Raw genomic sequence first — 144,179 nt, 5'->3', positions numbered from 1 at the left:
AGAATCTGACACGTCAGCAGCGGCCGTCAGCTGCCCTGTGCCCTGCCGTCAACATCAGCAATAGCAGCCACCACCTGTGCTTCCTGTTGTTCATTAACAACTTCCTGGTTATGCTTGGCCCTAGATTCTAGCCGACGAAGCTACGACACCACAATACCAGAGGCTGACAGGAGGAGGAGGAAAGCAGAGGGTAAGACACTACCTTGAGCCATCAACGTCACACCTGGTGTGGAACACACAGAGGAAGAACACGTGCGCATGTCCCCCAGTCAGAAGATAGCAGCCATAGACAAAATATTGAGCGAAATAGAAGCAGAGTAAAAAGCTAAGCATTCTTCATCTGCTCTGTTAACCATCATTAGAGACAAAGTGTTTCCCTTAACTTTCCAAATAATTAACCTTGAAGCTAAACTGTCCAGTCTAAATGATTAAAACTTGAACTACAGAGAGCCTCAAATCCAGTCAAAGACTTACAAATCAACATTTGCAAGAGAAGGCTGAGAAATTAGAGAACGAAACAGGGAACCGAGTGCAGCAAACCAAGACTTGCAACAACAAATTAGAGAATTAACTAATAAAAATCACACAACAAGTGAAAACACAAGCACAGACACTGACATATACTGCCGCCTTAACAACAGAACCTAAAACCAAAGAGGCTCGAAGAATAGAACAGGCTAAGACAAAACAGGTCACAACCCTATATATCAAATTGACAGCAAATCTAGATGGCAAAGCTGTTTGACTGACAATCACCAACACCATAAATCCCAGGAAAGAGAATATACATATAAAATTAATCAGAACCACCCAGATTGCAGTTATAGTAGAAATGGAAATACAGGAGGACTGCTGAAAAATGATAGAAATGACTGAAGACCTGCACACCATTGTCTATGAAGGACCACGAAAATGCAAGCCACTTATGGCAGTATATCATCTACTCTGTTTTCACCACTCTTGACTTCCCCTGAGTGAAAGAGCTTATAATCTCCACTTTCAATCTCCCCATTCTCTCCCCATCTCATTTCACACAAACCGAGGGCATCTAATCTGTTCCTTTTCATCTCCTGTTTTGCATTCTCTAGCTTTCCTGCTTGCAGAAGTGTCCTCACATTCCATGTTCCAACCCGTATCTTTCCTCCCTTCACCGTTCCTTCCTTCCCTTCAAATATGTCTACTCTCAATGTGTTCCCCTCCCAGAGATCTGAATGAGGGTAAGTTTTAACTCTGGAATCTTTCACATGGAGAGACATACCATGTACTGCTTGGGAATGTATTGTGGTAGTTTCCTGTTACTTTCCACATAGGCAGTAGGATACCCAGCCTAAAGTCAGCCACTCACCACGAGTCAGACGCTGTCTGTAGCTGCCCCTCTGGGGTTCAGTCGCTACTTGTACTCTGTTGTACCCAAAGAGTAAAGGTGCCTATTCTGCCAGCTCTGCCATACCGAAGCCCATCTTCTCCGCCTTCGCTGCCATTGAGTTCTTCACAATATCCCTGGCAAGGGGCCCTCACGAGGTACTATCACCCGGGCCAGGTGAACCAAGGTTTTTTTAATGAGGTGTTACTACTCCCCCTCCTCCTTTCTCAACCAGGCTTGGGACCGGCTATGTCAGAAGGATTGGTTTGTGGGAGAAGACAGAGGAAGAAGGAGATACAAGGTGATAGACAACTTAAAGGGAATTGGAAATTATGCAGACCTGAAGAGGATGGCAGAAGACTGGACAGCCTGAACAACTACCATGTGAAAACCTGCCTTTAGGCATAACACTGATGATGATGACTAAGCAAGTTTGAAGTTTTTTAGTAGAAACCATCTGCACAGCTCATATAGAGGATGCCATACAGCCAACCAATGTGTTCTCTTCAAAGCCTACCACCATAATACTGTAACAGAAGCCCAAACAGGGACTGACATACTGGGACGTGTTTTGGAAATATGAAATAGTGGTATGTAATCTAATGTATAAGCAGTGTCGGTTATGTAACAAGTTGTAACTTCTTATACTATCACCTGACTATGTAATTCTTGTAGTTTTGCACAGATAATGGTAGGCACTAGCTGGAACCTAGATTTATTTCAATGAAGCCTGAAAGGAAAGGACAACTGATTTCTGTGCTGAATCATTCTCGAAGTCTAAATGTTATCCAGTCAGTTCCCAAAATCACAAAGCCACATCAACAGCCACCAGCTCTAGTAAGATCAGCACATTCTGATTCTGTTAAGTAGCTAACATCAGCACCATACAGAGAACATTTGAAAAAATGCCAAGAGAATAAATATGTGACGGAATCAAAAACAGAAGCAAAAGTTTTCTTCTTGAAAAAGAAAAGGACAACAACACAGGATATATAACCTTCCAGTTATTTGAAGTCTGTTACAACTTAAATAGATAACCAATTTCTTCTGGGTGGGCCACAAAGCCTCAACAAATTTGAACTAGGTCAGTGCTTCAGTGTACATCTCAAAAAGAAGGCAAGGAATGCATATTCCGCAGTGGATGTTGCTCTTGAGACAAACAGAGAAACAGCACAGGTGCATGCAATGCTACCCTTAAAATCTCAAAGAATGGAAACTTCAAAAAACTTTTGTATGTCCTGTCTGCACCTTTCTTGCACAATAAATGTACCAAAAGTTAGACAGGCAATAAGCAGGAGAATTCGTTTTTCTGTGGTATACCTGTTCTATTGGTTAATATTGTTTTCCAGAGTGTCTCATATTACAAGACAATTTCTGTTTTGATCCAAACTGACTTGTGTGAGCTTTTTTAAAATTTAAATATATTAAGTATCAAGCAGCATGAATTCAACCAAAAAAATTTCAAGTACAATGATTTCACATACATTCCCAGTTGACAGACAGTTATATCAAATGTTGTTGTACAGATGGAGTAATGTGAGATGAGGAAATCTTAACTTCAGGAATGAGGTTAGTATGAAGTCCACCCACCATTAGCATCAGTGACCTGCCTCATCTGATAAGGCATGGAAGCAGTCACCCTCTCGAAATGGATGTCATTATTTGCAAGACTCTCCCATCTGAAACTAGGTCCACAGTTTCTCAGGTGTGTATGGAACTGGTGTTCGGAAGTGTAAATTCATTTAATGGTTTTTTTTATTTCAATGGGATTCAAGTCGGATGCTCAAACAGACCAACTAATGAGGTCAATGTTGGCCACCTGTGAGAATTATTGCCAAACAATTGCAATTGTGTGAATGAGGGTGAGGACCTGCTGGAACTGGATCACACTATTTAGATTGTGCATCTTCACAATGAGCAGATGATGTGTTTCACAATGTGAACATGTGGCGAGATGATCATACATTTGAAGTATACCTGCTCCATCCAGTGACATCTGCTCGCAGTAAAAAAAACTGAGGTGTGATCAACATGCATATGTTTTGCCATGTACTGTGGATGGCTATATCCTCTCTGTGGCTTTAGACAATCATAGAATCCTCATTCTCTGAGCTAAATACTAATTCGTCTGAAAGATATGGTGCCACTTATGATCTGCAGGCAATTCAGTGAAGGCAAGCCTACAAAATTTTTGATCGTCAGGGAGGACACCTTTATTAGCAGCCATATAGCCATCTAAAGAGAAATTACCTTAACAAGGGAACAAATACATTACTAAGAGTGTTACATATGTGGTCACTGCCAATGTTGCATATCACTGGTGAGAGCTATACACAATTGAAGGTACTTGACCTTATTCACAATATTGTTTGTTAATTGTACAGTATTCATAGTATTTTGCACTTAGAGGTATCTCGTGCAAAGGCAGCAAAATTGAAGTACATCATGCAAGTAGTTATTCGGACAGTCAGTTATTTAAGATCCCATAGTTTAATGCATTGAAAATTGTCCAGTTTAAACAAGAAATTTGTGGAAGATTATAGAGATTTTTCATACAAGAGAGAAGTTTGCAGCTTAGTTGCTGCAATGTACTGAGAAGAATTTCTAAACTAAATATGGCAATAAATCAGTTTTTAAGGGACATAAGAAGGCATGACCCCAAATGGACGATACAGAGTGAGTTGTAGAAATTGAATTTTTAGTGAATATTAGAGAACTTACTATTGCTTTGAACACTAGCTTGCAAAGTGGAAATAAAGTAGTTTCTGAAATGACTGAAAAAGTGAGAGTTTTCATGAGAAAGGTTGCTCTGTGGGAAAGGATTGTCCATCAGAGAATGCCGTATTTTTCCATATATAGCCTTCTGTCCATGAAAACAATTACACAGCGTATATTTCTCTAATTATTACAATAAAAGAGCAATTCCTCAAGCAATTTGGAGTTATGTTAAATTTATCCCAATCTTTTGACTTCTTTTCAAGACCATTTGCTACTTTTGCAGATAAGAGTCCTGACAATTTTCAAATGGATTTAATAGCTGTACAATGTAATCCTTGTCTGAGGCACAAGCTTTTTGAGATAAAAGGTTAGTAGAATTTATCAAATTTTCCACAATGAGAGTTTTCTCATCTTCAATGTGAAGCTGCAAAATTACAGGTGCATAATGTCAATGCTTGGTTCAATGTATGATTGTGAGAGAGGTTTCCTTCTTATATACATTTTCCATCATTGGTGTTTGCCCTTACCAAAGGTTATGTTTTCTGTCTTAAGGTAGAAATTTTATTCTGGACATTGAACACATTGTAAATTAGACTTTTAATAATTAAATACATTTTAAGTAACCTCTGAAACTACTCCTTTCAACCATCCTATTAAATCTTGCTTCCTTATTCAATAACACATGCTAGGAAATAAGAAGCAAATTTAATGCATTACAGAGGATGCAATCACAGAAATGGTAGGGAAAGTATATGGTGAGAAGGTGGGGGAGGGGAGGGGTGAGGAGGGGAGAGAATTTATCATGTGGCCTGCACCTGCATGCAGGTCAGCCACAAACACCTGCTCACAGGCATGTATGCACACTTTTACATTCTTAAAACCTGTAAGTGTTGATTTGTTGATACAGGTGAAGGTCATGAAGCCCACGACAATAGGTAACCACAGCATTTAAATCTGTAAGAAGCCAATCGTGCTATGTAGGTAACAATTTAGTTTAAATTTGTGCCTTCCGTCATAAAAACATTTGCGTCTTAGTTGTAGTGTAGCACCAATCAAGTTACTCACATGCTAGAATTTAGTTCACAACAAAAATTATTGGCAGTTTTGACAAATATTGTTGGAGATTATCACATATAGTAAATAAGTGTGTGTACTTATCTGTTTAAAGTTGTAGAAAATTTGATATATTAATAAGATATATTAGTATTTGGAACATTTTTCGTAAATTTCAAGAGCTATGTGTTTAGCACAACATTGTTAACAATTTGAACTTCACAATATTGTTGTAACAAAATATTATCATTTTGTCAATTTGTTTTTTTTTTCTTTTTTTTTTTTTTTTTTTTTTTTTTTTGTGGAAAGTGTTTGAAAATGGTGTTCCTATTGATGCAAGAAGACTTTAAATATGCAAAAATTTAATCAGAGAAGTACTGTAAAAAGTGTTACTTTGTGTAGTGCAACTTTGATCTTTATTTCAAATATCACACCTTATTCCTAAGGCCAGAGAAGCTACAACTGGAGACACAACCTTTCAAGCATCCCATACCCTCTACAGGCTGCTGCTTTATTTTTCTGTGCAATATTGTTATGGATATCATAATTGTTGAAACCTGTGTTCATGATATTGGTAAAAAACTGAGGAAACATGAACAGTCACCTTGTGGTGCAGTATGTGCATCACACATGAGAACATAAGCATAATATTGAAACTCCACTGGGTATTTTGCGGCACATTGATATTCTCCTGAAGTAATACAACCAGTTTCTGCAGTGTCAATAAAGGGAAGAAAAATGATGAAGACAAACACACTTAAGCTAGATGGGATACTCTAAGTAAAGAAGTAAAGATGATCTTCACAAATGAGCTCTCTCTGAGGGAATTCTCTGCAAAATGCAAAATTCATAGGAAAGCTTTGCAACTGAAGATGAAAGTGGCATGGTGCTTGACTGGAAGATCCATAGTGATTCCTAGCCAACAACCTTTATGCACAGAGGAGGAAAAAAATCTGTTTGTAGCCATGGAACTGCAATGTTGTCGAATGGTTTTACGATGAGATCTATGGATCTGTGTTGCGCATTTAATGCATACCTCGACAAATTGAGAATAGTGCCTGTGTTCAAATATGAAAATTTTCCTGTAAAGGTGTGGTCTAAGTCTTTCATGAAATGTTGCAAGGCCTTGACACACTAAGGATTGGTGTTTTTTTGTTCTCTCTAATTTGGAAAAGGGGCTATGAGGTACCCCACCAGAGAACATACAGAATTTTAACAAAGCAAATTTGGTTGATGATCCTGGCACCAAAAGGGCTGTCACTCATAACAGAACAAAGTATCTGGAATGAACAGAAAACACATCATACTTATCTACCTCTATTGAGGTATGTGGAAATGCTGCTGGTGAATTGGCTGCTGTTTAGGTTATTTATAAAGCCATGAAATTATGGTCCATGTGGGCAGAAGGTGGACCAGAAAATTTAAGATATTACCAAATGATAAGGGTGGTCTTTGAAGATAGCATGCATCACTTACTCTTCAAATTTTAAAGAAGCAAGAAGGCGTAAAATCTATATTTGGTGATTCTCTAAGTTCCATATAAAACTATGTCCAAGGTATCTGTGATGAAAATTACCAATTTGATTGCACTCCTGCAAAATTTAACAACACCTCAATTGCAACTGCTCAATGTATCATTTTTTTGGACTCTAGAATAACATTGCACAGACGATTGATAAAACAGACAAGATGCTACACAGTGCTTAGGGATGTATTCCAATGTCTTCTCAGAAAGCTGTTGACTAACTTGGATCCAGTAATAAAGAAACATTTGAGAGACCAGAATGTTTCCCCAGCACAGGAGCAAGGTTTTTGTGCATCTTCCACAAGCAGTCCTTGAAAATACCTGTGAGTAATGACTAATCATGTGGGTGAGATGTTATTGTGAGAATTAAATAATAGGAGGGAGGATGTAACAAAATGTTGTATGCCCAATTGTTGCAGGATATTAAATGTCCCCCAGGGATAAACCATCATACGTGTGAACATTCAGGATGTCAACAATGACAAGCATACAATGGAAAAATCATCTGGAGAGAAAGGGAAACATAATGGAACACAATCCTCCTTTGAAGTTCCAAAACTTTCTGTAAGTACAGAAATTTTACTGGAGACAACAGGGAATGAGAGAAATAATACCAGTGACACATTTTCTCTTAATGATTCTGACGAGAGCATGGAACTGCTTTGAAAATGCCAGACACAAAATATTTTCCTTCACAAGTGCTCTCAGATGACAGTAACATTCTGGAAACAAATGACACAAATGTTTCCCAAGAGGGGCTATTTCGATGGTTGTCTTCAACACCATCCTGTTCGCTGGCAAAAGTACGAGAGTAATAAGTGAAGGATAGATGCTGAATGACTTGGAATAATTAAAAATCTATTGGAGATGGCCAATTCATCCAGATGAAATTCTATACAAAAAGACAGAAGTTTCGTATACTATCATCAACTGAAGCGAGTGGAAAGCCATGGCTATGATGAACAAATGCCAACTGGTATCACTGCTGAGGTGAAAAACTAGTGTTATTACTGTTTAAATAATCATACACTACATAATCCAAATTACATGTACACAACTATTTATCAAACTTTCACATTTTTAACTAATGTTTCACTGGTCAACTGTGTGATTTTTTCTTTTTATCTTGCCTTTAAAGTGGAAAGAAGAGATGTCACAATATTTCTCCATCTGTCAGGCCATTACTGTGATGAAAATTTCTCTATGGTAGTTACAGATGTCAATCCAAGCAAAAAGAAACTATACAGATATAGGCTGCATGTAAGTTATGTGCATGTATTTTCTTCATCTCATGACTTACATTTGCAATCCATTTGGTTTGCATGCAGGAAACACATCAAAAATTTATAAAACTGTTACAATGATTTTTAAATTAATAAATAATGGCACTGTAATAAATAATAACACGAAAAGGATATTTCTCGGAAAGTGCGACACATTGTACCCAGCTCAAGTTTCTAGTTTGTCCGACATGAATTCATCCCCTGAGTAATAACACTTCAGTGTCAGTACCTCATACAGCTTTCTTTTATGTGAACCTAAATTCATCTGCATCAACTTGTTTCTTTTAATTTATTACAAATTTTCATTCCCATGTATTGAGATACCTGGCAAACAATCAGAGGCACTGGGTGGGGGGCATAATATTTTCTTTGTTTCTAGTATCATGTGAATGGACAAAATGCATTCCAAAGAGCTCAGCCACATCTGTGGCTGAATGCACAAGAAATAGTATTCGTGACAAGATCATACAAGGTAATGGATGTTTCTGAATATTACTCAAGATGGGATGATGCAGAATGTGCTTTTATTTCTAAATACTGGTCACTAGCCATGTAGGGAAGATAATGCAGGGTCGTTTTTAACCCCGACACCTTCAAAGCACATATGAAAATTTAAGAAAATATTTTGAATAATACTTGAGTATAATATGATATAGGGACAATCTGATTTCACAACGAGAGGATTTAAATGCTGGACTGCCTTTTCATATAAGGTAAAAGCTAATTACACTAACCAAACCCATTGTTGAATAATCTATATGGATATTCGATTGCACTGATATGATTAATTAAGACACAAAGGCTTATTATCAAATTGAAAGAACAATGTGCTCAATTTGAATAATAATAATAATAATAATAATAATAATAATAATAATAATAACACCCGTGGAGGCCCGGGAAAAGAATAGGTCTCCGGTATGTTCTGCCAGTCGTAAAAGGCGACGAAAAGAACAAACCAATAGAAGGGCTAACCCCCCTTTTAGTGTGATTACTTGGTTCAGGACAGAACTAAAGAAGCCTCGGACAAGCGCCATCATGTTCGGGGACGACGCTTGAACCCTATGCCCGCCCACAATGGTAACGACACTGCTAGCCAACTGGAAAACGATTTAAATCCAAATAGAGGTGTTTTGCAGGATATGCTTCCTGCAACCACCCTAGAAGGAAAACAAAGACAGAGGATGAGATGGTCAGATCAAGTTAATCGACACCTCATGTTCTGCTATTACCAAGCAACAAACCTAGGAACCAACACAACTGGATACAGATCACAAGTATATACAACATTTATTACCAGATACCCGGAATTAAAATTTTTAACAGAACAATGACTAGCTGATCAGATCCGTGTAGTAATAAAAAATAACAGGATACCCCAGTCAGAATTAGAAAACATCAAACAACAAGTACAACAAATACTGGAACAAAATAATGTGCAATCAGAAGAAGAAGAAAATACAGTAATGGACTCAAACATTCCAGAGCAAACAAATAAAGAACAACACGCATCAATTAAACAATCAGAGGAAAACGAAATCTTAAGACAGCCACCAGAACAAGCACAAATAGAACACGAAGAGACACACGTGTTAGATATAGAAGAGAAATTTCAGCTGACATATATAGAATACAAAGACACAAATACAGACATTAGACCATTCTTGCATAGACCGCCAAATAACCCACAAGTCGAACCAACAATAAAAACTATCAACACAATCATACACAACAAAATAAATGAAATGAAAGCACAACTATGGAAGAGTTACAACTACTGGTTTATATAGGAGCACACACTACACTAAGTATACACACTAGGCAGAGATCAGAACATACCAACACATAGAAGAAGCCCACAAAACCAGCATGGCAACACAGGCTACAGATCAGAATAGAAAAACTGAGAAAAGACATTGGACAGCTAACACAATTTATAAGAAATGAAATATCAGACAAAAAACGAAAAAGGTTAGGTAAAATCTCACAACAAGAAGCAATAGAGCAATTAGATGAAAAGAAGCAGAAATTACAAGCATTGGCCAAAGACTTAGAAGATACAAAAAAAGGGAAAATAGAAGGAAACAAAACCAAACATTCAGCACAAACCAAAAGAGATTTTACCATCAATAGATAACACACACATTAAAATCGACAATCCACCAAACGTAACAGATATGGAACACTTCTGGAGCAACATATGGTCAAACCCGGTACAACATAACAGGCATGCACAGTGGATACAAGCAGAAACAGACTCATACAAGAAGATACCACAAATGCCTGAAGTGATAATTTTGCAACATGAAGTCCCCAGAGCAATTAATTCTACACACAATTGGAAAGCCCCTGGAAATGATAAAATAGCAAATCACTGGCTAAAGAAGTTCACCTCAACACATTCACATCTAACTAAATTATTTAACAGTTACATTGCAGACCCATACACATTCCCTGATACACTTGCACATGGAATAACCTATCTGAAACCTAAAGATCAAGCAGACACAGCAAACCCAGCTAAATATTGCCCCATAAAATGCCTACCAACAATCTACTAAATATTAACTTCAGTCATTACACAGAAATTAATGACACATACAACACAGAACAAAATTATAAATGAAGAACAAAAAGGCTGCTGCAAAGGAGCACGAAGATGTAAAGAGCAACTGATAATAGATACAGAGGTGACATATCAAGCTAAAACTAAACAAAGGTCCCTACACTACGCATACATTGATTACCAAAAAGCCTTTGATAGTGTACCCCACTCATGGTTACTACAGATATTGGAAATATAGAAAGTAGATCCTAAATTCATACAGTTTCTAAACATAGTAATGAAAAACTGGAAAACCACACTTAATATCCAAACAAATTCAGGTAACATCACATCACAGCCAATACAGATTAAGCGTGGAATATACCAAGGAGACTCATTAAGCCCTTTCTGGTTCTGTCTTGCTCTGAACCCACTATCCTACATGCTAAATAATACAAATTATGGATACAATATTACTGGAACACACCCACACAAAATCACACATTTGCTATACATGGATGATCTAAAACTACTGGCAGCAACCAATCAACAACTCAACCAATTACTGAAGATAACAGAAGTATTCAGCAATGATATAAATATGGCTTTTGGAACAGACAAATGTAAGAAAAATAGCATAGTCAAGGGAAAACACACTAAACTAGAAGATTACATATTGGATAACAACAGCGACTGCATAGAAGCAATGGAAAAAACATATTCCTATAAATATCTAGGATACAGACAAAAAATAGGAATAGATAATACAAATATTAAAGAAGAACTAAAAGAAAAATATAGACAAAGACTAACAAAAATACTGAAAACAGAATTGACAGCAAGAAACAAGACAAAAGCTATAAATACTTATGCTATACCAGTATTGACCGACTCATTTGGAGTAGTGAAATGGAGTGACACAGACCTAGAAGCACTCAATACACTTACACGATCACAATGCCACAAATATGGAATACATCACATACATTCAGCAACAGAAAGATTCACATTAAGCAGAAAGGAAGGAGGAAGGGGATTTATAGATATAAAAAACCTACATTATGGACAGGTAGACAATTTAAGAAAATTCTTTCTAGAACGAGCAGAAACTAGCAAAATACACAAAGCAATCACTCATATAAATACATCAGCTACACCATTGCAATTTCATAACCACTTCTACAACCCTTTAGATCACATAACATCAACAGATACAAAGAAAGTAAATTGGAAAAAGAGAACACTACATGGCAAGCACCCGTATCATCTAACACAGACACACAGATCAAGACGCATCCAACATATGGCTAAGAAAAGGCAATATATACAGTGAGATAGAAGGATTCATGATTGCAATACAGGATCAAACAATAAACACCAGATATTACAGCAAGCATATTATTAAAGATCCCAATACCACAACAGATAAATGCAGACTTTGCAAACAACAAATAGAAACAGTAGATCACATCACAAGCGGATGTACAATACTAGCAAATACAGAATACCCCAGAAGACATGACAATGTAGCAAAAATAATACATCAACAACTTGCTGTAAAACAAACTAATAAAACAATACGTTCCCACATACAAGTACACACCACAAAATGTACTGGAGAATGATGAATACAAATTATACTGGAACAGAACGATTATAACAGATAAAACACCACATAACAAACCTGACATCATACTCACCAATAAAAAGAAGAAATTAACACAACTAATTGAAATATCCATACCCAACACAACAAATATACATAAGAAAAAAGGAGAAAAAATTGAAAAATACATCCAACTGGCTGAGGAAGTCAAGGACATGTGGCATCAGGATAAAGTTGACATCATACCAATTACACTATCAACTACAGGAGTCATACTACACAATATCCACCAGTACATCAATGCAATACAGCTACATCCAAACTTATATATACAACTACAGAAATCCATAATTATTGATACATGTTCAATTACCCGAAAGTTCCTAAATGCAATGTAACATATACCATACAGTTAAAAGCAAGTCACGCTTGATCAAGGTCCCCGTCACTTTCCATTTTCGACTAGACATAATGTCTGAGAAAAGAAAGAATAATAATAGAAACATAAAGAATATGGAAAATTACGGAAATCAGCAGAATGGTAATGTAGGATCCGCAACAAGAATTTTAAGATAACCAAAACCACATCAATCGCAGAAACAGAAGCAGCTTAATTACAGATTTGATCTTGCATATGAAAACAGGAATTGTGCTCCACAGTGGCAATACCAGCCATTTAACTACCCTGCAGACCCTAGTTAGGTGAATAATAGTAATGTCGATAATGATAATCTGAGCAGCAATGTTACGACAGACATTAACCAACCGTACGTACCATATTCCAAAAACCGCATTTGACTCTGCTGACAACATAAACTGCAAGGAAAATAAGCAGTTCTTCCATGAGATACTGTAATCAGATAGATAAATAATCGACTCACCAAGCACCAGCAGGAGAATGCACATGTAAAGAAAGCTTTTACTTATGCAAGGTTTTTGTGCCAGGGGCTCCTCCTAGCAGATGGGTTAAAAGGGAAAGGAGAAGAGGAGAAGGGAAAGGAACTGGAGAGATTTAGGAAAAGGGTTAGAGTTAAGAAAATTCAATAAGAACCCAGAGTCAGGGGAGAATTAGTGGATGGGATGAGAGGCAAAGACTGATTGTTAGGGACTGCACTGGATGAGATATGAAAACCTGAGAGCTGTCGAGTCCTGAGAAACTGGTGTCTGGGATGAACCCAGATGGCATATGTAGTGAAGCAGACACCAAGATCACGAATGTCATGTTGCAGAGCATTCTCTGTGACAGGATATTGTGTGTTGCCAGTATACACCCTCTGCCTATGCCCACTCATCCTAACTGACCACTTGATGGTATTCTTGACAATGTAGAAATCCAAACAGTGTGTACACAGCAACCAGTATACAACATTTGTTTCTCATGTGTTTCCCTTTGTAATTATATGTTTTGCCAGTTACAGGGCTGGTATAGGTAGTGATAGGAGGGTGCATAGTGGAAGTCTTGCAGCAGGGATTGTCACAGAGGTAGGAGCCATAGGGAACGGAGACGGGTGCAGAACAACCATAGCATCCCACAAGGATATTTCAGAGCTTGGGAGGGCAACAAGAGACTATTCTAGGTGCAGTGGGAAAAATGGCAGATAGAATGGATCTCATTTGAGGGCGAGATTTTAGGGAGTCATGGTCTTGTCAAAGGCCAGGATAATACTGTGTGACAAGTTATGTGACCTGCAGCTATTTTTAGGAAGGATCAGTAGTACTAGGATTGGATGTGATAGCCTTGGAAATCTGCATTTGAACCAGGCTGGTGGAATACTTATGTCCAGTCAAGGGTGAGGTGAGCGTGGTGGAGTACTGCTGTAAAGAGTCTGCATCTGAACAAATACATTTACCTTGAATTCCTAGGCTGTATGGGAAGGAACATTTGACATGGGAAGGATAGCAACTGTCAAAGTGTAATGTCCTTCATTTGTTTGTACATTCAATGAGGATGGAAGTGTGTAGCCGGCCTTTGTTGAGGATGAAATCAATATCAAGTAAAGTAGCATGGTACTGAGAATAGGACCATTTGAAATTTAATTGGGAGACAGTATTTAGAGATTCCAGGAAGTTTAACAGTTCAGCCTCACCACGATTCCATTAGAAAACATGTCATCAATGTATATAAACTAAACCAAGGGCTGAAGACTTGTGGATTCCAGGAAATCTCCCTCCAAACAATATATGAAGGGGTTGGCATAGAAAGGAGCCATTCTTTTTTACATCATATACACAACTTTTCTTGTGAGAAATTCTCGTCCACTCATTACCTCTTGTATTTGTTCTTGCAATGTTTGTATGAATTTTCCAATTTTTACAATTTTTTTTCCTTTTTCTTCCATTTTTCAATCTTTTTCCACCCTCTGCTTCTCTTTCTTTGCCACTCATTATACATAACACTCCCTACATCCTCTCTTGCCATGGTGAATCCCCTCAAATATTGCATCACTTCTTTTCAAAATGCACTATCAAAATTAAGGTCCTACATTCTGTTTCTTCAAACCTGCATGTCCCTTCATGTTACTCCCAAAGGCCTAACATTGAAAGTCTCTGATTCTGGATGTAATCCTGCTCCACACCAGCCTCTTAAAATACAGCAATTTATTGCGCTTACCTGGCTTGTCTGTGACCTGTGTGCCTCATCTGCCAATTTCCACTCCATCAGACTTCTTTCCTTCTACAAAATCCTGCAGTTATCTGCCATTCATGTTTCCTTCCATGGTATTATCTGCCAAGCCAACTTCAAACTGCAACAACATGCCAGTCTTCACCTCCAATTGCTATCCCTCCTATTCCTAAACCACAACAGTGGTGTTTCTCCTCCTGTCCCTCTGCAGCTTGATAAACAATGACACCAGCAACCATGACTCCTCTCCAACAAACTGAGCTTGGCTAACCACCTTAAAATCTCAGAGACTTCATCATTGCCTCTTAGGCCTACAATAACTCAATCATGACAACCAGTCACAACAGTACAGTATTCTCAGTCTCTCATCTAAAGCACCCTCCCCTCCTGAATTACATTTATTATTAATGTGTGTGACCTGCATTTAATCATACTGCTTTGGTGAAGGACCTGCTTTCCCTCACATGTAATGTCAATTGGAAATATCTCTTTGCAACCCAATCCTAAATCAGTTCCAATAGCAAATATAGCATTGAACGCTGCCTTGAACAGTTCAGACCACAGTCCCAAATTGATCCACAACCACTAACTCAAAATCATCCCTCACCAGCCTTACACAAATTCCTCACATCCAGAATTGCTCCACAGCCCTTTTTAAGGTGCCTACAAGACCTTAACCTTTACTCTGCAGAACTCCACGCTCTGTGTTGTCTAAAAGCTGATAACTTCATCACTATCTTCTCAACAGACAAAGGATCTATCACTGTGGTACTTGACTGACAGGAGTATGTTACTGAAGGTCTATGCCAGATGTCTGGTAACTCTACATACAGCATCCGCCATCTAAGATCCTATCCCTGTGATTCAAAATAACATGCAGTTTCTTGTTAAAACCTCAGGCCCCTCACAGGGACTAATATGTCAATCCACAGATTTTATTAGCCCAACCAAACCATGCACCTTCACATTTTACCTTCTTCCTTAGATCCACAAAGCCAATCATCCCGGCCATCCCATACCTTCTGGCTTCAAAGCACCCACTGAACGTATATGTGAATTAGTTTATCAGTAGCTGCAACCCATAGTACAAAGGCTTCCATCCTACATTGGAGACATCAACAATTCCTAGATCATCTGATATCTGTGCCAATTTCACTCCCAACACACACCTTACTTGTCACCACTAATGCCATCTTCCTCTATAACAACATCACTATGTGCATGGTCCGTCTGCTCCTGAATATTTTCTTAGTCGGAGCCCACCTGATTTCAAGCATATGACATGTTTCCTGCTCACCTTCATCAACTTTACACTTACCAGGATAGCTCCTATCTATGACAACCTTTCATGGATTGAATGGATGGGGCTTTCCTGCAATCATTAAGCCTCTAACCCCTGGTTAGTTGATATACATTGATGACATATTTGCCATATGGGCTCATAGTGAGGTTGAGCTGTTAAAATTCCTGGAATCTGTAAGTACCATTCCCAATTAAATTTCACATGTTCCAATTCCAAATCCTGTGCCACTTTCCTTAATGTTGATCTCATCATCACCAAAGACCAGATACACACTTCTGTCCACACTAAACTACTAACAACAGTACTTTCTTTTTGACAGTTGCCATCCTTTCCATGTCAAATGTTCCCTTCCATACAGCCTTTGCATCTGATAAATATGTTTGCCTTGAATGCCGACACTTTACAGCATTATACCACCACCACCACCACCACCACCACCACCACCACCACCACCACCTTCACTGGACGTAATTACCCCACAAGTCTAGTTAAAAAGCAGATTTCCCAGGCCATCACATACAATCCTGGTGCTGCTGATCCCTCAAAAAAAAAGAAAAAAAGCAGCTTTGGAGCAAACCACTTTTCACTCAGTATTATCCTCATCTTGGATTTATTAATCAGCTACTTTGGCAAGGCCATATGACTTCATAAAATCATTCCCTGAAATGAGTTACGTTCTATCTGAGATTTTGCCACCTGGACATAGAATAGCTTGTTGTCGCCCTTCAAATCTCTGTATTATCCTTGTCAGACCCTATGCTCATTCTGCATCCATCTCGCTACCCTATAGCTCCTACCAGTGGGACTGTCCTTGCTGCAAGACTTGCCCTATGCACCCTCTAGCCACCAACTATACTAACCCTGAAACTGGCAAAACATTTACTATCAAAGGGATAGCTACCTGTGAAACAAATCATCATATACCAGTTGTTATGTACATGCTGGCCTTTTATGATGGCATGACTAGCACCAATTTGTCAGTTAGGATGAATGGGCATAGGCAGAGGTTGTATATCAGCAACTCACAATACTATGTTGCATAGCATGCTCTACAACACCAGCTGTGACCTCAGTACATGTTTCACCACATGTGCCATTTTGATTCTTCCCCCAGACAGCAGTTTCTCAGCATTCTGCGGGTGGGAACTAACATTATGTCCTCAATTCTTGCTACCCACCTGACCTTAATCTACTACAGCATCCTTTCTGTTATATACAATGCACTCAGCTTTTTACTCTTATTGACTCATGAGTGATGTTTCAGCAATAAGCTCTTTCTTGCATTTGACACTTTCTTCCATCTCATAGCTCTCAGGTTTTCGAATCTCATCTGGTTCAGTCCCAAACAATCAATCTTTCCTCTGCATTCTGTCTGGTAAGTCTCCCCTAACCCAGGGATCTATGTGAATTTTCTGAACTCTACCCCTTTTCCTCAACTTCTTTAGTTACTTTCCCTTCATTGCTCTTCCTTCTCTTTCAACCCTTCTACCAGAAGAACGCACTATCTCCAAACATTTGCATAAGTAAACCCTCTTTTCTGTGAGTTCTTCTGTTATTGCTTGGTGAGTAGATTTTTTTTATCTATCCAGTGGCAACATATACTATCAGACTATCGTAAACTGTGTTGCAGGCTGCTATACATGCTATGGTGGGAGACATACCTACTATGGTGACAATAGGCATGGGTGATACAGCAAGTGTTATTACGTAAGGCATGTTTGGAAAATCTTGTCTGATGATTAACCAGCCCAGTTTGTTGTAGGATCATAGTAGTTATAGGCACAACACACAATTTCAGATCATTAAATGGCAGATCTGTGTCCTGTGGGTGATAGGGAATGTAGCAATGATAGGCATGTTGCTCAGAGTAAAGGCATTAATCATGGACTGGCTAATAGATATTCATTTCTTATGTGAAAAGAAGGCTATAGCAGATGCTGACATGGGGAAATGATATATTATGTTAATAAATGTAAAGCACAATCTCATCGCATCAAGACCAACCTTGGCCATGGAAAAAATTGCCAGGCAATAAAATCAGAGTTCACTGACAGAAAGTAACAAATCATGACACCAGCATTCCAAAATACTGACTCAACTGAAAACTGAACTACAAATCAAATTGAAGTTATGAGAATCTCAGTATTTAACTAAAATTCAGAGAAAAGGTTTAGTTAATATTTCGGGGAAATGAGATGAGGTATTTGACAAAAATGGTAGTGTCATCTGTACCATATGAACCATACTGTCTACCTTTCTGTCCATTCCTTGTTTGAAATGGGCAGCTGTAGCAAAAGAGGTACAGTCAAACAGTCAATTTCTAACCTCTTGTTATCTGCAGCTAAGGCTGGGAAAAGTACTAGGCTGGTATTGCCCACAAGGGGAATTAATAAAATAATAATCCCGTGAGAACCTGACCAGAAAATTTTCATCAACATCCAAGGGATGATATACTTTATTTCCATTAATTTAAGTGTGGCATGCTGACAGATACTTCTAGATAGACCTTCTCTAAAGTAACCTGCTTTTATTTTTACAGGTCATAGTGACCAGTTTAGAATGATGTCATTTACTCTCAATGTGAGTGGTGCTGTGATTACAGCAGTACTAGACTATGTATTAGGCCTGGAATTCCTAAAAAGAATTACTTTATATGTGGATGATTTGTTGTCTGCCACACACTCTTGGGAAGAGCATGTGAAGATGGTAGAGAAAATTTTATATTAATTTGAGCAATATGATGTTACGGGCAATTTAAAAAAAATTAAATTCGGTTGTGAAATAATAAATTTCTTGGGGCACATTATTATGCCTCAAGGTGTCCTAACTGACACAACAAAAATACAAACAGTTTATTACTTTCCATTATCCTAGCAAACTTCTAGTGTCATTTCATCCCAGACCAATTATTAAATGCCGAACCGTTACTAAACTTACTACACAAACAGATATCATAAATTTGGTCAGAAGTGTGCCAATCTGCTTTCAGCATCATCATAGATGCACTAGCTAATTCACAATTGTTGTACCAACTGGATATGTATCAGGATTTTTGTTTGACAACTGGTGTTTCATTCACCAAGTTGGGAGATTATCTCTTCCAAATCATACGTATTTATAATAGATGAACTGTTTGTACAATACCCTTTGCTAATGAGCCTACACAGCTGCTGAATTAGAAGTTCTCACAATTATGTGCACTTTTAGGAAATTCCATCATTGTTTTGTTGGTAATCACACCAAAGCATGTTGTGATCACCAACCTTTAAGCTAAGAAAGCTTGATTGCAAATTAATGCATGCAAGACTGGTTCAGATCAAGAATACGATTTTGAAATAGTTTACATAAAAGGAGGGATAGAAGATGTAACTTGGGATCTGAGGGACAAAGTACTAAATATAAAGTCTTAATGACACAAGATAACATTTATCATCTGCATTAAATATCTGCAGTTATGTGTATCATCTCCGAGACAGAGACCTCAGGTTGAGAGAAATCTGAATACAATTTACACTTAATCCACCTGAGGCACTATTTAGATACTGTGTGCTTCACAATAATGTATTACATTATTGCCGTTTCACACAGTGTGATAGCTGGTGCAACTGAATTCCATACAGCACCTGGGAGAACCTAACCTTGGGCACCCATAGAGCACTGGGGATCCTGGAGTGGCTAAATGTGCAGGGAAAAATCAATGACTATTGCTACTTTCTTTTCCCCCAAAGGAAAGTATAATGGATTATCCAGAAATGCCTAGTCTGTCAAAATGTTAAACCTTTGAACCATGGCTCCAAAGATGAGCTACATCTAATCATTGCCAAGAAACCACTGTAAACCCTTGCCATTGACTTTAGGTGGGCCCCTTCCCTGGAACTGTGCAGGTGTTAAACACATTGTTGCTATATGAGAGCTATCTTCAAAATATGTCATTTTACATATCTTGGAAAGTGCCACTAGTGAAGTGACAACATGACAGACTATTAAAAATTACACTCCACATGTTGGCAATCAAGAAGCAATCATTTCTGATAATGCACAAAACTTTACTAGTGTAAAATGTAATCAGTTCCTGCATGTATATGATACTGAACAGATACTAAAATCAAGGTACCACCCTGAAAGTAAACCCAGAGAAAGAGAGCTTAGAGAGTTGGATGGATTAATGAGCACTTCTGCTTCAAACAACTAATTTTGTGGCCAAATTACTTTGCATTATTTTAAGGATATTTAATTAATCTACTTCATACCTATATAGTATGTTCTACTCTCTCCGTCTCATCCTCTTCACCCTCTGATCGATATATGTAGCAGTATTCTCACCTGCACAAAGAACATTATGTATAAGAACAGATGTATGTGAGAGAGAGATATATATTAACAGAAACAGACAAAAATATTGTTGAAAGACATTTATTGGCAGAAATAACTTTTGCTTGGGAAGTTCAGTCAGCAGAGCACATGCACATGAAAGGCAATGGTCCCCAGTGCAAGTCTGAGTCCTCCACAGAGTTTTAATCTGTGACCAATTTTCATATTGGATCACATTCCACTGAAGAGTGAAATATTTACTAGGAGGGCATTTACTACAGCTTCAGAAGACACGCTATTTAACACTCACCTGAAGTCAACAAAAATTTGAATCTGAGGAATAATGTTCGTAAAACCTGTAATGTAACTCTGAATATCTATCATCAAGTTCTTTATGATCAACAAAGAGATGTAAATGAGTATAATGTTACTACCTAGCCAGTGTTTCATACACCGTGTCAGCGGACGACCACTTCTACTTGTTTTAATGCCAGCTTCTATCAAAGTTTCCTCGTCCAACATGCTTCTGTTATTTGCTACAAGAGAAAAACACATTCTGTGTAACGGTACTTTTTAACAGTGTACTGTTTCTTAGTTATGATAAAAATAAAACATCTACATTATTTCATATTTATAACAAACAATTCTAGAAAATAAAAGTAGTGCACCTGTAATACAGCTGATGAGTTAAAAATCAAATATGTAACTGAAATGTGACACAAATGTAATCACATTTTAAATAATAAAATCTTAGAAGTACATTGGAGATAAAGAACATGTGTGACACAATATGCCACTGTTGATGGTTTTAATTTTATAAAGTTCTTGTCTTAATAATTACTAGGACATTCTGTTCTACTGTGTGCTTGTATGTGGCCAATGAGGGGTGAATGAGAGGAAAAGGAAAATGCATTGGTGAGGGGGAGGGGGTGGCTTGTGAAAATGCAAAGACAATTGTCAGTCTTTAGTCACAACAGACACGACTAAACTGTCATCTCTCCTTAGTTGCTCAAGAAGAGACCAAAAGCACCAGCTTCAATATATCCTGATTCAGCAGCTCACAATCAAATAAAACAAAAGAGAAAAAATAGAAAAAATCTTGAGTGGTCCTCTATGCCTCACTAATGAACTATTTGATGTTTAAATTGTGTAAAACATGCCCTGCAGGAAGAGTATGTTGTTGATACACAGAAAACGGCCAACAGTCATCAGGAAAAAAAAAATAGAACAAGATACCAAAGGGGGAGCCAATAATCATAATACAGAATGAGAAGAGAATTTGCCAGACATCAGACAAATATGGTAAAGTGGAAGGTGGGAGGCGTTTGAAGGATGTTACACAGTGGAAATCTTGTGGAAGTGGAGGAAACCAAGAAGGGATTTAGGTGACAGATCTCATGCTGCAGAGAAAGTTTTTTTACAATTGTGGTTCTTAGATGTTTTACACATTCAAATCACCCAATACATGCCACAGAAACTCATTTTAATTTGAAGTTTAGTGGTCATCGTGCATCCACAAAAAGCTGAACATCGGTTGTGAGATATGAACTACCGGATGCATTTGAAGGACAAAAACAGGCATTGGGTCTGCCTGGTGAATTGAAAAGATTAGCAAAGAAAAGTTATTTTTTGTGTCCAGACATTAATAGGTAGGATGAGCCTACCTTCAGATAGTATCCGTCTTTGTCATGAAGTTGTTATCTTGAATAACTTTCTTTGATGCGTAGTCCACTCCTCACGATCTTCCATATAAAATGATTTTCTTTTGTGGTTCATTTGATTCTCTTCTTGTGTATAGTATAAGATGTATTATGGTATAGGGGTCTAGGAGATACAGGAAATATACAGTACATAATAAAGCTGGGATTCCAGAGCTAGTTATGTTGAATTGGGACAGACAAGCAAGCATGGTCTGTTCCCCACAGTCTTCATTAATGTACTTTATTTGACATATGGATCACATAAGGAATCACAATTCAGATTATAAGTATGACATCCATGTAAGCTTATAATCAAACCTGCAGCCCAGTAATACCATGGATTCTAAAAATTTAGAACATCCAACTGCAAGTCCAAGACGTCAGACAAAGTGCATGACACAAAAATAAATAAATAAAAAATGGCTCCATTTGCAAAGTCTAATTTGCCACATAAGAGTCATCTCTTTCTGTTGAATGCAAATGTGGCAAATTAGATAAAGGTCTAAGGATAAGGCTCAGCAAATGTTTTGTCTAGAGTGTGGCACTATATGGGGCAGAAACATGGACACTGTGACGAGAAGATGAAAAAAGGTAAGAAGCATTTGAGATGTGGATGTTGAGGAGAATGGAGAGAATAGGCTGGATGGAAAGAGTCAGTAATGAAGGAGTATTGGAAAGGGTTGGGGAGAGAAAATGTCTGCTGCAGGTTTTATGAAAAAGTAAATAGAACTGGTTGGGACATTCATTGAGAAGGGAGTGCTTGCTAGCAGATGCTTTGGATGGATTGGTTTATGGGATCAGACTGAGAGGAGGAACGAGATATAAGATGATAGATGACAGACGACATAAAGGGAAGAGGAAATTTTGCAGACCTGAAGAGGATAGCAGAAGACTGGACAGCCTGGAGAACTACCATGTGAAAACCGGCTGTTTGGCAGAACACTGATGATGATGATGATGATTGCAAACTGAAGGTAGGTAAAAGTAGTGAGATACTTTAATGCCTTGGAAAACAATGAACAGTGACATCCATGTAAATCTTCTGTTTTCCATATGGGACTAGTTAGAAACTAGGTTAATCACAGAAATGAGGAAAAGATGTGATGAATACTTTTAACACACAGAAGCATTTACTGTAAAATGTTTGCCAGACTGAGCAGCTTTAGAATATGATAGAAGTACTGCATGAAGGCTACTGAAGTCAGTCTAGTTTAAGATACCCATCTTGCAGGCCTTGACCACAATAGTGGAGGCCTGCAGAATATTTTACAGAGCTTTCTAATCTGTACAATTTAACAGTCAGCAGATGATGTTTGAAGTGATCATTGTATTGCAAATCTACAGATGCCAGTCATTGAATACTGATGCTTATCAGACCAGAGGTGGGAATTGGTCCTGAAGATGACAATGTATCACCAAAACTGTTTTCTCAATAAAATAACAATCTGGAAATTTAGATGGAAAAAAAGGTATTCAGTTTGACATTATTTACATGAAGAGAGAAGTTATTTGGAATTTGTGCAGATGCCACACTGCAGTTATAAGGGTTGAAAGGCACATAATGGGAATAATGTTTTGGAAGGGAGTGAGAGAAGACTGGAGCTTATCCACAATGGTATTAGGTCTGTACATTGAACAAGAAGTTTAAAAAATAAGTTGAAAGGAAAACATTGAGGTTTGTGAATTAATTTTAATTCTGTGAGAGATGGCAAATCACTTGGAAGAGCAGTTAAACAGAGTGGATGGCATCTTTAAAAGAGATTATAAGACGAACAACAAAAGAGAAACAAATGTAATGAAATGTAATCTAATTAAATAAAGTAATTCTGAGTGAATTACTACATGGAATTAGACACATGGAGAAAGACATTACTGCATAATCGGATGCCACAAAAATAACATGTGGTGGACTCACTTGATTATATTTTAGACAAATGACCAAAGTGTTAGGCATTTTATCTACAGATTTACAGTACAAGTTTTCTCTTATCAAATCTGTTGCATATGATCCAGAAGAGTTCATAGGGAGTACTGATATTTTTATCAGTCATCTGGCTGGTTTGATGTGGCCCACCATGAACTCCGACCCTATCCAAACTACTTCACCTCACAGTGTAACACACGCAATTACTTTCTGGACATATTCCAGTCTCTGCTTTGTCCTGAAGTTCTTACTTCTGTAGCTCCCTCAAGTATGATAGGTTATGTGTTAACAGAGCAACAAGAAACTTCCATCATTTTGTCCCTTCTTGTCACTGTTTCTGTGGTGAAACTCTTCATTTCTTGTCATATCAATCCACCGAATTTTCAACATTCCTATGTAGAACCACAACACAAACATTCTGATCCTCTCGTTTTCTAGTTTTTCACAATACTTAATTGACTTCTATACCATTCTGTGCTCCTTCTAAATTTATGATCCTCCCTCCCTCCCGCCTCCCAATCACCCTGACTCCCCCCCCCCCCACCCCACCTCCCACCGCCACCACCTCCACCCCTTTTCCGTCATGACTTACAAAAATGTTAACTGTGCCTCTAGCATTATCTGATTGCAAGTCTCCCAATACTTGTTTAACTCTTAATCTTCATTGAATCAGCTATGTCTTCTAACCTTTCTTGTATCATGTCTTCAGACAAATCCTACCCTTACGTTGATGCCTTAATGTACTCTTTCCACCTATCATCTCACTCCTCTAAGTTTAACAGTGGAATTGCTTTTGAACACTCTTTACTGTTTGTTCCTTTGGTTTTTATTTTCACTAAAGGTTGCATTGACCTTTTTTATATGCTGAACAGTCCTACCAATGAATATTTCATTTTTGATTTATTCAGACTTTTCCTGCAGTCATTTCACTTTGGCTTCACTGCTTTCCTGTTTATTTTACACTTAGGTGACTTATATTTATGTATTCCTGTCTCTTACTGCACATTTTTTTGCTTGCTTACTTTATGAATCAGTTTCAGTGTAACTTCTACAACACAATGTTAATTTACAGTTACCTTGTGCATACATAAGTTTGTCTGTACAAGTTATGTGATTGTCCTTTTCAGATAAATCCATTCCTCTTCAACTGACCTTTGCAGTATTCATTATCACACTATTTACTGCTTCTGAGAACTTCACATATGCATTATCCTTCCAAGAAACCCCACTTCCTTCACCACTAATAGTTCTCGACAATTCCCTGAAACTTCAGTCTATTTTTCATCATTACTAAATTGTGATAAGAATGTGTATCTGTTCCTGATTACACCTTGCAATCCAATATCCAATTTTGCAAAATGCCTCAAAATGATTTAATCCAGCTAGAATATTCTCAGGCCTCTATGACTTTCCCAATATACTTCCTTCTCTATTAATTTTCGAACAGCATATTCATAATTAATAACTAAAACTTACAGAACAATTGAATTTGTGTTTTTTACTTCATCACTCCTATTGTCAAGCTCCTACTCTTCAACTCCGTCTTCTATTAATTCGCCTTACTATAGCATTCCATTCACTCACTCACTCACTCACTCATTAGATTTCCATCCTCCTTACATACACATTTTGTCATATACTTTCACTCTCTCTTCATCATCAGATTGTAACATTGGCAGATATGCCTGACCCATTACCATCATTTTTTTTCTTTCTTTCTTCTGTCAATTCTGATGAGAATAAACATACCACTGAACTCTCCACTGTAATGACCTGCACAGATCCTGAAATATTACTGTATCTCATTGCTACCTATCAGAACCCCTCAGAGAGCATTAAAGATAAACACGTCCTAATTGCCCAATTGTAAAGTGACCTGTTTCCAAATTACATACAAAATTAACCACTATTTCAGTATACATATAATTCAAAAATGATGCTTTGCTGATTAACATTGTTCTTATGTGAAAAACACAAAATAAATGTGAAATTAATACTGTAACTAATCTAAAGAAATGTAGCACATGGTCAGGATGTACCAGTAAACCTATCATTGTAAAATTACTACAGCAAATTAAATAGAACACATAAATAAAGCATGTTAATTGAATCTCCGATATATGTTAGCAATAAATTCAGGCACTAGTTGATTTGTTATAAACAAATTTAGAAATGTGATTGTTACAGGTAACATATTTAGTCAGAAAATGTTATATTAACTCTTAACTAAGTTGAAAATAGGTTCACCTCGTTCAGCACTGAGATTGTAAAATTTTAGCAATGTGTATCTCATATTCGGTTTAATTTTTAATTGTTATTTTATATAAAATTGTAATTTTCATTGTAGGTAATTGTTAACAAAAGTATAAATAGAGGTCACGCAGGCACCTTGGGGCACTCGTTTTTTGGCTAGGGTTGCGATCAAATGTATTGTAGACTCACTTCTTTGTTGATTGTTGTGCACTCTGTGTAGTTTGATGTCAACTTTGGGTACATGTGATGTAACCAGTACAGTTCACCAGGCTTGGACACCAGAGTCCTGCAAATATATTGGTGTTAAAACTGCACTGTACTTTGGAATTTATTTGGGAGTCTTCCGCAATCCTTTTCATAGGCTGCACAGTGACGAGACGAATCCAGGAATTTTACAACACCCCGAGAACTAAACAACTCTCACTGTTGGTAGAATTGATGTGAAAACATCGACTGGGCATTTCACTCAAAAGTCAAAACATTTGCAACGTGAAGGTAGGAAAATCCAAACATCTCAATCCACACCCAAAATCTTTGTAAGCAGTTGTAATGTGCAACTCAGATGCAGCTGGAACTTCAACAACGATCAGAAGTTGCCACTTGTGGAAGCACACACAGCCTCTCATCCATGCATTCTTCTTTTGGCTGGCTACATCACAGTTATTGTACACATCTCTGTGGCTAGTGTAACTGGTATAATTAGTTGTGTTTTGGACTTAGTTTGTTGTGTCCATCATTATATGGTATTCTGTTGTGGGATTAGAACATTCACAGCTCTACCCTACATTTCTGCTTGTTAAAACTTCATCTTCCCAGAAATGATTATTTTCTTCCTATATCGTTTCACTATCCCAAACTACATCCAGATTAAGCATTCAAATCTCCTCTTCAGATTTTCTAGCATCCTTAGCAAATTGACTACTGACATTCTGTGCTTTAACTCACAGAATTATAGAAATTCACTGGATATTCATGTTTTGTGACAAATTCATTTCAGCCAGGGGATGTTTGCAGCCATTTGGCTGCCTCTGCTTCCTGGCCTTAGATCTTTGTCCATAGTTGTAATAATTGATAGCAATCAAACTAATTGGCAACATATTAGTTGGAAAGACATTTCCTACAACTAAAAGGAATGACTGCATCTGAACAGAAGTATTGCATAATGGCATACCACACAGATCAGTCCTAATTTCTGTGTTGTTTAATTTAAATGTATGTGATATTTATCCAGCACAGCCCATATTACATTGGCTATGCAGATGACTGGTCAACATCTATGCAACACAGAAGTTTGCAACAACTTCTGATCTAGAAATCTTCAGCCAATACTTCCATAAAGGGAGGCTACAACCTACCACAAGTACAACTGAAGTTGCACCTTTTGACGTGTCTGATTGGCACACTCCCCTTGATGTCCATTTTGAGGGAGACAGACTACCATAACATGCATCCAAAATTCCTTGGGACATGACAAATCCTTTTAAGTAGCACTAACACCAACACCTGGAAACCTCAAAAGCACCGACAATAATCTGTTAAAGCTCTGTGGTCTAGATGGGCAGCATCAGCACAGTCTCTTTACTCAACAGCAGAGTATGTCTACAGTGTGTCCATCTAGCACAATAGTTCATATGTGAAAAAGATATATGTACAACTTAACCAATCCATGTCCATGTCCATTGTCAGTAGATGTGTACAACATATTTTCACACATTTGTTACCTATCTTGTGTCACATTCCACCTCCTTATGTAAGATGTAGAAGTGCACTGTTACACACACCAGAATTCTTATGATCAGGTTTCTTCCCGAAGATGAATTCAATGCCACTGAAAAACTGAAATGCTGCTGGCAACAAAGGTGTTCTCCGACATGCCTGAAACTGTCCTGTCCCAGGAAGAAACCTATGGACTTTGAAAGCCTTGGGCAATTAGTGGATTATTGCACATGGAAGATGTGTACACACATTCTACAAATGAGGCAGATCTTCATTACCATCTTGAGTCTGTGGTGTGTGATGGCAGATAGTTTTTCATGTTGATAACACATGTCCCACAAGGGCCTACAAGGATCATATTGAAGATTTCCTGACAGTGATGATTAGTGTGATGAACTGTATAATAGAGCTCAACATTTCCTTACAACTATTGTCATTTGTGTTGAAATGTCAATATGCAGAAGTTTATTAATTTTTGTATATGCATAATTTGATCAAAAATCTCTTCCCTTGGGCAGATTGAAATGAGGGACTAAGCTAAAATGTTTTGCCAATGGTGAGTTCATTATGAACTGTAAATAAATTAGCTTCAGCGAAAAGAACAAATGAAATCAAGTACCTTCATTCTTTCTCCACTCTGTACAGTGCTTTCTCCAAAATCGAGGTACACCCTTCAAAAACTTCCTCTTTATCTCATCAGGCACTCCTGAAAACATAAATAAAGACATATCAATAATTACCATCAACACTCAGATCTTATCTAGATCGTAAAAAGAAGTTCTGCTTTGCAGCACACAGAGACAAAAAAGGAACAAAATGTGACAAATGCTTCAGGTACAGGGATCCATCCATTTAGCAAAAGAAAGAGGGGTGTTGCAGAGAAGATTACACATGAATTAAGTCAACCAGAACTTCATGCAAAGAAAGCACAGAAGGACTTTCTAGTCAGCTCATCCACCAGTTATGCACCTTTTGTTAATAGCAGTACAAGCTTGAGTAACCTGTAAAGAATAAATAAAAAAGTAATGTCATCTCATGTCAAATCACTTGATTTACAAAGATACTCTCTGAAAATTACTCCTCACCTGAAACAACAAAACTCTAGTCACACATGCTAAATGGGGAATTCAGATCAATCCTTTAACACTATTGACACTAAGTGGGGAGCAATGAACCCATTTTTTATATTATAATCCTGATCACAATCACCATGACCATCACCTTCAGCACCATCCACTTTATAACAATGAGATTTTTAAAGATTTATTTTTTTGCTCTTTTGTCCATATTTTGTTTCCTATTTGGTTTGAACAAAGATTCCTGTTTTGTTATGCTTGCTAGAATACATACTTTATTTTAAAATTAAATGTCCTCTCCCATCTGTGTTTTGTTTTGACTGGTGAAAGACAAAATCAGTGGATGTTTGATAAGAACAATTTGGACTATTATACACATCCCACAAAAAGCTACGAAATTGTATAGTCCAATTAAACCGATTACTATGTGCCAAGTAAGCCTAAGGTAACATGGCTTAGTTGTGTGTGTGTGTGTGTGTGTGTGTGTGTGTGTGTGTGTGTGTGTGTGTGTGTGTGTGTGTGTGTGAGAGAGATATATATATATAGAGAGAGATATATATATATAGAGAGATATATATATATATAGAGAGATATATATATAGAGATATAGAGATATAGAGAGATATAGAGATATAGAGAGATATAGAGATATAGAGATATAGAGAGAGAGAGAGAGAGAGATAGAGAGAGAGATAGAGAGAGAGATAGAGAGAGAGATAGAGAGATATTTGATAATGAGGAGAGAAGAGGAGGATGAAACATGATACTCATTCATAGCCTACTCCTCTCAATTGGCACTGATAGGGCCACCAAGCTTCGAGTCCCCATCTGACTGACAGATCACTATCAACAATGTAGTCAGTCACCACATTTTAACACAATGAGAAGATGTTTGGAATTTAATTTCGGACACTGATTGAAAAGCTGATGATCAGTATATTTATGCTACCATTTCTACTATCCATGATGGTCAAATAATGGCACTGAAAATTTCATACACCACCAGGTTTCAAGCTGGCTTACCTCTGAATTGAGCAGCACCACGCAGCACAAGTGTACTAAATGATGAAGGGAGGTTTGACTAGCTGTCAGGTTACAAAAAATATTTCCATCTCTGAAGAGTACCTAAAGAATACTGCCCCTCTATAATAGCTGCTTCTGAAATATACACCCAAGGCAAATAAAATGAAGCACCACAAAGGAATTATCTAAATTGGACAGATATTCATGGATATGATGTGCATCTACAGATAAACAACAATTTTAGAAAAACTGGATGATTTATCCCAGAAAAAGAGCTTCACAAATTCAGCAAGTCAGTAATGCTTTGGTCCAACTCTGGCCCTTATGCAAGCAATTTTCACCTTGTTATTGGCTGAAAGATTTTGAATATCCTCCTGAGGGATACCATGCAAAATAATTGCCAAGTGGTGTGTTTGGTCATCAAAAGCCCAAGACAGTTCAAGTGCTGTGCCCATAATGCTCCAAACATACTCAAGTCAGAAGAGATCCACTGATATGGCTGGCCAAGGTAACATTTGCCAAGCATGATGACATGCAGTAGAAAGTTTTGCCATATATGAGTGGATATTATTTTGATCAAATGTAAGCCCAGAATGCAATGAATGGCAACAAAATGGGGCATAGAATATAGTTGTCTACTACCATGCTGTAAGGATGCTGTGGATGATAACCAATGGGGTCCTGCTATGAATAGAAACAGCACATCAGACCACTACTGGTTTTTGGGCTAGTGAAAGTCAGGTTGATATTTCACTGCTCACTGCATCATCTCCTGACACATCTTCAACCTGGAATCTCATTGACTGGAGTAGAATTGTCTTCAGTGATGAATCATGCTTTGAAGTGTGCCCCTATGTCCAGAGTGTATTATGAAATACACAATCTGCGAACACAGTGAGTTTGGTTAGTGTTTCAACATAGACTGCTTCCATCATTTTGAGAAGACTTCTTGCAAACAGGCCAAGAATTAATGCCATTCTGTAAGCTTCAATTGTCACCCTTAAGCTCTTATAATGAGCAGTAATTTCAGGTAAATGAATCACACCAAATCAAATAAAAAGAAGAAGAAGAAGAAGGAGAAGGAAAACAGCTGCAATCTAAGTGGGGCCATGTTTAATCATATCAAAAGTGAAACATTTAGATCCTGTCCATCCCACATGGCATACTAAGGGGGAACCTATTGCACAGTCTTCACTTGAAGCTATGCTTATTTCTGGCCAAACTTAAGTTAAAGTATCATTTAGAGCTGTGACATATCTTGCCTTTAATTTCAAGGATTTGGAAACCAATACTTCTGCACATTCCTCAGGTCCCACAACATACAACTGCAAGTGACATTCTGTAGATACCAGTTTGGAGGACATGCTAAGAACTGAAAAGTTACCAACAAATTCTGAGCAATGGTTTGGACACCTTTACATGCATGAATCCTGTTTACTACAAAAGCAAATGGTATCACACTTAAATTACTTCCCAGGTAGGCACAATTTTTCTGAACAAAATTGTTTGAAAGGTATTTTACAAAAGGATATTGACAGCCACAAGATTCTGTTTAATACTCATAACTGCTCATAAAAAACTATTTACGATATTAGCTTCACATTTCTCTCTCTGAGTAACACTGCAAGTTATCTGAATGTCTAAGAAGACTTGTCAGACCTTGTGCGAGTAGACACAACACATTTAGACAATATTTTGTTTTTCCAGCTCTAGCAATACTCTTTGTTTGTTAATATTCACCACTAGTTCCTGCTGTGCACTAAGAGGGGTTTTATGTCCTTTTCTTTTTGCGGTTTCAGCTTTTTCAACGATAAAATAAAGAAAGATCTCTTATCTACTCACAGCATGGCAAACATTAAAAAAATCAAATGGGGCCTCAAATACTTGAGCAAGACTAATACAATATGTGTACTGTAGATTAAGATTAGGATTGCTCACAATCAACTGCTTTAACTCTGCAGTTCAACCTCATCAACACACATGAGGTTGACACGTCTTTTAAACAGGTTTCAGGTGTACTACTGCTGGTTCAGCTACTGTACTCTCTCACTGTGCTACAAAACCTGACTACTAATTAGTACAAGGAGAGCACATTAGGATCAGCACCAATACCCTATTGTCGCTACTGAAGCGTCACTTTCGAATATTTTATTCTGTGTGTCATATTTGAAATTATGATTGGCAGTGATTCATCTGTGTTGTTGGAGGAGCTATACTGGATATATAATTGATAAAATGTGAACTGTTTCAGTACCATGGAGATGACCACAGAATAACTGTCTCTTAGGCCCTAAGGGAACTTCATGGAAAACAATTAAGATGGGCTGCTTGACAACCTGCACTACTGACAGCAAAGTGAGGAGCCATTGTCTGTATACCTCTACACTCAAATGTGGATTGCTCACAATCAACTGCTTTAACTCTGCAGTTCAACCTCATCAAAACACGTGAGGTTGACATGCAGGCAGGGAGGCAGGCAGACCATCACATGACGTCACTGACTTGAAAGTTTTGCCAGCTCGCGATCAGCATGTAGACTGGTCATGTTGACCCTTGGGGTTGAGATTTAGAAAGACTGCTATCTGGACTGAGAATCATCCTGAGAAGGCTCTATTGAGGCTCAGAACTGCTCACATACTTGCTGAATACTGTAGGTCACTGCAGACTAGTGTATTACACGCAGAGTTACCAGTGTCCCAACTGACCCGCAAGCACTCCTCTGGTGTAAGTCTTTCATCCAGGGGAAAGAACAGAGTGAGGCAACTCAGGTAACAGCTATAAATCTCCAAACATATCCAGCTCCTGCTCTACCTATACGTAACTACAGTATGTTCACAGAATGAGATTTTCACTCTGCAGTGGAGTGTGCGCTGATATGAAACTTCCTGGCAGATTAAAACTGTGTGCCCGACCGAGACTCGAACTCGGGACCTTTGCCTTTCGCGGGCAAGTGCTCTACCAACTGAGCTACCGAAGCACGACTCACACCCGGTACCCACAGATTTACTTCTGCCAGTACCTCGTCTCCTACCTTCCAAACTTTACAGAAGCTCTCCTGCTTTACAGTATGTTCAGTTTGATAGTGATAAGCTGGAACTTAAAGCCAACAGCTTCTACTACTTCTCATTTGGTGGCAATAAATCGCAGAATTTTAAGTATCTGAGGTTATATTATTGGGAGAAGGAGATGAGTTACATAACATCAAACAGGATAGTGTTTAATAACTGAGATGTTCCCAACACTGCTCTTTTATGCAGAGTGGAGAAAAATTGTGTTGCGAAATTTTAACCCAGGATAGTTGATGGCAGTAGGAAACAAAATTACTAACGTCATGCAGGTCAACAACGTACCATTTTAAAACTATGGAAACGTGGTGCCACGTGTTCCAATTGGCCGTGGGATTGCCATGTTGCCATTTGTTAGTTGACGGGCAGCGCTATAATTGTCAGTTCACACATACAAATGTCCCTTGTCCTTCACTGCTCGAATGTGATACGCATACGTGCCAAATAGGTCTTGCTGTTTCTCTCCACCTCATGTAAGATGCATTCACATGTAATCTTCACTTCAGAGCACACACATGTCACCTGGGATTTAGTCATACACTAAGCATGGAAACAGTATTTGTTTGAAGAACGGCAAGACACGGTTTTTGTTTATGAACTAATCGACAATAATGCACATGAAGCTCAATGTTTGTATGGTGAATGATACCCAGCAAGACATCACCCACACCTGCGAACATTTACAGCAATTCACCCATGACTTGGCAAAACAGGCTCGTTAGCAGGATATCATGGTGTTGCTGGAAGACCTCTAACATGACGGGATGCAGCATTTGAAGAGACTGTTCTCAAGTTCTTCAAGGAAACATCTACGACCTGTACTCTAGTGGTTGGACATAACACTGAGGTCGCTCATCAGTTTGTCTGGGAGGTTTTGAGGAATGATGGCCAGCATCTATTTACTTTCCACCCTGCTGAAGACCTAAATCCTGTAGCAGACTACGAACACAGGCTAGGGTTTTGCCGTTGGTTTCTGCGATGTGCTGCGTGAGATACCAACTTCCCTGCCATTGTGTTGTTTACAGTATGAATGCATCTTCCATTGGGATGGCCTTTACAACATTAAAAACGTTCATTACTGGGCAAGGGGAAATCCTCACCACGTGTACATCCACAGACACCATGAACAATTTTTGCTCAACATTTGGGCAGGCATTGTGGTTGACCATCTTATTGGGCCAATCCATCTACCTTCTCAACTTACCGGGACAAATTACCTTAACTTTTTGCACGAAATGCTACCCGGCTTACTGGAAGTTGTTCCGCTGGACATTTGGCTATGCATGTGGTTGCAGCGTGGGTCACCTGCACATAACAGTCATGCTGTGTGTGGATATTTAGATGAACTCTTCTATGGCCAGGTAAATGGCAGAGGTGCTCATAAGACATGGCCCCTGGGATTCCAGACCTGACACCACCAGTGGGCACTCTTCAAGGTTCTAGTTCACTCACCCCAGTATGAACCACCTAGGAACAAAGAGGAATTAATGCATCTCATTCATCATGCCACCAATCATATCAAGGCAAAGCCAGTAATCTTTGAAAGAGTTCAGCAAAACACCGTTCAACACGATCGACCTAGTGTTGCGTAGAGGATCACCAGTTCCAGCACCTGCTTTAAGTAAACAATGACCTAGCCACAAAATAGGCCCTTTTCAGGGCGGACACAATTTGTGAAAGGCTTTCTGTATGCAAACTAACAGCTGCTGATGGGTTTGTTTCCAGTATGTCTTATCATGAAACTACAATGGATGTTGGGGACCCCGGCGGATTCACCTCCGGCCCCCAGAGTGGAAGGCTGACACGCTACCAACGAGTGTGTGGGCTGTCTTGGATACATCATGATCTTTGGCAGGCAAAGTGTGCCTGGTCATGAGTTGTCTAGAGCATCTGGCAACAGGGCAATCCTGCAGCCAATTTGAGCATATGATGCCAAGTTTCCATAGTTTAAAAGTTGTGTTTTAATGCCCTACACAACATTAGTAATTTTCATTCCTACTGGCATCAGCTAACCAGGGTTAAAATTTCATGATACAATTTTTCAGCACCCTGTATGTAGATGATAACCATCACATAGGCCAAATTCAGAAACTGACCTCAAGACCTACCCACCTCTGGGACATCTGGCATGCCGTTGCTGGAGGAGTTTAGTGGCACCTATGGGTTATCTGTATCCCTCAGACCAAGCCCCTGTTACATAACCTGCTCTTCAGCGCATAGTCTCATCCCACTACCCTTCTAAATTTAGACATCCATCAGCATGACCTCCCTTTTCCTATGTAGTACATCTAACTGAAAGCAAAGTGCATGCAAAACTATTACACAAATATGAGGAAATAGCTGACTAGTTCTTAAATTAAGGAGTGTAAATATTAGTACTGGTGACAGACACATATTACTATCATAGCTTTCAGAACTGTTACTTCTTTCCTCAGTGATGGGACTTGCACAGGTTGGGAAGCCTGGAAATGTGGGTTAATCAAATAGGGATAACCTTTTGTGAGAATGAGGAAACAAAAATAGGGTAGGAAAAGGAAGGGGGACGTTGTCAGAGAAAGTACATCATAGATAGTACATTAGTAACCAATGTGCCTGGTTCACTACAGAGATGATGACAGAGTGAGAAGTAATAGTGGATATGGAGAGACAGTAGTGCATACACAAATGAGGAGAAAAACAGAGACAGAGAATGGGCAGGGAAGAGGAGGAAAAAAAAAACAAAAACAAAGAAATGGAAGCAATAAAGAAAATAATGACCCATAATAAATTTTTAAAAATGTGTAAAATACAATCAAAAGATGATAATGCAAATGATGGCTCGATTATGTCGACAGAGGTTAAGCCTTTTAAGATATCGGTATGTGAACATGTGTTGGAGGATAAGTTCCCACCTCCAGAGACCAGGGAAACTTATCAGGTAGGAGGATCTGTGTACTCAATAGACCTCAGTGCCTGCTACAACACATGAGCTGTTTGGGTATCTGGCTAGGTACTGGTTTTTATGGACTCCAGAGATGAGAACTCTTCCTCACACACATTTTTGCATCCTAACAGCCTTATCAACTTAGCTTGCATTAACAACAACCCTTTTATCATCATCGTCGTCGTCATCTCTATTGCATCTCATTTTTTTACTGTTCTTACCTTCTTATTTTCAGCCCTTCCTCCCTTTCTCTAACTCTTCTTCCCTCCCCCCCCCCCCTCCCCCCACATTTCTTAATTGTATTACTCATTTTTCTTCTTCCTCTTAATCTGTTTTCTTTTTTTAAGCAGAGGACCTCACATCACTAAGTATACAGAGAAATCTACAAAATCAAAAAATTACAGCAGTGATACTTTTAGGGGTATATCTGGCCTATCCAGAGGATAAGATAATGAAGAATGCTGGTATCGTATTTTCTATCTAGCATAAATATGACGCATTGTGTTGCAGACAAGCACAATGAAGAGTGTTAAACATTTTTGGTTTGGCCAAAGTCTTCTTCAGAAAAGAAAACACAAGCAAGCCCACATCACCCACACATAACCACTGTCTTGGACTGCTCCAGCAACAATGCAACAGGAACACTAATTGAAAGTAGCAATCCAGAATGGGGAACAAAAGGGGTAGATATAGCAGGGTACAGGTGCAGTGAGGGAACAGCATCATCTGACAGAGCAGGCAGGGTCTAGATGGCAGCAGGACAATGCTGCCAGGCACAGTATCTGGAAGCTGTGGGGGAGCAAGTGGGGAAGAATTGGGGAGAAAAGGTGAATGGATAAGGAGAGGAGCAGAGAGGGGGAGAAAGACCAGTGGATGCATTGGAAGAGAGGAGCACAGGGTGAAGGTGAGGGAACATAAGAAGGGAGGTGGTGTGGGACAGATGCAGCATAAGCTGTTGGGTAGATTGTGTGGGAACAACAGGTTGTAGTAGACAGAGGGCACAATAATTTTGAGTGTGGAGAAAGTGTTGAAAATGTAACTACCAACTCTACTGTTCAGGAAAGCTGATGGTGGAGAGGATGATCCAGATGGACCAGGTTATGAAACAGCTATATAAATGAAACTTGTTATAGTCTGCTGCCACATGGTGGGCCACATAGCTGTTGGCTGCAGTTTGGCAGTGGCCATTCATCCTGGTTGACAGCTGATTGATAATCCTTCCAATATAAAAAGCCATGCAATTAGTGGAGCAAAGTTGGTATATTACACCTCAAACTGCAAAACCATGTCACAGGGAGTACCACAAGGCTCAATTTTGGGCGAAATCATATTTCTTTTTTATGTAAATGACTTACCCATATATAAATTATCATTCAGTTTTCTTTGCTGATGACATCAGTACTGGTAGAAATAAAAACACAGAAAATATTCCTGAAAATGTCGTAGAAACATAGATGATGATGATGTTTGGTTTGTGGGGCGCTCAACAGCATGGTTATCAGCGCCCGTACAATTACCCAATTTTTGCTCAGTCCAATTGCGCCACTTTCCTGGATGATAATGAAATGATGAGGACAACACAAACACCCAGTCATCTTGAGGCAGGTGAAAATCCCTGACCCCGCCGGGAATCGAACCCAGGACCCCGTGCTCGGGAAGCGAGAATGCTACCGCGAGACCACGAGTGGCGGACATAGAAACGTAGATGTTTGGTTCCATGTAAATGGCCTAAAGCTAAATATTAAAAAAAAAAACAGCTGATGCAATTTAAGACAAAAGTCTCAAATAAATGATACATTATGCACAGAAGCCAGGAGCTCAATGAAGCAGGAATGCAATTGGACAGAAACATATCATGGGCCTCATCATAGATTATCTAAAAAATAAACTAAAGAGCCTGGCATTTGCTATGACAATCTTAGCCAATGTCACTAGTAAAGACACAAAAAAAGTAGTATACCGTAGTTACTTTGAGTCAGTAGTGAGATACAATATTGTCTTCTGGGGGAATGATAAGAATATTAACATTGCAGAAAAAAATTTCCAGAAACATATGCAGTGCAAAGCCAAAAGAATCTCGTTGGCCATTATTAAGAGATAATAAGATACTAAGCGTTCCCACATTATATCTATATGAAATAATTATTTTCACAAGTAATAACCCTAGACTCTTTTTGTCAATTTCCAGCATAGTTACAAAACTAGAAACAAAGAAAGCTTCATGCTGCCTACACATAGGCTTAATCTTTTTGCACAGACTCCACAATACATGGGAATGAAAGTATACAATAAACGGTAAGACACAAATTTTAGAAAGGTCCAAAGTGACACAGTAAAAAGAGAATTGTATAACACCGTAGTGCAGAAATGTTATTACTCTGTTGATGAATTTTATAATGATCTGACCATTTGTGCAGAATAAAAACCACAATAATAAATAATATTCAGATTTTGTTGTGATTATATAAAAAAATATTGTACCCCATGTATAATTTATCATAGTTATCAGCTGACAAGTCTCCTGTACATAAAATCAGTGATTTAACTTGTGCGTTATGAGACAACAAAATTCTGATTCTGATTACAAAGCTGTTTTCACATGTAGCCTGCACTCTGATAGGTTGGAATAATCCAGTGACAGGACTGGGACTGGAAGCACTGGTTTGGTGGAGTGAACATGTTTTGCACCTAAGTCTCCCATGGAGAAGATATGTGGAGAGTTGAGGGATTGGAAGTATCAAAGGGATGAACTAGGATGTTGTGTAGGTTGTATGGACATGGAATACTACTTTAGGAGGGATGGGAAGAATCTCTGTTAGGACATCCCTCGTTTCAGGACACAATAATAGAGTGTCAAAGACCTATCAATGAATGCTCTGAAACGAGATACTTCCTACCCAATATACTTCCCACCCATCCTAAAATGGTGTTCCACTGCCCACCCTACCTCTGCAACATCTAAGACCATCACTATGATTTCCCCCCAATCTGAAATCCTTGCCACAGTGGTCATAGCCCTGTGAAAGACCTAGGTGGCAAACCTGCCCTATCCAATCACCAAGCACTTCCGATTCCAATTCTGACAGGTTATGCACCTACCTCCCTACCTACCTACCTACCTACCTCCCTACCTACCTACCTCCCTACCTACCTACCTCCCTACCTACCTACCTCCCTACCTACCTACCTCCCTACCTCCCTACCTCCCTACCTACCTACCTACCTACCTACCTACCTACCTACCTACCTACCTCCCTACCTACCTACCTACCTACCTCCCTACCTACCTCCCTCCCTACCTCCCTCCCTTCCCTACCTCCCTACCTACCTCCCTCCCTACCTCCCTACCTCCCTACCTCACCTCCCTACCTCCCTACCTCCATTGCATGGCAGCCACAAGTGCAAAGAGCCATATTACATACCAGATCTGATGCAATCATTGCAGAGATTTTTATATTGGTAAGATTACCAACTAGCTGGCAACCAAGATGAATCGCCACTGCCAAACTGTGACAGAGAGCTATGTGTACCATCCTGTGGAACAACATACAGCTGAATGTAACATGCTTGACTTTATGTGGCTGCTTCATAACCTAGGACACATGGATTGTCTCCTCCCCCCTTTCCCGCTCCGTCTGCCACCAGTTTTTCTGAACTGAGCAATGAGCTTTACAACACAATCTCCAATTCTGAAATGATCCCAGTGTTTTCTCTTCTGAAGAAGACTTTGGGCAAAAGCATTAAGTAAAACTGTCATTTTATTCCAGACTTTCCTGTCAGTCATCGGACTACATCATATATAACAAAAACTTTAGATAAATAAGTTAACTAACACTTAACTTCCCAATTGCACTGTAATTTCTGCAGGAGACTTTAAAGAGCCAGAAACCAATTGATAAAATCATCATTTTGTAATTTGCCAGAGTGACATGACATCCTATGAAACACCACTAAGACCCCACTCATAATGTAAATATATATTCGACTAGATGGCATTACATAGCTCTGATCTTTTTGTCCCTACAACTGCTTCAAATTCACAGAGTCTCAAATCCAAAAGTACTAAGGTCTGCAAGAACTAGCAGGAAGCTCTACATATCCAAAAAACTAGATAAAGAGGCTGCTGTGTCATGTCTCCAAGAGGATCTCAAAAGAATCACCTCTGGGCTGGAACACATAGAAAGACCATGGCTGAGCTTTTCTTCTAGTCAACCATACACTGGATATGTATGCACACCATAGAACCATTCCCAATGGAGAGCCACTTGATGGTATGCAGTCACTGTAGAAAAACTTCTAAACATACAGTTTGCTGCAAGAAACATGTAAAAGAAAGCTTAGGGCTAGAAAGAGAGAGATGGTGCCTTCAAAAACTACCAAGCTGAACCTTACAGAAAAATCTCCCACAAAACCAACAAATTCTTCTCATGCACGGACCCTATCAGTGACACCAATGTTAGAACCCAGTGACTTACAGATGATACAGAAATGGAAACTGGTATAATAAATCAAAGCAAAACATTACTTCAGGGCCCAGTGGAATCCTTTTAAGTACCTAAAATAAAAATTTGTGACCGGTTACTGAAAGAAAGCACAAATCAAATCTGCCTTGAGAAGGGTAGCAGAAGTGGCATAGAAAACATACATCCAGTATACCAATAGCCATCTGTTCAAGAATTCTGAAATCAAACTTGATGGTGTATCTCAAGGAGAATGTCCTCCTCCACATCAAACAGCATCCATATAAAGACTGTGCTAAAACCTATTTCTCTTTCTTCACATGATGTCCTGAAAGCCAGGAACAATTGCAATTCTGTGGATGCAGTATATCTAGAATTCTGAAAGGCATTTGACACTCTACGCCATTAACGTTTATTAACAGAGGTATGAGTGTATGGGATATCAAACAAAATTTGTTTCTGTATTGTTGATTTCTAAGTAGGAAAGAAGGAAGAAAGCTGCAGAAATATCCAGACATATTTTGATAATATTTTAAAGTGGAGCAATGACTGGTAATTTGTAATGGGTGTTCAGGAATGTAAATTGTGCATTGCACAAAACAAAATTTGGTATACTATGACTACAAAAGTCATTGCAGACAACTAGAATCAGTGAACTCACACAAATACCTGAGTGTACCAGTTTTTTGGGTCATCAAATGGAATGCATACTAAGCTTAATCATAGGCAAGGCAGGTGGCATATGTCATTTAATTGGGAGTATACTAGGAAAATGGAATCAGTTTGCAAAGGAGGGTGTTCAATCAATTTGTCCATTCCATGTTGGAATACTGCTTATGTGTCGCACCATACCAGTACTAACATACAATACAGAATGTATATGAAGAACAAAAGCACACAAATGTTGGAAAACTTAAATTGGTATGCTTTGAGATAGATATCATACACCCTTCTTATGAAGTTTCCAGGTCTAGAAGTAAGTGAAGAATATGGGGAAATTCTTCAGCTCTTTATGTATCACACCAGCAGAGATTGTAGAAACAAGATTAGTTTAATTAAAGCACAGAGCCATTTAAGTAGTCGTTCTTCCTGCATGTTAGACGTGATCTGAATGGGAAGAAAATTTAATATGTTACAATGCTAAGTGTTGTTGTCACTGTCTTCAGTCCAGAGGCTGGTTTGATGCAACTCTCCATGCTACGCTACCTTTGCAGGTTGCTTCATCTCTAAGTACCTACTGCAACCTACATCCTTCTGAATCTTCTTAGTGTATCTCTTTGTCTCCCTCTACAACATATCTTAGAATATAGGTAAATGAAAAACAAACCTATGTTTATAGCATTCATAGATTAGAGAAAGCTTTTTACAATACTGGCAGGAATAGTCTCTCGAAAATTCTGAAGGTATTGTGGGCAAAATACAGGCAGCTAAGGGCTATAGCAAAGATGTACAACACAGAAGCAGTGGTTGAGAAGGGAGTGAGACATGATTGTAGCCTGTTCCTCAGTGTTCAATCTATACATTGAACAAGCAGTAAAGGCAATGAAAGAAAAATTTGGGGTAGGAATGGAAGTTCATGGATAATAAATAAAATCTTTGAGGTTTGCCAATGACATTGTAATTCAGTCAGAGAGAGAGAGCAAAGCACTTGGAAGAGCAGATGAATGGAATGGACAGTATCTTGAAAGGAAGATGTTCAACTCCATCTACAAAACCAAGGACAATCAAATGTCGTTCAATTAAACCAGGCGATGCTAAGAGAATAAGATTAGGTTATGACTCATTCAAAGTAGTAGTTGAGTTTTCCTATTTGAGCAGCAAAATAGCTGATGAAGGCCAAAGTAGAGAGGACATAAAACGTAGACATGCAATGGCAAGAAAAGCATTTCTGAAGAAAAGAAATTTGTTGACGTAGAATATATTTAAGTGTTAGGAAATCTTTCGTGAAAGTAATTGTCTGGAGTGTAGCCATTTTTGGAAGTGGAGTATGGACAATAAACAGGGACATTTGTGGCACAACTAAACCAAAACAAAGAGATCGGTTGATAGGACACATTCAGAAACATCAAGGGATCACCAATTTAGTAATGCAGGCAGAGGCAGAGGCAGAGGCAGAGCATAAGTGTGGTGCATATATGTGTGTGACAGAAGGGCCCCTGGGGGGGGGGGGGGGGGGGTTAAAAATCTTAGAGGAATGCCAACTAACGAATACAGTACGCAGAATCAGAAGGATGTAGGTTGCAGTATTTATTCAGAGATGAAGAAGCTCACGCTGGATACAGTAGCATGGAGAGCTGCATCAAACCAATCTTTGGATTGAAGACTACTACAATGAGATCATCATCATCATCATCATCATCATCATCATCATCATCATCATCATCATCATCATCAGGCATTGAGAAGCTTTTACAGCACAATAAATTAGTGGTTCAATTGTCACTTAACTGAAAGGAAGCACAGAATTGTGTTAGATAGAATAAGTTTCATCATGATTATTATTGGTGTTTGATAAGATTGAACTACAGAACCACTCCTGTTCTTGTTCCATATAACTGATCTTCCACTTACTGGTAAAGCAGAAAGAGTATTCTTTTAATATGATGCAAGCAGCATAATCCAAGCTGCAACAGCAGGTGCAATAAATGAAATGTACAGGGCTATTACAAATGATTGAAGCGATTTCAAAAATTCACTGTAGCTCCATTCATTGACACATGGTCACGACACACTACAGATACATAGAAAAACTCAAAGTTTTGTTTGGCTGAAGCCGCACTTCAGGTTTCTGCCGTCAGAGCGCTCGAGAGTGCAGTGAGACAAAATGGCGACAGGAGCCGAGAAAGCGTATGTCGTGCTTGAAATGCACTCACATCAGTCCGTCATAACAGTGCAACGACACTTCAGGACGAAGTTCAACAAAGATCCACCAACTGCTAACTCCATTCGGCAATGATATGTGCAGTTTAAAGCTTCTGGATGCCTCTGTAAGGGGAAATCAACGGGTTGGTCTGCAGTGAGCGAAGAAACGGTTGAACGCGTGCGGGCAAGTTTCACGCGTAGCCCGCGGAAAATTGGCTCATGCCACAACTGGAGATCGACAGCGCCAACTTCATCTTTCAACAGGATGGTGTTCCACCGCACTTCCATCATGATGTTCAGCATTTCTTAAACAGGAGATTGGAAAACCGATGGATCGGTCATGGTGGAGATGAATGATCAGCAATTCATGTCATGGCCTCCACGCTCTCCCGACTTAACCCCATACGATTTCTTTCTGTGGGGTTATGTGAAAGATTCAGTGTTTAAACCTCCTGTACCAAGAAACGTGCCAGAACTGCGAGCTCGCTTCAACGATGCTTTCGAACTCATTGATGGGGACATGCTGCGCCGAGTGTGCGAGGAACTTTATTATCGGCTTGATGTCTGCCAAATCACTAAAGGGGCACATATCGAACATTTGTGAATGCCTAAAAAAACTCTGAGTTTTTGTATGTGTGTCAAAATATCTCAAATTATAAAGTTATTGTAGAGCTGTGAAATCGCTTCAATCATTTGTAATAACCCTGTATAAGGTCTCGTTAACTGATTCTTGGAAACTGTGTATCATAACTTATGAAAGATACAGTTCATTCAATTCTGTACAAGGTAAGATACATCATTTCAATTAAGAATACAGCATGTTAGGCAAGAGAATTTGCAAAACTGGCTGTTCAAAATTCCTGAGTACACTTTTAACTTTTAGTGAAAATCACATGTTGTAGATGTTCTCAAACCCCTGGCTTCAACAACTTAGCTCTCTGGATTATTTCAGGTTTTGGTGACAAAAGCATTATAAAATTAGCTTAGTTCACATACTTTCATTAATTGATGTTGAATGAAATAATTTTCTGGGGCATTTCCACACAGTACAAAAGGTATTCCACAGAAATGTGCAGTAAGAATATTGTCTGGTGTAACTTCCTCTATAGGTGAGATGGCTAATGCACAACTGTGGGCTGGAGTTCAACTCTATATGCTTGTTTGAATCCTGATGGTGGAAAAAAATTTCAGTGTTAGTGTCTGGCCAGCAAGAATAGAAGAGTTGGTGGCATGAATGTTCTTTTTTTTTGTGTTTTAGTGCGCACAACTTCAACGGTCATTAGCGCCCAGACTATGTTAGGAATGCACCGCGAGTCACAAGTTTAAAACAGCAACAAAACAGAAAACACGATAAAAGACAGACTGAGGCATAGGATTAAAAAAAAGGAAAACAGCATAATCAAATGTCCTTAGAGAGGGATCTCAAATTGATAAAATGAAGAACGCGAGCAGCTCCTCATGGGTCATCCACTAAAAGGGCTTCTAGAGTACATGGCAGGCCAAGATGTGTGTTAAAATCCAGACAGGATGTTAAAATGTGGCGGACCGTCAGCAATTGCCCACATGGACAGAACGGTGCCGGCGCAGCCATCAGCAGATGGCGATGGCTGAACCGGCAGTGTCCAATTAGTAACCGGGCCAAAACTACCTCCTCCCGCCGAGAAGGGCGTGAGGAGGATGTCCAAGCCACGGGAATAGGTTTCAAGGCCCGAAGCTTGTTGTCTGTAAGTGCAGCCCAATCGGCATGCCACAGCGATAAAATGCGCCGACAAATGACCCTGCTAAAATCTGACGAAGGGACACAACAAGAAGCTGTCCGAGGCTGGAGGACCGCAGCCTTGGCCGCGGTATCTGCAGCTTCGTTCCCAGGGATACCGACATGGCCAGGAACCCACATAAAGCTAACCAGAGAACCAACGTCCACCAGCTGCTGAAGAGAGCGTTGGATCCGGTGAACGAAAGGGTGAACCGGGTACGGATCACTGAGGCTCTGGATAGCGCTCAGGGAATCGGAGCAGATGACATATGCAGAATGTCGGTGGCGGCAGATGTAAAGAACAGCCTGGTAGAGGGCAAAGAGCTCAGCTGTGAAGACCGATCAATGGCCATGGATCCGGTATTTGAAACTTTGTGCCCCGACAATAAAAGAACACCCAACCCCATCATTGGTCTTAGAGCCATCTGTATAAATGAAGGTCATACACTCCTGGAAATTGAAATAAGAACACCGTGAATTCATTGTCCCAGGAAGGGGAAACTTTATTGACACATTCCTGGGGTCAGATGCATCACATGATCACACTGACAGAACCACAGGCACATAGACACAGGCAACAGAGCATGCACAATGTCGGCACTAGTACAGTGTATATCCACCTTTTGCAGCAATGCAGGCTGCTATTCTCCCATGGAGACAATCGTAGAGATGCTGGATGTAGTCCTGTGGAACGGCTTGCCATGCCATTTCCACCTGGCGCCTCAGTTGGACCAGCGTTCGTGCTGGACGTGCAGACCACATGAGACGACGCTTCATCCAGTCCCAAACATGCTCAATGGGGGACAGATCCGGAGATCTTGCTGGCCAGGGTAGTTGACTTACACCTTCTAGAGCACGTTGGGTGGCACGGGATACATGCGGACGTGCATTGTCCTGTTGGAACAGCAAGTTCCCTTGCCAGTCTAGGAATGGTAGAACGATGGGTTCAATGACGGTTTGGATGTACCGTGCACTATTCAGTGTCCCCTCGACGATCACCAGTGGTGTACGGCCAGTGTAGGAGATCGCTCCCCACACCATGATGCCGGGTGTTGGCCCTGTGTGCCTCGGTCGTATGCAGTCCTGATTGTGGCGCTCACCTGCACGGCGCCAAACACGCATACGACCATCATTGGCATCAAGGCAGAAGCGACTCTCATTGTTGAAGACGACACGTCTCCATTCGTCCCTCCATTCACGCCTGTTGCGACACCACTGGAGGCGGGCTGCACGATGTTGGGGCGTGAGCGGAAGATGGCCTAACAGTGTGCGGGACCGTAGCCCAGCTTCATGGAGACGGTTGCGAATGGTCCTCGCCGATACCCCAGGAGCAACAGTGTCCCTAATTTGCTGGGAAGTGGCGGTGCGGTCCCCTATGGCACTGCGTAGGATCCTACGGTCTTGGCGTGCATCCGTGCGTCGCTGCGGTCCGGTCCCAGGTCGACGGGCACGTGCACCTTCCGCCGACCACTGGCGACAACATCGATGTACTGTGGAGACCTCACGCCCTACGTGTTGAGCAATTTGGCGGTACGTCCACCCGGCCTCCCACATGCCCACTATACGCCCTCGCTCAAAGTCCGTCAACTGCACATACGGTTCACGTCCACGCTGTCGCGGCATGCTACCAGTGTTAAAGACTGCGATGGAACTCCGTATGCCACGGCAAACTGGCTGACACTGACGGCGGCGGTGCACAAATGCTGCGCAGCTAGCGCCATTCGACGGCCAACACCGTGGTTCCTGGTGTGTCCGCTGTGCCGTGCGTGTGATCATTGCTTGTACAGCCCTCTCGCAGTGTCCGGAGCAAGTATGGTTGGTCTGACACACCGGTGTCAATGTGTTCTTTTTTCCATTTCCAGGAGTGTATAATTATTAACACATTCCGTATGTGAATGGAATGGGAACAAACACTAATAAATGTTGCAATACGACTATTCTCTGCCATGCATTTAAAAGTGGTTTACAGAATATAGATGTGGAAGTAGATTGGATAATGTGTGAGAGATCCTATTTGCTTCTTCAAATGAACAGAAAATATTAATCAAGTAATTGAACCAGGATTACATGCACATTGTACAGGGCAAAATGTGTGAGCAAGCACAGGTTACAGTCATTGCAAGAGATTACACCGCCGAATTATCAGCCACAGGGCTGAAGTGAATGCTGATAACACTGCCAGTTCAATTCTCACGGCGTGGTCATTAAAAGCATGTTTTACAACAATAACTTTTTTAGCAAAAGGTTTTATTTTGGACCATCAAACTCCGTCTGCTTAACTAGGTTTTCTCTCCAACACACACACACACACACACACACACACACACACACACACACACACACACACACACACACAAATTTTCAGTGAACACATTACTGCACTGAAATTGTGCAGAAGTTATGTTGTACTTATATACAAATCAGTTGGTTTTACTAAGAAATTCATCAATGGAGTAGAAGGAGTTGGCCACCAATAAATCCTTTAGGCTTCTCTTAAACTGAATTTCATTGGTTGTTAAGCTTTTTATGGCTGCTGGCAAGTTATTGAAAATGTGTGCTGAATAATACACACCTTTTTGTACAAGACTAAGTGACTTTAAATCATTGTGAAGATTATTCTTATTTCTAGTATTGATTCCATGAATTGAGCTGTTGGTTTGAAAAAGTGATATATTTTTAATGACAAATTTCATTAAGGAATAAATATATTGGGAAGCTGTAGTTAGTATCCCTAGTTCCTTAAACAGGCTTCTGCAGGATGTTCTTGAGTTCACACCACATATAATTCTTACTGCATGTTTTTGTGCCCGGAAAACTTTAGCTTGGCTTGATGAATTACCCCAAAAAATAATCCCATATGACATTATGGAATGAAAGTAAGCATAGTATGCCAGCTTTTTCATTTTTATATCCCCTATGTCTGACAAAATTCGCATTGCAAACAGAGATTTGTTAAGACGCTTCAGCAGTTCTGTGGTGTGCTCCTCCCAGTTGAATTTATTATCAAGCTGTAATCCCAAGAATTTAACACTGTCCACTTCTTCTATCTTCTTGTCATCGTATGTTAGGCATATACTCTTGGGACACCCCTTACAAGTTCTGAACTGCATGTAGTGTGTTTTTTCAAAGTTTAGTGACAAAGAATTGGCTAGGAACCAGTGATTAATGTCCACAAATATTTTATTGGCTGATCTTTCTAAGACTACACTTGATTTGCTATTTATTGCAATGTTTGTATCATTGGCAAACAAAACAAACTTGGCATCTGGTAATGTTACTGATGAAAGGTCATTGATATACACAAGAAAAAGTAAGGTCCTAAGATGGAACCTTGTGGAACCCCTAATGTAATTGGTGTCCAGTTGGATGATGCCTGATAGCTTGATACATGTTTCTTTCCTAATATCACGCTTTGTTTCCTGCCAGAGATATAAGATTTGAACCATTTTGCAGCATTTCCTGTTACACTATAATATTCTAGTTTACTTAAAAGGATATTGTGATTTACACAGTCAAATGCCTTTGACAGATCACAAAATATACCAGTTGCCTGCAATTTTTTGTCTAATGAATTAAGCGCATTTTCACTGTAAGTGAAGATAGCCTTCTCAATATCAGAACCTTTTAGAAAGCCAAACTGTGACTTTGACAGTATGTTATTTGAGATAAGATGGTTATAAAGACGACTGTACATTACTTTTTCGAAAATTTTTGAGAATGCTGGCAACAGTGAAATTGGACGGAAATTTGATGCTATTTCTTTATCTCCCTTCTTAAACAGTGGCTCAACTTCAGCATATTTCAGCCATTCAGGAAATATTCCACTGATAAACGACTGGTTACACAGATAGCTTAATATGTTACTTAGCTCAGAATCACATTCTTTAATTAACTTTGTTGATATTTCATCATACCCACTAGATGTTTTTGATTTTAAAGATTTTATGATGGACATTATTTCTGTTGGGGTAGTGAGGGTCAAATTCATATTATGGAAGTTACTTGAAATGTCTTGTCTAAGGTAATCCATAGCAGCATCTACCGAACCTGACAACCCCATCTTTTCAGTAACAGTTATAAAATGTTTGTTAAAAAGTTCTGCAACACTATACGCATCTGTCACCAATGTATCATTTACTCTTAATGCTATTTGTTCCTCTTCATGTCTGGTTCTACCGGTCTCCTCCTTCACTATATCCCATATTGTCTTTATTTTGTTATCTGATATGACTATCTTTTCCTTGTAATATATTTGCTTTGACATCCGTATTACAGTCTTTAATATTTTGCAGTATTTCTTATAATGCGCTATAGCATCAACATTGGAAATGTTTCGGATTGACAGATACAGTTTTCTTTTTGTTTTACAACATACCCCTATTCCTCGAGTAATCCATGGCTTCTTTATAGACTTTGCTCTAACCTTGGTAAGTTTTGGAGGAAAGCAGTGTTCAAATAAGGTAAGCACTTTATTAGCAAACATGTTATATTTTTCATTCATGCCATGAGCACTGTAAACATCAGAGACATTGGCATGGTGACAGAGACATTGGCATGGTGACAGAGACATTGGCATGGTGACAGAGACATTGGCATGGTGACAGAGACATTGGCATGGTGACAGAGACATTGGCATGGTGACAGAGACATTGGCATGGTGACAGAGACATTGGCATGGTGACAGAGACATTGGCATGGTGACAGAGACATTGGCATGGTGACAGAGACATTGGCATGGTGACAGAGACATTGGCATGGTGACAGAGACATTGGCATGGTGACAGAGACATTGGCATGGTGACAGAGACATTGGCATGGTGACAGAGACATTGGCATGGTGACAGAGACATTGGCATGGTGACAGAGACATTGGCATGGTGACAGAGACATTGGCATGGTGACAGAGACATTGGCATGGTGACAGAGACATTGGCATGGTGACAGAGACATTGGCATGGTGACAGAGACATTGGCATGGTGACAGAGACATTGGCATGGTGACAGAGACATTGGCATGGTGACAGAGACATTGGCATGGTGACAGAGACATTGGCATGGTGACAGAGACATTGGCATGGTGACAGAGACATTGGCATGGTGACAGAGACATTGGCATGGTGACAGAGACATTGGCATGGTGACAGAGACATTGGCATGGTGACAGAGACATTGGCATGGTGACAGAGACATTGGCATGGTGACAGAGACATTGGCATGGTGACAGAGACATTGGCATGGTGACAGAGACATTGGCATGGTGACAGAGACATTGGCATGGTGACAGAGACATTGGCATGGTGACAGAGACATTGGCATGGTGACAGAGACATTGGCATGGTGACAGAGACATTGGCATGGTGACAGAGACATTGGCATGGTGACAGAGACATTGGCATGGTGACAGAGACATTGGCATGGTGACAGAGACATTGGCATGGTGACAGAGACATTGGCATGGTGACAGAGACATTGGCATGGTGACAGAGACATTGGCATGGTGACAGAGACATTGGCATGGTGACAGAGACATTGGCATGGTGACAGAGACATTGGCATGGTGACAGAGACATTGGCATGGTGACAGAGACATTGGCATGGTGACAGAGACATTGGCATGGTGACAGAGACATTGGCATGGTGACAGAGACATTGGCATGGTGACAGAGACATTGGCATGGTGACAGAGACATTGGCATGGTGACAGAGACATTGGCATGGTGACAGAGACATTGGCATGGTGACAGAGACATTGGCATGGTGACAGAGACATTGGCATGGTGACAGAGACATTGGCATGGTGACAGAGACATTGGCATGGTGACAGAGACATTGGCATGGTGACAGAGACATTGGCATGGTGACAGAGACATTGGCATGGTGACAGAGACATTGGCATGGTGACAGAGACATTGGCATGGTGACAGAGACATTGGCATGGTGACAGAGACATTGGCATGGTGACAGAGACATTGGCATGGTGACAGAGACATTGGCATGGTGACAGAGACATTGGCATGGTGACAGAGACATTGGCATGGTGACAGAGACATTGGGATGGTGACAGAGACATTGGGATGGTGACAGAGACAATGGGATGGTGACAGAGACAATGGGATGGTGACAGAGACAATGGGATGGTGACAGAGACAATGGGATGGTGACAGAGACAATGGGATGGTGACAGAGACAATGGGATGGTGACAGAGACAATGGGATGGTGACAGAGACAATGGGATGGTGACAGAGACAATGGGATGGTGACAGAGACAATGGGATGGTGACAGAGACAATGGGATGGTGACAGAGACAATGGGATGGTGACAGAGACAATGGGATGGTGACAGAGACATTGGGATGGTGACAGAGACAATGGGATGGTGACAGAGACAATGGGATGGTGACAGAGACATTGGGATGGTGACAGAGACATTGGGATGGTGACAGAGACATTGGGATGGTGACAGAGACATTGGGATGGTGACAGAGACATTGGGATGGTGACAGAGACATTGGGATGGTGACAGAGAGAAGTTTGGATAGTGAGAGAGAGAAGTTTGGATAGTGAGAGAGAGAAGTTTGGATAGTGAGAGAGAGAAGTTTGGATAGTGAGAGAGAGAAGTTTGGATAGTGAGAGAGAGAAGTTTGGATAGTGAGAGAGAGAAGTTTGGATAGTGAGAGAGAGAAGTTTGGATAGTGAGAGAGAGAAGTTTGGATAGTGAGAGAGAGAAGTTTGGATAGTGAGAGAGAGAAGTTTGGATAGTGAGAGAGAGAAGTTTGGATAGTGAGAGAGAGAAGTTTGGATAGTGAGAGAGAGAAGTTTGGATAGTGAGAGAGAGAAGTTTGGATAGTGAGAGAGAGAAGTTTGGATAGTGAGAGAGAGAAGTTTGGATAGTGAGAGAGAGAAGTTTGGATAGTGAGAGAGAGAAGTTTGGATAGTGAGAGAGAGAAGTTTGGATAGTGAGAGAGAGAAGTTTGGATAGTGAGAGAGAGAAGTTTGGATAGTGAGAGAGAGAAGTTTGGATAGTGAGAGAGAGAAGTTTGGATAGTGAGAGAGAGAAGTTTGGATAGTGAGAGAGAGAAGTTTGGATAGTGAGAGAGAGAAGTTTGGATAGTGAGAGAGAGAAGTTTGGATAGTGAGAGAGAGAAGTTTGGATAGTGAGAGAGAGAAGTTTGGATAGTGAGAGAGAGAAGTTTGGATAGTGAGAGAGAGAAGTTTGGATAGTGAGAGAGAGAAGTTTGGATAGTGAGAGAGAGAAGTTTGGATAGTGAGAGAGAGAAGTTTGGATAGTGAGAGAGAGAAGTTTGGATAGTGAGAGAGAGAAGTTTGGATAGTGAGAGAGAGAAGTTTGGATAGTGAGAGAGAGAAGTTTGGATAGTGAGAGAGAGAAGTTTGGATAGTGAGAGAGAGAAGTTTGGATAGTGAGAGAGAGAAGTTTGGATAGTGAGAGAGAGAAGTTTGGATAGTGAGAGAGAGAAGTTTGGATAGTGAGAGAGAGAAGTTTGGATAGTGAGAGAGAGAAGTTTGGATAGTGAGAGAGAGAAGTTTGGATAGTGAGAGAGAGAAGTTTGGATAGTGAGAGAGAGAAGTTTGGATAGTGAGAGAGAGAAGTTTGGATAGTGAGAGAGAGAAGTTTGGATAGTGAGAGAGAGAAGTTTGGATAGTGAGAGAGAGAAGTTTGGATAGTGAGAGAGAGAAGTTTGGATAGTGAGAGAGAGAAGTTTGGATAGTGAGAGAGAGAAGTTTGGATAGTGAGAGAGAGAAGTTTGGATAGTGAGAGAGAGAAGTTTGGATAGTGAGAGAGAGAAGTTTGGATAGTGAGAGAGAGAAGTTTGGATAGTGAGAGAGAGAAGTTTGGATAGTGAGAGAGAGAAGTTTGGATAGTGAGAGAGAGAAGTTTGGATAGTGAGAGAGAAGTTTGGATAGTGAGAGAGAAGTTTGGATAGTGAGAGAGAAGTTTGGATAGTGAGAGAGAAGTTTGGATAGTGAGAGAGAAGTTTGGATAGTGAGAGAGAAGTTTGGATAGTGAGAGAGAAGTTTGGATAGTGAGAGAGAAGTTTGGATAGTGAGAGAGAAGTTTGGATAGTGAGAGAGAAGTTTGGATAGTGAGAGAGAAGTTTGGATAGTGAGAGAGAAGTTTGGATAGTGAGAGAGAAGTTTGGATAGTGAGAGAGAAGTTTGGATAGTGAGAGAGAAGTTTGGATAGTGAGAGAGAAGTTTGGATAGTGAGAGAGAAGTTTGGATAGTGAGAGAGAAGTTTGGATAGTGAGAGAGAAGTTTGGATAGTGAGAGAGAAGTTTGGATAGTGAGAGAGAAGTTTGGATAGTGAGAGAGAAGTTTGGATAGTGAGAGAGAAGTTTGGATAGTGAGAGAGAAGTTTGGATAGTGAGAGAGAGGTTTGGATAGTGAGAGAGAGGTTTGGATAGTGAGAGAGAGGTTTGGATAGTGAGAGAGAGGTTTGGATAGTGAGAGAGAGGTTGGGATAGTGAGAGAGAGGTTGGGATAGTGAGAGAGAGGTTGGGATAGTGAGAGAGAGATTGGGATAGTGAGAGAGAGATTGGGATAGTGAGAGAGAGATTGGGATAGTGAGAGAGAGATTGGGATAGTGAGAGAGAGATTGGGATAGTGAGAGAGAGATTGGGATAGTGAGAGAGAGATTGGGATAGTGAGAGAGAGACTGGGAGAGACAGACACAGAGGGACAGGGGGGTGGGGGGCAGTGGCTGGAAGTGATGAATAGTGAGGTGGGTGGATGTTGTGAATAAGTGTGGGCAGAGGCGATATACAGGGTGGAGGGTCTGGTGTGGACAGAGGAAGAGATGGATGGGTAGGAGACGGACAGGGAGTGTTTGATGAGGGGACAGACCTGTCGGGGCCAGGTAGTATAGACAGAGGGGCAGGAACCAGATGCAGACAGAGTGAGGGAGAGTGAAGTGGTCAGAGCTGGGGAGGAGGAATCAGACAGACAGACACAAGGGTGGTGGAGGTGGACAGAGGAGGAAGGAGGAGATGGACAGAGAAGAAAGGAGGAGATGGCTGAACAGAAGTCGGATCATATGGTGGTCAAAGATGGGGGGTGGGGAAAGGGGTGGACACAGACAGAGGGGATGGAGCGATGTGCACAACGTATGTGTCAAACACTTATATGATCAGAGCCACAGGGAATATGCTGGATTATGTACAAATTTTACTCTTCCCTACAGCTTCACTTATATATGCCTTTTACACATATTGCATGCATCTTATCCTTCCTCCCTTCTCTGTCCAATTTCATCCTTTCCCCATCTCTCTGTGCAGGAGAAGTGGAGTTTATTTATTCCAATTGGTGATGGTAAATGAAATAATGTGAACTGTCTTTTCAATGCCGCATCAAGGAAATGTCACTCTCCTTTTGAGACTGCAGTGTAGAAATTTCTAGCTATTCACAGGAAGAATTATGCAAATGGAGGCACACATTTGAAGGTACATCAAGCACATTGTATTTGTGTGATATGAAGAAAGAGTGTTGGAATGTGTTTGGGGGCCACTTCTACATGTGAGTACCCCAAACAATTAAGTGATGCATATGCTTGGAGCTGTGTTGACCACCAGTGGTTTGTGTATTATGCTTGTGCTTTGAAGTACAGCGACATGTACAATGTGCACTGCTGTGAGGAATGAGTGAACTTTATAATGCTCTAATGCAGCCAATTAGGGACCGTTGTCTGTGTGCACTTACCTTAGACATACGTCTAATCACAGCAGTGTAAGATGAATATTGACAAATGCAGTGTGTAGGATGTTGCTGCCTCATGTGCTTTCTTCATGACATTAGTGAGCTGCATTTGTGAACAGCTTCACAGAAGTGTCACAGTGTCCCTAGCTATCATTTTGAGTACTTTGCAATATACATCTGTCCGAAGTGTTCCGAACTGCAAAAGCTTTCCTTACACTGGACTGACTATTCGGGCCTGTACCATTGAGATGCATCACAGTAAGCTGATTTAAGTAAATTTCCTTCATGTTTGACGATTCATTTATCTGATCTTGTCTCTCTCTCTCTCTCTCTCTCTCTCTCTCTCTCTCTCTCTCTCTCTCATGTGACTCTCCACAGTTCCTGTCCATTTACTAAATGATGCTCTACTCGTCACTATTCATTCCACCTCCCTGTAAATTAACATTCCAAATGCCCATGGACTTACTGCTATTGAAAACTAACTTTACAAACACCCTATGGATTCCAAACCAACAACTTCCTTCCTAGTCTTCATGACCAACTACATCCTCACCCACAATTACTTCTCCTTTGAAGGCATTAGCTACAAACAAATCCGGGGTACGGCTATGGTCACCCACATGGCACCATGCTATGCTAACCTATTCATGTGCCATCAAGAAGAATCTTTCCTAAAAGCCCAGAATCCTAAGCCCCTCACCTGGTCCAGTTTCACTGATGACATTTTTGTTATCTGGATTGAAGATGAGGACACCCTATTCACAGTTCTCCAGAACCTCAACAACTTCTCCCCCATTTGCTTCATCTGGTCATATTCAACACAACAAGCCACCTTCCTAAATGTTGACCTCCACCTCAGAGATGGCTACATCACTACCTCTATCCATATAAAACCTAAAAACCACCAGAAATACCTCCATTTCAACAGCTGCTACCCATTCCATATCAAGAAGGTCATTCCATACAGCCTAGCCACCCATGGTCGTCACATCTGCAGTGACAAACAGTCCCTCTCAAAAATACCGAGGGTCTCACTGAAGCCTTCACCGACTGTAATTGTCCTCCCAACCTTGTACAAAAACAATTTTCTCGTGCCTTATCTTTCCAGTCTTCCACCCCCTCCTGAAGTCACACAGTCCGGCCACGAAGAAGCATTTCCCTCTTAACTCAGTACAATCTGGGACTGGAGCAGCTGAATTACATTCTCTGCCAGTGTTTTGATTACCTCTTGTCATGCCCTGAAATGAGAAATGTTCTGCCCACTATCCTTCCCATCATTCCTACAGTGGTATTCCGCCATCCACCAAACCTACACAACACACTCATCCATCCTTACACAACCCCTCCTCCCAGTCCCTTACCTCATGGCTCAAACCCCTGTAATAGCCCTAGATACAAGACCTGTCCAATATATTCTCCTACCACCATCTACTCCAGCCCAGTAATTAACATCACCTATCCCATCAAAGGCAGGGCTACCTGTGAAACCAGTCATGTGATTTACAAGGTAAGCTCCAACCACTGTGCTGCATTCTATGTAGGCAGGACAACCAACAAGCTGTCTGTCCACATGAATGGCCACATACAAACTGTGGCCAAAGAACAAGTGGACCACCCTGTTGCTAAACACACTGCCAAACATGATATCCCTCATCTCAAAGACTGCGTCACAGCCTGTGCCATAGGGATCCTTCACACCAACACCAGCTTTTCTGAATTTCACAGGTGGGAACTTTCCCTGCAATACATCCTATGTTCCTGAAACCCTCCTGGCCTCAACCTTAATTAGTCACTGTCCTCATCCATCCAGCCGCCTCCCTGTTCCCATTCCAGCACAACACAGCCATCATTTCACTACCGCACCCTGTCTTTTAATTTGTTTTTATTTCCCTCCTTTCTGCTACTTACCCCCTCCCCACCTTCTCTCCTGCCCTCCGTCTAAACTACAACACTTCACTGTCTGCCACCCCCACAATACTATCCCTCTCCCCCCCCCCCCCCCAGCCTCTTCCTTACCACCACCCAGTCATCAGTCCCATCGTGCACTGCTGCTGCTTGCAGTGTGGTTTCAGTTCTCTGAGGCTGCAGATGTGTGTGCGTGTTGTGTCTGCATGAGTGTGTGTGTGTGTGTGTGTGTGTGTGTGTGTGTGTGTGTGTGTGTGTGTGTGTGTGTGTGTGTGTGTGTACTGCTGGCAAAGGCCTTAATGGTTGAAAGCTATAATTGTGTGAATCTTTTTGTTGTGCCTATCATAACTCAGCATCTCTGCTATATGGTGAGATACATACATCAGGAACATATGTACATAAAATATAAAACATTGGTAATACAATACATAATGGCTGTGAAATTAAAAAATTCCCATTACTTTTTGATCACCTCTTGCACAGTCACTACATTGCTGCCTCATGCGATTAATCCCAATTTCTTATCGTACACTTTTGTCTCATCTAAGATATTGGACAGAGTTTCCTCATCATTTTTGAACACATTTCCTAGCCTGAAAGCGTTCCAGCTTATAATTTCACACACCAACACTATGAACTGGATGAGCCCACTACACAACTGCAGTTTACAATCAGTCAGCAGGATGCCACTGCTGTGAAGATGTATTTATTACAGAACATGCAAATACCTGTTTATCTTGCTGCTTATTCAGCATTTCCAAACTTCCCCTCTGTAAATTTTGAATTTCATCAGAAGTCATTATATGATTGAGGATGCCAGTTAACTGCAGGCACCAAAAAAATAAAAAAATAAAAAATAAAAAATAAAAAATAAAAAAATAAAAAAAATAAAATAAATTAATAGATAAAAACAAATATCAGAAATAAAGCAAGATCCAAATTTAAATATTTCTAAAAAACACTGCTACATGATGATATAATAAACATTTGAAATACTGACGATTATCAACATCACGCAAATCACCGAGCAGATGGCAAGTGTTGCCGTCGGTGAGCCTGACGCGACTGCAGCTCTGGCCCTGGCCGACTCTAGCCTTCACTGCTGCTGTCGTGTATCTTGTTGTGGTGCCTTGGAAGTACCTAATGAACACAAAAAATTAATTAGATCTGTGCGTTACTTTATTTTAAACTGCATGCAATAAAAGAAAACAATTTAGAAAATTTCACTAAAACTTAATAGTTACAAAACTTTGTTTGAGGACTGTAGAACTTTCAAATCTCCTGATTTATGGTACACAAACAGTAGAAACAATTACCTCTGACCTATTGGCCAAGTAAGACCCCAAGGCACAGACAATGTTCCTTCTGAATGAAAGAGGTCATACTCTTAAAAGTTAGGAGTGAGGCATGTCCGTGTAGCACTAGTTACCCTCATACTTGTAAATATACCAGTTTCTTGCAGCCATTGCTGTAGTCAAATGAAATTATTTGTCTTTTTGAATGCATCTTTATGCCATTTGAAATTCACATGCAATTTTGAAGAATTGTGAAACTTTTTGAAACTTGTGAATGGATGGCTTATGATCATGCTATGATAACTGTCGTTCATAAAATATGGATGAAAAAGCATGCACAACTCAGACAGCACGAATTTATCTGCTTCACAATAAACAACCCATTCATATCACGACAGCCACACCAGTCCGAATGTGCAGGGCATTGATGTGAGTGCGCATGCAAGAAATCGGCACTAGTGGAGTGTGACTGGGCATTCTGATCTGCTTTCACATGTGGCACATTGGCCTCCACTTCTGGCTTTATCTACTTTCATGTCCAGGCAATTTTCCTCCACTGTCATAAGTAGTACATTGCAATCTAACAGTGTAAGTGCCCAATGGCGTATGGTGTCGCAAGCTATTTCTAAACTCTGGAGCCTAAGGTTTCCAGGTAGGAGCTCTGGTATGTGCCGTTATCTTAATTATCATGTAACTAACTTTAAATTTTGTAGGGCTCTGTATATGTTACGTGATTAATTAATTAATACAAAACAGTGTAGTGTCAAATGTAATAATATCTTAATTGTGTCTTATCATGTGTAAATGCAAATTAATCTTGCATCCTATCCACAGACTGATGGATCAATGGGTAGAACTGGAAAAAGCAATTGGTATATAAATGTTCCCTTTCTACCTAACAATATGTGCTCAGTCATATTATGGCCATCTGACTGTACAAAAATAAATCTCTTAATGGCATCATCAACTCAACCAGATGGACTGTTTTGAAAACAAATATATATTCTCAACATACTTTTCCAACTCTACGTATCAGCTACTAAAAGAAATAGCAACAGGAACTGGAGGAGTGACATTTGAAGGATATAGTGATGACACAGCAGTACCACTAACTGATGAGCTTTTGGTTTTGTGGCACAAAAACAACTAGGGTCATATGCGCCCATGTCAAAACTCTAGGACACAAAGACAAACAGAGGAGTTAAAAATGACTGCACATCAATCATAGTCAATTGAAGAGAAGACAGCTAAAAACAGTGAGTGGAGAAAGGTCTATAAAATACACCACAGACAGAGGACTGGAGGTCCAGAACCATAAATTAAATGGCCTTTACCATATTGCTAAAGTGGATAAAAAGTGAAACGTGGTCAGTGGGTGTTAACTCTAACAGCAAACACCAATGAGAAAGCAAGTGGTTAAAAAAATGGCATTCCGCTAGGAAAATGGCACACCACCAAATGTTGGACACAAAATGGTGGGGGAGCATCACTTGACAATGGTGATGGCAGAAAAGACAGTGCTCAATACACAACTAAGTTAAAATGAAGGAGGTCTTACAAGCCCATGGGAGCAGATTAATAACACACAGCTTGTTCCCATGAAGGGAGGGCCAGTGGCGATTCCAAAGTGACAGCACCTGCTTACAGATGGCTACACAGAATAGTTGGAGGGTAAGTAAGAACTAGTAGGCTGAGGAACAACGATTGCAGTCTTAGCAGCAGCAACAGTGGCCTGGTTTCCTATCAGACTGCTGTGACCAGAAACCCACACAAACATCACAGTGGCTCCATCAAAAAGGGAGCAGGTGACAGCTTTCCTGGACCTGTTGTGCTAAGGGATGGATGGTGTGCAGCAGAGGCTTTGAAGGTCATTGACAGAGTCTGGGCAGATAATGCAGTTGGAAAGCCTGTGACTCCAGACATACTGCGTGGCCTGATACAGGGCAAACAGCTCTGCTGTAAACACTGAGCAATGTTCTGAAAGCCAATACAAGAAAACAGTGCCACCAATGATGACGGAGCACCCAAAACCACACTCAGTCCAAGAGCCACCAGCGTACACAAAGGTACTATCACAAAATTCCATGCATAGATTGTGAAACTGAAGGCAATAAAGTCAGACTGGACTAGTGTACTTATTGAGTGAATGAAGGTGAAGGTGAGTATTGGCCATTGCATGAAGCCAAGGTGGTGAAGAGTTTGCACCCACTGGGAAAGTTGTTCATGGTGTGAAGCTAATCTGCCACAGCAAGAGGCAAAAGCAAACTCCATAAGGTAACAGAGAAGAGGGACACACCACATACTGGCGATGAAAGGAGACATCAAAGAATGAGGCACACAATAGGTGGTCATGCGTGGCAGACAAACGGCATGCATATCTGCTGAGGAGAAAGTCACAACATTAGGACAGCCAAAGTTCAGCAGCTTCTGCATACTGACTCCCAAATGGGCTAGTGTAAAAGGCACCAGTACCAAATGGATCTCACAGTGGTGAATAATATTGAGATGGTGTAAGAGGGATGGATGTGCAGGTGCATAAATGAAACACCCATAATCCAGTTTCAAACAAACAAGTGACCAGTACAAATGGAGGAAAGTTCAATCTGCATCCTGGGACATGACATTGAAGATACATAGGGCATTGAGGGACCGTATACTGCGGGCTGCCAGGTAGGACATGTGGGAGGACCAAGAGTGTTTTCTATCTAGCATGGGCCCCAGGAATTTCATAGTTTCAACGAATGGAAGAGCAACAGGCCCAAGATGTAATGATGGTGGAAGAAACCAACTGAGCCACGTGAAATTCATACCAACGATTTTGTCAGTGGAAAAATGAAAGCCAATATCAGTGTTCCATGAGTGAAGATGACTGAGACGTCATCACTGAAGACACTGCTCAATGACAAGTCCTAGATAACTTCAATAAATGGCAAAATCGTCAATGAAAAGGGAGCCAGAGATGCCCGGTGGGAGACAGGCTGTTGTAGGGTTAGTAGTGATAGCAAAGAGGAGGACACTTAGGATCAAACTCTGAGGCACACTGTTTTCCTGGATAAAGATATCGAAAAAGGCAGAATCTACATGTACCTTGAAAACTTGGGACTTTTAAAAATTCCTCAAGTAACCAGGGCAAGCAGTCATAGAAACCCCACGTGTAGAGCATACGGAGGATACCAGTCCTCTAGAAGGTATTGTAGGATTTCTCCAAAGTGTAGAACACAGCCACAATCTGGTATTTCTGCAGGGAACTTTCTTGACATGGATGGACAAAGTGACAAGATGCTCGATTGCAGAATGGCACACTCAAAATCCACACTGTGCAATGGTAAGTAAATTACATGACCCAAACCACCATACCAGCCAGGCATGAGTCATATGTCCCATCACTTTTCAGACAACTTGTCAGAGAAATGGGGTGGTAGCTAGAAGGAAGGTGTTTGTTCTTATCAGGCTTAGGTATGAGTATGACAGCAGCTTCATGCCAGTTTCTAGGAACGTGCCCTCTGCTTAGATGCACCCCAACATATTAAGCAAAATATGCTTGCCTCCAAGAGAATGGTGCTGGAACATCTGAATTTGAACAATGTACGGTTATGAGGCGGAGGATTGGGTTGAAGTGAGAGCATGACCTAGCTCCCTGGTAGTAGAGGCGGCATTGTAGCACTCACACTTTGAGAACAGAAATGTATCACCCTCACCTACTCTGCTTGTTTCTGATGAAGGAAGGCAGGGTCACAGGGGAAGGAGCTCAAAATTTCTGCAAAATGGCAGCCCAAGATGTTGGAGATAGCAATAGGGGCTATGATGATCTCATCTGCTACTGTTAGGAAGGAACTTGGCAAATGAATCTTGATCCTGGAGAGCAATCGGATGTTGACCCATATGACAAAAGAGGTAGTGGATCAGTTAAAAGAACTAGTGAAAGAAATTCAGCTAGCTATTTTGCTGTCCCCAGGAACAAAAAACAGTGCATATATATTTTTATAATGAATGTATTTTACCATCAAGGTATGGTGGTTGAAAATGATGAGAGCATGGCTCCACGTGCAAAATGCGCCACAGCAGGCCTCAATCCACCAAGGGACCAGGATACAGAGTGGTGTAGATGAAGTGCGAGGAATGGAACATCCTGTGGTGGTAAGGGGAATGTTTGTAAGATATCCCACCTGGTCATCACAACTGGGGAAATAATGTTCCTCAAAGGTAACCAGGGAGGAGTAAAGCCTCCAGTTGGCCTTAATAAGCTTCCATTTGGTCATACACAAAGGTAGTGTAGGAGTCAGCAAAAGGGGAACACACAGGAAACGGTCACACGAGTACGTATCAAAGAGATCAGACCACATGAGACAATGGGAAAGCTGGTTGGTGCAGGAGGATAGCTCCAAATGAAATGAAATTAAATGAATGGAGTCTGAAAGGAATGTGGGTGCTCCTGTGTTACAGCAGAAGGGGTGAAGTTGATTAAGAACGTCAGCCAAGAGGGCACCTCTTGGACCGGTTCTGAGAGAACCCCAACGGGGATGGTGTATATTTAAGTCACTGAGCAGCAGAAAGGGTTGAGGTAGCTGCCCCATAAGCTGCAGCATGTCTGCCTGGTGATACTGAATGACAAAGGGGTGTAAATGGCACAAAGGGAAATGGTGAAGGAAGGAAGGAAGGAAGGAAGGAAGGAAAAGGCGAATTGCAACAGTTTGAAGGCTGTTAGTCAGGGAGATGGGTTGACCATGAATATCATTCTGTACAAGCAGCAGGACTCTCCTGTAAGATGTAATGCTGACCTAGGATGGGAGGGGAAGTGGCCATTAGAACAAACCTGGAATAAATGTGGGAGCTCAAAGCAATCGTGAAGGCGCAATTATGTTTCCTAAACGCAGATAATAAGTTGGTGCTAGCCGTAAATTCTCTCTGTTAGATTGAAAACCATGAACGTTCCATTGGAGGAGAACCATGAAAAGGAAAAAACACAAGCCTTCGAAGACTACAGAGCACAGAGGCAGGATCATCCTGCTCCTCGACATCTACAAAATCATTGGCATTTTTCTGCTGTCTGCCTGTGGAGTTCAGGGCAGAATGATGCTCGGTGTCGCACACTGGTGACATGGATGTTGGCTGTGCAAGGCTATCGTGTGGTGACACCACTGAAGGGGAAAACTCATTTGCCTTTCTTTGACTTCTTCTAGCTTTTTCATTTAGCAGATGGAGGCTCAAGTTGGTCGGCTGGAGAGTCTTGGGAAGTCTTTGCAGGAGTATTCCTTCTGTCCTTTCTGGCCTGCTGGTTGTGTAGTTGATGACTATGCCCCACAAGGAGAGAGTTTGGTGGCATTTTACACAGCCAGAGAGGGAGAAGAGAACGCTACTATTATGCTGGGTGATTTTACAGTAGTGATGCTAAATTTTGAAGCTGCATGTCTGCTCGGCCATGTCCTTCATTGAGTGAAATGTCACAACAACAGTACTGTAGATGCCAGGAGATAGAACACAGAGTTTCTGACTAGTCAACAACTTACAAGTGACCGGGTAAGGCCCTTTCTCCTTCACCCGGGTCTCCCATATAGCCCACTCATCAAGATACATGGTACAAATGCAGGAGGCAGAGGCAGGGTCACCATTGCAGTTCACGTAGCAGGGAGGAGGCGGACAATCACCCTCGTGAGTATCCCTATCACAGGTTACACATTTGGCTGGGTGCCAACAGGACTCTCGAGTGTGGTTGTAATGATGACACTGGTAGCAGCACATCAGGTTCGGAATATATGTTCTGACTGATAACTTCATAACCTGCTTTGATCTTTGATGGAAGAACCACTCTATCAAAAGTGGTAAACAGGGTGAGTGTGGGTGTGGGATCTCTCGCACCAACACCAGCATTTCTGAACGATATACATCCTATGTTCCCATAACCCTACTTGCGTCAAACTTCATTAGTCACTGTCCTCATCCATCCACCCCTTCCATATTCCCATTCCAGAACTCCAGAACTACACAACTGTCAATCCACCATGAAACCTAGTCGTTTCATTTCTCTCCTTTTCCGCTATTTCCCAACTCCCCACTTCTCACCAACCCCCCATCTGACCTGCAGGACTTCACTGTCCGTGTGTGCATGCGAGTGGTGCACTCACGCACACACATATGGGTGTCTAGTGTTGACAAAGACCTTAATGGCTGAAAGCTTTAATTGTGAGAGTCTTTTTGTTGAGCCTATCTATGTCTCAGCATGTCTGCTATATGGTGAGAGGCAACTTTCCTTCTAATAATAAGCTCAAACATTTGACTTCCTTATCTCAGTCCTCACTTGTTTCTTCCATTTTATATTGATTTCCAACATTATGCTCAGATATTTAAATGATGTGACTGTGTCAAGCAGGACACTACTAATGCTGTATCCAAACATTACAGGTTTGTTTTTCCTAGTCATCTGCAGTGACTCACATTTTTACAATCAGCTGCCATCTGTCACACCCACTAGAAATTATGTCCATGTCATCTTGCATCATCCTATACTCACCCATCTTTGATGACTTGCAGCCTATGCCCAATGAGCCTTTATGTTGACCAAGCAGTTAAGGAAACCCCATAGATATTTGGAGTAGGAATGTCCACACGCAAGCCAAACACCATGGTCTGGGGGGGGGGGGGGGGGGGGGGGGGGGGAATCCAAATCAGTGTTCATGAATAGCTAAATTTTCTAAGGTCACCATAAATATGTCCTCCAGAGACTACGTAACACAATTCAGCAAGTTCATACGAGTGGGGGATGAGGTGGTACTTTGCAGCCCTTTCATCTGCTGTTGCTTTTTGGCCACTTGAAATCATGTTGACATATTTATCAATCCATGCCATCCCCTGCTGTTCCTAGCGACCTCACTGGATGTATTTATGACTACACTGATTGATCCATCTTTCATCCAGTGGAATTATAAGGAACCTCATAATAATTGCAGCAAGAGATACATCACAGATATTGGTCTAACCTACAGTCAAAGGCAACAAACATGGTTGTGAGTGACACTTCGTTTCATAATAATTACGAATATGGGACTCTACACCTAACTTTTTTCTCTACTGTATGTCTTTCATGTCTTCCATGACTCATCAACCAGCAAGATTCTTTTCTTTCTATTTGCTATGTTTATGACTAACACTAATGATATTCCAAAAAGTATGCTGCACCCCATTTTAACAAAGTTCATTGTGGCACATGCCTACTTATTTCAGGCAACAAACCAAACTGTTTGTTAACCTGAACTTCCAATATGATTTCTGTATTTATTTCCTTTTACTTTTCACTTCTTACCCTTTCCCAGTTCCCATCATGTTTACCTTCAGCAGCCTATCCAATTCTAGCTACATGATTACTAGTTTTGCATAATGTACGCTAATACTTGTCCTCTTCTCTCTCTTACCTAACCCACAGTTGCGTGGGAGAGCATCATCAAGTACTTTATTGCTACTTGTGACCAAACTCACAAACTGATCCATAATCATTCCACGTCTTATTAAAGAGGTGCCTATATTATACCAATAGCTACATTTACAAAGAACATTAATTTTTGAGTAACAGTAAAAAACACACAAACTGCCATACAGGTAACATTACAACATTGCAAAGACAAGCACTAAAAAGCACTTAGAAATGCCATGCAAACACCATTATCTACAGGCAGACATGTTTTCATATCTAGGAATATAAATACAAATGTCAGTAAGAATATACGATCAGAAAATGACCTGCAAACTCAGTAATATGGTGCTGTGATCAACATACTGGACATTCAGTCAAGATGACAGCAGTTTTCTCTCTGCCTGGCTATCCAGACCTAGGTGTTCTATAACTTCCCCTAAAACACTCTAGGAAAAGTACAAGCCTGACTTTCTTACCCATCCTCTCTCAGTCCAAGATAGAGTTCAATTTCAAATGGCACAGCATATTCAACCCTAGTCTGCTTTCATTCCTTTCTCCCTCCCTTACTTCTTATCTTAACTGAATATTGACCTCTAACAATATACTACTACTTCTAGCAGTGACTGACATGTCACACTTCCACACTTAAGGATTTTTTTGGTGTGAAGATGCCTAAATGGTTAAATGAAGAGAATAGATCTTTGGACAATCCTGCCCAGTCTTTATATAACTATACCACCCTAGAGAAGTCCAAAATTTGTGTCTCAATAAACTCATTTTAATAATGGAAGCAGCCAAACCACTATGGAAGCTACAGCAGCAAAATACGGAAGTCACCAGAGGCCTGTTGAGATCTACAAAAATAGTGTCCCAGTGGTGGATTTAAAAACCAGAAAAGAATCTGCCCGTATGTGGCATGTAATTCACTTTCAGGTTTGAAATAAAATGTCCCTGGCAAATTGTGGCACACACCCCAAGTCTCTTCCAGTGAGGATATTTTCACAATCACTGTTAATATGCTGTGCAACAGGGCTGTGAATGGTATAGCATTCCAAGGAGACATTAGAGAGGATAGAGCCACTTTTTAAATGACTGTTCCAGAGGACACTATTTGCTTTTTACTTCTCTCTATCTTCTATACAATATATCTTACAACCATGTTTTGATTACTAGGCATACTCAAATCTGTTTTGAAATCTGGCTCACTCCTTCACATCCAATGAAAAACAATATTTCACTAAATATGTGTAATACTACTTATTTATATAAGGATAACCACTAGTGGAGTTAAATCACTGAGCCACATGAAAAACACGTTACATAGAAGTGGTCAAACAGAATTTTTTTTTACGGCCGATGACCGCAAACAATAGTTTATAATGCTATTCAATGACACTTAAGTCTTGCATAGGCTTTGCTACAGTTTTAAAATGTTTCATTTTAGAATACATTAAAGGGAATGTATCCTTCATAATTAAAATAGGAAATTACTATTTTGTTGTAAACCACACATTGGACTCTATATTTTTGGAATTGTGTAAAAACCACAAGGACATCAGTGTTATGAACACGATACAGTATACAAACAGTTTGTTGATACGTGAATAGTTAGATGCACCACCAAGGGGCACCAGCAATATGTCTGAGCAGCACAAACATCAGGTAACAGAGGTCACTGCTATCAAGGAAACACGTTCCACCCGCATGTGATTTGGTTATGTACATGCTTTCACCTGCTGAAAATGTGCTGGCTAAATCTCATAGTCACAAACCTCAACTAGAAAAGACCAGCAAAGATGCTCCATTCTACACCATACTGTCACTGCACTGCATCATGGTATACTACACAGTATCCTCCTCCCACCCCGCCACCCCCTTTCTGCCACCGCCCTCCACCGCTACACCCTGTGGACCTCTCCTCATAGCCACTCAGCAGGAAGCTTCCCTCAGAATTTATATTATGACAGTAGACTTCATTTCTTTTACCCTCAAGTGTTTGCAGATGATGAAACTTCCTGGTAGATTAAAACTGTGTGCTGGACTGAGACTCTAACTCTGTACCTTTGCCTTTCGTGGGCAAGTACTTTACCAACTGAGCTACCCAAACATGACTCTCACCCCATCCTCACAGCTCTACTTCTGCCAGTACCTTGTCTCCTACCTTCCAAACTTTACAGAAGCTCTTCTGCGAACCTTGCAGGGCTAGCACTCCTGAAAGAAAGGATATTGCGGAGACATGGCTTAGCCACAGCCTGGGGGAGGTTTCCAGAATGAGATTTTCACTCTGCAGTGGAATGTGTGCTTCTGTAAAGTTTGTAAGGTAGGAGACGAAGTACTGGCAGAAGTAGAGCTGTGAGGACGGGGTAGCTCAGTTGGTAGAGCACTTGGCCGCGAAAGGCAAAGGTCCCGGTTTCGAGTCTCGGTCTGGCACGCAGTTTTAATCTGCCAGGAAGTTTCATATCACCACACACGCTGCTGCAGAGTGAAAATCTCATTTTGCAGATGATGTTTCTCTGGCTATCCAAACAAAACTTCACTGTGAAACTGTGCTGCGAATAAAGTGTTTTTAAGGTCAGCCTGGAAATTGTCACTCACTATCACATCTATCCCCACAACAGGTCATAACAGTAATAATCTTTGTGAAATGTGATAATATTTCCACATAAAATCATAGGATGCAAGGTTGGTTTAAAAAGAGAGAAGGGACCAATCTATGAGGACATCGGTCCCTAGGGGCCTAATAAAACAATGCCACAAGAGTGAGAATAAAACAGACGCAACATCTAACACAAAACAGAAAGAAAGAAAAAGCCACAAGAACAATGGGAAGGGAAGGCAACGAATATTAAAAGGAACAAAAGAGGACACGAAAACAAGAGAGAGATGCTAGAAACAGAAGGGAGCAAAACATGAAAGCAGATTACAGTGGCTGGCCAACCAAAAGAATAAAAATGGTTAGCCAGCCCCTCTGGAACGCATTAAAAGCTCCACCCTAAAAGCACTAGGGTGGAGGACACGGAGCATCAAGGGCATGTGCTGAAAGCAACATAGAGGTATAAAACACACCATCAGGAATAAAACGGAAAACTGAAGCTGCTGTGGATGCATTGTCGTCCAACACTGAAGTCAGGGAGCTGGGAAAGTTAAAAGTTTGCCTCAGAGTGGCTAAAAGTGGGCAGTCCAGCTAGAGGTGGACAACTGTCATTTGGGAGCCACAGTGACACTGAGGTGGGTCACCACAATGGAATAGGTAACCATGCATTAGCCATGTATGGCCAATGATAAGCTGGCAGAGGACAACAGATTCCCTGCGAGAGGCTTGCATGGAAGACTTCCACACATTCACAGCCTCCTCAATGACATGCAGTTTGTTGTGCATGCTGTTACACCATTCTGTCTCCCAAAGCCAGAAGACACTGCTGTGTAAGACAGCTTCAGAAATGTGTATCTCCAGAAGCAATTTCTGTGTCGCCTATTTGGCCAGCCCTTTCACCACAGCGGTGCCTGGGATTCCGACATTTTGTGTGGTCCACACAAACACCATGGAATAGCAGGACAGTTCCAGGGCATAGATGGACTCCTGAATGGACACTACCAGAGGGTGGCAAGGGTAGCACTGGTCGATATCCTCTAGGCTCAATGAGTCAGTACACAGGAGAAATGACTCGCCAGGGCATGAGTGGATGTACTCAAGAGCACGAGATATGGCCGACAGCTCTGAAATGACAACACTGCAGCCAACTGACAAGGACTTCTGTTCAATATGTCCTCCATGAACATATGCGAAGCATATGTGACCACCAGCCACTGCACCATCAGTGTAAACCATTTCAGAGCCCCGGAACACATAAAGAATCGAGAGGAAGTGACAGCAGAGAGTGGCCAGGTTAACGGAGTCCTTAGCACAATGCAAAAGTCTCTACAAAGCTGCGGGCAAGGTGTACATCATGGAGGCATATGTGAACAGACCGCAAGTAGAGTTGGTAAAGGGAAGGACTCCAATTCGGAGCGAAGGGACCACACGAAAACTGCAATCGTTAGCCCTGATCTGGGCTGCCGATACAGGGGATGGAATGCCATGGGCAGGAAAAGGAGATCATATGTAACTGGCGAGCAGTTGCGCACATCTGACTTGCAGTGAAGGGATACCAGCCTCCACCAGTATGCTGGTTGGTCACCAGACTCGTCCTAAAAGCTCCTGTCACTGATCAAACCCCACAGTGGTTCACAGGGTCGAGTAAATGCACTGCTGAAGGCTCTGTCAAACCATAAACCACACTCCAATAGTCAATTCAAGATTGGACAAGGGCATTGTAGAGCTGCAGCAGCGTACGGCGATCTGCATCCCAATTGGTGTTGCTCAAACAATGTAGTGTATTGAGGTGCTGCCACCACTTCTGCTTAAGCTGATGAAGATGAGGGAGCAAAGTAAATCGAGTGTCGAAAACCAAACCTACAAATTGATATGTCTCCGCTACACTGAGTGCATCATCATTAAGATAAAGTGTCAGTTCCGGATGAAAGGTATGATGCAGACAGAAGTGCATGACACACGACATTGCAGCTGAAAACTGGAAGTCGTTGGCTACAGCCCATGACCGTAGCTTGTGGATGGCTCCCTGGAGGTGCCGCTCAGCTAAAACAGTACTGGAGCACCAATTCGAAATGCACAAGTTGTCTGCATACAGAGAAGGTGAGATGGAGAGCGCGACACCCGCTGTTGGACCGTTAATGACCAACAAAAATAGGGAGACACTCAATACAGGGCCCTGTGGCCTGGATATGGATGGAACTATGGGAATCAACAACTTGGACATGGAAATTATGGAGCAGTATCAAGTTTTGGATTAAAATTGGGAGTGGTCCCCGGAGACCCCACACATAATATGTGGCAAGGATATGACGTCGGCAAGTCATGTCGTATGCTTTATTTAAGTCAAAAAAGACAGCAATCAGGTGTTGGCATCTGGAAAAGGCTGTTTGGATGGCAGACTCAATGGACAAAAGTTGTCAGTGGTAGAACGGCACTGGCGGATGCCACCCTGACATGGATCCAGCAATCCACATGACTCCAGGACCCAACCCAACCGCCAACATACCATACATTCTTGCAGCTTACAAGGAAGGTTGGTGAGGGTTATGGGCCAATAGCTATCCACATCAAGAGGGTTTTGAGAATGGTTTAAGCACCAGAATGATTGTGCTCTCCCACCACTGCCATGGAAAGACACCATCGCACCAGAGACTTTGAAGATGATGAGAAGATGTCGCTTGTAGTCAGATGAGAAATGTTTAAACATCTGGCTTTGGATGCGATCAGGCCCAGAAGCTGTGTTGAGGGAATGTGCAAGGGCACTGAGGAGCTGCCACTCTGTAAATGGGGTGTTTTAGGATTCAATGCAGTGTGTAGTGAATGAGAGGATGTTCCCTTCCAGCTTCCGTGTGAAAGTGGATGGATAGTTCTCTGGCACATGCCTCGGCACAAGGCTCGGCAATCACGTTTGTGTCAGTACAAAATTCGCCATTTATGGTAACAGCTGTTGTGGCCTGGTACCTGAAAAGACGTTAGTTCTCTGCCCAGACTTGGGATCGCGCCGTGTGGCACACGATGGTTGAGACGTATCTCTCCCAATACTACTCCTTCTGTTGTTTAATAAGCTAGTGAACACGTACACACCAATACACCTTCATTGCTTCAGCAACTTCTGGCGACCACCAAGGGACCGACTTTTTCATCAGGCACCCTAAAGAGTAAGGGACTGTATTTTCTGTTGCAGAAACAATTGTGCTGGTCACTTGCTCAACCATCACTTCGATGTGACACCGTGGCATAGATTCGATGGTGACAGCAGAGGTGAAAGTTCCTCAGTCTGCCTTGTTCAAAGCCCACCTGGGCATGTGTCCATGTGCCTGATGCTGGGGTAGTGACTGGATGATGGGGAAGCGGTCACTACCACACAGGTCTTCATGTCCTCTCCATTGGATAGATGGGAGAAGTCCTGGGCTGCCAATTCATAAATGGCCGAGTAACTACCATGAGCCACACTGAAATGCGTGGGGGCCCCAGTACTTAAGAGGCAGACATCGAATTGCGACAGTAAAGTTTCATTATCTCTGCCTTGGCCAGTTAGCATGGACCACCCCACAAGGGGTTATGGACATGTAAATCCCCCTGAAGTAGGAAAGGTTTAGGGAGTTAATCAATAATTGCAGCTAAAATGTTCAGGTGTACTGCAACATCTCGAGGAAGATATAGGCTGAAGACAGTTATTTCCTGCATCATCCTAATTGTGACATCCACAAGAGGGGGTTTGAAGCACACGTTCACTACACACCGAGCTTAGGACATAAACGCAAACTCCACCAGGCACTCTATTATAGTCACTACGGTTCCTGTAATATCCCTTATAGCCACACAGGGCAGGGATCCGCATTGGTGGGAACCAGGTTTCCTGTGGAGCAATGCAGATACTAGGTGTAAAGTTTAACAGTTGCCATACCTCAGGCAGGCGGTGGAAAAAACCACCGCAATTCCACTGGAGGATGACATCATGAGCCTGGGTGGCATGGAGCATTCAATGAGGCAGTTTACGACTGAGGCACCTGCTGCCACCGATTTATTGCCTGAGCAGATTATATCCATTGTGTCTGAGGGTCTGGCAAGATCTAGGTCCTCAGCGGATGCCAAAATCTCCACTCCATCCTCAGCCGCAGAGCTTATAGTTAGCAGAGGTGTTGGTGCCACCACAATTTCCTTGGTCTTAGGCATTTTCTTTTTGGATTTCTCTCACTGCTCCTTAGGTTTTGCAGGCTGGGAGGACTTCACTGGCTCAGTATCCTGGACTGAGGATGAGTGTGAAGCTGTATGACCAGCTGCTTTTGGTATCTTCAGCCACTTGTGGTTGTTGTCTTTCCCACTAGGAGAAACCTGGGAAGGGAGTGTCACAAAAGACCCCTTCCTAGCTACTGTACCTGAAGAACACTTCTCCGGATTAGAAGTGGTGAAGTATGTCCCCGATGGTTGGGGGAATGGGGGGGGGGGAGGGGGGTTGCTGCTGAATTAGTTCGTGCAGGTGCAACAGGTAGGGTATTGCCCCCACCATCAAGGGAGCAGGTGTAGTCTTCCAGCTCTGAGAGGTGACAAGGGTTGGCATAGCTGATGGTGCCAGAACCGTTGTAGGAGCAGTGTAAGGTGATGTCATATGGACAGGATGCAGGAGTTAAAATTTTCATTTGGCCTCAGTGTAGGTCAGTCTGTCCAGGGCCTTGTACTAGACAATTTTCCTTTCTTTCTGAAGAATCCTGCAGTCAGGTGAGCAAGGTGAATGGTTCTATGAACAGTTGACACAGATAGGAAGCAGGGGCAAGGAGTACTGGGATGTGATAGGCATCTGGTATGGCGGCATGTGATGCTGGATGGACTGCGGGAAGATGTATGGCCAAACTTCAAGCACTTAAAGCACCGCATCTGGGGAGGGATATAGGGTAGACCATCACCTTGACCTTCTTGGGCAATATATCACCCTCAAAGGCCACGATGAAGGCACCACTGGCAACCTGATTATCCTTCTGACCCTGGTGGACACACTGGACAAAATGTACACCACACAGCTCTAAATTAGCATGCAGCTCATCGTCGGACTGCAAAAGATAGTCTCTGTATAATATGATACCCTGGACCATATTTAAGCTCTAATGGGGCGTGAGGGTTACAGAAACACCCCCAAGCTTGTCGCAATTGTGAAACTCCTGTGCCTGCTCAGAGGATGATGATTTCATCAAGTCTGACCCAGATCTCATTTTGGACAAGCCCTACACATCCCTGAACTTGTCCTCTAAATGCTCAACAAAAAATTGAGGCTTCATTGTCATGAAAGAATCCCCATCAGCTCTAATGTACAAGGTACCGGGGCAAATAAGATCTGCTGCCATCTTTAGCCTGACTTTCCTCCCATTGAGTGACCAGTGAAGGGAATGATTTGGGGTCATACTCCTATGGATTGAATTGAGCTCGTGATCACTTAGAGACTGCTGGTGTTTCACCACCATCAAGAGATCATGGACTACATTTCATCGCATGTCATCCTCCCTGATGCCACCCACTCCGACCAAGGACCCTCCCCATGGACACCACCCAGCCGCTGCGAAGGTCACCTGACAGGATGGCCATTGCTGGGAGTCCTGATGCCCCATGGAAATGGGCATCTACTCCTTGGAATACGTGGGGAGTTAACGGTGCAGGCATCAGCAGAGCAATCCCTGTGTGGTCAGGGGGCTACAACCAACAGGGTACATGGTGGCCCCACCACAACGAACTGGCTACTGTGCTGGGTATCAGGTGCAAAGAAGTCCATGGTCATCATCGATGCAGAAATCGACACTGCAAAGTGCATGGTGGAGTTGCATCCAGGAAGGTGTCCTTGCCCAAGAGATGGAGAATGGTCATGACTGCCATGTAATGATGAGAAAGTGGGCTAAAGATCTCAATGCGCAATGGACACCATGCACCTTGTAAAGGCCTTCCCCTGTTGGCTCACTCTTTAGGATAATTTTGAAAAGTGGAGGTCAAACCTTACAGGGGACCATTACATGAAGGCTGAAATGTGTGAAACTCTTTAGTTGCTCTTATGACAGGCAGGTATTTCTCAGGTGTTTTCTAATCCCCGGACCCACAGGTTTGAAAATTGTAAGAGTGAGCAAAATATAATACAGAAACCTAGGTGCTAGTTCATTTAGGATCTATGCTGTGCAAATGTCTCTAATGCAGTTAAATTTTTACATCATTGTTTGCTATGATATGGAGACAAATGGTGGATTATATACCTGTTATACCTGTTGAGTGAATTGAATCTATTTTGCAGAAACACCACCCAGAACTAACATGTAATTGTGAATTATTCTTTTTTTCCTGATTATTGATTTTTCAAGCTAATTTTACATTTTTTAAGCTAGATGTTCAGAGAAATAAGAATTTAAAAGTGATCATTTTACAATTACATACCTCATGTGCTTGTACTGAATTAATACTTTATATATCTGCGTGTGGTGGTATCTGTGCCTTTGTGCGTGTTGATAAAAAATGCTGCTGCTAGAAAAACATGTTCTTCAGTAATGTAGTGACTACTGGGTTAGCCTACAAAATGGAAATTGTGTCATATCTATGCACTGTATTAATAGGCAATGGTATTGCACATGATCAATGTAGATTTGAAAAGTTCCACATGCAAGAGATCCAATGGCTACTTCAGCAGTTGCATGGCCATCATCAGGTCCATTTGTTCTATTTCAGTGATGAACCAATGATTGTTCACCTTTGAAGTCGAGTAGTGCCAGTTATTGTAAAATCTTAAATATTACCAAATCTGTAAAATCAGACTTCTATTTTTATTATTGAATTAAATCCAAACAGATTAGTAGGTGCAGTGGAATTCCAGATCAACAGAATTTTCCGCTTGATGCAAAGAAAGTTTTCGAAAAGTCTCAATGTTCAGGAAAATTAGAAATATTTTTACTGCTTTTCCTTTTTATCCCGAAAATTTGTAACTAATTATTCAAAAATTTTCATTTTGATACCCAAATTATTATTTTAATTAGTGGAATCTCTCTTCATCATGCAACCATAGCATCCTGTGAGGCTCCTTTTGAAGAGAGATTAAGGCTGTGATTAAGATTGTGGTCAAGTCAATTGCACTTTGGTCTGCACAACATCACAGTTTCTTGTCATCTTCCGTAACAGTGCTACTAATAAGCAAAATGGGAAGAAGAAAAACAGCAAGCGTTTGTAAATACACATCTGTATCCAACAAGAAAAGTTCATATAAAAAATTATAAATGAAGAATGGTCATAATTAGGTGTAACATTGCTTCAGCTATACCTGAGTCCTTCGAAGTGGAGGTTGCCTGACTCCAATACAGGGAACCAGTCCACCAGTGTTATTTCTTCTTCCTGAAATAAATTTGTTCTGTTTAACTTCTATAACCACAAATAAGCAAATTTACAAAAGTTTCATAATATTACACTATACTATATTTGAAGCAATTTTCCAATCATTGCATCATTTCAAAATGTTATCAACACGTGATGTGTTCATGCCGTACTTCATAACAGGTAACTGTCATCTGTGAAAAGACTGACAATATTGATTGTCTGGTCATCACCATACAATGTAATGAGGATCATTACACACTTTCCTTGGTGAAAGCTAGAACTTACTTCCGTACCTACCTTTTTTTGCGTTAGAGCACGAAACCAACTGAGGTCATAAGCGCCCATCTCATAACCTTAGAACACCAATATGTGAAAGATGTTAACAGCAACTATATGTTGAGCCCAATCAACAGAAGGAAAGAGCTAAAATCAAGGACTTCCTCTTGAAGAAGCATCCATAAAATATGTAGTAGTGACAGCAGAGATCCCTAACCAAATATTAAATGTCCTTTGCAAAAAATACTATGATTTATAAAACAGTACCAGTGTTGTATACTAAAATGACCAACAACTCAGGTGAAAAATGTACAATGAAACATAAGCAGTTCAGAAAAGGATACTGGATCAGAAAATAGCAAACCATCAAGTGATTATTACACAAAACACAAAGTGGTGGGGGATTACTACTTAACATATGGTGATGGCTATAGAGATAGTGACCAATAAACAACCTAGTTAAAATGATCATCTTGCAATGAGAGGACCAAGAGGTGGCCAGCCAAACTGTTGGGAGAGGTTACGTCCCTGGAGCTTGTTCCTGTAAAGAGAAAACCAGTGGTAAAGGCTAAGTGACACCATCTACCAACAGACAGCAACATGGAGGTCATCTGAAGCAATGGGAGAGCTAGCAGGTTGAGGTAGGACTGCAGCCTTGTTTCTCATCAGACCAATGTCATGAGGAACCCACAAGAAAATCATAGTGGCTCCCACAAGAAAATCATAGTGGCTCCCACAAGAACAACAAGTATAAGCTTCCTTTGACTCTTACAGCACAATGAGGATCTGAAGGCTTATGAGAAAATTGGCGCATATGATGCAATTAAAAAGTATATGTTGTCAGACGTACTAGGCGGTCTGATAGAGCACAAAGGTCTCTGCTTTAAAAATCTAGCAGTTTGCAGGAAGAGCATACCAAAAATGGTCAGTGCTGATGATAAGGAACACCCAACATCATGGACTGTGAATGATCAGTCTACATGAAGATGCTACCACTACATTGTGAGCAAAGGTTGAACTAACAGCAATAGATCAAATCCATTTGCTTCCCAAAGAAAATACTTTGAAGTCCAAGATAAACTTGGGCAGCTGCATGAAGCATAGTTGGTGAAGGGCTCACACCAAACAGGAATATGGCAGGATGCGTGAAACTCAGCTGAGGGAGCAGTAGCCAAAAGTGAGCTCCAGAAGGTAAGAGAAGAAAGGTGTGGCCCATACTGGCAGTTGAAGGGGCCACCAAAATAAAGGGCACAAGATGGGCAGCTGGGCACAACACTACAAATAGCAATCATATCCACCGAGGAGAAGATCATTCCCATAGGACAGTTGCAGTTAGGCAGCTTCTGCATAGGAGCTCTCAACCAGGCTAGTGTAAAGGTTGCCAATGGCCCAACATATTTCACAATGGTGGCCTGTGTTATGACCATGAATGAATGAAACACCCATAGTCTGGCTTCAGACAGACAAGGGATTGGTATAAATGGAGCAGGGTGATCTGATCCGCACCCCATGAAATACTGCTTAAGACACACTGGACACTGTTGGACTGGATACAGTATGCAGCTAAGTAAGATGTGTGGAAGGACCAAGAAAGATTCTTAAGAAGGGTAAGAGCCAGGAATTTTGTAGATTCAGAGAACCGAAGAGTAACAGGTCCAAGGTGTAACGATGGTGCAAGAAACCCATTGTGACACTAGAAATTCATACAAACTGTTTTTTCAATGGAAAATCAAAAGCCATTCTTGATACCACACAAATAAAGAAGATAAAGACATCACCAAGGCTGCCAGTCAAGGATACACGTCCATGGAGAACAGCATAAGATCACTAAGTCATTGACCAAAAAGGAAATTGGAAACGCCTGCGAGAAAATAAACAATAGTAGGGTTAATGAAGACAGCAAGGATTGTTGGTTGGTTGGTTGATTGGTTGGTTTGGAGGTGGGAGAAGGGACCAAACTACAAGGTCATTGGTTCCTTGGTCCTAATAAAATAATGCCACAAGAGTGACAATAAAATGGACAAAACATATTACACAAAACAGAGAGAAAGGAAAAGCCAAAAGGGTGAAGGGGGAGGCAACGAACACAAAAATAAACAAAATAGGACAAAAAACACAGAAAGATGCTAGAAACAGAAGAGTAAAACATGAAAGTGGATTACAGTGGCTGACCAAGCACAAGAATAAAAAGAGAAAGCCAGCCACTCTACAATACATTAATACCTCCACCCTAAAAGCACTAGGGTGGAGAACGCAGAGTGACGAAGGACATGCCCTAAAACCTACATGGAATTATAAAACCCACTCTCATGAATAAAATGTAAACTACAGCTGCTGTAAAGGCATTGTCACCCAACACCAAACACAAAGTTAAAAGCCTGCCGCAGAGTGGCTAAAAGTGGGTAGTCCTGCAAGAGGTGGACGACTGCCTTTTGCGAGACAGGGTAGGTAACCATGCATTAGCCACATATGGCCAATGATGAGCCAGCAGAGAACAACTGATTCCCTGCGAGAGGCCTGCATGCAAGACTTCAATACATTCATATTCTCTTCAATGACATGCAGTTTGTTGTGCATGCTGTTACACCATTCTGTCTCCCAAAGCCGGAAAACCCTGTGGTGTAAGACAGAACGCATTTAAGCTTTGGAGATGCCTATCTCCAGAAGCGGTTTCTGTGCTGCCCGTTTGGCCAGCCTGTCAGCAAGTTCAGTGCTTAGGATTCCAACATGTCCTTTGGTCCACACAAACATCACGGAACAGCGGGACTGTTCCAGGGTATAGATGGGCTCCTCAATGGACGCTACCAGAGCGTGGCAGGTGTAGCACTGGTTGATAGCCTGTAAGCTGCTCAATGAGGCAGTTCACAGGAGAAATGACTCGACAGGGCATGAGCAAATGTACTCAAGCGCACGAGATATGGCCGTCAGCTCTGCAGTGAAAACACTGCAGGCAACTGGCAAGGACTGCCATTCAATATGTCCTCCATGAACATATGCTAAGCATACGTGACCATCAGCCACTGCACCATCGGGGTAAACCACTTCATAATCCCAGAAATCATCAAGAAAAGAGAGGAAGTGACAGCGGTGAGTGGGTGACGGGGGGTATAACGGAGTCCTCAGCACCATGCAAAAGGTCCACACAAAGCTGTGGACAAGGTGTACACCATGGAGGCATACATGAATGGACCGCAAGTAGAGGTGGTAAATGGGAAGGGCTCCAGCTTGGAGAGAAGGGGTTGCACGCGAACTGCAATCACTAGCCCAGATCGGGGGTGCCAATGACTGAGATGGACTGCAATGGGCAGGAAAAGAGATGGTAATTAGGATGCCCAGGGGAACTATGATTGTGTGCTGCATAACTGGCGAGCAGTTGCACGAGTCTGATCTGCAGTGGTGGGACACCAGCCTCCACCAGTACGCTGGTCACCGAACACGTCCTAAAAGCTCCTGTCGCTAATCAAACTCCATAGTGGTGCACAGGGTCAAGTAAATGCGTAGCTGAAAGCACTGCCGAACCATAAACCACACTCCAATAGTCAATTCGGGATTGGACAAGGGTTCTGTAGAGCTGCAAGGGCGTACAGTGATCTGCACCCCAATTGGTGTTGCTCAGGCAATGGAGGGCGTTGAGGTTTTGCCAGCACTTCTGCTTAAGCTGAAAAAGATGAGGGAGCCAAGTACAGCTAGTGTCAAAAACCAGTCCTATGAATTGATATGTCTCCACTACAGTGAGTGGATCACCATTAAGAAAAAGTGTGTGTTCCGGATGAACAGTACGATGTCGACAGAAGTGCACGACACACGACTTTGCAGCTGAAAACTAGAGCCCATGACTAAACCTTGTGAATGGATCCCTGGAGGTGCCGTTCAGCAACAACAGTACTGGAGCAGCAATACGAAATGCGCAAGTCATCTGGATACAGAGAAGTTGAGACGGAGTGTGCAACAGCCGCTTCTAGACCGTTCATGGGTACTAACAATTGAGGGACACTCAATACAGAGCCCTGTGGAACTCCGTTCTCCTGGATATGGATGGAACTATGGGAGTCACCAACTTGGACATGGAAAGTACAGAGCAGTAGGAAGTTTTGGATGAAAATTGGGAGTGGTCCCCGGAGACCCCACTATTAATACGTGGATAGAATATGACATTGGAAAGTCATGTCGTATGATTTATTTAAGTCAAAAAAGACAGCAATCAGGTGTTGGCATCTGGAAAAGGCTGTTTGGATGGCAATAGCTATCCACATCAAGAGAGTATTTACAGAGTTTGAGCACCGGAATGATGGTGCTCTCCCAGCAGTGCCTTGGAGAGGTGCCATCACTCCAGAGCCGTTGAAGATGACAAGAAGATGTTGTTTGTAGTTAGATGAGAGATGTTTAAATATCTGGCTGTGGATGCGATCAGGCCCAGAAGCTGTGCCGTGGCAATTTGCAAGGGCACTGAGGTGCTGCCACTCTGTAAATGGGGTGTTTTAGGATTCAATGCAGCGTGTAGTGAATGAGAGGATGTTCCCTTCCAGCTTCCGTGTGAAAGTGGACGGATAGTTCTCTGGCACAGGACTCTGCACAAGGCTCGGCAATCGCGTTAGTGTCAGTACAAAATTCGCCATTTATGGTAACAGCTGTTGTGGCCTGGTACCTGAAAAGACGTTAGATCTCTGCTCATACTTGGGAACAGTCCGTGTGGCACCCGATGGTCTAGATGTATCTCTCCCAATACTTCTCCTTCTGTTGTTTCATAAGCTAGTGAACACATACACACCAAAACACCTAAATTGCTTCAGCAACTTCTGGCAATCACCAAGGGACTGACTTCTGCCTCAGACACCCTACAGAGCGAGGGACTGTATTTTCTGTTGCAGAAACAATTGTGGTGGTCACTTGCTCAACCATCTCATCAATGTTAGCGTGTGGGGGAGATTCAACAGTGACAGCAGAGGTGAAAGTTCCCCATTCTGACTTGTTCAAAGCCCATCTGGGTAGGTGTCCATGTGCCTGACACTGTGGCAGTGACAGGAAGATGGGGAAGTGGTCACTACCACACAGGTCGTCATGTGCTCTCCATAGGATAGATGGGAGAAGTCCTGGGCTGCAAATTCATAAATCAATGGCCGAGTACTACCATGAACCAGCACCAGTATTTAAAGAGGCAGATCAAATTGGGACAGTAAAGTTTCAACATCTCTGCTTTGGCTAGTAAGGATGGTAGCACCTCACAAGGGGTTATGGGCATTAAAATCTCCCAGAAGTAGGAAAGGTTTAGGGAGTTAATCATTGCAGCTAAAGTATTCAGGCGTACTGCACCAACTTGAGGAAGATATACAATCCAGAAAGTTATTTCCTGTGTCGTCCTTATTCCGACACCCACAGCTTAAAGAGGGGGTTTGAAGCACACGTTCACTACACACCAAGTTTAGGACATAAACGCAAACTCCACCAGGCACTCGTTTATAGTCACTAAGGCTCCCAGCCACGCAGGGCAGGGATCTGCATTGCTGGGAACCAGGTTTCCTGTGGGGCAATGCAGATAGTAGGTGTAAAGTTTAACAGTTGCCGTACCTCATCCAGGTGGTGGAAAAAACCGCTGCAATTCCACTGGAGGATGACGTCGTGAGTCTGGGAGGCATGGAGCATTCAATGAGGCAGTTTACAACTGAGGCACCTGCTGCCACCAATTTATTGCCTGAGCAGTCTATATCCAATGTGTCTGAGGTTCTGACAATATCTAGGTCCCCAGCGGACGCCAAAATCTCCACCCCATCCTCAGTCGCAGAGCTTATAGGTAGCAGAGGTGTTGGTGCCACCGCATTTTCCTTGGTCTTAGGTGTTTTCTTTTTATCTTAGCTTTAATTTAGGTCAATCTGTCCAGAGTCTTGAACTTTATGATTTTCCTTTCTTTCTGCAGAATCCTACAGTCAGGGGAGCAAGGTGAATGGTGCTCTCCACAGCTGACACAGATGGGAGGCGGGGCACATGGAGTATTGGGATGTGATGGGTGTCTGCAATCTAGGCATGTGACACTGGAAGTACAGCAGGAAGACATATGGCTAAACTTCCAGCACTTACAGCACAGCATCAGAGGAGGGATACAGGGCTTTACATCACACCGGTAGGCCATCACCTTGACATTTTCAGGCAACCTATCACCCTCAAAGGCCAAGGTGAAGGCACCACTGGCAACCTGATTATCCTTCTGACCCTGGTGGACACACTGGACGAAATGTACACTTCACTGCTCTAAATTGGCATGCAGTTCATTGTCGGACTGCAAAAGAAGGTCTCTGTGTAATATGATACCCAGACCATATTTAAGCTCTTATGAGGTGTGAGGGTTACAGAAACATCCCCCAGCTTGTCGCAAGTGCGAAACTCCCGTGCCTGGTCAGAGGATGATGTTTTAATCAAGACTGACCCAAATCTCATTTTGGACAAACCCTCCACATCTCTGAACTTGTCCTCTAAATGCTCAACTAAAATTTGAGGCTTCAATGTCATGAAAGATTCCTATCAGCTCTCGAACATACAAGGTACTGGGGCAAATAAGATCCACTGCAATCTTTAGCCTGACGTTCCTCCAATGGTGTGGCCAGCGAGAGGAATGATTTGGGGTCATAGTTCTGTGCATTGAATTCAGCTCGTGATCGCTTAGAGACTGCTGGTGTTTCACCACCAGCAAGAGATGATGGACTATGCTTCATCGCATGTCATCCGCCCTGATGCCACCCACTCCGACCAGGGGCCCTCCCCATGGGCACCACTCATCCGCAGCAAAAGCCACCTGGTACAATAGCCATTGCTGGGTGTCCCGATGCCCCAGTGGGATGGGCATCTACCCCTTGGCATACATGGGGAGTTAATGGTGCAGGCAATAGTAGAGCAATCCCTGTGTGGTCAGGGGGCTACAACCAACAGGGTACATGGGGGCCCCACCACAATTGACTGGCTTCCATGCTGGTTATCAGGTGCAAAGAAGCCCATGGTCGTCATCGATGCAGAAATCAACACTGTATAGAGCATGGTGGAACACACACCCATGAAGCTGTCTTCGCCCAAGAGATAGGCAGGACTGCAATGTGACGAAGAGAAAGTGGGCTAAAGATCACAATGCATGATGGACACAATGCACCTTGTAAGGTGCCCTTACCCTATTGGCTCGCTCTTCATGAAAGTGTAGAACAATAGAGGTCAAACCCTACAGGGGACCATCACATAAAGTCTGAAATATATGAAACTGCTTTTAGTCACCTCATACAATAGACAGGAATACCTCGGGCCTATTCTAAAGCCTGGACCCACAGGGGTGACAGCAAAGATGCCTGAGGGGGTCAGAGTGTAGTAGGGCAAATGCTTGAGGGGGAGGGGGGGGAGGCTGTAATAGGGTTAATGACGATAGCAAAGCCTGATGCATGGGGGAGCAGGCCACAGTAGTATTAATGGCACTTATGCAAGGCACCCTGTTCTCCTGGATAAATGTATCCAACAATGGTGAACCAACACATATCTTGGAAATTTGGTCTTAAAAAATTCTACACAATATGGGGCATGAATCATGGGAAGCCCCATGTGTATTGGGTACAGAGGGTACAAGTCCTCCAGCACGTGTCATTGTCACCAAATCAAAAAGCCTGACCACAGTCTGTTATTTCTGCAGGAAGCTATTCATGACATGGGGTAACAATGTTATGAGATGGTCAGCTGCAGAGCAGCATGCACGAAATCCACACTGTGCAGTGGTTAGTATATTGCAAGACTCCAGGCACCATGCCAGCTGACCACGAATCATACATCCAATCATCCTGCGAACAGGGCTGGTGAGGGCAACGGAGTGGTAGCTAGAAGAAAGATGTTTATCCTTACTGGGCATGGATATGACAGTGGGTCTGCCAGTATTGGGAAAACACGTCATCTGCCAAAAAGGGTGTGTAATTATGAAGGAGAAAGTGATTGCCCACAAGAGAAAGGTGCTGCAACATTTGAATGTGAACAGTGTCTGGCCCTGGGGTGGAGGTTTGGGATAAGATGAGAGCATGAAATGGTGGCATTGTAGCATTCACGATTCTGAGAGGGTAAGAATATAAGCGAGCTACTTCCACTCATTTCCAAAGGAGGAAGTTGTGTTGACAGTGATTACAGCTCTCAATCTCCACAAAATACTGGCCCACGCTGTTGGAGATAGGTATAGTGTCCACAATGATGTCATCTGCTGTGGTCAGGCTGGTCATCTCCCAATAGACCACCATCACAGACAGCCAATGCAGGTTGCCCCCCATGATAGAAGAGAGATTGAAACTACGAGGGCCGTTCAGAAAGTAACCTCCGGTTGATTTAAAAAATACACCAAGTTAAATAAAAATATTTTAATATATACATCTTACAACTACATCTTTGCACTATTTTTCTACATAGTCTCCATAGCAATTGAGGCACTTATCGTATCTCTTCACAAGCTTTGAAATTCCTTCTGCATAAAAATCACCCGCTTGTGCCTGGAGCCAGCCTGTGACCACATCTTTGAGCTCTTCGTTGTCATCAAACCGCTGTGACCCGAGCCATTTCTTCAAATGCATGAAGAGGTGATAATCACTTGGCGCCAGGTCTGGGCTGTAAGGTGGATGGTTGATAATGTCCCACTTGAAGGACTCAAGAAGGGCCGTTGTTCTGCAAGCAGAGTGAGGACGGGCGTTATCGTGCAAAAAAACGATACCGGAAGTCAGCATACCACGTCGTTTGTTCTGTATAGCCCGTCGTAACTTTTTTATTGTTTCACAGTACACGTCTTTATTAATGGTCGTACCACGTTCCATGAATTCAACCAACAACACCCCTTTGGCATCCCAAAACACCGTTGCCATCAGTTTTCTGGCAGAAAAATCTTGCGAGGCTTTTCTTGGTTTGGTAGGCGAATTTGAATGTGCCCACATCTTTGATTGTTCTTTTGTCTCAGGGTTCACGTACTTAATCCAGGTTTTGTCACCGGTCATGATTCTGTTTAACAATGGTTCTCCTTCGTCCTCATAACGTGACAGAAAGTCTAATGCAGAGGCCATTCTTTGAGTTTTGTGGTGGTCGGTAAGAATTTTGGGCACCCATCGTGCACAGAACTTACGGTAACCCAATCTTGCTGTCACTATCTCGTACAAGAGAGTCTTAGAAATCGGTGGAAAACCAGTAGACAACTCCGACATTGAGAAACGTCGATTTTCACGAACTTTTGCATCAACTGTCTGAACGAGTTTGTCAGTCACCAATGATGGTCTACCACTCCTCTCTTCATCATGAAAGTTTTCTCGTCCACTTTTAAATAAACATACCCATTCACGGACAACTCCCTCACTCATAACTCTTGGTCCGTACACGGCACAAAGCTCACGAAGAATAGCTGCTGCAGAATATCCTTTGGCTGTAAAAAACCTTATGACAGCACGCACTTCACATTTGGCGGGGTTTTCTATTGTAGCACACATTTCAAACTGCCACAAAAACTAAACTAGCGCAGGTACGACGTTCACTCGACCACGGCTTGATGCCGACTGACCTGTTGAGTGCGTGAACACACAGATGGCGTCGCTACTCCCCCCACAACCTGCACTGTGACTGATCGGAGATTACTTTCTGAACCGCCCTCGTATTAAAAGAATTAGTGCAAGAAATCCATTTACATTTCTTGCAACCCCAAAGAAAGCAATGACACTCCACATGAACAGTTTATAATGAATACATTTTGCCATCATAGGATAATGGGTAATAAAGGGGAGAGCACTTCTCTGCATGTGAATTGCATCACAGCAGGCCTCAGTCCACTGGTGGACAAGGACACAGTGTGGTAAAGAACTGTGAGGCATGCAACATTCTGCATCAGTGAAGATAATGTTCATAAGAAACTATCTGGTCATCATGACTGGGGTGGTGATGTTCACAGAACATAGTCAGGAGGGAGTAAAGCCTCTAATCGGCCTTGGGAAGCTGTTAATTGGGATTACATGTAGATGGGGGTTGGAGTCAGCAAATGGATACTGCATGGTAAATAGTAGCTCGAATTTGTGTAAGAGCTGTTGGTGAAGGAGATGGGGACACCACCACGATACTGGGCAATTTCACAACAGCAATAGTGAATTACAGGTTGCAAGTCTGTACGGACACGTTCTCTGTGGAGTGACTCCTAGCAAGAGCAGTCCTGTAAGTGCCAGATGGTAAAATGCAGGGCGTAGGAGTAGCCAACAACTCACCTGAAACACGGTCAGGTACATTTTCCTTCTCTTGCGTCTGCTGGGTGGCCCTTTCATTGAGATACATGGGACACTTGTGAGATGAGGTGGCTTGGTCGTCATTACAATTGATACAGCTGGGAGGAAGAGGTGGGAAAATAACCTTCTGAGCATCTCTACCACAAGTAACACATTTTTTCTGTCTTTCAAGAGGCCATGCAAGTTTGGTTAAGATGCAGTGGTTTCAGAACGTACAGTCAAACTGTGATAACTTTGTAACCCAATTTAATCTTTGATAGAAGCAATAATTCAGCAAATGTGAGAAAGAGAGAGCACGTAGGCAGCAAATTTCCTTTGACCTCTTTCATTACCCAATGGCCTGTAGTGGTGCTCTGAGCAGAGAGATAATGTTGGATTCCCCCTCCCCCACCAGATTATCAAGCAGCCAGTTGTAAATAACATTGTACATAGAATTCTTTGCACAATGATCCTTGACATAAATAGGATGGCTGTGGGAGAGTGAGGTTGTAAGCAGTCATTGGGCTCGAAAATCAAAAACTGTCACCAAAGGCAAAGTGCATGAGAGCAGGACTTTCAGAGTAATGAATGGAGTAACTGTAGCTGAAGATTGAGATTCAGTACATGACAAGGAACAGAGCTGCAAATGGGAAATACATTGGATCCATTTACATGTACTAGATGTAGACTGAGGAGGAGAAGATTGGCCCACTGCAAAAAATCTGCCTTGATTATTAGCACCCCCTATGGTGCACACCTTTTAGAGGTCTCATTGGGGCTCAGCCACCTTAGGTAACTGTTTCCACCTCAGGTCATGCATCTGTATCTCCAGACAGAGGGACCAATTAGCAATTGGGATGGTAAGAGCTCTTGCAATCACCCTTCCTGGGATCTGTCCTATACCAGGGGTATGTACAAACCCTACCTGTTGACTCGGGGCAGGGAATTACACATAACCCAGTCACCTGATACATGCCATGTACATGGACTGGCTTTAATAAGCATTCAGGAAGGAAGAAGAGAGAAAGAGATACCTCGAACGCACAAGTGGAGGGAGGGGAAAATACAGTGAACATGGAATGGAGGAAAAAACTGATGGAGGACTGAAACTTCCTGGCAGATTAATACTGTGTACTGGACCGAGGCTCGACTTGAGTCTCAGTCTGGCACACAGCTTTAATCTGCCAGGAAATTTCATAAGAACACACACTCCACTGCAGGGTGAAAATCTCATTCTAGATGGAGGACTGTTCTGATGTCGGACTACCAACACTTCAGAAAACAATCCCAAAAATAGCCGAGGCATGTTGCCCAAAGGAGGGGAAAGAGAATAACAGAAAGATAGACATGCAGCATGAAGGAAAGAGGTGCTGCAAAGGCTAGGGCCTAATGACAGCCAAGCAAAAACTCACCAAAGTGTGGTGAGCCCCCTGGGAGCTTATCTATTGATTACACACTATTTGAAGTAACATGCTGCATCCTCCTTATTGAAAAACCTCCAACTGAGTCACAAGATTCAATCAGTACTATATACAGCTGTACGTTTGCTAGTAGGCATTGGTATGGCACCAAGTCAAATGCTTTCAGAAGTGAATAAATATTGCACTTAGCAGACTGGCTGGATCCATAGCTTTCAGGATGATGATGATGATGATGATGAGCATACACTACATTTCACAGGACTAATGTTTTCAGATTCCTTAATGGCTTGATTTAAGATCATTTTTGGTGTTGAACTGTCACTTATTTCAGATACTGTTCTAATGGTAAATAAAGCAGCAATTAGTTTCTGAACAAGATCCCGAACATGGGCTTTCCACGACAGCTTACTATCTATCTGAATGCCTAGGAACTTTAACTGTTCCGTCTCACTTGTAATATGCCCATTCTGTCTGATCAAAATATCGGTTCTTGTTAAATTGTGAGTTAGAAACTGTAAAAACTGAGTCTTACTGTGATTTAGCATCAAATTATTTTTCACAAGCCATGAACTTATTTCATGAACTACATTACTTGATACTGTTTCAATATTACACACAAGATCCTTCACTACCAAGCTGGTGTCATCAGCAAACAGAAATATTATTGAACCACCTGTAATACTAGAAGGCATATCATTTATATAAATAAGATACAACAGTGGCCCCAGCACCGACCCTTGGGGAACGCCCCACTTAACAGTGCCCCATTCGGACTGAACATCACTACCACTCAATATTGTGGAGAATTACCTTTTGCTTTCTGTTCTTAAAGTGAGATGCGAACCAATTGTAAGCTACTCCCCTTACTCCATAATGGTCCTACTTCTGCAGTAATATTTTGTGGTCAACACAGTCAAAAGTCTTTGTCAAATCAAAGAAAACACCCAGCGTTCGAAACCTTTTATTTAATCCATCCAAAACCTCACAGAGAAAAGAGAATACAGCATTTTCAGTTGTTAAAACATTTCTAAAACCAAACTATACATTCGACAGCACATTATGTGAATTTAAATGCTCCAGTAACCTTGTATATACAACCTTCTCGATAACTTTTGCAAACACCAATGGCATAGAAATAGGTCTAAAATTGTCAACATTATCCCTGTCTCCCTTTTTATAAAGTGGCTTCACTACCGAGTACTTTAATCAGTCAGGAAACTGACCACTTTTAAAGGAAAAGTTACCAACTAAAACTTTGCACAGTCCATAAACACCAGAAGTACACCTAACTCGTCAAGAGTGCAAACTAAGAGAGAGATTCCCCTATGGAAGCAACCATTCATGTGTGGCAAAGTATCAGTCAGTCTGGTTTCTAAGCTAATGAATGCAAAATTACCGAATGTCAGTGGTCACCGTACCTTCTTCCTCAGATAGCAGAGGCTTTTTGCAATACACACAGACGAGGTGTACCCTGTCGGGAGCTACCATAATCAGTTCGTTGTATGTCAGCATCTCTGTTTCCATGGTCTTCATTGCCATGGCATGATCTACAGGTGTGGATGGCCAACTCCTCCCCCTTTAATGGAGATATAAGGCCAATGATGCCCATAACTCTGTCTTAAGCAGTTGGGGGCAGGGGTTGGGGGGGAGGGGGAGATGTGCCAGAAGCCCAGCCAGCATTTCTATCTGGATGTCAGTATTCTCAGATGCAGCTGCTGCCCAAAAATACAGCTTGAAATGTGACAACTCTTATTTGCCTTGTCCAGTGGGTTGCTAGTGTGGCTACAGAGGTAGCGAAGCAACTGCTGTCAGTTGCAATTACTGCACTGGGTACAATGAATGCTGCTGCAACATTAAGTAATAATTGTGGTCTAGGGTCACGGGTCACACAGTCTTATACACTGAGACAAAATACCGACATTCTCTGTACAAGTTGTGGGCCCTGGAGTTAGCTCCTCAGGTGGCAGTTGGCAAAGCTGGTGTCACTGTTGTAATAGCTTCCCGTGTCTTTTACACCTATTATTGCCAAACAGTGTGCTACAGAGTGGCAAATTTGTGATAGCAAGCATCTGTGACATTTGGGGGTGGTGCTATACTGTGCCAGAAACTGGAGCTATATTTGCAGATTGGAAGTCTGTGTAAGCTGGCACGAGGAGACAGCAGGTTCTCCTGGGCGAGCTCAGTATTGACTGTATGCAGATTGTCTACAGACTGCTGGGTGACATATGGACAGCAGAGGATGAAGGCTTTACCTCTAACTGTGTGTTCTACACCTATATTACTGCTGTATGACATTTATCTACATTTCTAGTTTTGCAGCCTACATGTATACGTGGTGACAAATCAGTATTCTGTAATCATTTTGCTGCTAACAGTTGTGATTCCATAACAAAATTTACTCTTTTTAGGAACATGTGTAATTCTTATGTTACATCAAGCTGTTTCTCACTTCACCATAACCCTTCTCATTATATGTTTGTGAATGCAAGATCTGAGCAGATTCATGTGGAATGAGGTGTTCCTGTGTGGTATAAGCACAGCGATTTTACAGGTTCACAAACAATCAAATACAGATGTATGTACAGTTTGATATTTAAATATGCTACAGCAGTATCCACACAAAAAAGTTGGTTGTTTTATACATGTTATTAGCACATGATGTTTGAGGTAACTGTGTATCAGATGTAAAGTTCTAATGATATATGATGTTGTTGTGGTCTTCAGTCCTGAGGCTAGTTTAATGAAGCTCTCCATGCTACTCTATCCTGTGCAAGCTTCTTCATCTCCCAGTACCTACTGCAACCTACATCCTTCTGAATCTGCTTAGTGTATTCATCTCTTGGTCTCCCCCTTGATTTTTACCCTCTACGCTGCCCTCCAATACTAAATTGGTGATCCCTTGGTGCCTCAGAACATGTCCTACCAACCGATCCCTTCTTCTGGTCAAGTTGTGCCACAAACTTCTCTTCTCCCCAATCCTATTCAATACTTCCTCATTAGTTATGTGATCTACCCATCTAATCTTCAGCATTCTTCTGTAGCACCACATTTCGAAAGCTTATATTCTCTTCTTGTCCAAACTATTTACCGTGCATGTTTCACTTCCATACATGGCTACACTCCATACAAATACTTTCAGAAACGACTTCCTGACACTTAAATCTATACTCGATGTTAACAAATTTCTCTTTCCTTGCCATTGCCAGTCTACATATTATATCCTCTCTACTTCGACCATCATCAGTTATCTTGCCCCCCAAATAGCAAAATTCCTTTACTACTTTAAGGGTCTCATTTCCCAACCTAATTTGCTCAGCATCACCCCATTTAATTCCACTACATTCCATTATCGTCATTTTGCTTTTGTTGATGTTCGTCTTATATCCTCCTTTCAAACCACTGTCCATTCCGTTCAACTGCTCTTCCAAGTCCTTTGCTGCCCTTACAGAATTACAACATCATCGGTGAACCTCAAAGTTTTTATTTCTTCTCCTTGGATTTTAATACCTACTCCGAATTTCTCTTTTGTTTCCTTCACTGCTTGCTCAATATACAGAATGAATAACATCGGGAAGAGGCAACAACCCTGTCTCAATCCATTCCCAACCACTGCTTCCCTTTCATGTCCCTTGACACTTTTAACTGCCATCTGGTTTCTGTACAAATTGTAAATAGCGTTTTGCTCCCTGTATTTTAGCCCTGCCACCTTTAGAATTTGAAAGAGAGTATCGCAGTCAACATTGTCAAAAGCATTCTCTCTGGCAAAATTATAATGTGTGATCACTGAGTCATTGTAGAAAAATTATGTTTAGGAGTCTAGACTGTTAGTGATGTGACTAATTATCTCACAACTTGGTAAGCTTGTTTTCAGATTATCTAATAAAATTTAACATTTGTGGACCTCCAGTCAATATTGCCACTAGTACTAGTTCATTGCCATTTGCCACTGTATGCTGCACAGTAGCTGTCTGTGTAGTGGCTCTGAGGCAACTATGGCACATGGGTTGTCCAATGAGAGGTGATCAAAAGAAATTTACTAAGCCTTTTCAAGTGATGGTAATTAAGTGTTGTTAAAGTCTACTTTATTTTTAACAATACATGAGATGCTTACATCGCCTAGTGTGCAAGGTGTGGTCACAAATTTATGAGAAAAATTCCTTAATCACTATTCCATGATTAATAGAAAATTTTGCTTGTTATACTGAGTTGTGTAAATAATCATTATTGTTTTACAGTTTTCATGTTCAAGCAGTTTCAAGTACATTTTAATTGTGTAAATGGTCATTACACTTTTACAGTTTTTTTATTAAATAACTTCAAGCACATTAAAATTTTAAAAAGCAATTATGCTAAATGTCCACTGGGACACATAATCCACAGAAAGTGTAACCAAAGAAAGAGATAATTATTAATGATTTTATGATGAGTATTTAGTTTTAATAAAAATGGGAAAGTGTCAGTCTGTGTTTCCAACACCCAGTCCCCACAACAAATTCCTTCTGACTACAGCCATTCACCAGAATAACACAGTATATGGCTAACAACTGTGGAAGATCATCATTTACCAGCATCATTTGCAGCACCTTCCACACTTAGGTCTTAAATATCCTGACCTTCCACTCCACCTCCCAGTTCAATGGTGGTGATCAGGTGCTACATACCACTGCTGTGACAGAATGTATGAAACCTTGAAGCTGTGACCTGGCAGTTGTAAGAGAACAGGATGGCTGGTGCACCCTCTCACTGCTGCTGGATCTCACTGTTGTTGTGAGATCTGTGCAAGTAGGGGAAGTGGAACCAGAGGTCCACTAGTATCAACCACATTTCCCCAGGAAAGGGATTGGAAAAATCTGAATGTCCTCTACCTCCCTGTCTTAGCCAGTTGAGGGCAAGGTGAAAACTTCTGGGGAGTGGTCACTCAGTTCCGTGAATAGGCATGACACAACCTCACCTGACAATCAATGTAGCAGATTATCTCAGGTCAATATATATGCCATCAACTTAATGCTTTCATGCGAGACGTGCCCTGGTGAGATGGATGCAGCAACCAGAGGATGTGTGGACAAGGTGAAGGTGTAACTACAACATTGCATTCATTGTCCAATTGAAGCGACAAGATTGAATGGCAGACTGATCCACTTTTTCATACTGAAATAAGGTCAAAAACGGGATGGCCATCTGTGGGAAGGTGAGCAGGTAATCACAACTGACCTTTCAGTGTTGTTTCTATAACATTGTAAGTGATAAAACAAATTGTTTTTTCCCTATCAAACTCCATATCAGGACCAACAGGCAACTGGGACAACGTATTGGCATTAGCATGCCGGGTATTGGGCCAGAATTGGATATCATCAAAATAATTGTTGAGAAATATTGCTCAGTGGTACTACCTGTTTACGATACATGACCAACTGCAGTCTGGAGCCATACAGAGAAACAAAGCTCTCTAACATCACCTCTATCAGGGATTAATTCTTTTAGGTGGGTGGAAGGGCTTTAGGTTCAAAGATACTTATCTGCCGTGATGCATGAGCAGCCAGTATTAAGGTTTTATGGGATTAAAGGTAGTAATGCAAGGAACATAAACTATGTATTAACCACAAAAAGGCATTCTTACAAGTGTCTGACCAAACAAACTTTGCATCTTTCTTATGGAGCTGACAGAGGCTGGGAGACGACAACTGCATTTTGTTTGGGTTTGTTATACTAGTTCCCCTTGGCAAGGAGCAACAACAGCTCCTTCCCGTTCTGATGTATGGGCAGTTAATCAATTGCTAAAAAGTAGTCATTACTTGAGGCATGGGCTTAATACTTGACACTGGGTGCAAAAATGTACTATTTCCCCACCTACAATGCACACCACTGTCCTCCAAGCTAGAAACACCCCCTGTAAGTTCTGAAACTGCTGGTGGCACCTCTGAAAATTAAATCATCCAGATAAGATGCACAATTCAGGGTATGGCGAACTCTCTGCTTGATGAAATTCTCGAACAGTAGGAACAGCAAAAAGCAATCTGCTAAACTTATATTAATAATGAGCAACTGCAGAACACAGGAAAACTGTGTCTCTCAAATCAACATTAGAAAAATAATGTCCACCAGCCACCATCATTAGTATCTCCTCAGTGACATGAACTTCCACCTCTGTGTTTTAATTGTGGCTTTAAAACTGCCATACAACCCAATTCCTGCATTGAGTTTCTTTAGCCAAAATTAATGGCATTGCCCACTCACTCAATGCTGCAATCAAAATAACCCTTAATTCCTGTAATTTGCCTAATTCAGTGTTAACTACATCTCTCATAGCAAATGGCAAAGTGCAAGCACAGGAAAACTTTGTGTTCACAGGCCACTGAAGGTGAATGTAGGACAGCAAATCCCTTGCTATACCAAGTGTTTGCTCAGCTGTTTATGGAACTGTGAAAGTGATTCAGTGTCATGAAAGGAAATGACTGGTGACATTAAATTTTTTGATGTCAAAATGCTGTAAAAGCATCAAATCCACAATTATTTGTTGCCAAAGAGGAATTGACGACCAGGAATGTTACTTGGTGCTCCAGATTCTCATATTCTGCTGCCACAACCAGTTGACCTCTTAATGGAACTCTTTGGCAACTATAGGAGATACTTTTCTTGTTAAATTCTACACAGCTCATGATACGTATGGCACATTTACCAACAAGGCCACAGCACCAACATCAAGCTGAAACACAACCGAGTATCTCAAAATGGACAAGATTGTGAGCTGTTTACCAGATTTGTGAGTGAGGCATGGAAAATTTGTTAATTGACAACTAGGCAACATTGTAAACATTGTTAACATTACACTCCGTAGCACAGACGTCAGTAATGTGGCTACTGTGGTTGCACCTGAGACGACCTTCATTTAAATGCAGACATTTCTGCCACTTATGTTGTGTGTGGCAACTGAGGTATGCCCTACAATCTAAGGAGCTTACCAGTGCCAAGGAGGTGGCCAGTCTCTTCTTGTGTACTGGACCACGGATTATGATAGCACTACACCTTTCATATTAAGACATGTCCACTAATGGTGAAAGCCTATTCCTACCATCTGTCTCCTCCCCGTGAACCATGGACCTTGTCATTGTTGGGGAGGCTTGTGTGCCTCAGCGATACAGATAGCTGTACCGTAGCTGCAACCACAACGAAGGGCTATCTGTTGAGAGGCCAGACAAATGTGTGGTTCTGGAAGAGGGGCAGCAGCCTTTTCAGTAGTTGCAAGTGCAACAGTCTGTATGATTGACTGGTCTGTCCTTGTAACAATAACCAAAACGGCCTTGCTGTGCTAGTATTGCGAACGGCTGAAAGCAAGGGGAATCTACGGCCATAATTTTTCCCGAGGGCCTGCAGCTTCACTGTATGATTAAATGATGATGGCGTCCTCTTGCGTAAAATATTCCGGAGGTAAAACAGTCCCCCATTCGGTTCTCTGGGCGGGACTACTCAAGAGGATGTCGTTATCAGGAGAAAGAAAACTGGCATTCCACAGATCAGAGCGTGGAATGTCAGATCCCTTAATCGGGCAGGTAGGTTAGAAAACTTAAAAAGGGAAATGGATAGGTTAAAGTTAGATATAGTGGGAATTAGTGAAGTTCGGTGGCAGGAGGAACAAAACTTCTGGTCAGGTGCCTACAGGATTATAAACACAAAATCAAAGAGGGGTAATGTAGGAGTAGGTTTAATAATGAATAGGAAAATAGGGGTAATGCAGGAGTAGGTTTAATAATGAATAGGAAAATAGGAATGCGAGTAAGCTACTACAAACAGCAGAGTGAACGCATTATTGTGGCCAAGATAGATACGAAGCCCACACCTACTACGGTAGTACAAGTTTATATGCCAACTAACTCTGCAGATGACAAAGAAATTGAAGAAATGTATGATTAAATAAAAAATTATTCAGATAGTGAAGGGTGACGAAAATTTAATAGTCATGGGTGACTGGAATTCGAGAGTAGGAAAAGGAAGAGAAGGAAACGTAGTAGGTGAACATGGATTGGGGCTAAGAAATGAAAGAGAAGCCGCCTGGTAGAATTTTGCACAGAGTATAACTTAATCATAGCTAACACTTGGTTTAAGAATCATGAAAGAAGGTTGTATACATGGAAGAACCCTGGAGATACTAATAGGTATCAGATAGATTATATAATGGTAAGACAGAGATTTAGGAACCAGGTTTTAAATTTAAGACATTTCCAGGGGCAGATGTGGACTCTGACCACAATCTATTGGTTATGACCTGTAGATTAAAACTGAAGAAACTGCAAAAAGGTGGGAATTTAAGGAGATGGGACCTGGATAAACTGAAAGAACCAGAGATTTTACAGAGTTTCAGGCAGAGCATAAGGGAAAAACTGACAGGAATGGGGGAAGGAAATACAGTAGAATGAAGAATGGGTAGCTTTGAGGGATGAAGTAGTGAAGCAGCAGAGGAACAAGTAGGTAAAAAGACTAGGGTTAGAAGAAATCCTTGGGCAACAGAAGAAATATTCAATTTAATTGATGAAAGGAGAAAATATAAAAATGCAGTAAATGAAGCAGGCAAAAAGGAATACAACGTCTCAAAAATGAGATCAACAAGAAGTGCAAATTGGCTAAGCAGGGATGGCTAGAGGGCAAATGTAAGGATGTAGAGGCTTATCTCACTAGGGGTAAGATAGATACTGCCTACAGGAAAATTAAAGAGACCTTTGGAGATAAGAGAACCACTTGTATGAACATCAAGAGCTCAGATGGAAACCCAGTTCTAAGCAAAGAAGGGAAAGCAGAAACGTGGAGGGAGTATATAGAGGGTCAATACAAGGGCAATGTACTTGAGGACAATATTATGGAAATGGAAGAGGATGTAGATGGAGATGAAATGGGAGATACAATACTGTGCGAAGAGTTTGACAGAGCACTGAAAGACCTGAGTAGCAACAATGCCCCGGGGTAGACAACATTCCATTGGACTACTGACTGCCTTGGGAGAGCCAGTCCTGACAAAACTCTACCATCTTGTGAGCAAGATGTATGAAACAGTCAAAATACCCTCAGACTTCAAGAAGAATATAATAATTCCAAGCCCAAAGAAACCAGGTGTTGACAGATGTGAAAATTACTGAACTATCAGTTTAATAAGCCACAGCTGCAATATACTAACACGAATTCTTTACAGACGAATGGAAAACCTAGTAGAAGCCGACCTCGGGAAAGATCTGTTTGGATTCCGTAGAAATGTTGGAACACATGAGGCAATACTGACCCTACGACTTATCTTAGAAGCTAGATTAACGAAGGGCAAACCTACGTTTCTAGCATTTGTAGACGTAGAGAAAGCTTTTGACAATGTTGACTGGAATTCTCTCTTTCAAATTCTAAAGGTGGCAGGGGTAAAATACAGGGAGCGAAAGGATATTTATAATTTGTTCAGAAACCAGATTGCAGTTATAAGAGTCGAGGGACATGAAAGGGAAGCAGTGGTTGGGAAGGGAGTAAGACAGTGTTGCAGCCTCTTCCCGATGTTATTCAATCTGTATATTGAGCAAGCAGCAAAGGAAACAAAAGAAAAATTCGGAGAAGAAATAAAAATTCGAGGTTTGTCGATGACATTGTAATTCTGTCAGGGACAGCAAAGGACTTGGAAGAGCAGTTGAACGGAATGGACAGTGGTTTGAAAGGAGGATATAAGATGAACATCAACAAAAGCAAAATGAGGATAATAGAATGTAGTGGAATTAAATTGGGTGATGCTGAGCAAATTAGGTTAGGAAATGAGACACAAAGTAGTAAAGGAATTATGCTATTTGGGGAGCAAAGTAACTGATGATGGTCGAAGTAGAGAGGATATAAAATGTAGACTGGCAATGGCAAGGAAAGCATTTCTGAAGAAGAGAAATTTGTTAACATCGAGTATAGCTTTAAGTGTCAGGAAGTCATTTCTGAAAGTATTTGTATAGAATGTGGCCTTGTATGGAAGTGAAACATGGATGATAAATAGTTCTGACAGGAAGAGAATAGAAGCTTTCAAAATGTGGTGCTACAGAAGAATGCTGAAGATTAGATGGGTAGATCACGTAACTAATGAGGAGGTATTGAATAGGATTGGGGAGAAGAGAAGTTTGTGGCACAACTTGACCAGAAGAAGGGATCAGTTGGTAGGACATGTTCTGAGGCATCAAGGGATTACCAATTTAGTATTGGAGGGCAGCGCGGAGGGTAAAAATCATAGAGGGAGACCAAGAGATTACTACACTAAGCAGATTCAGAAGGATGTAGGTTGCAGTAGGTACTGGGAGATGAAGCTTGCACAGGATAGAGTAGTATGGAGAGCTTCATCAAACCAGTCTCAGGACTGAAGACCACAACAACAACAACAACAACCATCTGTCTTATTAAGTTGGTTAGCAGAGCTGCAGCAAGACTGCTTTCTGACAACAAATGGTGGCACATGCAGATCAGCCCCAAGGAATGAGACCCTGCAGTGACATCTGACAGTGTACTAAGGAAGAACTTCGATCCCCTTATGGTATGTGGCACTCGTCAACAAATGCTTCCTGGGACTGTGCAGACAGCTCATATGACAATACTGAGTGTGCAACATCACCAAGAGATGTCTTCAGTTAATTGAAGACTTCACTTGCAACAACTGATCCAAAGCAAACCTTGTAATTATATCACAGATAATGGCATCTACATAAGACATGCCACACTGATGACAAACAAACTTACAATCTCTAGACACAACCTCTAATTCTGCTTTACACTCTTCGTCCAGTTTTTTAATGCACTTTGATAGCAATTTTAACTTAAGCTGCATTGCCAAAAACTTGCAATTTACACTCAACATTTGCAGTCATTGCCATACACAAATCTCAAAATTTCAATGAAGCAGTGTTCATGTGCAGACAAACCTTCTTTCACACCAAATTACATGGAAAGGAAATAGAGAAGGTAGGAGATCTGCACTCTCATACAGGGTGTCCCATTTATCCTGGCCACCCTAAATAAATGTTTGTCCAGACGCAAATTATGAAATGTTTTAAGCAAATTTTCTTTAGCCTTCAGGGAAAGATCAATTAACATGATTGGTTTCATTGTAGCTTTGTTTTTTTTTTTACAAGGATATGTACAGCGGTGTGTCTTTTTTAAATGGCACTCAGTATTTTTTATTTGGTAATTCATTTCTTCTCCTAAAGACGTATAAAAAATGTATCACTGTGTACCATTTACTGAAACATAAATTTATTAATTACATAAGATAACAATGACTGTGCCCAGGATCACAAACTCTTCCATTTCCTGGAGTTGTCAGAAAACAAAAGAAAACGAAGTAAAAATGTAACACATAATTGGCTTTCACTCTACAGTACCATTGCTCAGGATTAGAACATTTGTTATTGTTGTGATCTTCAGTCCTGAGACAGGTTTGATGCAGCTACTCTATCCTGTGCAAACTTTTTCATCTCCCAGTACCTACTGCAACCTACATCCTTCTGAATCTGTTTAGTGTATTCATCTCTTGGTCTCCCTCTATGATTTTTACCCTCCACGCTGCCCTCCAACACTAAATTGGTGATCCCTTGATGCCTCAGAACATGTCCTACCAACCGATCCCTTCTTCCAGTTAAGTTGTGCCACGAACTTCTCTTCTCCCCAATCCTATTCAATACCTCCCCATTAGTTGTATGATCTACCCATCCAATCTTCAGTATTCTTCTGTAGCACCACATTTCGAAAGCTTCTATTCTCCTCTTGTCCAAACTAGTTATCGTCCATGTTTCACTTCCATACATGGCTACGCTCCATACAAATACTTTCAGAAATGACTTCCTGACACTTAAAGCAATACTCAATGTTAACAAATTTCTCATCTTCAGAAACGCTTTCCTTGCCATTGCCAGTCTACATTTTATATCCTCTCTACTTCGACCATTATCAGTTATTTTGCTCTGCAAATAGCAAAACCCCTTTACTACTTTAAGTGTCTCGTTTCCTAATGTAATTCCCTCACCATCACCCGGCTTAATTCGGCTACTTTCCATTCTCCTCGTTTTGCTTTTGTTGATGTTCATCTTATATCCTCCTTTCAAGACACTGTCCATTCCGTTCAACTGCTCTTCCAAGTCCTTTGCTGTGTCTGACAGAATTACGATATCATTGGTGAACCTCGAAGTTTTTATTTCTTCTCCATGAATTTTAATACCTACTATGAATTTTTCTTTTGTTTCCTTCACTGCTTTGTTAATATACAGATTGAATAACATCAGGGAGAGACTACAACCCTGTCTCACTCCCTTCCCAACTGCTGCTTCCCTTTCATGTCTTCCTACTCTTACAACTGCCATCTGGTTTCTGTACAAATTGTAAATAGACTTTCACCCACTGTATTTTAGCCCTGCCACCTTCAGAATTTGAATGAGAGTATTCCAGTCAACATTGTCAAAAGCTTTCTCTAAGTCTACAAACGCTAGAAATGTAGGTTTGCCCTTCGTTAATCTAGCTTCTAAGATAAGTCGTAGGGTCAGTATTGCCTCATGTGTTCCAACATTTCTACGGAATCCAAACAGTTCTTTCCCGAGGTCGGCTTCTACTAGTTTTTCCATTCATCTGTAAAGAATTCGCGTTAGTATTTTGCAGCTGTGACTTATTAAACTGATAGTTCAGTAATTTTCACATCTGTCAACACCTGCTTTCTTTGGGATTGGAATTATTATAATCTTCTTGAAGTCTGAGGGCATTTCGCCTGTCTCATACATCTTGCTCACCTGATGGTAGAGTTTTGTCAGGACTGGCGCTCCCAAGGTCGTCAGTAGTTCCAATGTAATGTTGTCTACTCTCGGGGCCTTGTTTCGACTCAGGTCTTTCAATGCTCTGTCAAACTCTTCACGAAGTATCGTATCTCCTATTTCATCTTCATCTACATCCTCTTCCATTTCCATAATATTGTCCTCAAGTACATTCCTTCACTATCTGAATAATTTGTTTTATTTCATCATACATTTCTTCAATTTCTTTGTCATTTGCAGAGCTAGTTGGCATATAAACTTGTACTACTGTAGTAGGTGTGGGCTTCGTATCTATCTTGGCCACAATAATGCGTTCACTATGCTGTTTGTAGTAGGTTACCCACACTCCTATTTTTTTAATTCATTATTAAACTGACTCCTGCATTACCCCTATTTGATTTTGTATTTATAACACTGTATTCACCTGACCAGAAGTCTTGTTCCTCCTGCCACTGAACTTCACTAATTCCCACTATATCTAACTTTAACCTATCCATTTCCCTTTTAAATTTTCTAACCTACCTGCCCGAATAAGGGATCTGACATTCCACACTCCGATCTGTAGAATGCCAGTTTTCTTTCTCCTGATAACGATGTCCTCCTGAGTAGTCCCCAACTGGAGATCCGAATGGGGGACTATTTTACCTCCGGAATATTTTACCCAAGAGGACACCATCATCATTTAATCATACAGTAAAGAACATTCAGAGGTGCTCAAAGTGATGATCCTAGACACCTATACACTGGCACACTCATTGAATGAAAGAATTATTTGCTGCTTCCAGTGTTGGTGCTAAAGAGAATTACAAGCAAGCACAGTACGTTCCTGCCTGCCCTCTGGAGTTTGTCAAATATGGCGATAGACAATGTCTTTAATTCATCCCCAAAGAAAAAAAAACTCTTGACGATTTAAATCAGGAGACCTAGCAAGCAAAGTAGCTGTTCCTTCTCGACCAATCCATCTGGCAGGATACCTTCAATTCAGAAAACAACATACATAGAAGACATTATGTGCTAGACATCCATCATGTTGATACCACATATGCAGTCTGGTCCTTAGTGGCACTTCATCCAGGAGACAAGGAAGAATTCGTCTCAGGAAGCTGTAATAAGCTGTGCCTTATAGACTACCATTGGTGAAATAAAGGCCAATAATTGTGGTACCAAGCTTCCCACAACAGACATTAACTCTCCATAGACGCTGATGTTCCACTTATCTAAGCCATTGTGGGATTTTGCTGGACCAATAATGCATGTTGCTTTAAATTAACTTACCTTTTTTTTGAAATAGTACATCCATCGCTAAATAGAACATTGGAGAAGGAGTTCGGGTCAATGAGGATTTGCTGCTGTGCCCACTGACAGAACTGTACATGATTCTGGAAATCATTCCCATGTAGTTCTTGATGAAGGTGTGCATAGTAAGAATGGAACTCTTGACATGTAAGAATATGATGTACTCTGGTTTTTGGAATGCCCATCTCGTGTTCAAGCTGTCGTGTGCTCATATGCGGATTCATAGCAATGAAAGCAAGAACAGTGACTCTGGCATCTCTGTATGAGTGAGTGCGATGACGATTGTGTTGCTGTGGGATGAAATTTCCCCATTTCCTGAAGCATCGCAACTAGAGGAGAAAACATCCATCGGGAAAGTGGGTACTTATCAGGATATCTCTATCTGTACAGTTCCGCTGCCTGTGTAGCATTTCACCAACCTTCAACAACAACAAAGGAAATGTTATGTCAATGCAGTTTGTAGGGAGGACAGTCTTTACAATATGCGTACTCTACACAACACTATTTAAAAGGATTAAAGTACTGTATTAAATATACCATTACATAAGAGAACAGTATTGCAATTAGTGTTGTGCTAACTTACACTCCCCATAGATGAGTAGCATTTCTAACTTCTCTTTGTCGGTGTACATTCTACTCACAGAACTCCAACTGACGACGGTTGATGGAATGACGAGTGTGCATTTTACTTATTTTTATATTTCTCCTCTGTCAACAACAGCATGTGGGTGTGATACATTTTTGAATAAGTCTTTAGGAGAGGAAATGATTTACAGAATAAAAAATAGAGGGTGTCACTTAAAAACGTCATACCACTGTTCGTATCTTTGTAAAAAAACAAAGCTACAATGAAGGCAATAATGCTGATTGATGTCCCTCTTACAGCTAAAGAACATTTGATTTAAACATTTTGGAATTTTCATGTGGACTAACAGTTACTTAGAGTGCTCAAGATAAATGGTACACCCTGTATACAGGGTAACTAACTTTTCATCCATTTCATGCAGTTTTTCTACTTGTCCATAACTATGCCAAGAAGTCCAAGAAGTTGGATGGGTTGAGGAAACAGTAAGGTTTCTGGCGTCAGTGACATGTTGCTGCAGTTTCTCTCAAAATGATGACAGTTACAGATGGTCAACATTTCAGCATATTGTTACTGTAGTTGCTGCAGAAGCCAAAGATGATGCTACTGGATTGATGGATGCACAAGACACATTTGTCACCACTTTTACAACTCATTCTCAATGTACAGGTTCAGATGCATTAAGTCACAAACTGGGGGAAAACATCACATTCTATCCAGCCTATAACAGGTTACCAACAGGAAGAATTCAAGCTTTTTGAGGAACTGAACAAACTGAAATGAAACACTAGCCAGAAATGTGAGCATCACATATAATATGTCAAGAGAGGAAATCAAGAGTGTTACCCAAAACAAGCAAACATATATGAATGGTAGAACATCAGCAGGCCTGGCTTCTAAGCAACCACACTCCCAACAGTCGATGGCTACCTTCTATTCACACATCATAAACAACAGGCTTTTCCAGCATACACGATTAAGTCATGCTCTGTCAGCAGACACTTTAACAGCAACCACTTTGTTGGCTGCTAGCATTGTTGGTTCTGAACTGGGAATGGGTTAGGAAACTGAAGGAAAATGACTAATGAACCGAGGTTGAGGCGGGGAGCGTTACAGCAATGTAAGGTACATTGTAGGAAAGTTTGCTCCTGTGCAGTTCAGAAAAGCTGGTGTTGCTACGAAGAATGCAGATGGCACAGGCTGCGAAACAGTCATTTAAGGGAAGAACGTTGTGTCAGGCAGCATGCCCGACAATGGGGTGGTCTAGCTGTCTCTCGGCAACAGTTTGTCAGTGGCCATTCATATGGAAATACAGCTTGTCAGTAGTCATGCCCATGTGGAATGCATCACAGTTGTTGCAGCTTAGGTTGTACATCACATGATTTTTTGCATAGGTGGCCTTGCCTCTTGATGAGGTAGGTGGTGGTGGTGGTGGTGGTGGAAGGATGTATGGGCCAGGTCTTGCATCAAGGCCTACTACAGGGATATGGGCCGACAGACAAGGGATTGGGAGCAGGGGTTTTTGGAGGAATGGATGAAGATATTGTGTAGGTTCAGTGGAAAGCAGCATACCACTGTTTGAGGAGTAGGAATGATAGTGGGTAGAACATTCTTCATATCAGGCCACAATGAGAGGGATAGCAGAGAATGTGGTTCAGTTGCTACAGTCCTGGGTCATAATGAGTCATGCGGGTAGTGCTCCTATCCAGCTCGACAGTGGGACTTTGGGAGATGGTGGGTGACTGGAGACATCTCCCAGGCCTCAACTCTCCAGTCATCCCATCACCCCCAGTTAGTGCCACCATCCAGCCACAGATGAGTGTTCTCCTTGTTACCACCACCCAGGAATGGAACAACTGAAGCACATTCTCCACCAAGACCTCTCATTGTGGCCTGAAATGAGCAATGTCCTACCCTCTATCCCTCCCACCCTTCCCACAGTGGTTTTCTGACACCCAATAAAATTGCACATTAACTTCATCCATCATTACACAACCCCTGTCCCAACACCTTGTCTCATGGCTCATATTCCTGTAACAGACCAAGATGTCGCATACATTCTCCTCCACTAACCACCCACCACCCACCACCCACCATCGCCATCTCCAGTCCTGTCAGAAGCATCAACTATCTCATAAAAGGCAGGGCTATCTGTGAATCAAGTCATGTGATGTACAAGCTAAGCTGCAACCACTGTGCTGCATTCCACTTGGGCAAGACAACAGACAAGCTGTCTGCATGAATGGCCACCAAGAATGTGTCCTGAAAAACAACTGGACCACCCAGTTGTTAAGAGCACTGTCCAACACTATGTTTGCATCCACCAATGTGATTCCTACCAACATCAGCTTTTTAGTACTGTACACATAGGTGAGTTCCTATGTTCCCATAACACTTCTTGTCTGTCCTGCATCTACGTAACTGTTTCCCTGTTCCCAGTCCAGCATCACACAACCTTATATTCCACAAAAGCACCCATAGTATTTTCCCTTCCCTCCTTCCCCCCAATCCCCCTCCTACACACCATCTAAACTCCCCATTGCACCTTACTGTCCTACCCTCTCCTCACCATTTCCCAGCATGAATCTTGAAACAACGTGGGTTGGACTAGACACTCTGAAATCTTGAGCGTGTCAGGGATGAAATACAGTGACCAAAGAATTATTTGCAACTTCAGAAACCAACTGAAATTGTAAGAGAAAAAAAGATAAAGATGGGCATTGTAGTTGAGGAGAGAGGAAGACAGGATTATAGCCTATCCACAATGTTATTCAGTATACACTTACATCTACAGTTATACTCTCTGCAAACAGTAGTGTAGTGCATGGCAGAGTGTACTTTCCATTGTACCAGTAGTTCAAGCTTCTTTCATATTCCATGTATATGATCTTGGAAAGAATAACTGGATTTTCCATTCTTGAAAAGAGTAACTGCTTAATTCATCCTCCTCAAAATCTATAAATGATGTAAATGTGGGTATGCTTTTCTCCAAGCTATTTGGATGGGCAAGTTCTAATTACAGTACTGACATTTCTGCAAAACAAAAACTAACCTTCCCAGAGATAATGATCTAACTGTTTATTGATTCTGTATGATTTTGCAATTTTAATCTTCATTCCATAACAAATTTTCATCAGCTATCACATCTGTCCCTGGAAACGTAAATTTAAAATGTGGTGTCAAAATATCTATTTCACCATTAGAAACTTTCAGTGTTCCCAGATACAACCATTTTTTATTGTTGCTGACACCTCCACCTCCACCTCCACCTCCACCTCCACCATCATCATTATTTCTTTACTTTCTCAGATGTTAAGTCTGGTTAAAAATGGAAAGTGACACGGACCTTGATCAAGCGTCACTTCCTTTTAACTGTATGGTATATGTTATATTGCATCTAGGAACTTTCGGGTAATTGAACATGTATCAATAATTACGGATTTCTGTAGTTGTATGTATAAGTTTGGATGTAGCTGTATTGCATTGATGTACTGGTGGATATTGTGTGGTATGACTCCTGTAGTTGATAGTGTAATTGGTATAATGTCAACTTTAACCTGATGCCACATGTCCTTGACTTCCTCAGCCAGTTGGATACATTTTTCAATTTTTTCTCCTGTTTTCTTTTGTATATTTGTTGTATTGGGTATGGATATTTCGGTTAGTTGTGTTAATTTCTTCTTTTTATTGGTGAGTATGATGTCAGGTTTGTTATGTGGTGTTGTTTTATCTGTTATAATGGTTGTGTTCCAGTATAATTTGTATTCATCATTCTCCAGTACATTTTGTGGTGCACACTTGTATGTGGGAATGTGTTGTTTTATTAGTTTATGTTGTATGGCAAGTTGTTGATGTATTATTTTTGTTACACTGTTATGTCTTCTGTGGTATTCTGTATTTGCTAGGATTGTACATCTGCTTGTGATGTGATCTACTGTTTCTATTTGTTGTTTGCAAAGTCTGCATTTATCTGTTGTGGTATTGGGATCTTTAATAATATGCTTGCTGTAATATCTGGTGTTTATTGTTTGATCATGTATTGCAATCATGAATCCTTCCATCTCACTGTATATATTGCCTTTTCTTAGCTATGTGTTGGATGCGTATTGATCTATGTGTGGCTGTGTTAGATGATACGGTTGCTTGCCATGTAGTGTTTTCTTTTTCCAATTTACTTTCTTTGTATCTGTTGATGTTATGTGATCTAAAGGGTTGTAGAAGTGGTTATGAAATTGCAATGGTGTAGCTGATGTATTTATATGAATGATTGCTTTGTGTATTTTGCTAGTGTCTGCTCGTTCTAGAAAGAATTTTCTTAAATTGTCTACCTGTCCATAATGTAGGTTTTTTATATCTATAAATCCCCTTCCACCTTCCTTTCTGCTTAATGTGAATCTTTCTGTTGCTGAATGTATGTGATGTATTCTATATTTGTGGCATTGTGATCGTGTAAGTGTATTGAGTGCTTCTAGGTCTGTGTCACTCCATTTCACTACTCCAAATGAGTAGGTCAATACTGGTATAGCATAAGTATTTACAGCTTTTGTCTTGTTTCTTGCTGTCAATTCTGTTTTCAGTATTTTTGTTAGTCTTTGTCTATATTTTTCTTGTAGTTCTTCTTTAATATTTGTATTATCTATTCCTATTTTTTGTCTGTATCCTAGGTTTTTATAGGCATCTGTTTTTTCCATCGCTTCTATGCAGTCGCTGTTGTTATCCAATATGTAATCTTCTTGTTTAGTGTGTTTGCCCTTGACTATGCTATTTTTCTTACATTTGTCTCTTCCAAAAGACATATTTATATCATTGCTGAATACTTCTGTTATCTTTAGTAATTGGTTGAGTTGTTGATTTGTTGCTGCCAGTAGTTTTAGATCATCCATGTATAGCAAATGTGTGATTTTGTGTGGATATGTTCCAGTAATATTGTATCCATAATTTGTATTATTTAGCATGTTGGATAGTGGGTTCAGAGCAAGACAGAACCAGAAAGGACTTAATGAGTCTCCTTGGTATATTCCACGCTTAATCTGTATTGGCTGTGATGTGATGTTATCTGAATTTGTTTGGATATTAAGTGTGGTTTTCCAGTTTTTCATTACTGTGTTTAGAAACTGTATCAATTTAGGATCTACTTTGTATATTTCCAAAATCTGTAGTAACCATGAGTGGGGTACACTATCAAAGGCTTTTTGGTAATCAATGTATGCATAGTGTAGGGACCTTGGTTTAGTTTTAGCTTGATATGTCACCTCTGTATCTATTATCAGTTGCTCTTTACATCCTCGTGCTCCTTTGCAGCAACCTTTTTGTTCTTCATTTATAATTTTGTTCTGTGTTGTATGTGTCATTAATTTCTGTGTGATGACTGAAGTTAATATTTTGTATATTGTTGGTAGGCATGTTATGGGGCGATATTTAGCTGGGTTTGCTGTGTCTGCTTGATCTTTAGGTTTCAGATAGGTTATTCCATGTGCAAGTGTATCAGGGAATGTGTATGGGTCTGCAATGTAACTGTTAAATAATTTAGTTAGATGTGAATGTGTTGAGGTGAACTTCTTTAGCCAGTAATTTGCTATTTTATCATTTCCAGGGGCTTTCCAATTGTGTGTAGAATTAATTGCTCGGGTGACTTCATGTTGCAAAATTATCACTTCAGGTATTTGTGGTATCATCTTGTATGTGTCTGTTTCTGCTTGTATCCACCGTGCATGCCTGTTATGTTGTACCGGGTTTGACCATATGCTGCTCCAGAAGTGTTCCATGTCTTATGTTTGGTGGATTGTCTATTTTAATGTGTGTGTTATCCATTGTTTGGTAAAATCTCTTTTGGTTTGTGTTGAATGTTTGGTTTTGTTTCCTTCTATTTTCACTTTTTTTGTATCTTCTAAGTCGTTTGGCCAATGCTTGCAATTTCTGCTTTTTTTTCATCTAATTGCTCTATTGCTTCTTGTTGTGAGATTTTACCTAACCTTTTTCGTTTTTTGCCTGATATTTCATTTCTTATAAATTGTGTTAGCTGTCCGATGTCTTTTCTCAGTTTTTCTATTCTGATCTGTAACCTGTGTTGCCATGCTGGTTTTGTGGGTTTCTTCTGTGTGTTGGTTTGTTCTGATCTCTGCCTAGTGTGTATATTTAGTGTTGTGAGTGCTCCTATATAAACCAGTAGTTGTAACTCTTCCATAGTTGTGTTTTCATTTATTTTGTTGTGTATGATTGTGCTGATAGTTTTTATTGTTGTTTCGACTTGTGGGTTATTTGGCGGTCTATGCAAGAATGGTCTAATGTCTGTATTTGTGTCTTTGTATTCTATATATGTCAGCTGAAATTTCTCTTCTTTATCTAACACGTGTCTCTCTTCGTGTTCTATTTGTGCTTGTTCTGGTGGCTGTCTTAAGATTTCGTTTTCCTCTGATTGTTTAATTGATGCGTGTTGGTCTTTGTTTGTTTGCTCTGGGATGTTTGAGTCCATTACTGTGTTTTCTTCCTCTTCTGATTGCACATTATTTTGTTCCAGTATTTGTTGTACTTGTTGTTTGATGTTTTCTAATTCTGACTGGGGTATCCTGTTATTTTTGATTATTACACGGATCTGATCAGCTAGTAGTCGTTCTGTTAAAAATTTTAATTCCGGGTATCTGGAAATAAATGTTGTGTATACTTGTGATCTGTATCCAGTTGTGTTGGTTCCTAGGTTTGTTGCTTGGTAATAACAGAACATGAGGTGTCGATTAACTTCATCTGACCATCTCATCCTCTGTCTTTGTTTTCCTTCTAGGGTGGTTGCAGGAAGCATATCCTGCAAAACGCCTCTATTTGGATTTAAATCCTTTTCCAGTTGGCTAGCAGTGTCGTTACCATTGTGGGCGGGCATAGGGTTCAAGCGTCGTCCCCGACCATGACGGCACTTGTCCGAGGCTTCTTTAGTTCTGTCCTGAACCAAGTAATCACATTAAAAGGGGGGTTAGCCCTATCAGTGGTTTGTTCTTTTCGTCGCCTTTTACGACTGGCAGAACATAGCCCTTGAAATGCCCTGACCAGATATCCTATTCTACCTTCCACTGTGTTTTACTAATTCTCACTACATATACCTTTCCATTACAAAGGAAAATACTGAAGAAATCCTTCAGTTTCCTTTTCACACCACTGCATAGATGAGTGATATAGATATTAGTGTCTTTCGAATTGAGAAACAGTTAAAATCACTGAAATGGAACAAGGTTTAAGGGCATTAGGAAATGCTTGTCGTATCCTATCTACAATTTTCAGCTCAGTTAGATCCCATTATCTCTATAATGCATTACACTGTAGATACATTGAGGTAGCGGACTGTGCCCAATGATTGGAAGGAAGGACAGGACATACCCATCTACAAAAATGATACCAAAAGTGTTTAACAGAACTACCATACTATCTTATTGACATCCATGCATTGCAGAACCTCAGAACAGACTCTGAAATCAATATTTGAACAGAATTACCTACTAGGTGAAAACCCACAAAGCTTCTGATCATGTATGCTGCACAAAATGTTGAGTGAAGGATACAGGAACAATTGGTTACCATAGGTTGAACCCAGGATGATTTCTGGAGCAGTGAATGTGTTTTAAGGATAACTTCCAGCTTCACAGTTCAGAAAAGCTTGAAGAGGTGGTGGTAATGGTGGTGGTGGTGACAAACCAGATGGTCTGGGCTGTGAAGCCGCCATTGAAATTTGGTAGGTTATGATCATCTGCATTTTGTGCATGGTGCTACACTTTTCTCTTGGCCATCTGTCATGTTTACAATGAGCATCAATCTATCCTTTCCATAACTGTTGACTTTTTTGTCATCAGTTTTCTGACTGGTTTGATGTGGCCCACCATGAATTCCTCTCCTGAACCAAACTCTCAACCTCAGAGTAGCACTTGCAACTTATGTTTCAATTATTTACGGGATGTATGCTATCTTCCTCTACAGTTTTTGCTCTCTACAGCTCAGCTCACTCTAGTAACACAGAACTCATCTCCTAATGTCTTAACCCATCTCCTATCAGCCTGACCCTTCTCCTTATCAGTGTTATCCATATACTCCTTTCCTCTTCAGTTCCAGGCAAATCATCCTCATTCCTTAGCATATGGGCCCAAATAATTTTCAACATTCATCAGCAGCACATAATCTCAATTGCATCGATTCTCTTTTCTCTGGTTCTTTTGCAGTCCATGTTTTACTATCATACAAGGCTGTGCTCTGAACATACATTCTTAGAAATTTCTTCCTCAAATTAAGGACTATTTTTGACACCAGTAGACTCCTCTTGGCCAGAGAACACCTTTTGCCAGAGCTAGTCTCATTATGATGTCCTCCTTGCTCCATCCATCATTGGTGGTTTTGCTGCCTAGGTGACCTCGTGACCATCATTCTAATCTAAAGTTTCTCACTCTGTTCATTTCTGCTACTTTTCATTAATTTCATCTTTCCTTAGATTTACTCTCAATTCATATTCTGTACTCATTAGATTGTTCACTTAATTCAGCACATCACTTAATTCTTCACTTTTACTCACAATAGCAATGTCATCAGCAAACTGTATCACTGATATACTTTCCCCTTCAATTTTAATCACATTCCTTAATTTTCATCATTGCTGCTATGCTGTACAGATTGAATAGTAGAGGCAGAAAACGACACCCCTGTCTTACACTGTTTTTGATCCAAGCAATTAGTTGTTGGTTATTCACCTATTATTCCCTCTTAGCTCTTGTAAATATTGTATATTACCCATCTCTTCCTATAGCTTACCCCTATTTTCCTCAGAATTTCTAAAATCCTGCACCATTTTACATTGTTGAACACTTTTTCCAGGTTGACAAATCGTACAAACATGTCTTTATTTTTCTTTAGTCTTGCTTCCATTATGAACCACAATGTCACATTGCCTCTCTTGTGCATTTGCCTTTCCTAAAGCCAAACTGATCATCATGTAATGCATCCTCAATTTTCTTTACCATTCTTATTCTTGTCAATAAGTGGGATGCCTGAACTGTTAAGCTGATTCTGTGATAATTCTCGCACTTTTCAACTCTTGCAGTCTTGGGAATTGCATGGATGGTATTTTTCCGAAAGTCAGATAGTATATTGCCAGACTCATATTCTACACACCAACATGAATCATTGTTTTGTTGCCACTTCCCCCAATGATTTTTCATATTCTGATGGAATGTTATGTATCCATTGTGCCCTATTTCATTTTAAGTCTTCCAGAGCTCTTTTAAATTCTGATTCTAATACTGGATCCGCTATCTTTTCTAACTAGACTCCTGCTTCTTCTTCTACCACATCTGGCAAATCTACCCCTTCATAGAGGCCTTCAAAGTACTTTTCCCACCTATCTCCCTGTTCCCTGAATTTATCAGTGGACTTCCAATTGCATTCTTAATGCTACCACCCTCACTTTTAATTTCAACAAACATTGTTTTGACTTTCCTACACACTGAATTTGTCCTTCTGACTATCTTTTTTTTTATTTCTTCAAATTTTTCATGCAGTTATTTCATCTTAGCATCCCTGTTCCTATTTATTTCATCCCTCAGCGACTTATTTTTGTATTCCTGAAGTTCCCTGAACAGTTTTGTACTTCCTTCTTTTATTGATCAACTGAAGTAATTCTTTGGTTACCAATGTTTTCTTTGCAATTACCTTCTTTGTACCTACGTTTTCCTTTAAACTTCTGTGATTGCCCTTTTTAGAGACATGTGTTCCTCTTCAACTGTACTGCCTAATGAGTTATTTCTTATTGCTTTATCTAGAGCCTTGAAGAACTTCAAGCTTATCACATTCCTTAGCATGTTTGCATCCCACTTCTTTGTGTGTCGAGTCTTCATGACTAATATCTTGAACGTCAGCCTACACAACAGTTGACATTATGAACTAACTAAGTTCTAGGACAGTAGATTATAAGTCATAAGTTTAGATATTCCAGGAAATGTATCTGTGATGATACACAGTCAATTTATTCCTCTGTAATGGGGAAGAAATGCAATTTATGACTTTCATAGTTTTTCTGGTGTAAATTACAAAGAGCTACTCATCAAGTTGCATTTATTAAATCTGATACCAAATTCAGTTAGCATTTACAGACAGAAATAATGAAACAAGCAAAATAAATGAAAATTTCCAAATGCCATTGAAATGTTCAACTAGCATTTTACACAATCTGGACAAATAAAGGTTCTTTATCTTCAGAACATAATGAAGCTTGAAATTTTCTGCTGCTCTCTCTTGGGTTCCATTAAGTCCTGGTTGGTTTGCCAAGCAGGTTACGCCATTAGTCTGTGATGTTTTGTTTCTGTGCTTGGCAAATATTTTTGATTTTGTTGTGAACCATAACATTTTGTTGGTGTTCCTTTTTCTGCTAACCAAAAATTCAAAATCACTTTTGTACTCGATATTTTGATACCTGCAGTGAGGTGGTTTCTTGCCATAGTTTTGTTGTAGATAAAATACCATGAGATGCTCTAGTATGTGTGTTAGAAATGTGGCCATTTATCTGTCATTCTTTGTCAATATTGCAATGTGGAGGGGGCATTCCCACCTACGCAGTTCACAGAAGCTAGTGTGGGAAGGAAGGATCCATATGATGCAGGCTGTGAAGCAGTCATTAAAGTGAAGAACGTTCTGTTGGACAGCGCATTCATTCAACAACTGGGTAGTTCAACTACCTCTCGGCCACAATTTGTCTGTGGCCATTCATGTGAACATACAGCTTGTTGTTTGGCACATCCATCAGAACATGGCACAGTGCTCACAGCTTAGCTTGTAGATTACATGACTGCTTTCACAGTTAGCCTTGTCTTTGATGGGATATGTGATGCTTGAGAGCAGACTGGAGTAGGTGGTTGGTTGGTCGGTACACTTGTCCAAGTCAGTGGAGAGCACTGCCCTCTATCAAGTCATTTCTGCCTGAGGGATAACGGCCAAGACACCACACTCCTAGGGTGGCTAATAAGACAATTGCCACAGAAAGAGAGCGAACAGTTGTGAAATAATACTCGATCTGGCACCTGTCATAGATTGCTGCATACACGCCTCTTACACTGAAGGTTGAATATGTGTATTTTCATTTATATGTGTGTCAACTGTCAATTATAAGTGCTTCTGCACACACACACTGTCATTCATTGCCATCTAACTGAATGTGAACAAATATGCAGTCCTTTAAATTCCTGGTCCTCAGACAAAATTGACGATTTAAATTGCTGTCTGTGGACAACAACATTCTGGTCCACCTGGGCTGGACTGTGATGGATTCGATGAAATTCCATGCAGGAGCAGCCACCTGTGGGTGAAAATGCAGTGAACTTCAATGGAGCAGCATGGGGATGAAGCAAATTTCATTAGGTGATGGATCTCACTTCACTGATAAAATGTTAGACCAAATGTAAAAACTGGGAAAAGAAAGAAAAAAGCAAAAAGGTGGGGTGGTCTTTCCATGAGGGAGTGTTCATTGGGTCCCACACTGAGAAGGCTGGAAAAGAGGTCCCAACCCCTGCTCCAAGAATGAAGTAAAACCTTGTATCTGTAAATAAAAATCACTTTCACTGAGGAAACTGAGGACCACTTCAACCATCCGAAAACCGTCTGCTAATATTAAATTTAAGGAAACAGGAAGACTATACTTGGCAAAAAGGGCCAAAGGAAGGGGACATTCCACCAATATGTGGGGTACCATCAGTCTGGCTCAACAACATTGTGGGGGAGAGTCATTACATAGGAGGAAACAACGTGGGAGCCTGGTAGGACTAATGCATAGATGGCATAAAACAATGACTCCCTCTGAGCAGAGCAGAAGGAAGAGCACCAAACAGCACTGGACTACTTGATTTTAGGGAGTTTATTACTATGAACAGTAGCACATCAGATGTCATTCAAATTTTGGGCAAAGAGAGATTTGACATAGATCCACATATCCACAGCTGGAATCATGAAAGGAAATGGCAATAAGTATCTGCTTCACTAGCCAAACGGTCAGCCAGTTCATTCCCTGGGATGCCCACATGACTTGGGACCCAGAGAAAGACAACTGAACAGATGGCACACTCATGGGCCGACAGGACACGGACAGAAGATACCAAAGGATGACGAGAGTAGCATTGGTCGATAGCCTGCAGGCTGCTCATTGAGTCTGAACAGATTAAAACACTGTGGAGTGAAGTCTGAGGAAACAAAATGTGAGCTCTGTGAATTTATAGAAGCTCTGCTATGAACACACTAAATGATCCTGGCAATAAATGGTGTTCTAAGCCAGTAGGAGACATGAAAGTGTATCCCACCTTATCAACTGTTTTAGAACTATCAGTGTAACAGATTGTGGCACCATAGAACTCTTCAAGAATGGCACATAGAAGATGGCAGAGAATCAAAGGGTCAACAGAGATCTTAGGACCCTCGAATAGGTCAGTCCTAATTCATGGTCTAGTTACCAACAGAGGGTGGGAGGGGTATGGTAGGAAAGACACGAGGTGCATTACAGTGAGTGGAGATGGGGATCCCGACAGGGGGAAGTGATACGCATGCCAACTGGCAATTCCACGCAAGAGTGGGTGCCAGGAGACATACATTCCTCATTGGCGAAGACTGCAGGGTACATTGGATAGTCAGGGAATTGGCAAATGATGTCTGTGTAAGAAAGTAGTAGTTGGTTCAGTCATATGTGTAGAGGGGGAATCCCCACTTCTGTGAGGAGACTATCAACGGGACTAGTGTGAAAGTCACCAATAGCCAGATCATCTCCACAATGATGAAGAGGGTCAAGTAGCTTCAAAGTCAAAGAAGCTGCTGGGCCATAAACCTGACTACCAAAATTTAGCCTGGAGAAGACTAGGTCACGGTAAAGATGGAAAAGAGTGATACAGTCTGCACTCCAAGATGCAAGAGCCAGGAGGTGGAGAGCATTAAGCTTCCACATACATACAGTCTTTAGGTGGCAAGTGTAGGGCAGCCATGTCAGCTTGTTATCAAAAATAAGGCCCAAGAAACAGGACTGTGCTACAACATAGAGAAGCTGGTCACATAAATAAAATTTAGAATTGGGGTGTACTGTGAGTCGATGATAAGTATGTATTTTGGAGGGAAAAAACTAGAAGCCATAGGAGGTGGCCCATGCAGAGGCCCATGGTATGCCATCTTGGAGCTGGCACTCACCAGATACTACTTAGCGGGAGCTGCATCACATGCAAAAGTCATCGATGTACAATGCCAGAGTAACCAGAGGCCCAACAGAGGTCACAAGCCCATGGACTGCAAGGAGGATGAGTGTGACACTTGCCACAGAACCCTGTGGGATACCATTCTCCAGAATTCCATGGGTGCTGAGTGAAATGCCAACTTGAACCCAGAAGACAGCTGAGAGAAAAACTCATGGATAAAAATCTGAAGGGGACCTTGGAAGCCCCAGTCATGGTTGGTAACTAAAATGTGATGGCATCAAGCCATGTCGTGTGCCGTATGTAGGTAAAAAGAAGCCCATGACAAGGAGCTGGCAGTGAATAAAAGCCTACCGGGTGGCTTTTTCCATTCTAAGTAAATGGTCAGTTGTAGATCGTCTCATTCGGAAGCCACAGTGATACCGGGACAAAAGGCCGAGAGATTCGAGTATCCAGCATAATCTGAAGCTAACCATCCTCTTGAGCAGTTTATGTAGGACACTTGTCAGGTTAATTGGGTGGTAGCTGTCAAGAGCCGTTGGGTTCTTCCTCGCCTTAAGGACAGTGATATCTATACTGTTTCATCACTGTGGCAGAAAAGCATCTGTGAACGAAATGCAGTTGAAGACCCTAGACCATCTGGGTGTGGACGGAATCTGGGCCAGCTGCCATGCCCTGTGAAGAGTTAAGAGCTTGCAACAATTCCCATTCAGTGAAGGGTTCACTATATAGCCCAATGTGGTGCGCGACGAAACAAGTGGCGAGGAGAGGGGGGGGGGGATCTGGTCAACACTGCATTTCTGCTGGAGAAAGGTAGCAGGATAGAAAGGTGATGCTGATGTCATCACAAAGTGTGTAGCAAGGTGTTCTGTGAGGACTAACGGTTCAGTGCAGAGGCCCTGGATAACAATGTTTCTAGCAGCCAAGAACGCTATGGAGCTTGGACCGAACCTGCAATGAAGAGGCGTATGTACCCAGAGAGGACACACAGTGCTACCAGCATTGCTTTTTATGCTGCATAAGAAAGTAATGAGCCTTAGCATGAACACACTTAAAACAAAAGAGGTTGGTCTGTGGAAGGTGTCACAATACAGCAGTGCCTTTTAGCAGTCGTGGACAGCGACTGTGACATCCTCAGCCCTCCAAAGTACCGATCAATGACAAGGAGACCTGTTCATAGGGGAGACAGCAGTGTGAAGAATAGTGGAAGAGATGCCTCGCATGACTTCATCAATGGAATTTGACAGGGAGGTGTAGAAGTGCACGGCAGACACATACAAAGGGCAATTGGCCCTGTGGAATGCATAACTTGGGGGCCTGTCCACTTGACAGTAGCAGAGGAACAATAGGATCACTGGATATTGGTCACTGTCACAAACGTCATCACAGACTGACAAATAGAGGGAAGCCATGAGTGTACCATAAAGTTGACCTCATAAAACTGCCATAATTTAAATGTGATGTAAAGCAAGTCAGGAATTTTTGTGACATTTGTGAGCCTTGTGGTAAATAATGAGGAACTAGAGGACAATGCTAAATAACCATTTGCTTAGTTCAGTAACATGTGCAGCTTACAATGTAATTGCCCATCTTCTGGTGACTATCGCTAATTTTAATGTGGCTTTTGGTACGGTTTTCAACACATACAATAATCCTAGACTGATTGCAACAGCACATCTGAAGAAGTTGTTAATGCTCCCATCAGTGACTGGGGAAGGGACAAGTGAACTTCATGCACTACTTCAAGCAATGTTGATGTGCTGATGGTAGTACAACTAAATGTATCCTTTCAAGACATAATTATATCACTGCCCTTTATAGAAAATGTTGACCAGTCTGTAAGAACATAATTTAAAACTTGCCTGAGTTTCAATAGCTTTCTGACATTAGAAAAGAGATGGGCTTTTCTCAAAAATAAATGCAAATCTGAAATCATGAAGACTACAGTACTACCATGGCACAGCACATATGGGAACAAAAAGCAGAGCACCTGCAACGCCAAGCAATTTGGGCATTTGAGATGAATCTAGTCCCTGCTAGTGCTGCATTTGTCATGCGCCACTTGCCTTATGTTTTGCAGAAGTGCAGCAAATTCAGGCAAGCAACGTGTAGTGGACACAAACCAATCGTGATGCCCAACACATTGTTCAACAATTGTCTGAAGGGTGATTGTAGGGCTTCTAGTTGCGCATCTGTATGCTGCCATGCTTGTCAAAAATGACCCCACACATTGCTACACACAGAAATAAAACACACAATATGGAACAAGGAAGGATTGTCCTAGTGATGTGAAACACAAACACAATGGTATACATCCATCAAGTACATTGCATTATTGCTCACTTAAAGTCATCCCAGACAAACAAGTGCTGCTCACAACAGGGACAATATGGTTGAAACATAGCAGTGGAACATGGCAAACTTATGCTCTCTCAGTTTCTGACTCGCAGTCATGATTTATATCTAAAGTATGTGCAAAGTGCCTATGACTTCACAGATGGCACAGTAGAGTATCCATTCAAGGAACAGGTGGAATCATATTGGAAACAAAACAGCACATCTCTGTTCAAGTCAACTTCTGTACAAACATCTTCATTTTACCTTCTGCCTGTTTAATGTTGCTGAAGGTAACTGACATCTTGTCAAATCCAACACACTGGGATCAAGACAAGTATAAAACTTATCAATCCAGAATTTTGGTCACCTGGCAAGATCAACATGTTGCTGGGAGCAAAATTTTGTCTGTACATTCAGAAGGCCAGGACTATCTCCATTAGAACTCATCATCCTGCGCTTTAAGAAACAGAACAGTGTTGGGTTATGTATGTCAAAGAAGTATCAAATGGTAGAGCACAAAATTTTGTAAATGTGGCCATTCATGTTATGCTTTGTGAAATCCGACACTGACTTTCTTGAAGAAACTGTGGAAGACCGAAGGATTAAATCATGTCTGAGCCATAGCAACACTTGCACATGTGTGCATGTGTGTGTGTTTGGTGAGGCCTGGAGAACATTTGGGTGGAGGCCATGTGGCTGGCAAGTTGTTGATTTTGGGGGAATCCCACTGTTTGGTGCAGGTCCCGAGATGTCGCTCAAGGTTGTATCAGTAAGGGCAAGCTCGGCTGGCTCACATAAGGACAGATAGCAGTGAGCTGCATGAAGATAGATGGACATTCCATGCAAACTGATTGGCAAGTAATTGGCTTACTCTACAAGCTTAAGTTTTATGGCTCCTTAACAATCACCCAAGTGGGTAGGATGCAATAATACCCTGGCTGGAATCCTGCAAGGTATGGCTCTTTCACAACTGAGTTGAGTTAAGTGTTGTTTTGTTACATTTGAGTAAGCTCATGTCTGTGTTATCTAAAATTGCATCTGTTATATTAATGCACCTATGAGTGACTGAGTGGATGATCATCAGTCAGTTTTATTAATTGCAATTTGTGTTGCAAGTAATATGTCATGCAAATGTAAGAGTATTCCTTGTTGTAAGCCTCACGAAGGGAATCAATAGTAACATGATCTACGTTGGAGGCAAAGCTATCTTGGTACATGTGTACTCTTGAGTTATTGTATCAGCAGGTGCTGATATTTTCGCTTCCAAATAACAGAAATTTTAATGAGTGTTAATTACATTGCTAGTCACTTGTGCCATTTGTTCATATTTTCTACTCCCTGACCCTTCTTGAGTGAAGCTTTATTTGTGCAGATTACTGTTCCCATTGGTGTGTGTTGGCATGGTAGCTTTGGCAGGAAATGAAGTGTTCTTATTCCCCGGGCCCAGAGTAGAGGCACATTTGCCTTTTGCCATGGCGGCATTTCCGTCATCGCATGGTGTCTGGGTTGACTGGCAGTCTGCTGCCCCTACCAGTTGCACTGTGGTGGCTTGAGTGAAGTGAAGCTGCTCATTTGACGTGTGCCACAGCGGACTGTCACAATATGGGCAGGAGCCAGTAGTCTGCTCTATTTGGTGAATTTATTGAGCTCAGGTGGTAACGGCACATTTACCAAGCCTGAGGTTCCTCCTCATTATACCTTTAATTACTTGCTTAAATGTTGTACTCTAATCATTAATTCTGAATATGTTAAGTTCAAAACCTGTTAGTTATCAGTGTAAACTGTTTATCTTTGCCTTGGTGCATAGTCATTTGCTAACTCCACTTGGGGAATTTGGCTGCTCATTCCTTGTTGACTGTTACAGTTCTATGCAGTAGCTCTCAGCTTTCTCTGAATATTTGACAACTATATGTTTATTAAAGGTAATTTTTAATGTTTGTTTGCAGTACTTCAAATTCACACCTTCCCAGTTTGTCTGGTATGATGGCGTGTGTAGTTTACTGTTTAATGGTTTTCCTTTCTTTTTGTTAAGTGTTATACATTTCTAAGAGGCCTTCCAACAGCTACAATCAATGGTGTGACTTGCAAATCTTCCTGTATTTGGATGAATGTTACTCAATTATGTAACAGTTACTTAAGCTTGCAAATTGTTAGCGCATCTAATGTCTGTCACTGTGATTCATTTGATTGATAAAATTATTTGTTGAACCTGCCCGACTGGTGTGACCTTTCCTTGTTTTGTGAACTGTGTACTTCCAATTTCATGCCATTTTCATAGTGGTACAATTGCAAAAATATGGCTTCTAATTAATTAAGCCTGATTAAATTTCGACTGCGTGTATCACAACTTTTTCAGTAAGTTTTTAAATTGTAATAATAATAATGTTGTTAAGTAATAAAGTGTATTAGGCCTACATAAAACAACAAACTACAAAATACGTGAGTCCACATTCCACTTCTTTTCCTTAAAGCTGTCCCAGCCCTAGATGTGAGGTATCGATGTCTTAATGATAAAAGAAAAGCAGCAATGTGACTCGCACTTTGTGGAACACACAACTAAAGATTCTACAGATAGATTCATTATTCATCTTCCATTTCAGGAAGAGCGAAGTTTGTTATGCAATTCTTTCCATGATGCAGCAAAATGCTTCTCTCAGACTGAACAGAAACTAGCAAGACAATCAATGTTTGTGGAAAACTACACAAAGTTTGTGAGGAAGTGTGAAGATTTACGACATATGGTAGTAGCAGTCATTACAGATTTCATTTAATATTACTTGCCACTTCAGCTGTCCTTAAAAAACTCAGTTTAACTACTAAATCAAGAGTAGTGTTTCATTTTCTTGCCAAATCAAACAGGAATTTGTCACTAAACAGTCTTCCAATGGTAGGACCAACCATTCAACATTATTAGTACTCCGTAATATTATGCTTCCACATACATCGCATTGCCTTCACAGTAGACATGGAGATTATGGATCGACAAGTGCTGGTAGCAGATGAAGTTTGCATTTCCAATTAATATTGTGGAGGAGTGATAGATCTGCACCACCTCGGAATACCAATGAAAGACTATCACATACAGAATGACTTGTGCATCCTTACTTGCAGCACAGTGGTCTGTTACAGTTAGTTCACAAAGAGAGTGAGCAGAGTGAGGCAGCGAACATTCCCACTAATCATTTCAATATGGACCATTGCATCTGAGGATGCGATACAGCAAGGGGGGAAATCAAGCCCCAACAAGATCTCATTAAAATATTAATAAGAATTGGAGTTCCCCTACGGAAATGATACAGTAACAGTGCCACACTCCAAAAATATCCCCTCAGTGGTGCAAAAAACACAACTACTTTTACTGTTTCATAATGATGAGGTTGTTAGAACTTCAGGTTTATTCTAGCATCCAGATGCTGAACATTTTGAAAGTGTGAACAATGTCAAACCAGAATCTAATATCTACAGCTTCACAAAAGGCACTGTACTGTATGCCACATCATCCATTTTTGACCCATTTTGATTAATTACTCCCATTGTGATCACATTTAAGATATTTTTGCAATGTCTATGGCAGTGTAAGTTAATGTGGAATGGGCCCTTGCCCTCAGAGTTGCACTCCTTGTGGCAGACACTATACAGTGAAATTCAAATGACAGACAGCATGAGTGTTGATCATGTAGTCATTGCAGTAGGGACTTCTACCAGTATACAGAAGTCAGTACAAGATCTGGATGATCATCTGAAGATTGGTCATTTGATTCTGTTTCATGCATCAGAGACATGTCTGAATGTTACTGGAAGCAAATCCCAAACAGAAAAGGTAGTTACACAGTTACCTTTACTTCACACAGAACAACCTGTGATATACGAGCTACCAAACATGAAGTTAGGTTTATTGAATTACTAAGCAACAGGAGTTAAACTTGTGATATCCAAAGACAAGAAGACCTCTCTACAAAGTGCACAAGATATCTATTTAATTGCCAGGATAATATTCTGATAAGATTTTTTCAAGTTCGTCTGGCTATAATGATAGCAAGAAGAGTGACTTATCATTTTAGAAATTAATAGATGTGTAATTGGAATAACTAAATATTTTAGACAACTGTAGGTGGTAATTATCATGTTTAATGAATATCAATTGTGGTGTAATGTATCAGTTGGGTAATATTACATATTTCGCAATGTCTATAGAACCAATGAATGATGGTTGCTGCCATGAAGTTATATTTTAGTTCAAATAGTGGTTTTAAACTTCTATTCACTTCAGGAATTTTTTCTCTTGTGCATGAAATCTGCTGCAGGTGTATGAAGAGTTTCTGTAGAGTGCGACAACGATAGTTGCTTCATCAGGCTTTACTGTACCTGCTGATTTGAGTGGTTTATTCCATGCTACCTCATTCTGGTTCAGTGATGTGCCTTGCCCCTAGATCTGTAGCGCTGTGACAACTGGTATTACATCAGGGGACAAAACATGAAGTTAAGCTGTCAATAGCCAGTATGCGAGTATTCTTTGAGAAATTTTTGGAATTGTTCCGTAGACAATTATATTGAGATAATAGACTTGAGATAACATTTCACTTACCAGAGCAAATGAAGTTGCTAATGTTGTGGTGTCAGAAAAGATTTGAGTACAAAAAATAATGAGAATGAAGTGGAGATGAATAGGATATGTAGAAAGGAGTTGATTAATTAAAATGGGGATGTGCAGGGCAGAACACAGAAGGGCTAAAAAGCATTGGCAGATGAAATTTGTGAGCACCCTGGAAGGAGGCCAGAAACAGTGTGGGGTTCATCATGTGCCACAAAGCCAAACTTCTTTTGCTGCTGGTGAAACTCACCCCCTCTCTGCCAGTCACAGTGGTGCTGTCTCTACTGCCACTCACCTGAGCAACAGGATGTGGGCCTTCCTCCGCAACAGGATGTGGGCCTTCCTCCGCAACAGGATGTGGGCCTTCCTCCGCAACAGGATGTGGGCCTTCCTCCGCAACAGGATGTGGGCCTTCCTCCGCAACAGGATGTGGGCCTTCCTCCGCAACAGGATGTGGGCCTTCCTCCGCAACAGGATGTGGGCCTTCCTCCGCAACAGGATGTGGGCCTTCCTCCGCAACAGGATGTGGGCCTTCCTCCGCAACAGGATGTGGGCCTTCCTCCGCAACAGGATGTGGGCCTTCCTCCGCAACAGGATGTGGGCCTTCCTCCGCAACAGGATGTGGGCCTTCCTCCGCAACAGGATGTGGGCCTTCCTCCGCAACAGGATGTGGGCCTTCCTCCGCAACAGGATGTGGGCCTTCCTCCGCAACAGGGCCTGATTGACAAGAAAGAAAATTGTGTGTTGAAGTAAAAAATATTTTATTCTTGAAAGTAAAACAGGTGATAAATGAAGACTGTTTCAACATGACATGATAAAGAACAGAATCAATTACTTCAATCTTTTAGAGTGCCTAGTGATCAGTGAATAACTGAGCTTCTGAACTACTCAATTACGTATAACAGTGAACATTACTAACCGAGTTCCAGAAAGCCCGAATTTTATTGCAGTTGAAGGCTGGCTATCTGAAGACTGCCATGGGAAAATAAACTTTTATTGCCAATATTGCACATAATTATTGACCAAATTTTAAAATTTAAAATCCTGTAGTAATCTGCTTATTAAAACATAAAATTTTATGTTACAGGGTTAACTCACTGAGGCAAGTTTAACAAATAGGAACTGTGGGTATGACTGTATACACAGCCTCACTCACTGCAGGCATATGCCAACATTCTATTCATCTAGTATTTGACAACTTGCAGAAAACTTCATTAATAATTTCAAATTATCGTGATTTTTTCTCAGTGATACCCCACAGAAATTAATAGCAAAAATGTTAATCACTTACCACATTTTTGATGTTCATGCAGTAAAATTGCACACCAAACACTTACAATGTAACACTCCTTTCTTTACTTACAGATGGATACATATAGCCAGGAGACGGTGTGGGGTATTTCTCAGGTGCATTCTTTGGAAAGGTGAAGCAAGAAAAAATTTGATGAGTATAGCAACAGGATGGATTAGATGACATAATAGGAATGAGGTGGAAATGGGTGGTGTACTAGGGGAAGTGGGTGGCCGGTACCTTACAATGCTGTCTTTTGAAATTCAACAGAGGGCTGTCTGTAGCTGGCATGTTAATAGGCCTGAAACAAACTCAGTGCATCTCATCTTGCCCATGACAGCCATTGCATAGTTTCTGTACAGGGACCACATGACACTGGACAATTTTCCAGTATTCCTGTGCACTGCACAGCCTTCATGGATCACTGCACAGTGGCTCACCAGCCAACCCAAAACCCAGACTCAACATCAACTATCTACTTCAAGTGCCATAACTATACTAATAAGAATGCAGCCCACAACAGTGGCATCACCAATGCTACCTACACTTTAGGTACCTGAAGCAGTGCCTCTAAGTTGTTACACACAGAGTGCTGAACCGGAGCTTCAAGAATAGTTCTCATACTAGCAGATATCTTTCAGTGGATCAGGGCATTCTCTACCTGGCATTCACTAGAAATCCATTTCATTTGCTGCCTGTTGATACACACAACACCTGTGTTTCTATGAAGTTCTATTCCTCTTGGCTACACAGGAACACCTCTGTGTTCAAGTGCTTCTGCACACTGTTTGAATGGTTTTGTTCCATGTTCAAAACACACTCCCATTTCCTTTGATTTGCACTTGGCTCAACACTTTTGTTCTCTGATGTTCTGTGATTGTTGTCTTAATATTACTTGTGCCACTTCATTCTCTCCTTTTAGTGTCTTTATGCCTGCACCATTCCACCTCACCATTGCTCCTCGATGATGATGATGTGGCCTGATTCCTGTATTTTTCTTCCAGGTCTGTTCCTCCTGGATGGCACTGCCATATCCTCCATGGGGATGACTGTTCTCATATTTTTGGCTGCTGTTACAGTCACAACTTTTCCTCTGAGCACAACAACATAGGAATCTAGGGCATCACCAGAGCAGCTTGCAGTGCTCAGCTTAGCTCATATTATTGACAACCTTACAGCATATCAGGGCTATTTTTATGTTGCTTGCACTGGGAAGCCATTTCTCTTGCCCTACATTATCATGTGCCTCCTGTGTTGCAATGAAATTCTAATGTTTGTGACAACCTGAGCACATTTCTTACCTTTTGCACATCATCCACAGTAAGTGGGATGAATGACCACAAGAGTGGGTGGCAAATGTGGCAAGGCAGCTCCTTGGGGGACTTCCTGTAGAGAGGTCAGGCAGGAAGACAAACAGATTGGTCTGGGAACAGACTGTAGTGAAAGTCTTAATGGGAAATATTTTATGAGCAACAGGACAGTGATACTGTACATAAATCATCTTCGGATACTTATCAGCCATTCTCTCCACTTGTGTGAACACATTTCTACTGTGTGTTTCAGTTGTTTCAACTACACTGTTTACTACCAGCCTCTTCATTTCATAGGTCATCAGCTCTCATGTGTCAAGGTAAATCATATAAATATTATTTTTGCTGACTGGATTCTTCATAACCCCCCCCCCCTCCCCCTTTTCCATTATTCAAAACACAGCTCCATAAATAATTGTAAACACTTAAATTATTCCAATTAGGGAAACAATTCAATTGTCTCCAGTGCACTATGATGAGACGTAAGAACAATAGTACACCGGAAAACAGTATCTGCACATTTGTGAGGTCTAATCTCCAACTACAGTCAGGATTTTGACACAATCAGAATTAATAGATACATGCATTAATTAGCAAAGTTAGTTTGTATACTCCATTCCTGCAATGCCAGACATGTCATCCAGCCATAGATACTTAGCTGTGGTAGCTATCATAAATGTAAAAATGTAGCTTTGAACGTGAAGGAGTGATCAAAATGTTAATTTTCCTGAACACACTAGTTACAAGACACACACATTACTTCTCTTCAAGAATAAGTTATCAGTGAAAATATATGTCAAATAGTATATACCAAGCACATAATGTAATAAAGATAAATAGTATCTTCAATGACTTTGCCACCCACAAAAAAGCAAAATCCTGGAAGTTCTTTCAACAAAAGGAGTTAAAAAGACTTCTTGTGTTGGTGATATGAGTGCTATGTAGCGCTGGAATGGAGACAGGGAAGGATCTGAATGGGTGAGAAAACTGACAAATCAATATGAGGCCAGGAGGGTTACAGGAACTAAGTATATACCGCAAGGAGAGTTCCCACTTGTGCAATTCAGAAAAGCTGGGGTTGGTGAGAAGGATCCCTATGGCAAGGGCTCTCAAGCAGTCACTGAAATTGCGGCATGCTCAGCAACAGGATGGTCCACATATTTCCTGGCCAAAGTTCATCAGTGGCCATTCACGCAGACTGACAGCTTGTTGCTTGTCATTCCCATGCAGAAAGCAGCACTTTGGTTGCAGCTTAGCTTGTATATCACATGACTGGTTTCACACACAGGCCTCCCTTTGTTTGTGACCAGACTGGAGTAGATGGTGGTGGAAGCATGAATGAGACAGGTCTTGCATTTAGTTCTAGTACAGCGATATGAAACATGAAGTAAGGGGTTGGGAGCAGGGATTATGCTGGGTTGGACGAGTATATTGTGTAGGTTTGGTAGACAGAGGAATACCACAGTGGGAGGTGTGGGAAGGATAGTAGGCAGAACATTTCCGATTTCAGAGCACAATGACAGGTGGCCAATACCCTGGCAGAGGATGTAATTCAGTTGTTCCAGTCCTGGGTGGTACTGAGTTACGATGGGAATGTTCCTCTGTGGCCAGAAGGTGAGACTTTGGGAGTTGTGGTAAACTGCAAAGATAAGGGACAGAAGATTTGCTATGTAAAATGTTTGGATGATAATTATTATCTGAACGCTTCATTGAGACCACCGTTATATTATGTTGATGTTTGATCATCACTGTGTGTGTGTGTGTGTGTGTGTGTGTGTGTGTGTGTGTGTGTGTGTGTGTGTGTGTGTGTGTGTGTGTGACAACTGTAGTTGGATAGGCTGTATGAGAGGGACCTCTTGGTATGCAGTGGGTAGCAGTTGTCAAAATGGTGGTGTTACTTGTAGTTATTAGGTTTGATATAGACAGAGACAGTGATTTAGCCATCTTTGAAGTGGATGTCAACATCTAGGAAGGTGACTTGTTGGCTTGAGAAGGTCCAGGTGAAGCAAAGGAGGAGAACATGTTGAGGTTCCGGAGGAATGTGGATAGGGTTTTCTCACTCTCGATCCAGATCACAAAGATGTATCTGAATGAGGGGAGGGGGTTTAGGATTCTGGGTGTTTAGAAAGGATTTTTAACCTATTACCTAACTACTCATATCCCTGTAATAGACCTAGATGCAAGACCTGTCCCATACATCTCACTCTTTTCTCCCTTGTCATTTAGCTCATGTTTAAGCTGACATCCTGTTCCCTAGCTGTGGTGGTCTTGGACTCCTGAAAAACTGTCTTCCATCCCTACTTTTCAAACCCATTTGTTACTATTATTTCTGTCTCCCACTTCACAAAGACCTCGTGGTGCTAGTACACTTTCTCAATATATTTAACCTTTGCACACTCCATGATTTATCCACTCTCTGTGTTCATTCCAAGCCACAGAAAGGGAAACTGGACATATGGTTTATGACTAGATTTTTTTGTTTGGTACATTCCAGGTAATTTCAATTGTAATAAAATATAATACATGATTTATCATAATAGCTGTTACTAGTTTTCTGAAATAACGGATTGCATTATTCAGCAAAATGTTTAATTAATGCCATGTCTGTTAATGCATTCTTTTTTTTTACTTGCGCTGGGATGTAATAAAATGGCTGGACATACTCCACTAAAAAGCAAATGTGAAATATAGAGTGTGAACTTAGCATGGACTCATCACATGGGTATGCTACTGTTTTATTTCTATGAAATTATCACAATTAAATACAATGAAAATTGCAAATACATTTTTAAATATTACTTTAATCTGTAGGTGATAGCAAAATCTAATTCTGACTGAAAATGTGTGTGGGTACCAGAATCGTGTATGCAGAAAATGTGCTTGGAAAAAAGTGTTAGTTCTGTAATTAGGACACCTGTCTTTCCATACTATGAAAAGTAAAGTTGCTACTCACCATATAGCGGAGATACTGAGACGCAGGTAAGAACAACAGAGAGACTATTGTGGATGAAGGCCCCAATGGCTGAAAAATGTTGAAGTCTTTTTCTTGTGCCTATTTGCAACTCAGCATCTCTGTTACATTGTGAGTAGCAACTTCCATCATACTGTCACATTCCATCCTGGATTTTTGTCTGTCCACACTTTCATAGAAAAATGTTGTGTAAAATTTGCTTATTTAATTTCAGGCATAAAAATATATAAGATACTAATTTCAGTAATTCTTTGCTTCTGTGGGAAGAAATACAGCTGAAGCAAAATCATCTAAAATCAGAGTGATGAACATTGCCTTTTGCACAGAAAATGAAGCATTAGCAGACACTGTATTATTGATAAGTAATGTTTATTACATCCCTGGCCTCTACTCAAGGACAAAATTATGAACTTCAGTATCTGTATGTTTTGCAATACAGGATTACACTGCATGCAACATGCAACCCAAGGCAGTGTAGTCAATAGTGGCTTGACAATACACTTTGTTAAACTACCACATTCTCTGATTCAACCCACTGCATCACAATCAACTGTTAATTTGCTCTAGCTCTACCAGCAGTATCTCATGCAACACATAGTACCATAGAGCAAACCACTGGTAAAATGCTCCTGTTGGAGCACATGAAAGGTGAATATGTTCCTCTCTTGGGAACCAGCTGCCCCAGTACACATTTTGCCTTCCTCACCAGAAATTTTTGCATGTGAACATATTTCCACTGTTTTAACACACAATAATCTCTATTCATTTATCTGGTCTCTCCCTGTAGTGAAGTATTCATACTTTGCACCTCCCCCTCACTGTCACTGTCTATGTATATGGCTCTCTCCCATTGTCTCATTTTTCTTCCACTGATTTACAGTCTATCCCACTATCAATGTCAACTCTCTCAATTACACTGTTTGCTGTTGTCTTTCTTTGATAAGCCCACTGACTCCACAACTCCTTAATGGATCAAAAATAAATCTGGGCCATCCAAGTTAATTTTTTTTCTTATACACAAGAGTGTAAGACCTCAGACCAAAATTTTCTCTCTCCCACACCTATGTGTTAAAGTACAGCACAAAACTGGTGTATGGTGTCCCTAAGTCTTTCCTTTTGTCTGCACTGGCTCCTATCTCTTTTCCTCCCAACTGATTCTGTCTTCGCAAATCTCTCCTCCTCTTTTACTACCACTGTCTCACTGACCACAAATATTTCCTTTACCTTCCTTTTTAAAGATATTGCCATCAATTGACTATTAATTGTTCATTTGTTTTACACAGTCATGATTTAAGCTTTATACCCATTCTCAAGATCATGTTGAAATTTTAAGATTGTTTGACCTGCCTGTGATTTGCCAAAAAAATATATTTTTTGTCTTACAAGGTGTGTTCTATTGCACGATTTGAGTATATGTGAAATATATATAATGTGGCTGACATTGTGCAGAGTTGAGAACCACAAATGGGCCTATAAAGTTAGAAATATGTTTTTTTATCAATAACTGAACAACACAGCAGGACAGACATATTAACATTTCAACAGACACTCAAGAATGACTATGAAGTCAATAGAGAAGGTACAGAAAAGGAGAGTATGAGAACCACAAGTCAAATCAGAAAAATTATTGGTTGGCCTTATGTGCATTATGCGCTTGCTTGTTATCGATTTGTGTGTGAACACCACGGATCATTCCTATCCTGAACCATTACTGATGACTAGGAAGTTTGTCTTTTTGCTACTGTAAGGGAAAGAATGGAAAGGAATGCTTTAGTCCAAACAAAGCAGCAATGCTGCATAGAAAGACTTGTGTGCATCCACGTAAGATAATGTTGTGCATCTGGTGGAACAGTGGCCATGTGGTGTACAAAGAGTTGCTTGCATGAGGTAGAAGTTTCCTGTTGGCATTTATTGCCAACAACAGACTTCTTCCAAATGCAATCCCAGAATAACAACAAGGAAGACTGTGTGAAGTGATGCTATTCCACAATAACAGCCACCGGTATTCTGCTAGACTGGCAAGAAACACTACACAACTACTGGGTTGGGAAGTCATGCTGCACCCTCAGATTTCATCTTTTCTGCTCTCAGTTCAATGATCTTCACAAACTTCCTTTTAGGGTGAAAATACACTTTGAACATGGATCTACCAGTACTTTGCTACAAAACCATGTGATTTCTACAGTTGTGCATTCAGAACATTTTCCCAACATTGGCAGACTGCAGCAATCAGTGAAGCAGATTATATTATTTATGACTACATAAGTCTCCATTTGCTTTGGGAGAGGAGGCGGATTACAGGGACAATATTCTTCATTTCAAGACATGATGAGGACGTTTCAAATCACTGTCTATGAATGTGTCTAACTTGTTCTAGTCCCCAATAACATTGGCAATTTTACTCTTTAAGAAGCTCAACTATGCTGAGTGATAGTTGTATACTTAAATATATTTATCTCAAGATGATGATTTTAATAAGAGCGATGACTACAGAATAAGGGAATTGTGATCTAAATATTACTACTTACCACAGTGTGCCAATTTGTAATGTCTGAATGTCAATTCAGTACTTAAAAAGTTGTGTTCTTTCTCTTTGATCACATTTCCCTCACCATCTACCACAATACCCATTTTAAACATTTGAGACCAATCTTTTGTAGTTTCAAAGACACTGCCAATTTCCAGTATGAATTACGTACTATGTAATTAATATCCAGTGTCAAGTTCAAGTATAAAATTTTGAACAACTGTTTCACTAAAATACTTTAGCAAGAAACAGATAGAACAAAAATACCACATAAGAAAATATTAAAGAGATAACTTTAACGTGTAATTAAGCTACTGAAGAAAGCAAAAATCTCACCTGCCGATACCTCCTCTTGGTGCACCTCTTGTGGCTCCTGCAAAAAAATTGAACAGGTGAATAGCTTTACATCAACTGAATTTAAGCATAAATCAAACAGCTTGAAATGCTTCAGCGGTATGTCATCTCACTGCACATGCTCACCTCAATGTTAGTAAGTTGGTAAATTATATAATGACAGAGATTATGAATCACGTGCAGTGACAAGTAGATACATGTGAAATTTTATTGATGAAAACTGCATAATAATCCAAATGAAGAATCACAAAATATTTGAATTTTAATTGAGCTTAACTACCTGAATTCACTAGAGCTGCCAGCCACTACACACAGCCACTGTCACAAAGCAGGACAAAGGTGCCCACAAAACACAAGTCAACATGGTGGGAATGTAGACTAAAGTTGCTAGATCTATGAAGGCTGGTGTAAGGATAATGCCAGTGACAAATAGAAGTACAGCATAGTTTGCTGGAATGAACAACCTACAACTATGACCTGGTGGGGTAGTCTAAAGGACCATGGTAGGGGAAATGAATAACAGATCATTATAAAATTACAGATTATAGAGACAGTGATACGGTCCATTATGACTAGATCTGCTGCCAGCAGGGCACAAATTTGAGAATGATTCTTGGTCCCAGAGAGCCATCTGAGGTTGGCCCACACAACACAAGAGAGAGTGAAACAATTAAAATGACTAGTTAAATAAATCCAGCAAGTTTTTTGCTATCCTGAAGGGTGTGACGATACTATTCATGCAAGGGTTTAGAATGAATGCAGTTTGCTATCATTGAATTTTTAAAACATGTAGAGCACATCTCTGCATGCAAGTAGAGTCACAACATGGCTCAGTCAAACAAAGGACTGGGACACAGCACGGTAAAGATATAGTGAGAGATTGGAACACTGTGTGGTGGTAATGACAGCATTTTTAAGATATTCAACCTGGGCATCATAACCGGGTATATGTTGTTTCTCAAAGGTTGCCAGGAAGCATTAAATCTCTTGTCTTCATTAGGAAGTTGCTATTTGGGTGTGCACGTAGGTGGGGTAGGAGTCAGAAAGTGAATAGCAAATGGGTAATGGTTGCTCGAGTACATACCAGAGACAGTGATGAAATGATGGGCAAATTGGGCTGTGCAGGAGAGGTCCAGATGAGGGTAAGAGTGCATGGAGTGTGAAAGGAATGTGGGTACCCCCACGATAAGGCAAATGAGGTTAAGCTGACTGAGAAGGTCGGCCAAGAGGGGTGTCAACTCAGCGGTTATTGAGTGGCAGCTTTTGAACGATCACTGTTACAGGGACACAGGCTGGAGAATCAGCCTCTGGAAGATCTACAGAGGGTCGGCATTATTGTTCTGTCTGTCCTTGTGGTCCAGAGCAGGAGGTGCATACCGGCAACAAGGTGAACAGCCAGAGAAGGGTGTCATGTGGCCACACCATCAAGGAGGAACTGTGAGCCGATAGTGAAGCACATGGTTTGCCTTTCTTTGATTTCTTGGATCCTTTCTGGTTTGCATTAGAAGACTCAAATGTTTGTTGGCTGAAGGGACATAGAAATTCTTCATGGGAGTATACCTTCTGTCCCTTCTGGGCTTTCAGTTGCATAGCAGGTGACTTTGACCCATGAGACAAAAGTTTGAGGCTTGTTGCACAGCTGAAGAAAAAGAGGAGGAGGAGGATGACGGGGCTGCTGCTGTGACACTGGGTGATTTAACAACCACAGTGCTGTATTACACATCACACATCTTGATCTCCACATCCTTCATGAAGCGAGATGTAACAGGAATGGTACTGTACCTGCCTGATGGTAGAACACAGGGTCACTGACTAGTCAACAATTTGCGAGTGACCTGGTAAGGCATGTTTTTCCTCGACCCAGGTCTCCAGGACACTCAATCATTGAGATACATGGGATAGTCTTGGGAGGAGATGGCATGATCACCATTGCAAATTGTGCAGCAGGGAGGACAAGGTAGCCAGGTTACACAGTTGGCTGGGTGTTGCCATGATATTTGAGTGTAGCCATAAAGATGATACTGGCAGCAGTGCACTGGGTCTGGTGGCATGCTCAGCAACAGCGTGGTTCAATTGTTACTTGGCCACAGTGTATGAGCAGCCATTTATGCAGACAGAAACTTCTTATTTGTCCCACCATCGTAGAATGCAGTACAGTGGTTGGTTGCAGCCTAGGTTGTAGATCGCATGACTCATTTCACAGGTTGCCCACCAAAGGAGGGATAGGTGATGTTTCTGACTGGACTTCAGTACGTGAAGGTGGTGGTGGGAGGATGTGGGGGACATGTCTTGGATCTACATCTATTACAAGGGTATCAGACAAGAGTCCACGAGGTAGGAAGCAGAGGCTGTGTAGCATCATTGGCCACTGGAGTACTGGTGTGGGAGTTTGGTGGGGACGTAGTGGGTAGGAAATTTCTTATTTCGGGGTAGAATGAGAGGTAGTCAAATCGCTGGTGGAGAATTTAATTCAGTTGCTCCAGTCCTGAGTGGTACAGAGTCACAAGGCAAATGCACCTTTGTGGCTGGACAGTGGGACTTTGTGAGGTGGGTGGTGACCAGAAAGACAGGGCACAAGAGATCAGTTTTTATACAAGGTAGAGAGGGTAATTACTGCCTGTAAAGCCTCAATGACACCTTCCATATACTTAAAGGCAGTCCCAAAGGGGCTTCTTGGTAAGGAATGAGTGGCAGCTGCTGAAGTGGATGTATTCCTGATGGTTGGTAGGTCCAACATCGACAGACATACTGATGTATCCATATTTTAGGTGGAGGTCACATCGAGGAAGGTGGCTTGTTGGGTAGAATGGGACCACATGACGTAAATGGGGTTGAAGGTGTTTGGGTTCTGAAAGAATGTAGATAAGGTCTCCTCACCCTCAATCCAGAGGGCAAAGATGAATATGAACCAGGTGAGAGGTTGGGATTCTGGGTGTTCAGGAAGGATTCTTTTAGATGCCACATGAATAGGTTGGCATAACATGGTGTCAGAGTGCCCACAGCTATTTTCAACAAAGGACATGTTAGTAGAAAGCTCTACTTCCAAGCATCTCTTTGTTGTGTGTGTCTGTCTGTCACTCACATCTCTGCTATATGGTGAGTAGCAACTATTCACAATATTGTTATGAACAAATTTAGTGTTACTGTCTCTGATCCACAGACCCCTAACACTTTCACACAAAGAGAGCCTCGCCAATGAATTACATCACCTAAGAAAAGTGATTCAAAAGAATGAATAGCCAAATTATCAAATTCAATGGGAGCAGCAGACAATTTCAAGAGACTGAGAATGAAAAAGAGTGTAAGAGAAACTGAGAATTGCTTTCTTACCTTATGTTTGCCCAATATATGAGCATATCAGGAGACTCCTATGGATACATGAGCATCCTGTGTATATTGCTCTTTTCAGTTAGGATAAGAAGTCTCATTTTGTAATTTCAAAGATTAACTATATAGAGAACACAGCAACACATCCAGGTGAAACAAAGTAGCAAATCATGTGTAACTTAGGTCTGCCACAGGCATAATCATGAAATGAAATGTGATGAGACCTGTTTCAGGTCGGAAACTTCAGATAGCTTGGATGAAATAATTAAAGCTCAAGTTGGTGCACCTATGTATAAAGTGCGCCAACTGCCAACAACATTGTTTTGTATCAGGTATTTCAATTTGAACATGGCTTGGGGGCATGTGCTGAGAAAACACACAATATTTCCATTTCACATAATATGAGTAAGGGCTCCAAACAGCAAAACGCATGAAATTGTGCAGTGGGTACCAGCAATCAAACTCTTATACACAGTTGTGCATGAACAACAATAATTGGTTGCTTGGCAGATTGAATATCTAGCACCGATTTCATGCAACTTCGGACTTGCAGTACCTGGAAGAGCATGTTCAATATGTCATTCAAATATTGTGCATAAAATGTTGAAAACTCAGCACGACTCCTGGAAGCACAGAACTGAACACTGACAAGGCTTCTCCATTAGACATTTTCAAGTATGGGCTAAGAGATATTTATCCAAATATCAAAATTATCATACAATATTTATCACACTCCTATTGACTGCAGCATCGCTTCGAGTACTTGGCCTGGACAGTAGGAGGGGGTTAGGCTTTGGAAATTCTACCACCGCTGCCAGACTAGCTTGATGCAGGTCTGTAAATGATGAACCACCACAAAAAAATTCAAGGCCTTTTAGACTTTCCAGTAAATGGAACTGAAAGTAATTTAAAAAGAAGACTAACTGCTAATGGACCTCCTGTCAAATGAGCATTTTCCAAATGGAGGAAGATATTTTTCTTGTAATTATTACAATTTTGAAACCAAACTGGCCTCAAACTGCACAGTGATTTCTTAACATGTTCAGAGAAACAGCATGTGTAATGAATGTATTGTGAATTCTGTGGCTCAATGAAAAAATGTTTCTCATGTGCCTGCCAAATATTTTTTTGTGCTCATTAAGGGATTGAGGCCAAAATCATTATGGCAGTGAAATAAACAGAAAGTAACAAATATCATAAATCAAGTAGGACATCACCCACTTCACAGAAGAACCAACACAATTGAGGCCAATCATTTTGTGTCGAAGCTCTCTCTTGAAATTGATGTCAACCCACCTTAGGAAGCTCCAAAGGGAAGCTAAAACATGGATATCTCATAACCCAATGTCAGAAATTTTTCAGTTAGGTCATGTGCCTATTCCACAAAGAAGTACAATGGAAGTTATGAGTTTGGAAGTAGTAAGGAATGGTGAATTTGAAGTAAAACTCCTGTCTAATAAAGAACAAAAAACGTCATAAAGGTTACTAAAACATAATGCACACAGGCTCACTAACAAAAGAATCAGTTAAAAGCTATCAAAAGTGACTAAACATGGCAGCAGGCTGAGTAAGACAAAAATGCTCAAAGAAAATTCTAGATCATGATCAATCTAAACATCAAAGAAAGGAAACAACCAGATTAATCAGAAAAAGCAATTAAGCCTTTGAGAAGGAGAAACTTTTGAAAATACACAAAAATAATTCCCATGTTTTATATCAAACTGCAAAGAAGAAATTGAAGGGGTTTAAAAATGCAAATACATTTCTAAAACGAAAACAGACAAATTGGGTTAAATAATAATTTCAAGATTTTTCATGAATTTGAGTTCTCAGATAGTAATGAATATTGTGAAGACGATTTACCTCCTGCTATATAAGAAACTGAAGAAGGAATTAACACCATCAAAAATAACAAAGCTTGTGGAGAAGATTTTATTACAGCTGAACTTTTGAAGTTGTCCTTGCCAAATAAAGCAAATTAGCTACATTTACTCTTTCATGGTATCTGGATAACAGAAGAAAATATCCCAGAGGAATGGAAAGTTACCTTGATACATCCACTGCATAAGAAAGACAATAAATAGGATGTAAACGACTACATAGTAATCTCTCTACTGTCAGTAGCATCTAAGTATTTTCCAAAATTTTATCAAGCAGAATATAAAACAACACTAGATAGCCATTTATGTGAATATCAGGATTGCTTTAGAGGAAGGGAAGGCCATGATCAGTACGAATATTTTATCTCAAGTCAGTAATTCATCACCGATTACTCAATTCAAAGGACATTGTACTTATGTTTGTGGATAACAAGAAGGCTTTTGATTATGTCAACAGAAAAATTAAAGAGAAAATAATTCGAGAATTTGGTATAAAATCTAAACTGACAAACCTAATCCATGAAACACTTACAGGTACCACTCTGTGAAGTAAATCTTATGAGATAAATTTCACAGCCTTCAAAACAAAAACATATGTACGACAAGGTGATGGCCTGTCCCCAATTCTTTTTAATACTGTGTTAGAGAAAATAGTAAGAATTTCTTACAAAGAATATACTGAACATGTAAAGGTGATTTTGTTATACGTGCTGAAGATGTGGCATCTGCTGTAACACAAATGAGTTTCCTGCAGGAATAGCCAGTAGAACTGGCTTAAGGATTTCTATGGTAGGGGTGGGCATGTTAAGAACGCTAGAAAATCCTTTAAAACCAACATGGTCCAAATAGATAGGTTCACTGTTAAGCTGATACATTGTTGTCATTCTAACCAACACAGGTTGAACGTCTGAAACTTGGCCCTGGACTGACTGTCACGACGAGACATTAGGCCCTTGATAGGTACTGAAACTACACATTGTTTGAAGCTGAATTTCCAGAAATTACAATTAAATCTTAACTCATTAAATTAACTGAATACATCGAAAAATTCGGTCTTTTTAACAGTTTCTTCTACTACAAAAGTTAGGCAGAAATATTTGTTGAAATAATCAAACTGACAAATGTAAGTATGCTAACAATAGTTTGGACAAAACTGTTAATTACGTTGGGATTAATGAACAGATTATTTTGCAAAACATGTTTCTGAATAGAGCCAAATAGATACTTTAAGATTACTAGTATTTTGTCTCTCAAATGTTTATAATTAGTAGAGAATTTAGATATGTTTATACATCAACAATAAAATTTAAGTTATGAAACTATTACTGATTTCACCTTATAATGAAAGATACCAGCAGTGAATATTCAGAATAAATTGGAAAATCAATTACATACATAAAATTAAACACAAAATTTGATCTGGCATGAAGTTCTTTAAAACTGAGGGCCAACCTCTCTCTTTTATGAAAATGCAGATTATATTAATGCATGTGAGTTGTACTTAATGCAAAATTGACAAACTGAATTTTAAGCAGGCAGGTGGAAAAACAAGAGTGGGAGTAAAATTATCCCAGCTTGCTTCATCACAAAACTCAAGACAGCAGATTAACAAATAAGATTTTCAAATAGCTGTGGGATAAGCAAAACAAAACAAGCTGGGTCAACAAAGAAAAAGAACAGCATTTATAAAAAAAAACAATATAAAAACAGAAGATGTTAACAACAGAGTAATCTTTCAGAAAGAAGTATTATAAATGAAGATTCCACAGCAGGGTAACAAGAAAGACTGGTTCAAAATGGTCTGAAGAATGACAGAAGAAATGTAGCGAACAGATGAAGTCATAATGGAAGAAAAAGAAACAACAAACAGTGAGGATCTGAAATTGGATGTGGACCTCGGATGGCCTATTCACAGGAGAAAAAAAAAAAAAAAAAAAATTAAGAATTGGTTATCCATGATCTTTATACAAACAGGCTTTTTCTGTTCGTCAGTCACTGTTTTCTTCTCAGTTCAAATAACCTATTTCAGGCGCAAGATGTCCTGTGTGTATTTCAGAAGGTCAAAAAGTGGTAAAAGTAAGAAAATTATAGCTGAGAAAAAAATTTATCACTGTGTTGAACTTAATTCAGAAAAGTTCTGTGCCATATTGGAATGAAACAGCATGCAGATTCAGCCAAAACCGGCACAGCAAGAAGGAAAAAATACTTTTTAAGACAGAGGAGCGGGTGGGGGGCACAATTTTGGAATTAAGCAGTAGGATCATTGTGGATAGCATCTGCAGCATGTGACAAAAGTGGCAAGTATGAACTTAGCACAAGAAGGGAACAAATGGATATACCATACTTAATAGGGCTCTGTGAAGTTTATTTCTGTGTGCTGGAGGGACTTGATATTTAGGTTCATCAAATAAAAAGTCCAGGGAAACTGCTGATTTGATAAAGTGATTTAACACATCACAATGACTACGGAATTTAAGACATTTTTGGCCTTACCTCTATTTAACCTACACAGCTCGCACTATCTCATCTAACTGAACAAAGGGAAGATACTCAGTCAAGGTTCTTAGAATTTACCTAACTTCCCCTGTAATAAAAATAGGAACTTGGAAATCTGTGTCTTAAATAAGTAATGATGCCTATTCTAAAATCCACAGAAGGTCATGGAACACACTTTTATGAAGACAAACTGGATCCACTTTTTCTGCTGCCAACCTTGAGGCATTTCATTAGTTTCCAAGAGCTTAAATTGTCTGCATCCATATACAGCCTAAAGCCACATTGGTACTGGTACAAATATCCATAGAATTTAAGAAGTATCAGTTCACCCTACCTTTCCCTTTGAATAGTTTGCACATTCCATTGTCCTGAGGATGAGGATCCCTGATAGGTTCGAGCCTAAACTTATTCAATTCCTAGGAGAGCGCATCTCCTTCTCAACATACATGGCTAAAAACTTTAAAAATGAATAATTTACTGTAATTGCTGGGATATTTCAGATGCTCTCAACGTGTTGTGAGAAAATGTAGCGCAACATTGGGCTTCCACTTGCTGGAAGGAGTATGTAACTACGTGAGACTCAAGGTGCTCTCAAATTCTCACAGATCATCCTCTTGCTGATCAATCACCAATGCCAAACTGTTGTCTGTACTAGTATAATTTTTAATGAACAGTGGTTATGGGTGTGTGTTTATATATTTACATGTTATCTTCAGCAGAAAATTCAGCTGTCACAAAACACATTCATTGAGGCCTACATACCTTGTCAGATTGGTGTGGGTTTTCTGTAATATATCTGTTCTTGAAATTGTTGTGTCCACTCTTGTTCCTTATTTACATATATGGTATGCCTTCTGTTTGGTGAACACACTAGCTTGGTAGTAGAGAATGTTGGCATTGTTTCAAGTAGTGCAGTTCAAGACAGTTTCATGGCTTGTAGGTAATAAACTAATACTAAATCACAACAAGAATCAGTTTTTACCATTTCTAACAAACAATTCAACAAAACCTGCCATTTTAATTTCACAGAGTGGCCATATGATCAGTGAAACATTACAGTTCAGATTTCTACATGTTCAGATAGATAGTGAACTGTTGTGGAAAACTCATATTCAGGATCTTGTTCAAAGACTTAATGCTGTCATTATTACTATTTGCATGGTGTATGAAGTAAATGATAGTTCGACACAAAGATTAGTCTACTTTGCTTAAATTCATTCACTTATGACATATGGTGGTATATTTTGGGGCAATTCTTCCATTTCCCAAACGATGTTTCGACTCAGAAATGGGCAGTTCAGGTAGTAAGTTGTATAAGCTCATGTAACTCCTGTTGACCCCTGTTAATTTGTCTGGGTAATCTGACATAGGCCTCTCAATAAATATACATTCTTTGCTGTCATTTCTTGTTAACAATATCAGCTTATTCCCAAGAATTAGCAGCTTTCAGTCAGTTAACACTAGGCAGAAATCCATTCTGCCTTTGGGGGCACACTTTCTTGAATCTCGTGCAGAAAGGCATGCAGTATACTGCGGCATTCATTTCCAATAAGTTACCACAGGAATTCAAACATCTTAGCAGTAATCCATGTGGATTCAAATCAAAATTGAAGAGTTTCCTATTCTGTTGAGGATTTCCTTGAAAAATTAAGCCGATTCCTGTGTTACATTCTTGATTGTGTTTACATAAACTTATGGCTCCTCTTTTTTGGTTTCTCAAACATTTTATTTTATCTGACACATTCCATGACCTTTAAGATTTGTGCCACATATTGGTCCTACAGAACAAGATGCATGAAAAAGAAACCAGTAACTGGATATAGGACTGTTTGCCATGGTCATGGCAGCTGGCAAGTAAGTCAATGCAAGATCTGAAAGACCATCACAAGCATTATAATTTCATTCTATATCAGGTACCAGATACTTGACAGCAAATCCCGAAGGATAAAAATAACTAAACGGTTACTTTTACATCACACTGCACAATTTGTGATACATGTGCGGAAGTACGCTAAGGTAGTTCTATTGAATTACTATTCAACACGTGTCAAACACAACAACCACAAAGACTAGTAGATCCCTCGAAATTGTGCACTTCATACTTATTTTGCTACCAGGAAAGTATTTTCAGAAGACTTTAGTAAGTTTGTTAGGCTATGATTGCATGGCAGAGAATGAGTGCTATCATTTGAGTTTATGATATTTGCTCAAAAATGAGGAAACCTCACTTCCCAACAGCAATATTTTAAACAACACAAAAAGCGATAATTGTCATTTTGGAAGAATATTAATCCTCATGTTTAATGACTAACAACTATCACGTAACCTATCACTTTGGTAAATTTGTTTATCTCACTATGTCCATAGTACCGACGAATAATGGTCACCACCACAATGTCATTTTTTTTAGTTAAAATTCCCCCTAAATCTGTGAACACCATGACAACTACCATTACAGCAAGAGAACAAAGATGAAGCTGAGCTGTCATTAAGATTCTGTATACTAACCAATGACACATGACTTGCCATTAATAATTAAAGAGAGTTTCTTGTTTTAAATTAAGATCCAGTATATGACTGGTCTTTGAGCAATGTTTTGGATCATTTAGCAGATAATTTAGACATGACATAGCATTTCAGATACCATTCGAAAAGAAGTTGTGATGTTTGTGGGGGTCAGGAAACAGACTGGCATGGGAGATGGAATGAGAATGAAATGAAGATGAATAGGATATGAAGGAAGAAGTTTTTTTTTATTTAAGTAAGTGGGTAGTGGGCATGGCAGCACAGAAGAGGGGGAAGTACTGTAATGACTCAAAGCCCTGAGCTAATGAACTCTGTGAGTACCTGAAAGAAGGCCAGGAAACAGTGTTGTGTTAATTACAGGCTACAAAATCAAACTTCGTGCTACTGGTTAAACATACCAATTCTCCACCAGTGTTAGTGGTGCTCTCTCCATGTTCATGCTCCTCAGCAATAGGAGACAGATCACTTTGAACTGTACCTGATTGACAGAAAAAAAAGATTTGAGTTAATATAAAAAATTCTTTAGCTGCAAAAGTAAAACAAACATGTGATAAACTACTAGTGTTTCAACATGACATGATAAAGAACAGAATCAATTAGATCAGTCTTTTAGAGTGCCTACTAATCAGTGAATAACTTAGCATTTAATCTACTCAATTAAGTAGAACACTAATAAAATACTGCCTTTCTGCAACTCAGTAAAGTTGCAGGCTGCCTATCTTAAGACAGTGAGGGGAAAATAAACTTTCATTGTCAACATTTCACATAACTGCTGATCAAAATTTAAAATGCCGTAGTAATCTGCTAATCAAAACATACAATCTTATGTTACATGGTTAACACACTGTGGCAAGTTTAACAGTTAGGAACTGTGTCCATGCCTGAGGATGCAGTTTCACCAATAGCGGGCAGATACCGACAATATATTCATCCAGTTTTTGACAATGAGAGCACTTAGTGACTTGCAAAGAACTTCACTATAATTTCAAATTACAAGGAATTTTTTTCAGAGAGAGCCCACAGAAAGCAATAGCGAGAATGCTTCCCAATTACTAAATTTTAATTGTTCTACATTAAAATTGCCATATCATATGCATACAATGTAACACTCCTTTCTTTACTTACAGATGAGTACAAGTAGTCAGGAGAATGAGTGGCAGATGAAGTGGGGTACTTCTCAGGAGGATTCTTTGTAGAGGTGAGGCAGAAAGAAAAGCTGGTGAGTATGGTAACAGAATGGAGAGAAAGACATAATAGGACTGAGGTGGAAGTGTGTGTTGTTGCATCTGGCTGGTGTTTCACAATCCCACCTCATGTCCCACAATGGAGGGCTGTCAGTTGCTGGCATGTAAACATGCCTGAAACTGAAACTCACATTCGGTGCAGTTCATCTTGCCCATGACTGCCACTGCATAGTTTCCACCCTGGAGCCATGTGACACTGGGCTTTACAGTATTTCTCTATTGCACAGACTTCGTAGTTCAATGCACAGTGGCTCACTAGTCAATCGAATTTCCAGACTTGACATCAACTATCTACTTCCAAGTGCCATGACTATATTAATGAAAATTCAGCCCACAATATAGGCATTGCCAGTCCAACCTACACTGAAGGTGCCTACAGGAGTGTTTGTCACTTACTACAGACAGAGTGCTAGACGGTAAGCTTGAAGAAAAGTATTCTTATTAGTGGCATTTTTTAGTGGATCGGGGCATTCTCTACCTTGCCTTCACCAGAGAGCTGTTTCATTTGCTGCACGTGCAGTCTGTGTTGCAATGAAACTCAATTCCTCTTGTCTACTCGGGAACATCTCTCTTCTTGTGCTTTTCTCATTACTTTTTAGTCTCGTGATCCATTACGTAGCCTTCACTTCTGTGTTCAAGTACTACTTCTGCACAGTGGTTGAATGGTTTTGCTCTATGTTCAAAAAACATTCTTCCCATTTCCTTTGGATTGCAGTTGACTATACACTTTTGTTCTCTCATGTTCTGTGATTCTTAGACTTATAATTACTTTTTCTTTCTTGTCTCTGTCTTGTGCTACTTCATTCCTTTATTCTAATGTCTTTCTGCCTGCACATTACACCACACTGTTCCTCCTCAATGACGCCCTGGCCTGATTCCTGTATTTTTCTCCCAGGTCTGTGCCTCCTGGATGGCACTGCCATCTCCTCCATGGGGATGACAGTTCTCAAAGTTTTGGCTGCTGTTACAGTCAAAATTTTTCCTTTGAGTGCAACAACAATATTGGAATCTAGGACATCGCCTGCGTAGCTTGCAGTGCTAAACTTACACCTTACAGAATGGTTCTCATATTAGTGAGAACCTGAAAGTATATGATGACTATTTTTAGGTTGCTTTCACTGGAAATCCAATTCACTTGCCCAACATTATCATGCACCTTCTTTGTTGCAATGAAGTTCTAATGTTCGTGACAACCTCAGCACATTTCTCTCCTTGTGCATAGATCATCCACAATAGGTAAGATGTACGACCACAAGTGTGGGTGGCAGATGGGGCAAGGAAGTTCCCTGCTGGACTCCCTGTAGAGAGGTGAGGCAGGAAGACAAACAGATTGTTCTGGGAACAGACTGCAGTGAAAGTCTTAATGGGGAATATTTAATGATCTAGGCACTGGCACCAGAGATAAATCAAGAGAACAAGAAGTGACACTGGATGTATATCATCAACTGCAAATGTTAAGATAAGTTTAGTGTTTCATAAAAAATTACATTTACTCTAGATTCTATCTCAATGAGTATTTTTTCTGTATCACCAATAATCCCCGACTATGTTATATTTCACGTCAAACTTTCTCTAAGATAAAAATTAAATTGGATTAGTTTAACAACAAAAATAATCCATTTTTACAAAATAATGTAATTGGATAGATAAAACCTACTCACCAAACAGATGCATGGGTGTGCAGACTCATAAACAAAGCACCCATAGTCGAGTTTTGAATGGACAAGGGACCACTACAAACTGAGGAGGGTGGTTCGATCGGCACCCCACGAAGTACCGTTCAGGACATGTAGGAGATTGAGGACCTCATACAGCTGTGGACTGCCAGGTAAGACACATGGGAGGACCAATAGAGTTTCCTATCTGTCATGTACCCCAAAAATTTCATAGTTTCAACTAACCGAAGAGCAAGAGGCCCAAGGTGTAGACATGGTGGGAGAAACCATTTGCGCCGCCAGAAATTCATACAGATGGTTTTGTCAAGGGAAAATCGAAAGCCTTTGTCAATGCTCCAGGAGTAAAGACTATCAAACCAGTGCTGAAGGCACTGCTCAGTGAGACAAGTCTATGGAGAACTGCAATATATGGCAAAATTGTCTACAAAAAGACAGCCAGAGATGACTGGTGGGATACGGGCCATTAGAGGGTTAATGGTGATAACAAAGAGGACGAAGCTCAGGATGGAAACCTGAGGCACACCATTTTCCTGAATAAA

The sequence above is a fragment of the Schistocerca cancellata genome, chromosome 12, assembly GCF_023864275.1.
Source record: "Schistocerca cancellata isolate TAMUIC-IGC-003103 chromosome 12, iqSchCanc2.1, whole genome shotgun sequence".
Lineage (NCBI taxonomy): Eukaryota > Metazoa > Arthropoda > Insecta > Orthoptera > Acrididae > Schistocerca > Schistocerca cancellata.
Note: the sequence above shows the minus strand (reverse complement) of the source record.